Source organism: Ochotona curzoniae, unplaced genomic scaffold, assembly GCF_017591425.1.
Source record: "Ochotona curzoniae isolate NIBS_2020 unplaced genomic scaffold, NIBS_Ocur_1.0 scaffold_2453, whole genome shotgun sequence".
NCBI classification, from domain to species: domain Eukaryota; kingdom Metazoa; phylum Chordata; class Mammalia; order Lagomorpha; family Ochotonidae; genus Ochotona; species Ochotona curzoniae.
The window spans coordinates 3,853,330-3,997,508 of NW_024467094.1; the positions used below are offsets into that span (position 1 = coordinate 3,853,330).

A 144,179-nucleotide genomic window follows, 5' to 3' on the forward strand; every position below is an offset into this window, starting at 1 on the left:
CACTGGCAGTTATTGAATGTTGGTAAACATGACATCATTTATATATACATTTAAAAAATGGCTCCTGTTTGTTTCCGCTGCTTGTCACAGAAGTTTCCATTTTGCTTCTTTTTAATTCCCTTCTTTTTCTCCTTGTTCGGGGACGGAGGGAGGGCAATTTGGCAATTTCTGGGAGTGTGCTTTTTCCTAAGCTTGGCTGTGTCAGGCCTTCTACCATTGCTGTAAGTGAAGGTCCATAGGGGAATTCAAATTGAGATCTGTGACATCCAGGAAGTCAATATTGAAGATGCTGGGACCACTCGTGGCCAAGGAGCTGAAACCTGGTGTGGAACTGGGCGGAGTCAGATCCAGCCACTCCATGGTTTCCCAAGGAGATTCAGTGAAGCTCAGCTGCAGCCCGTTACTGTCCACGGAAGAAGGTGAAAATTGTGCCTGCATCGGGGAGAGTGGACCTGGCAAGATCTCGTGGGCATTGAAGAGGTCTTCTGCTGCCTTCCCAGAGAAGCCGTCCATGATGCCATCGAAAGGAGCCTCCTCACCCCCGAGTTTCAGAAGGGCCACGTCGCTCACCTTTCCCAAGGGACTCTGGGAACTGAGTAAGACTTCTAGGTGCTCATCGCTGTCGGCGGCGTAGTGTTCAAAGGCAAGCTGGCCTCCTGAGGACGTCTGATCGAAGGAGGCTGAGGGCTTGGGGAGGACTGCAGTCGGGCTCCGGGTGGGCCCAGGCATCTTGGGGACCTTCTGAAGGCATGAATGGTCCTCCCTGGCATCAGCAGGCATTTCTGTTGGTGAAACATAAAATGTACCGTTAAGTCATGCCCCACACAAGGAGTCCTTGGAGTGGGGGAGGTACACTTTGACACAGAGATGGACACGTTCCCTGGTCAATGCTCATCAACCACCCTGTTCCCTCAGCTGCTCTCCTTGCCTCTCATCCATCTCCCTCTGCTCTCTTCCAAAGCCATTTCATTCTAGGATTTCTGCTCTGTGATGGTCGAACTCTTCTTTGCCAACTGCTTCACTGTCTCCCAGTGATGCAGCATCTTCCTCATTGGTAGCCCTTTGATTTCAGGGACAGAAAATGAGTGGTTGGGTGCCAGCCTGCTGATTGTTATGCTCCCTTCTATTTTATTTTTAAAGATTAGTTTTTATTTGAAAGGCAAATCTACAGGAGAGACACAGAGAGAGATCCTGCACATGCTGGTTCAATCCCCAAATGGCCTTATTGGTCAGAGATGAGTTGAAGATCCAGTCCAAAGCGAAGAGCCAGGAGCTTGCTCTAGGTCTCTAACATGGGTGTAGGGGCTGGATCAGAAGCAGAGTAGCTGAGACTTGAACCAGCACTTTGGCAATGGAATTCCAGCATAGCAAATGATGGCTTAATTCAATGTACAATTATACTGGCCCCTAAACCTATCTTCACATTTCATGTTCCATGTACATTTTTGCAGTCTCTGAACCCATCTTTTTCTTTCCTTATTGTTACAACAGAACAAATGCTTGCTCATTTCCTTGCTATTCATCTCCCTGACCAGACCAAAAAGGTGGGGACATTGGTGCAGCATGGTGCCTGGCCAAGACTCAAGCTGCCTCATTTTCTCAAAGTGTATATATTGTTGCCGTATTTTTACTTTGTCCAGAAGAAGATTGTATTATCCCTTATAGCCCTAGAGCATTGTACAATGCTTGGTATATCTCTTGCTTTTACTTCTCTTTAATGTTTAATTAATATTTGACAGGTTAGATACGATTCTAACAACACAATGACATTTCTCTCCTCCATCCCTTCCACTCTGCCTCCTTTGCCCCTCCCCTGGTTTTGTGTTTTTTTTTTTTTACTTTTGATAATATACTCTATATTTATGCTACAGCAAAAGGTTTACTAAGAAGTTTAGCAAGTAAAAATGTATAAGACAAGGTTTTTACGAAACCATGTTTTGTTTGATATTGATACAAACAGGCATTTACTTCTTTTTGTTTTGTTTGTTTTCTTATTTGCTTCTCGCATATATAAAGGAGAACATGCAGTATTTGTCTTTCTGAATATGATTTATTTCACTCAATATCATGTCCTGCAGCTGAGTCCAGCTTGCTGCAAATGGTATAATTTCATTTTTACAGCTTAATAATATTTGTGTGTGTGTGTGATTATATTTTCTTCACCCATTCATCTGATGATGGTTACCTTGTTTGAATACAAATTTTGGCTTTCATGTACACTGCTGTTTGAAACATGGTGGTGCAAGTAACTTTTTGATTCATTGTGTCCAAATCTTTTGAGTATATATATATGCAGTAGAGGGATGGCTGGATCACATGGCAGCTCTTTTCCAGAGTGGCTGTACCAATTTACATTCCCATCAACAGCATCTGGAAGTTCTTCTTTTCCACATCCTTGCCAGTATTTTCCACTCTCTGTGTTTTGAATTTTAGGATTTTGAGAAGCTAAATGGGCACTGAGGTCTCTGATGGTTAGTAATGTTGAACTTTTTTTGTGTATTTGGTGACTATCTGTATTTCTCCTTTTGAGAACTGTTGAGGTCTTTTGTTCATTTCTCAACCTAATTGGTTGTTGCTTATGAATTCAGGTCTTTTTTTATCTCAGGTCATCTTATTCATTTATGTTTTTTTTTTCAACATAGTTCATGATTTTTTTTTAAATAAACACATGAACAGCTTACAAGGCAAAAATGACATGCTGCTTATTTTGTGTTGATAGTTTGCATAACATTTAAGCACAAATGGGCCATCAGTGCAAGATGACTAATTGACCTTGCTTTTGAGTAGGGAGCACACCAATTTTACTATCTGCTTTGCTATTTTTCTTCTAATTTGGAAGTTAGGAACATTGTGACTAACCATTGGAAAAAAAGTATAATAACGAGAAAAAATTTAGAGAAACAGTGTATTGAGTTGAACTTGACAACTGTTAAGAAAGATTGGTGAAAAATGTTTCTAGAATGATTCACGTGTTTTTTTCTGCCTGCTACAAAAGTGCACAGGAAACTCAGGAAATGACTGTTTACCTGTTGGCCTGTTGACTTGTCACACACCTGGTGCACATGATTCTCAATGTGTCCCTGACCCTGGCTGACATATCTATCCAAAAGACACAGGTGCACAGGATTCTGCTGTACAGGATCCAGGCAGATCTTACCTCCACTTTCAATGAGGACATCCAGGAGTTCATCCATCTGCTGACTCCGAGTCATTTGCTGTGGTAAGCCAATCAAAGAAGAACAGAGAAGTTAAAAGATGGCTGCTTTGACACCTGCTGAGGCAGCACCACAAGTGTTTGAACCACCACAAGGGCTTGGTTAAAAGTTATTTTGTTTAAGTTATGGCATATTATACATACTATAAAATTTACTAGAGTCACCATTTTCAAGCATACAGTTTGGTGGCATGAAGTATATTCACATTATTATGCAACCTTCAGCACTATCCAATTCCAGGACTCCTGATCTTACAAGACAAGCAGTGTATTCCCATAGCAGCCTAGTCCAAGCCTTCAGCTGTGGTCAACCAGCATTTTACTTTCTTTATGAATCTACCTAGTCATAGGTAGCAGCCTAGTCCAAGCCTTCAGCTGTGGTCAACCAGCATTTTACTTTCTTTATGAATCTACCGGCTGTAGAGACCGCGTCCAAGTGAAAAGGCACAGTATTATTCTTTTGTGGCTGTTATATTTATCTAAATGCTATGTCCTCAGCATAAGCTTCTATGGTAGCATCTTCCAAAATGTCCTTCCTTTTCTATCCTGAATAATATATCCCATTATAAAGATGTCCAGTCACCTGCTAATAGACATTTGGGTACTTTTCACTTTTTGACCACAGTGTATTTTGCTGGTCCGGAACATAACTATATCACATGTGAGATAAATTTTGATGAGTTTCACTGATCAGTCAACTACTGAATGAAATCATCTGCTACAACAAACAAAGGAAAACAAAGGGAGAATGTTCACTAGCACGGAGTACCTAAGCTGAAGTTCAGGGTCCCTCTGAAGTGACTTGGATCTACCTCTTGTTTGGCAGCCATGGATGGTTGACCAAGAACTTGAACCCTGTCTTCCTGGGTCCTCATTGCAGCAACTTCAGGGACCTGGAGATACTTGTAGGATTTACCCCCCTTTCTCAGAGGTTCATCCAAGTTGTTGAGGAACCTCCTCTTTCCAGGAAGTCCTTTTTGCCTGAGTTTTTTTTTTTCAGGGGTGTAGCGGGGCTGGATTAAGGGACTGGATGCTTCTTAGGAACACAGGCATTAATAATCGATACAGATGAGAACACTGCTCAAAGAATGAGTCACAGAGCAGCCTAGAAGCACTCACCTGCCTACAGGATCTGGCAGGGCATGTAAATGAGCTCAACAGAGAGGGCTGCCCAGAGGAGGAGTGTAGAACAGAGCCAGGGCTCAAGGTAGCAGCCAGGATCTTGCTTCAGGCAATTGTTGCCTGGCAGAAAAAAAAAAAAAGCCTTGCAAGTTTCCAGATCCCCTGAGCTTTCAGAAATGAGAAAGCCACTTTGTAGGACATCTCTTGATGTCCTTCAAAACTCTATCTCAAATGAAACTCGGCTACAGATTGATGTTGGTCTGTGTGATGCCAGTAAGTGGTCACAAACATTGATGTTCTCTATGCACTAGCACATCTGAGGTATTCACAAATGCCTTATCCAAGCTCAAACCGTTTGAAATATAAGCTCCATTTTTTTTCTTGCCTTTTTAAGCTTTGCAAACACAAATGGAAGTCGAGGATACAATGACTCTCACTGAGTTCATTACTCACCTTCAACTGTTCTCAATATTTGCCATTGAATTTTAAATTAGGAAGAACTATTGAGTATTCACTGATAATCGTTTGGCTGTATTTAAGTACCTATTGTGTACCTGAACCAATAAAGTAAGTGCTAGCTTATTTAGAATGCCTACAAAGTGGGTATGGTTCCTATTTTATAGGATAGAGCTTGAGCAAGGGAGGGAGGGATGGAGAAAAAGAAGAGATGGAGGGATGGAAGAAGGAAGGAAGAGAGCGAGAGGGAGGGCAAGAGAAGAGTGAGAACATGAGCGTGAGAGAGAAGTAGAGAATCTTCCATCATCGAGCATGTGGCTCATTGCTCCACATGCTCAACAGCTGCTGGAGTTGAGCCAGTTCAAAGCCAGGAGCTCAAGACTCTGGGCCTTCCCTGTGGGTGGCAAGGAACCCAGTAGCTTGAGCCATCATCACTGCTCATCAGGGCACACTTTAGCAAGAGGCCTGAGTTGGGATTTGAGCCAGGACTTAAACCCAAGGCAGTGAGCCGTGAGACGTAGGTGTCTTAACCATTGTGCTAAATGCATACCTCTGAACTTGTCTCTTAATTCCATTTTTCAATGAAGTTTTTGAAGTAATCTCATAAAATATAACGTCAGTTTAATCCATATGTTCTTCCACAAATCATAAATCTCATGGTTACCTGTTTGACTGCATCTTCGTAGGATGGAGGCTGTGTAATCTCTGAAACCGCTGTACTTGACTTAGAAAAAGTTGGGGATGTAATTGGAAACTTTGGCCCCGCCTTATCAGAAGAGTGTAAACCAGCCACCTGCATGTGGGTAAAATTCAGAGAAAGGCATACAATTAGTGGGTCAGAAATGATTGATGGCCTCTATTCTGGAAACTATGGGCTATATTTTGGAAACACCTATCTAATTCCAAATTTTAAAAAAAAAGATCATGGATTAAAAAATAACTCCAAGATGTTAACAGCAGCACACAAACTCTGCATATATTCACAGCAGGCATGTTATAATGGGAACCTCACAGATTTAATTCCTCCCCCTTGCCATAACATATACCTTTTGCAAACAAGGTTAGCATGGGAAATTAGTTTCCTCTAAGGCCAGGAAGTTCACCCACCCAGGAATCTCCAGTCCTTTATCTTCCGGTCATTTTGTTTCATTTGTGACTTGTAGCAGGTGGCACTGCCACGACTGTCCTGCATTTATCTCCTTCCTGCCACTTCATTCTTTTTTGAAGCTTTCCAAGGAGGAGGGACTTCTGGAACCTTCACTGCCTTGGCTGTTCCCACTGATTGGTTTCTGTCCTCATTTCCTTCTCAAAGATGCTGCACTGGGACCCTGTCTTTCTGCCCTTCTCCAGCCTTTTTCATGGAATCCTAGGCTTCCCTTTTTCTCCAACATTTTTTCCCCCTGTGCTCCCCTCCCAGACTCCAACAACAGAAAGCTTGCCTTATTGTCCACATTGGCTGGCAAACAAATCATGGCAATTGTAAACATCATGAATTCTGGGTAGACCTCTGCAAATGACTCCCTGGGATGCATCCATTTCTTTTTTTTTTTTAAGATTTATTATTATTATTATTATTATTATTATTATTTTTATTGGAAAGGCAGATATACAGAGAGGAGAGACAGAGAGGAAGATCTTCCGTCCAATGATTCACTCCCCAAGTGAGCCCAAAGGCCGATGCTTTCCCGGGCCACAGGCAGGGAGCTGGAAGGGAAGCAGGGCTGCCAGGATTAGAACCGGTGCCCATATGGGATCCCGGGCGTGCAAGGCGAGGACTTTAACCACTGCGCCACCGCACCGGGCCCGATGCATCCATTTCAATGCAGCTTGAGTGGAAATCTTTCTGCCTCTGAGTCTCATCGCTCACATTGGAGGACAAGGGCCATGGCAGACAGAAGAGGTTAAATGAATCGCAGATTTAAAGCTGGCTCATGGTGCCTACCTTTTGCTGAACTCCTGGACTTTTGGGACCCCCAGCACCATGATTGCTGTCTGCCTGGGCTCCTGGAAAAGGGGAGTGAAGGCTGGAAGACTGGGGAGAGAAGCTTGGAGGATGACCATCATGTGCTCCAGAGTTCTGTGGAAAGAAAGCCACTACATCTCAGCGTTGACACCTCCTCTTTCCCTTTTGATGATACACTTCCCAGACAGTCCACCTCCTTCACCAAACCTCCCTGGCCTTCTCTAGCTCTTTATAATCAGCATGTCCCCCCACCCTCCACCACCTACTTCGTGCAGCATTGGTGTCGTAAGCTCAAGAGTTGTGTTATCCTATCTTGGTTTTTATTTTGTGACCATCCAACTGTTAATATCTTCAAAAAGTTTTTGTAAATCACAGATCGCTCTGTAAATTCTGGTTCTTTTTGACAGCACTAATATCATCACATTGAAAAGTTATAGCCCAAATCTCTGGTTCAAGACTTTTTTGATTTTTGTTGCCCAGGACACCGTGCACCCAGTATCTGTTGTGAACAAGGACGATCACCCCAATGGTTTCGACTCTCCCCAGATTGCCGTCAGAGGAGTGGGCGTCACTCAGTGTGTCGTTCTGCATGGCTGCTAAGATTCATTCTCATGACCTTCAGTGCTTTTAAGTAAGTGCTGGATTCCTGTGATCACGGGCAACTCAGCCCCCTCTTCCACACCGGCAAATAGAGACGAACACATCAGAGTGCACAGGGTTGTCATGACAGTTACGCAGACACTCATATCCATGCCTTTCGCTGCTTGGAACTTGGCAGGAACTTTTTTCAGGTGATATAGATTTCAGAAGGTCTGTGATCATTTCAGCCTCGTTTAAAAAGCTTTTGGGAAATGGAATTAGCAGTTTGCTTTTATGGGGCCTGGCATAGTGGCTCAACAGGCTAATCCTTTGCCAGAAGTGCTGGCTTCCCATATGAGCACTGGTTCTAGTATCAGTTACTGCACTTCTGATCTAGCTCCCTGCTTATGGCCTGGGAAAGCAGCAGAGGATGGTCCAAGTCCTTGGAACTCTGCTTCCATGTGGGAGACCCTGAACTAGCACCTGGTTCCTGGCTTCAGATTGGCTCAGCTCTGGCCATTGTGGCCATTTGGGGAGTGAACCAGCAGATAGCAGTCTCTTCTCTCTGTTAATCTGCTTTTCAAATAAAAATAGGTATATCTTTTAAGAATGTTTCTTTTAATGTCAAAATTGTGAAATCCCTGCATCTTTTTTCCCCCACAATACACATTTTCCACAAACTATTGGAAGACCTCTTGTCTAATTTTCTTTCTCAAACTTCTATAGACTTTCATCATAATTTTTGATATTTTTGAATAAAAGGAGTCTTAGAATTAGTATCTATTCAAAACCATTTCCCATGACTCCTCTCATTCTGCCCCAGCCACACTGGCCATGTTTCCTATTCTTGAGCTTTCCATAAACTTCAGGGGTCTTACAGCTGATGATCCTTTTTGTTTTGACAACAATATTCATAAAGTTTTCTACTTTATCTTTTTCAACATTTTGCCAAAATGCTCCTAGCTTCTCTTTTTTTTAAAAGTTGCATCTTCCAAGCTCCTCTCACATACATACCACTGTTTGCTTAATATAATCTATAAGTTGTATTTGACTTTTGCTTATCATCTGTCTTCTTATGAGATTAGGATTTTTTGTTTAGCTGGTTCAAAATTAACACCTAGAGACACGGCCCGGCACATAGCAGGTGCCCTGTAAATATGTAATGTACAGTATGTAAACCATGATGTGGAGGAGAGCGTTTTACCTTGGGCTACCTTGATGAATTTTTTTGGCCCAAGTTGCTAAGGTTTGATGCCAAGGAATCCTGAGGGGTGTGTCAGCCAATTATAGCTGATGAGCCAAATCTTGCTCACTGCCTGTTTGTGTAAATAAAGATTTATTGGAGTACAGCCATGTGCATTCATTTATATGGTATCCATGACTGGTTTCATAATACAAGGAGCAAGTTGAGCAGAGATGATGACACAGATGCTAAGTGTGAAGTATTTTAGTATCTACGTTCTGGACCTTAATGGAACACAACTACCAAGCCTTGTCTTGGAGGATAAGTGAGTCTGGTCTGCTCTGGTGGCCTGGAGTGTTTAGCTTTGCAGTTGGGCTTTTGGTAAACCTTTATCTTGAAGGTTCCAACATCAGCTCTATAGCATTTGGACACATATTTCTCATTTCATGGAAGAAGAGTACATGGGGGCATGGTACAAGTCATTCTTACCTGTGCAGAACAGACCTGGCTGCTGGGGGGTGAGGACACCCCATGCCCTTCTCCCTGGGTCCCAGAAGATGAAGGAAGGAAGTAATGGTTGTTGGGAGATGGGGGCAGGCTGATATGCTGGGGGCTTTTCACCACCCCCAGCGGTGAATGTTGCGGGGAGCTCTGGGGGCTGAGAAACGTGGAAGAAAGTACATTGGTTTGACCTGAGGCTTCCACACAATGGGCATTCCCAAGGGGCAGGAGCTGGGCAGCCTCACATGCTGGTGGTTGACTCTCTGAGGCATTGTTTTGTCTTTTCACAGATACCGGTTGGGAGGCAAAAGGGCAGCTGGACACGGCTTCTTCCTGCTTGATAGAGGTGGCCAAGAAAGGCAGTGGCTGCTTCTCGGGGCAGTTGTTCCTCTTCTGCTTCTGCAGTTGCATCCGCAGCTCCTCTACTTGCCTTTGCTCTTGCTGCAGTTTCCAGGTGAGCTCATTGATCACCTTCTGCTTCTCCACCAGCATCTTGTCCTTCTCAGAGTCCAGCCCATCCAATTCGGGAGGACCCGAGCCCCCATTGAGGCTGCTCATGAGACTCTCCTCTGTGCAGACGTGCACCGGAGATGGGTGCAGGAAGGAGGGGGAGGCGTCGTTGAAGGCGTCGGGCAGGGACCCTGCCACCGACAGATCAGAGGAAGCAGGTGAGATGGGAGGGCTGGAGCTGGTGCTGCCAAAGTGGTAGAAGCCATTGGACAAGGTGCTGGTAGAAGGGGAGGACTGGTAATTGGGCAGAGTGTTGGGTGTGACAGGGAAAGTGACTGTTGTTATATCCCCGAAATTGGGTACCGGGTTGCCGGAGCAGTCCTGAAAGGGCCGAAGCCGGTCCATGAGGGCGGTTTTGGTGCCTGACACAGGCAAGCCCCGTATTCGAAGCTGTTGTCTTAATTCAGAGACCTAAAAAAAACCCAGGGGGATGTTAGTGTATGAACATTTTACACAAATGCATTATTTCTGACACTAACTTGGAAACATCTCAGAACGCCATGTCCTCTTCTCTTTATTGGTGCTTTCTTTCAACTTTCTTCTCCCCATGGTACAAATTGGGTTTGCACACTTGTAATAATCCCTTCTTGCTTGGATACAGGCACTTTTTAACTTTCAATGGGCTTAAATGCTGTTAACCCTATTGAGCATTGGAAGCATCAGTAGAAAATGCATTGAATCTATCCGACCTCTCGCATACTCTGCCTCAGTGATATAGTGCACGGGCTTCTTTTTCTGACCACTGGGCTGCAAGCAGGGTGCCTGACATGTCCAGAGGGTTGGAGACATTGCTTGATCAGGAATAATCAAAACTCCAAGTAGAGTTTCTATCGTCCACATACAATTGGGAAGCGGAAACATGGTCAATTGAACCATCACAGGTTGGGATGACTGTATACAGAATTGGAATGAATGGTAAAGGTTCCTGAATCTACTGCTCTCTAACCTGGATTCTGGGTCCTGGACCCTGACTCTGTTTGACTGATGAGAAGCTTGTGAGTTCTCTGAGTTTAGATACAAGCCCCCAAACCATCACCCTCAAAGCATCAGTTAAGCATAAGCCTAGAGGTTCTCTACCTTGTTAGCTGAGAGCTCTCACGCTCAATTTGCCTCTTCAAAACTCAGTATCTACCACCGGAACCACAAGAGGACATGCGACAACACAGCCCACTGGACCCCTCCAAGGAACTTCTGGTTCCACATATTTGCAATGGAGCTAGGTCACATTGAAAACCAGAGCTCCTGGTAACACTGCTGTCCAAACTTTCGAGCCCGGTTGGATGATGGCCAAGTATTGAGAGGCTGTATGTGGTGATTATGCCATTTATCCAAATTCTGGCCATGTTTATTATTGCTGGCCTGGCTGTCACTCATGCCTCAGTTTCCCCTCTGAGATGAAGTTAGCAATGCCTGGCCTACAGATTTATTTTTAAAAGATTTATGTATTTATTTTCTTTGAAAGGCAGAGTAACAGAGCAAATGTAAGAGAGAGGAAGACTTTTCATTCCCCCATGGTGTTAATCCTCAGCTGGCGGCGATGGAAAGGGCTTGGATAGGCTGAAGCTTGCAATCAGGAGTTTCTCTCAGGTCTCCCACGTGGGTGCAGGGGGTCCAAGGACCTGGGCCATTTTTTTAAAAATTTTTTTGCTGTTTCCTCAGGCACATTAGTAGGGAGCTAGGTCAGAAGTAGAGCAGCTGGGACTTGAACTGGGTTTTCAAAATGAGATGCCAGCTGCTGGCCTCATACATTTTTATGAAGATGAAAGTGACTTCAAAAATGTAAAGCATTTGGAATAGTGCCTAATAAAATGGTTGTTCAGTGTAAGGATTTATTTTCATCATGTGTAATTCATGTGGAACTATTTCATCCTGTATTTTTTAATGGTTCTTATACATTGAAAACTATGAATATTCACAGACATGAGGCCCTGTCAAAGAAATGTGCATGCAAATGGTGGACAACTGAAACTCTATGATGCTAGTGAGTCAGTATGTATTTATTGTAAAATGAATAATGTTTGTGCAATTCATTAAGTGAAACATCTTGACATGATTGTAAGAATTACATAATGTATGTATATATAGATTTAAATGTTTGCATAGGAACATATTTAGCAAAATTTATGGTAAAATGTTATCAGTGGTTCCTGTTTATATTGTCACATTGGTGTATAAGTTTTGTAATTAGATCAGGAAATAAATTAACCCAGTTTCAAAAATGTCAAAAAAAAAAAAAAAGAACATACAGAAACAATCTTCCGGTATTTTTAGCATAAAGGCAAAGAAAAATAATTGTAGACATCTGGTAACCAACACTTAAGATGCCTAAGTCAAAATGCAAATAGAAATAGCAACCTTGGAAAATATTGCAGCACCAATAACAGTGTTAAAAAATTTAATGAGAATGGCGTGATTCAGCTGGTTAAGCTGCTGCGTCTGATGTCAGTATCCCACACTGGAGCACTGATTTGAATCCTGGCTGCTCCACTTCCAATCTGTCTTCTTGCTTATGAGCCTGGGTTGGTCCAAGTATTTGGGCCCCTGCCCCCCACATGGAAAACTGGAATGGGATTCTGGACTCCTGGCTAAAGTAAGGGCCAGCTCTCAACTTTGCAGCCGATTTGGGAGTGAACCAGCGGATGAAAGAGTCTCTCTCTCTCTCTCTACTTCCCTCCCTCCTTCCCTTCCAATTTTTCTGTCTCAATCTCCTTTTTTTCTGCATTCTATCTTTTAAATAACATAATCTTTCCTCTTTAAAAAAATGATGTCTATAATATAGAATACTCCAAAATAAAAAGAAATGTTGTCATTTAAAAATTAAAAAAAAAAACTAAGACTGTGCATATACCATCATTAGCAAGACAAGAAATGCAAATAAAACAAAAAGTGCCTATCTGTATTTATCAAGCGGACAGAGGATTCAACAAGAACACTTAGCATTAGTCAAAGTAGCAGTCAAACTAAGTCAATAAACAAATTTAAAACCTTCTTTATCACCTTGCTACTCAAAGCATGATCCCTGTACTGGCAGTATAGACAATATCTGGGTGCCTGGTGGAAACGCAAAGTCCCAGGCTCTCCCAGATAGACAAAATCAAAAGCTGCATTTTCTAGCACGCAGGTAGGTCAGCACACACGTTACTGTTTCAGAAGTATCGTTCTAACACCTTCCCCCTGGGAACAGACTTGGACAAGCCTTCAGGACGGAAGTTTGGCAACATAAATACATCAAGAACTTTCCGAATAAATGTTAGTATATTTTAGTTCAGGAATTTCACTCCTATGTATTTCAGCCTGAGGAAATAATCAGAAGAATTAACAAACAGCTGTGCCAAGGCCAGAGCGACCAGAGTTGGAATAACAAAAAATTTGGCAGCTGGTGAAAGTCCAAGAATGGAATGTTAACTAGATGGTGGAATGATATGCTGCGATTAAAAATGAAAATTTTATTGGATATGAAAAGTTATGAAAAATATTCATGCTATGTGAAAGAAAGAAGCATACCAGAACTACTTGAGTATTTACATATAATTATTTTAAGATAAAATCTGTTTAACTGCATTTTATAGCCAGAAGGAAATATAATCTCTCATGCCTTGTGTGCGTCTTAACTATTTCTTAAAATGTTTCTTCTTTATCTATAGACTAACATGTTTCCACGATGATTGTATGGTGCCTGATAATCTGCTAAGCTCAATCCAAACACAATTCATTCACTTATTCTAGGTAGCAATAAATACGTTATTCCTCCCCTTATCTTGTTGCTTCTATTTTATTTATCTTCCTCTCCAGGATTTCCTGGTTTGAAAAGTGTAAGATGGCACCTCATTATTGTTTTAGTTTTGAATGACCTAAAATTAATAAGTTCTACCTCTATTTCTAGAGTCGACTCTGGCACTGAATAATTTAAACGACATGATTAAGTAATATAGCTCATATTTTAAAATAAAATGATTGTGTGCTAAGTTCATTTTCCCTTAAATATCAGAATATAATGTGGGCTAGTTTTGGAAAAAGGTTTGTGAACACCTCTTTTCTACATTTACTAGTGTTTTAATCATTGTTAATATCAGCCATCTATTGCATAAAATAATACAACTATATGATATAGTAGATAGAAGAGTATAATGAAACTCGTTACTCATCCGTCAACTTTATTATTAATGTATGCCCAATCTTGTTTTTATTCTATCTCTACTCACTTCTTCCACTCCTTTTGTTGAATTATCTGGAAGAAAATTATATAATTTCATGTGCAAAAGTTGGTACTTAGCTCAAAAAGTCAAACCAAATACAGATGCAATACCATTATCACACCTTAAAAAAAAATCAACCATCATTTTTTTAAACCATTATTTCTTAATATCCATCACACATGCTCCCCACTGTCACACATCCCAGATCTTTCTCCACTTAAGAGATCCTTTTCATTTTACAATTTTTTAGAAAAAAAGATGCAAAAACAATTAATATTTAACCATCCTTCAAAAGGTCCATGTAAAATGGAATCAAAAGAGAAGCTTATTTGGGTGTTAAAAAAAAAAAAAACCTTGAAACCCATGGATACAAGGAGTCTTCAAATGGTCCTTGGAGATGCATATTATAAAAATAGATTCTGAAATTTTTTTACACCAGAAGAAATTTAGCTTTGAATTCAATTGCCATGAATACTTTGCAATACCCTCAATTATTATATAACTACCAGTAATTTTTTCAGGATGAATGAACTTGCTCTTAACTCAGTTCCCTATTTCGGCCTTCTGATTTCTGGAATTGTAACCACCCTAGGATTAAGCATGAATTCCATTCTAACCTTGCCAGTATTGTCTTTTATGATGCTAGAACTGTTTTGAAATCAGTCCTTCAGGTTCAAGTCCAACTTGTATAAGATAGTCACTTATGAGATGGTCAACTTATTTATCTGTAGCCTCTTTATGGTTGATTTTTATGTTCAGTTTTCAAAGTGGAATTTTATAAAGTTAAAATGAAAGTGAATCTCATACAATGGCTGACTGATCTCATACTGCAAAGCTCATAGCTACCACTACCATCACCATCCAACACCAATTATTGTAACTGCCATCAGCCAATGACTCTGCAAATGTCACATGGAGGGGGGTCAGCTTTGGTCAGGCTGATGACACGATCATCAGATCATCAGTTTTGTTCATTCTGATGACTAGATTTTCTTTTGAGCACAAAGTTCAGTTCTGGTTGATGCAGTAATCTCCTCCAGAGGCAGCCTAACTCATAAACATCTTTTTATTTTTAATGTTGGTAAATAAGCTTGGAAGTTACCATGTAAGTATTTGTAAGTGTACAGTTCGCTGCTGGTATTGAGTATGTGGACAGTGTCCTGTGGTCATAAGCACCACCCTTCCTCCTTCCCATACTGAAATCCTACACCCCTTAGATCATAGCTACCCATGCTTTTCTTCCAGCCACCAGTCTCCTTCCTGTGTCTATAAATCTGCCGATTCCGGCCATCTCCAGTAAGGTGACTCAGCATGTTCGTCCCATAGTGTCTGGCTTGTTTCACTGAACGTGATGTTTTCAGGGTGAAGTCACCTCCTCTGATCTCCCTGGATTTATGATTTGGGGAGTAGGTGGTGGGTGACCCACAGCTCTGGAGAGCATTATCCTGAGCTTGGCACCTACTCCTCGGTGTTCGGATGCCAGATTGAAACTCACTCAATGACATCCCAGCATTGTTTAATCCAAGAGGAAAGAATAGAGGAACCTTCATGATGGGGACTCCCGACACATTTTATTGACTTGTACTGACACTGGGCAGCCATGGATAGTCCTTCGATTCAGAATAGCCCCAGTCTGACTGTCTCCCCCACAAAGGACGAATGTGTACTGAGCATGGGAATGAAGCGACCGTGAGGACGGAGGGAGGGCCAGAAGCTGGGCTACTATGGGAATTTGGTCCCACTTCTTAGAGAATGAAGTGCCATTACTTAATAACAGTCAAAGTCCCTTGAGTTGGGGCTTCCTTTGAACACTACATGGTGCGATATATACTTAATATTGGGTTGCCAACATTTTATTTGCCTCAATAAAGACTAAGACCCTTACTTCATAATACCCTTATTTAACAGAAAGGAACAAATAAAAGGCAGTGAAAAACTTCCATCCACCACCCTCAACTTCTATCCACCACCATCGTCACTTCCTCGAAGAAAGGATAATTTAAAAACTCAAAGCATGAGAAAAAAATATTTTAAACGAATGTGAACCCAGAGGTGTGGATTGCACTTCGACACATGAGAAGCTCTTTCTGTTCTGATTTTTCTCATTCTGTCAGACTGGTGAAAGCTTATTATGGAGGTAACTACTAAGGTTTAGAACATTCTAGAAGCTTCTCTCAAGCTCACACCTTGTCTTCTGCATGCTATTCCATTCTGCTGTCACAATAACTTGTTTATATAAACGAGGAATCAGAGAGGCAAAAGAAAGTCTAGAAATGAGCCCCAGCTTCCACAGCCTGGGAAAGCTGAGCAGGAGGTGGGTGGTGTTTTATTCTGTGGCGTCTTCAACCACCACTACATAAATTCTGTCACTCTCTCTCATCAGTCCTCTCATATCCTCCTTCCCCTCTCCCTCTCAGACTCAAGAAGTCACATGGCAGACGCCTTGTTTGTAAAAAAGAGAAAAATCATGTCAAGTGCTCTACCTTCAGGTCATCCAGGTTGGGTGGCAGTGGGCCTGGTTTGAGAGAAGAGACACCACTTTGTCCAGAAAAACTGCTCTTGACGGGAGATAGTGGGGTACTGCTCATGGGTGTGGATGAAGAGCTTGGATTTCTGATCATCTGTTCGCTTGATTCTCTAGAAAACAAAGACACATTTAATGTACAGTCCGATTTGTATGGGGCAAGCTGCATTTAGATAGGATCACACAGTAATTGCCTAAAAGGATCGAACTTGTCATAAGTCAGCAGGAGAGGTCAGGAAAGAAAAAACAGCCGTGCAGGTGACACGGTAAGGGGAACCTGGAGCTTTGTTTGTGGGGATCCAAAAAGGTGTGGTAGACTGTAGCATATGGGAGAGGACCCATCCTTCCAGGACTGAACTAGTGCACTGTTGGGGGTGTGTGGAGGGGCAGCTGGAGCACACCATTTTCTTGGAGGTGGGTAGAGCTGAGGCCCACCTTGTCCTGAGCATGCCTTTGTCCTGGGTGTGGGGTAGGAGGTTGTAGAGTTGGAGCATGCTCTAACCTGGGGGGCATCTGAACGTGACTCTGTCTTACAGGGACTGGAGCACACCCTGTGCAACTTGACTGTGTTCAGCTCTCAGCCCGGTGGCCAACATGACCTGCAGGTGAACCAGAGACAGGCAAGGAAAGCCACCTGCCAACTCCACAGGTGAGGTTACTGACCTTTGCAAAGGTGACCCGGGACTGTGGTCACACAACCTGGGTTCAACCTGTCGATTTTGTAGGTTGTCACTCAACTATTCAGCTCTGTGGCTTCCCCAAGGAAGCGTGTCCTAGAATTGCTCACAATTCCAATAGGACACATATGGGTACAGTGTGTGGTGCTCCAGTCAGGATTGTTAACATTTTCACCTACTCAAGAATTTAGCTCTAGGAGGGCACTTCGAAAGGTACGTGGGAAAGTGGAATAATTTGGGGGAAATCAGTGCAGGGCAAGGAGGCGACCTGAGAAGCAGAGAAAGCCCAGAGCCTATGAAACTGCATCATAAGATGATAAAATTTTAAAATTAAAAAATTAGTCTATTTTGGTTCAAAAATTTAAAATCCACACACAATTTCTTTCAGAATATGCGTTCTCTGTCAATTTTTTTTAAATAAAAAGGACTTTATTTCTTTCATTTGAAAGTTTTATAGAGAAAAGAGAGAAAGAGAGAGAAATTTTCCATGCACCATTTCACTCTCCAAATGGGCACAATGGCCAGGGCTGGGCCATTCTGAAACCAGGAGCATCTTCTGGTTCTCCCAGTGGGTGGAGGGGCCCAAGGACTTGGGTCATCTCCTGCTGCTTTCCCAGGCCACTAGTAGGGAACTGGATTGAAAGTAGAGCAGCCAGGACTCAGAACCCAGATGGGAGGCTTAACCTTCTATGCATGGCATCAACCCTTTTTTTTTTTTGAATTTTGAAGATTCCTCTAACATGTTGAGGACCTTCAGTTTCCTCCAGTTATTTCTAAGTGGATCATAAACTGTAGCAGTTACTTGCCTTGTACTATCGAACACACTGAATTCTCCTTAGGGGTTTCACAATTCACTTTGGAAGTGCTAATACTCTCCTTCCCCCTTCTCGCCTCTCCCCGCCCCCACCAGGGGCCTCTTCTCAAGAGGAAGGACTGACTGCCTCCCGCCAGTCTCATGGTTCTAAGGAGGTGTGCTCGGCTTCTAAAGGGAGTTGGATGTCAAACATGAGGATGTGGTGCTATCCAGAACTCGCTGGGTCTCAAGGTGTTGACCCAGAACCAAGTTCTGCCCATGGCCACTCTCCCAGGCTTGCCCACTTACTTGAGCTGGCCTTGGTGCATCCCAGGGTAGCTGAACCGGTGTTGTTGCTGCTGCTGCTGCTGGCTGAGGATCTGCAGCTGCAGGAACAGCTGCTGTTGCTGGAGCAGGCGGGCGTAGGCTGAGTCCATGGGCGGAGGGGACTTCTCCGCCTTCTGATCTGGGGGGATGTACTGGTGGTATTTGAGCTTCTTCACCTTTGGCTTGGGGTCCTTGGGTTTCTTGTGGCGGTTCTTGCTGTCTCCCAAGGACTTGGACTACAAAGAGCACGAGGAAATAGCAGGTGCTTTAGGTGGTGGAGGGCAATGACTTGGCTTAAAAAACTATCTGATGGTCAGTCCCCAAATCCCAGGAATCCAATAGAGCAAAAGCACAATGCCTCAGAGCTCCGAAGACAAGAATCAATATACTACCGACATGTATCCCTGGACTTGGAAGGAACCCCAGGAACCCGAGTTCCAGTGCATGCATTTTTTTTAACGTAAAGCCAACTGACCGCCTACACAAAAGGTGCATTCTGGTCTCAAAATTATTCCTGAGAAAAGTCTTTTGTCTGGATGCACACTATCATTCCTACTGAAGCACGCACAGTCGATCTTGACGTATTAAAGGCATCTGCTTATCAGACACTACGACAGACTTTGAAAATCCAGAACACGGGGAGAAAGTGTTTGACCCAGCAGTGAAAATGCCCTTATTGGGGGCCGGCTGTGTGACACAGGGGGTTCAGCTGTCGCTGGTATATGCCAGCATCAGTTAGCTCAAGGACTGGATGATCCACTTTAGATCTAGCACTCTCATAACAGATCTGGGAAGATGGAGGAAGATGGTCAAGGATTGGGCTCCTTGCCAACCACACGTCTCGTCTCCTGGCTTTGATCTAGCCACGTCTTGGCCATTTTAACCACGGGCAGGATGCTCAAGGGAGATCTCTTCTCCCTCTGCTACTACTACTCTAAACAAAATTCAATAAACAGACGCTCTAGTTCCACATCAGGACAAACTGGGTTTGATTCCTGGCTTTGGATCCTCCCATCTGCTTCCTCCAGCTCTTGCAGTCCCCGAGAGACAGCAGTGATGGTTAAGCTAATGCTCATTGGGGCAACTTGCATTGAGCCTCTGGCTCCTGGCTTCGGCCCTAACCCAGTCTCGGAGGCATCTGTAGAGTGAATTAGCAAAATGAGAGCTCTTTTTCTTGCTGTCTCTCTGCCTCTCAAATAAATAAATGAATAAATACGAATTTAAAAAAAAATCTAGGATCTGAGTCTTTGGTACTTTGGGCCCCAAATAAGGTGAACTCCCCCTAAACGCCCATATCCCTCCACCTGCCTCTATCAAAAGCTGCTTTAAGGTTAGAAAGTAACCCTTTCAAGTAATAATATTGGACTTAATCATTAAAGAAATTTCCCATTGGAGAGCATGATTTGGACACAAAAGACCAATCCTTGAACATGGTACAATCAGTTAGATGTACTACATCTAATGATGCCATCTGCAAGTTGGGTAAGATATTTTCTTCATTGATTCATATAAACACTATAAAGCATACCATCAATATAATAAAGACCCTAGCAAACAGAGAACTTATATCTGTAATCTTCTTGTGAAATAAACCGTTTTCATATATTAGGGCGAAATACGTCTATATTGCTATCAGTTTTGAAAATACACTTTTCCACCTGACTTTAGGAGGACGAAAGGAAGAACATGATGTTAGGACCATGTATCATCAAGGATGCCAAGAAAAATTGGAGGCCACGTGTGCTACCAGCAGTGTCCAGGAGAGGGGGCTCTTGAATAGCTGGCAGGCATCGGTTTCCCCCACTTGCACCAACAGAATACACAGTCTGGGTGTGACCTTATCCAACACTCCCTCCCTCCAGCCTTCCTTTCTCTGACCCAGCGCATCCCATCATCCCATCACCGCATGCTCTTTTGTTTTCAATGAGGCTCGTGCCTGGAGGTCATGAATAATGAGCAAGAGGATTTCTGCGAGCTGGCTGATCTATTTCTCCCTGCTCATGAACCTATTGGCTAATTTAGTGGCCTCCTCTACATGCAGAGTTTCTGCAGGCCCCAGGTTCTGCTTGGCTGGGGGAGGGGGGCTCTGCTGTTGCTGCACCTCTTCCCAGGGCCTGGCTGATCCGGGGGAGGATGGGAGACCCAGCCTTGGGCCTCCCAGCCAAGCCAGAGCGAAGGAGTTGTTGCTCTACATTACCTTACTACAGGAACCACAAGGCTTTGGTACTAAGATCAGACCATTCTCCCTGGATACTCCAGGACGAAGACCACTGACTTCATGGAAATGGGTCATTTTATTCTCTTTTTGAAATTCAGCTTATTTTGATGTCCCACATTTTGAAATCCATACACACAAGGAGTCTTGAAAAAGTTCACATAAAATGCATATGATGAAAACTATGCCTGGGTTTCAATCTTTGTGCACCGGCAGAAGCTTAATCCTTTAATTCCATCTCCCCACAGATGTTTCGTGTACACCTGCGAGTTGGAATGACTGGATCGTGTGGTCATTTTGTGTTGCAATTATTGAGCACCTGCCGAACTGCTTCCCACAACAGCAGCAGTACTAATCTCCATGTCCATCGGCCAGGGTACTGGCTTCCATTTTCTCTGTATCCCCAGCGACATTTGCTCTTTCCCCTCTGTTTGTTGGAAGCCACCCTAGGGGATGCCAAGCAGAGTCTCATCATGGTTTTGATTTGCAGCCCCTTAATGATAACTGACCCTCGGGGAGCTTTGCTAGGAAACCCTTACCACTCATTTAGAACACGCAACCATCCCTTGCTCACTGATTCTTCCGTTCACGTACAACCCTTTCATACATTAGCCTTCAAACCCCCTTCAGAGCCTTCCCAACAATTCATTAAGTCATTGAACCAGAGCTAAGAAAACACGCTGCTTAATCAATAAAAAGTTATGTAGGACTAAAAATGTTCTGAGGAAGGCACAGTGCCAACTGGGTAGTTGAGAAGAAAGCACGCTGAGGTATGAGCGGAAGAAACACATGAAAACTATACCCTCCAAAGATTACAGCTATTTGTCTACCATGACTCAACCCCTCCTGCCCCACCAACCCGACTTTACATAGGTTATGCAAGGTCTTTTATAGCATTTGCAAGTCCTGCATGCATCATGGTCAGCTGTGTCTGCCTCAAGGGTGCACCCTTGCAATCTGTGAAGTCAGGAACCTGTGACCCTAAAGACATCCAAACCACAGACTTTGTCACTGAGAGAAGATGCTTGGGGCACTGCATGAATACAGAACCTTGGTTCATGGACACCCACTGTCTGTTCCTCAGGGGCTGCCTTGCAACATTCCCCATGGGCTGAAGCCACATGTGAGTCCACGCGTTCCCTGCACGTGTCCTCGGACCTCACTGGGAGTGATCTGCTCCTGGTTGGCTCTGAGCTGTTCCCCCGCCCCGCCCCGCCCCGGGCAGAGTCTGTACCTTTACGGCAGCGTGCACAGGGATGGGGGCACTGAGGGGGCCAAGGCTTTGCTTCTCTGGGTCTGGGTGGTTGCTGGACTGTGAGGCTGAGTCGTTCTTATCACTTTCTGAGCCGGAAGCAAGATCCTGAAATGCAAATGTTACCGTTACCAGAGTACAGGAGTGAAAGTGCGGTGGACGTCATGGTACGGTGGGTTAAGATGTTGATTGGGACGCTCACAAACCCTAACAGAGTCCCGGCTGCTCCACTTCCCATCCGGCTTCCTGCTGATGCCTCCTGCGAGGCAGAAGCCCATGGCTTAAGTGCTTAGGCTCTGCACAGGTGAGAGACCTGGACAGTGATCCTGACTCCTCCTGGCTTCCAACAGGCTCTTTCCTGACCCTTCTGGGGAGTGATTCAGAAGGTAAAAGGTTCTTTCTCTGACTCCACTTTTCAAATAAGTAAAATACATAACCAAACATGTAAATAATAATTGAGTGACTTGGAAATGTTTAAGTAGAGCCCCTCCCCCTGCCCGCCATACTCCACTGCTTCCTGTTTAATATTGACCCTCCCCCCCCAAGAGAAAAGGGTTCCATATTTATGTATAATTGGTCATCCAATCCGGGGTCATTTGGAGAGAAAGAGAACCTTCTTAGTAATGACTCCAGAAGGCAGGTGTGAAACTGACCTAGACTGATCTGACTGGGGCATCCCTCCAGCCAGTGTGAGGGCTCCCCCAGCTGTGCCAGGGTCCAGCTGCTGGACTTGATAAAGGGACAGAGAAAGAGAGGAAGAGGGGCTATGGGAGTCTGGGGGAAAGTGGAGCAACAAGGCAGAAGACAAACATGACAGCAGATGAAGGGAGACTGTAGCTGAACACCTGTACATGTGTTACATATGAATATGTACGTATGTGCAATGTGTATATGTGTAATATGGGTGAGTATGTATGGTGCACACATATGTAAGTGTGTACACGTGTGCATATGTATGCATGTACATGTCTAATTATATGCACATATGTACAGGATATATAAACACACATGTATGTTCACGCATGCCTTCTCTGTGTTTATGCGTATGTGCAGGGATGCTCACACATGTGGGCATGTGTGCATACAGAATCATGACAAGTCTTTATGAGACTCATGTTTTGTCCACAAAGGGGATCATGATATTCTCTTTTTCGGCATTCTTTGTTTTTAAAGATGTTGTTGATGATGATTTGTTTGAAAGGCAGCATGGCAGGGAGAGAAGAGAGATTTTCCATCTGCTGGTTTACTCCCCAGTTGGCTGTTACCACTGAGAATGGGCCAGGCTGCAGCCAGGAGCCAGGAACTCCATCCTGGTCTCCCACGGGGGGTGGAGGGGCCCAAGTTCTTGGGCCATCTTCCGTTGCCTTCTCAGGCACATTAGCAGGGATCTGGATTGGAAGCAGAGCAGGCAGGCCTGGAACCTGCATTCATGGGATGCCAGTGTCACCAGATAGTGGCTTAATCTGTTGCATCACAATATCATTTGCCTCGCTTGCATTCTTTTCTCTCTTTTTTTTTTTTTAAGATTTATTTATTTTGATTGGAAAATCAGATATATAGAGAGGAAGATCTTCTTCTTTACTCCCCAAGTGGCTGCAATGGCTGGAGCTGAGCTGATCCAAAGCCAGGAGCCAGCAGCTTCTTCTGGGTCTCCCACATGAGTGCAGGCTCCCAAGGTATTGGGTCGTCTGCAACTGCTTTCCCAGGCCACAAGCAGGGAGCTGGATGGGAAGCGGGGCTGCCGGGACACAAACCAGTGCCCCTATGAGGTGAGGACATTAGCCACTAGGCTATCACACCAGGCTCTCTCTCCTGCATTCTTATGCTGGAATGAATACAGCATAAGATAAAAAGTCAAAAAGCCGGAGGCTGAACAGCTGCTGCTATAAGCAACTCGGGATGAAACCAACGGATGGAAGATCTCTGTTGCTGTGTCTTTCAAACAACAAGACCACCCCCCTCAAGATCTGCCTCTCAGGGATCAAGACTGAGCTAGTTAGCTCTCCCCTGAGCCCTGGCTCCTGTCAAAGATCTCTGGGGCTCTTTGCTCTCGGAGACTCTGGGGTTCTACTCTGTCAAACACCACTGCAGGGACAAATGACCACAGGTGCTGCTTACATGGGGACTGGCCCTGCTCAGCACTGGTTCCTCCCTTTTCCTTCCCTAGGCTTAATGAAAAAGAACTTGTTTTCCTCTGCAACCATTCTTCAATCGGCAGCTGGGAAATTTGCTGTCAGGATCCTCCGCACAGATGGCCGGAGACACCGTTTGATGCCGTCAGAGCCGCCTGGCAGCAAAGACCAGCAGTGGCACGTGGAGCGGAAAGAATGCTTTGATTATAAACTCTTGCCCAGTAAACAGGTGCATTTTTTATTCTTCTTCTCCTACTTCTCTTTCCCTCCCTTTTCACATCTTCTCTTTGGCAGCTTTAGCTTAGTTCCAACAGAGGCAAGACGAGATGTCAGTGACCGATGGGCCTCTACAGTTTTGGGACACAGGGCCCTGGCTGATAACTTACACTAATGGTCCCTGTTTCATATACAGTCCTTGCTAGTAGAAGCTTTCAAATATAGATCGGGTGTGTGTCATGCAAAACCATGGAAACCCAAACCTGAAACTTTCCTGATGTTCCAAAGTAGAAAGTTTCACACCACCATGAAACCGCATAGAACTACTCAGAGATATTGTTCATAACGACCTTCAGGCCAACGGTGCAAGATGGAGATGAAACACCAATGGGGTCTTACACTTGTGCTTACGTGTGGGTCTCCTCTCCCAAGATGTCTCATTCTGTCCAGTCACAAAATCCCCCAAAATGTGAACTTGGAAACACTTCAAGTCCCATGTGTTTGGGACAGCAATCGCTCAACCCATGTGTCTAATTTTAGTCTGTTGAACAGCTCCCAAGGGGCCTAGAGAAGCAGACTGCTGCTAATGGGAAGGGCATGGTTGGCGGGATTCTTCCAGAGCAGATCCATGGCAGTGCCAGGTGCATCTCACTCACACACACTAAGACGGCTCCTTCCGCCTTGTGTCTCTATCACCTCTTGAGGATCACCATTGCGCAAGGCCAGGGACAATTCCATCCAGCCAGTATGGGATTTTCAGAGATAAAACTCTCCAGGGTAGCTGACCTGAGCAGTGATCCTGGAAATGATTCTTTTGTTCATCCTCTACCAGAATCAACATCAGTGTTACCTACCTGGAGTGGTCGGTGGCCAGCACAACTTCTAGCCCAGAGCAAGCATCCCTGTGGTAACGCTTATTTCCAAACACCATTATTCTTTTTTATGTACTGCTTTGAGAGCCAGAAAGAGACTAGAGAGAGATTTCCCATTCACTGGTTAGTTCCTCAACTGCCTATGAAGATTGGAGCTGGACCAGAACAAAAGCAAGAATTGAGAATTTAATTTGGGTCTCCAATCTGGGTAGCAGAGACTCAAACCCTTGAACCAGCACCTGCTACCTCCTAGGATGGGAAGCTGCAGTCAGGAGCCAGAGCTGGTGTCACTCAAATGAGAATGTCCTAACTAGTATGTTCAATGTTGCTGCACCTTGGTTTTTGTAAATGTGCTCTAAGAATGTTTGCAGTCTTGCCCTGCAGCATGGATGTTTCAAAGAAAATCACTGGGGATTCTCTGTGAGCCTTTTATGGAGGACTCAGCCATTTCTCATGGAGCCCCAGCTAAAAAAGGATGACAGAACAGTCCTCACAATGATAATCTATCATCAGAGACAGTACTGGGGTTTCTAAGAAAACCAGCTGTGCCAGGGCTGACACAGTGGCAAAGTTGGCTTATCTCACCCCTGTCTTCAGTGTCAGCCTCCAATTCCGGGCACCAGTTTGTGTCCTAGTTGCTCCATTTTTCTATCCAGCTTCCTGAAAATGGCCTGGAAAAGCAACACAGGCTGGACCAAGGCGTTGGGCTTCTGCACCCATATGGGAGACCTGGAAGGAGCTCCTGACTCCTGGCTTCAGGCTGGTCCAGCTCTGGCCATAGTGTTTTTTTGGGGGAGTGAACCAGCAGCAGATGGAAGATATCTCTCTCTTTTTCTGAAACTCTGACTTTCAAGTGAAAGAAATAAAATCTTATACAAGAAAAAGGAAACCAACAGTACCGTGTTGATTTCGAGACTGAAGGGAGGACAGATGGGGTTGTACTACAGACTTGGCTCACCTGGATTGTCCCCAGCGGGCCAGCCAACGAGGAGGTCTCGGAGGTCTTAGTGTCTGGAGGAGACCCTGCTGAGCCCTGGGGGTCTTCACTTCGAGTCTGATCTGGAGAGAGCCCATCACTGCTGCTGTCCTCCTCGAAGGCAAATGCGTCTGCTGACTTGGAGAAGCTCACCTGATTACCTGTGGGAGTGAAACCCGTACATTGAGGTCAGAGACAGGAGAACATCCGAGGGCTGTCTGGGAACTCTTCCTGTGCCCGATCGCTGGGAGAAGTCCACATCTCTCTCTGCTTAGGTTAGTCCTGAGTTCAGGGAAAAGGGATGATATACCTTCAATGAAACAGTTTCCCAAAACAGAACGTGGTTCATCTTTTTGCATTCAACTTTATGATCAGGTGCCTGCGTTTCTTAGAGAAACCCATACTTCAGGGAAGCGAAAAGGAAGGATGAGGAAAAGAAAAAGGGATGAGGAGGGACAATGAAGCCAAGGAACTGTGCAGGAAGAGAACACGCCGTCTTTCTCTTAGGCTTGCCAGAAAAAGACAGAGTTGAGGTGACCACACGCCATTTGCCACATCTCCACACAGGGAACACATCACTCAAACTGTTGAGCAAATGTTACGAAGAAGGGTAAGTCAGGACAGCTTCAAAGTTTAAATTCCTCACCGTCAGAATTAGCCAATGTCACTCGAGTGTCCCTCTGAGCAATTCAACTCACGCGTAACTGTTTATGAGAGCCATAAACGCGTCTTGGAAACCTCCACTTGATCCTTATTGTTTTATTATTTGGATTTTCTTTTGAGGCCTCCCATCTTTGCGTGTGCATTGGAAATCCTCAATGGCTCAACCCATGTGGACAGACAGCATGGTATTTGTAAGGGCAGAGATACACTGACCCAGGGACAAGGATCACCAGACCAGATAGGGCTATCATGACATTCTTATATGTCCCTTCCACTGCTTTGGTTGCCAAATTTCCCCTGGTTTATTATTCAGTGGCACAGTACATGATGTACTGCAGCCACAGAGTGCTCCTAACCCAATTCCAAAGCACTGCCCTGAGAAAGGAATGTAGGTATTATCAGGAAGTTTTCCAGCCCAGTATTCTGCAATCACACCAACAAGCGTTTTTGACTCTTGCTCCATGCAGATAAGAGCAAGGAGCTCTCAGTGCAGAGAATGGGAGGGCGACGGGGGGCTGGAAGTAATGGAACAAACATGGCTTTGGGCTTGTCATCGCCACGGCTGCTGGCATGTGTCACGGGTCCTTCACGCCGACAGGCAAGTGTCAAATCAGGAAAGGGGCCAGGCAAGGACAGAGCAAGTAGAAACTCCGGTCGCTGGTCTCGTGGGCAACCCACTATGCTAGAAGAGCTTGGAGTCCACGCGCCATTGGTCAAAGAGTAATACTAAGAGTAATATACAGGCTCTTTAGAAGTAATCAACCAACGAAAATGCTTAACATACAACATCAGCTTCCTCATGAGGCTTTTAGTCCGTTCCAGATTGAAGCCTAGGCCTTGTTGGGGAATAAAAGGAGAAGGTTTATGCTCGTCTTTTATGTTTAAGTGCGTGGAGGTCTTTGTTACATAAAGTTGTCAGATCACGGAGAGGGCTGTCCTTAGCCATTAAGACTGAAGTGACTAGGGGAGCAGAGATCTGACTGTGTTCCTGAGGTGAGCACTTCTAGAACTGGGAAGGTCGCAGGCAGGATTCACTGTGCCAACAGCACTGACTTTGATTAAGTGCCAGGTAGATCCCAATGAAGTGCTGTGTTATGTGGGGAGTGGGGTACTTGACATGCGCCCCCCCTTCCCTCCTCCCATGCCTTATCAATCCTCACTATTATGTGAAATTCTTTGTGGAACATACCTTCAACTGCATAAATAAAGTAACGCTGAGAAGGCAAAAATAAGTTCTACAGCAAAGAAATCTAGAGTTGGATTTGGCCGAGAACTTTCATTCATGGAATCAACTGGAAGATACCAGGTCCCTTTCTTGGGGCTACTGCTTCAGTAGTAGGGTGACTATTGGCAAGTTATTACACTCAGTTTCCCCACCTATAAGACTAGATCATGAGGACAGTGATGATGAAGATGATAGTGGTGATGGTGATGGTGACAGTGGTGGTGATAGTGGTGATGGTGGTGATAGTTGCCTCTCTGAGTTCCAATGCATGAAACTTTGAGCTAGTCCTAGATGTGGAAGCATCTAGTCATTTCTAGCTGCTATTATTGTTGTGATTGTTTCTGTTAAGAGCATCTGTTTGTCCCAAGCTTAGCATCATGAAAATGAGAAAGACCACCCGGAAGGCAGTTTATCCTGTGGTCAGCTGTGCAAAGGTCAGTTCAACTCCAGAGCCAGAAAAAAAATGGAGTTGTTCTGAGAGGTTCATTCTGCTGGGAAACTAACAGTAAGACCATCTTCAATACCAGAGCAGGAGGAACGTGAGTCCCTCTCTTTTCTGCTTCAACCCAGGCTGCTGCACATCGGACAAAGGTCGCCTTTATCTGCCTGTCTCAGAAACAACCCAGTCTTCAGGCTTTGCATGGTGACCCTGGGCCCCTGCTTCAACCTCTCCCAGTGATGGTGGCGGACAGGCGCGAGGGCAGCTGGAAGCTGTTGGAGTGCAGTGTCCTGGCTATTGTCCCTGCAGACACGTCAGGCGGTGTGATGACAAGGACCTGCTTTGGGAAGCCCTGACATCATTTCCCAGCTATGCCCGCAGGACTGGCTCTGGGCACTGGCCCCTGGGGGATCTGAGACTGGCGACTCTCAACTTTCCCTCTCTCTCTCTTGGAAGTGATTAGATGAATGAGTCAGTTGTACTTTCCTCTGCATAAACATTTAAAATCCTCCGATTAAAGTGAGATAATTGATGTCCCAGGTTAGCTTTCTGCTAGGACCTGCACTAAGGACGGGGCAGGACGAAGTGAAATGTGCAAAGGCACCCCCTAACTCATCTCCTTGGGAGTTTGCTCGGTGCACTGAACAAGAGCTGTTTTAGTTCCCGGATGGGTCCTTTCCCAACATCCCTCATCGGAAGAGTGGGCACAAAGTCTGTTTCCTAAGGTCACAGGCGTCAAAGTTGTTGCCTGTCAATGTGACCCCTGTCTAAAGAGATCTGAGGAGATTCAGCGTGTTACCCCTGCACCCCACAAATGGGTTGGATTGCCTCACTGCGGTCAGTCCTCAGTACTTGTGGAGGGGTTCGGTGGATAGATGCCTGTGGAATACACATGGCTGTAAGTGGGTGTTTCAATGAATAAGGATTACCTAACCCCAGCTCCCTAACACTTTAGAAACATACATTATGTTTTGAACTATACCCTGATCCTGGGGCTCCAATGTCCAGGGGACACAGTTTAGCCACGAAAACATGAGGAAGCTTTAGAAATATCAGGGAAAATAGGCTTAAAATTCACTCTTGGTGTAAAAGGTGTTTGAACTCCATGCGTAGTTTTCCTGGTCTGCATTTCCAAGGACTTTCTGTAGACTCCTCCTAGGCAGGGGTTTCAAAAAATTCTCTTTTTTTTCTGCACTTACATCAGCTTATCTCTTAAGTCCATTTTACTATAAACATTTTGTCCTAGAGTAGCTCTTGCGGGTGATTTCTCCAGGGACAAGGGTTACCAACAAGTGGGAGTATTTGTCTCTTACAGAAACTGTCTCAGCCCCCTCCTTATTCCTCAAGCTACCCCTCAGGTTTCCAGCATCCTTAATCACACCCCCAATCCCGACTCCAGCTCCTACGCCCTTTCAGTGTTGCCCAAGTGAAGCCCTTCACGTCCCCAGGTTGCCAGGACAGCCACCCACTTCCGGATTCTCTCCCCCTCCCCAGCCCCTTTCCCAGAATTTTCCCTCAGAAAAGTATTTGTCACATATGCCTTAGTGTGTTTCTTTCCCCCAAGGATCATTTGCACTTTGGAATGATAGAGTCCCTTCATGAGAAAGTTGTGCCAAAGCAAACTTTTTCTTTCTTATTCCAAAGCAAATAGTCTCACCACCTGGCATAGGGCCATGCGTATCGTCTCTCTGCCCTGAACATGGAGGGTGAGAAAGTGTTAAGACTTTGAGAGTCTTGGGAGACTGACTAGATTCTCAGTGAAGAGGGGGGACTTGATACGAAGTGGAAGCCGAGAATACATTGGTGAGTTACGATAGAATCTTCTAGAAACAGAAGTCACATTCAGAGATGGTTGATTTCTGGACCAGCTCTGATGAGTTGGAAAAGTTGGATTCTATATTAGGGGGTCATAGTGGTTCAAAAAAGAACTCATTTGTCTTGGATCTTAGAAATCTGTGTACTGAATCATGGGTTAACTGGTTGAAAAAGCAGTTCAAATGTTGGTTTGGGGTAGCAAATTTGGCCCAGACCAAGGACAAGGTAAGAACTCTTTTGGAGAAGACATTAGTTTAGTGAAGCTGAAAACCAGGCCCCTTCTATCATTTGAAGAGTTGGGGAATCCAGCCGGGGCTCTGTTATACTCGACCTGGAGGTCAGGAATCTGGACAATACACGGTTTCCTTGGAAGCTGCAGGAGATTCCTGTCAAATTAAAACTCCCCTAAGACCAGCAAGAGAGACAACCAACTAGGAGAAAGGCCCCAAAGAGTGCCTCAGAATTGAAGGGTATTTCAGTCATAACGACTGCTCCTAAACTGGACAAAGCCAGGCTGAACTCCAGGGTGTCATGGCCTGTTCTCATTCGTCATCCCTCCCAGGGACTTCATACGCGCTGTATTCAGCGCACAGGCCTGATGCGCAGTTCTCTGCAAAGCAGGAGGGAGGTCATCAGAGGTGTGTGTGCATCTGTAGCTATCGGGGGGGCGGGGGGTGAGGGGCCCTTATGATACATCACTCTAGTCTAAGCAGACTGTACTTTTCCTGTCTGGAATCTGTCAAACCTTACTGGCTCAGAAAACACAGGGGACTTCCAGAAACTCTGTGGAAAATGAGCTTAAAAAATAAGCTTGTTGGTGTGATATATAATATACACATATATAACACATCTAATATATACACATATCATACATATATAATAATATATACAAATATTATATATAAAAGTATAATTATATACATACACACATATATAACATATATATAAAGGTATCTTTGGACATCTCTGCTGAGGGAAAGGCAAAGAGAGGAAATCTGGTGTGGAAAAGTTTGGAGAGCAAAGAGTGCATATGGTCATTCAGCTGACTACAAGGGAGGTGCATGACATTTGGGAAGGGGAAGAAAAACCCCAGTGGAGAAGAGGATCTATGAAGTGGGAGCTGCTCTGTTTTATATGATGTCTTTATTTTTATTTGATAGATAGAGACGGATGTGGAGGGAGAGAAAGAAAAAAAAAAGAGGAGTCCCCATCTATTGCTTCACTTTTCAAATGGCAGTGGGGGCTGGTCAAGGCAAAACCATCACCAGGACCCAAATTCTATTCTTCTGCATGGGTGGCAGGAACCCAGTGGTTGAGCCAATCCCCGTTGACTCCCAGAGTCTACACTGACAGGAAGCTGGGATCAAAAGCCAGAGCCAGGCACGGAACCCAGGGGGCACCCTGAGGTCAGACGTTGACGTCTTCCCTGTCAGACCGACACGGCTGCTCTTGGGAGTGGTTCTAGAGTTCCCTGTCTTCAGAGTTGGAGAACTGTTGGTCTTGACTGAGTTTTGGAGACAGGGAGACAGTGACTGAGTGGTCCTCTCTGGAGCTTGGCAGAAACACAGCCGCGCAGCTGCAGGGACAGCTGGAAAAATGTAAACACATCTGGACAGGCACGTGGACGAAGGAGGGAAAAATACACAGAGGCTGCAAGAATGATACACAGAACAACCGCAGCTTCTCCTAGGGAGCAGACAGGATCACAAGGAACACCAGGCAGGAGAATGGGCTGGGCCAGCTCCCCTCCTAGAAGGACCACACTGGTGTCTAAGCAATTCCTTCAGTCTATGTGACATTTTCCTGTTATGCAGCTGCCTTGCCCATAAAAACTCCTATGTGTGTGTGAAAGTTCACTGCTCAAAAAAAGTGCATGGGTTGAGTAACAGGTGCTCAGTTCTCCACCATGGGAAGGTTTTGAGTTTTTCTTGGAAGAGGTACACTCGTGTCCTCTTTCCCTTATTTTTCATAGATTCCCCTTCTCTATCATAAATAAACACCGTGTGAAAGTTTCAGCTGAAGTCATTTTCTCTCTGGAATCTTCCCTGCACCTTCCAACCATCCTTCTCTAACTAGGTGTCCAGGATTTTTTTTTTGTTTTTTTGCATCCTAGATTATTTTGATTTTCCAAACACTTAACTCTTATGATGATGTAATATATACCTGCATGCTGTGTTTTGTCTCCCCCAATGTAATGCTAGCTTTGCTAGAGCAGAAATCTTTGTATGTGTGGGCAACTGATATTCTCTCAGTATTTAGAAATATTATCTGGCATCAGAAGTACTCAACAGACACTAAATGAAAAAGAAAATGAAGAAAGAGCAATCTGACCTAGTCCATGAGCATACATTGTCACATACCCTAAGGACTCCCAAGGCTGTAGCTCCAGACTGTCCCAGACTTTAGCTTTCCAGAGCTTACTGCCTGGTTAGCCTCTGCCCTTGGAATTTCAATGGGCCCCTCAAGTTGCATGACTCAAAGCAAGGCTTCGTCATCTCTCCTCTTATCTGCTCTGTCATCATGTTCTGTCTCTCCTGATAAAGGGCAGTACTGTTTGTCCCATAGTCCAAGGGAGAAATTTGGGATGATACTTTGATGAAGCTGACATAGCCTGTTGATCTGTCACCTCATCATGTAAACTCAATCACCTCTCCAGTCTCCTTGCTTTCTTTCATTGCAGCCCTATTCTTGAGCAGCCGCCCCACTAATCAACGGAACAACTTCCCAGTGGAACGGATCTCGTTCTGGCTCTCTTGAGTCCACTTCACGCAACACAGCTGGGAAGACTTTCTGCATACAGAGCACCTGCCTGCCTGCCTGATGCAGCTTTCAACTTCTTTTCATCGTTTTCCTTTCTGCTGTTGTTTTCGGTTGTGTTTCTCCCCATTGCTTCTGCGTACCTCCTTATGTAAGCTTCTCTGAAGTGTGAACCTGTCTATCCCTTTGGAGATACAACCTAAAGGAGCTCTAGTATCCAGCCAGTATGTACTCCTCCATCCAGATCGCCCTCTTCCTCCATTTCTTACGAAGGCCAGATAAGACTCCATTCTTTGTAGCATGTCTTGAGTAGGGACCCACAGTGGTATACCTCTTGTGACTTTGTCTATCCCCTTTGCAAAAATTAACACAGAAATGATAGTTCTCGTCTTCTGTGAACTTTCCTCACCTAAGTGCAAATTTCTGGAGATCCAAAACAAAGACTATGTCATGAATGTGTCTTCAGTATCTAGCTATATCCTCACATCAATTATTTAATGGATCATGGATGGTGCTATGGCATGGCAGGTTAAACCATTGCCTGCCTGCAGTGCTGACATCCCATATGCTGGTGTGAGTTCACTCAGTCCAGCTCTCTGCTAATGTTCCTGGGAAAGCAGTTAGATTGGTCCAAGTGGTTGGGCTCCTGCACCCACGTGGGAGGCCTAGAGGAGCTCCTGGCTCCTGACTTCAGTCTCATTCAGCTCCAGTCATTGTGACCAGTACAAGTGGATGGAAGATGTCATTTGCTCTCTGTTTCTCCCCCTCAACTCCTCTGTAACTCTGCCTTTCAAATGCATAAAATAAATCCTGAAAAATTACTTAATGGATCTACCTCGGAAAAAAAAGGCCCCATTACTATTACAGAAATTTTACAGATGAGGGAGTTGATGAGGAAAAGCCACTTGTCTATGAGCACAAGGTCAAGTCTAGGTTTGAACACCAGGCCGATGGACTCCACAGCTTCTATTTTACTGCCTTCAGGTGGCTTTGCATCTTGTGGATTTTATTTTTTTCTTAACCCTCTTCCCCCTTTTAATTGGTGTGCTTGTATTTATACCATGTGCCCACTGTACCTGCAGCCAGATAAGTTTTCCTGAGTCTCAGCTCTCTTCATAGTGATTTTCCTACTCAGAAAGCTAGACGGAGAGCAAAATCGAATCTGAGAAAAGCCAACACAAATCTCTAAACAATTGTGCCTTGCTTCCTTTTGGCCAATCAGTTGCGAAGAGGAGATTTCTAGTTTGTTTAGTGAAAAATGGAGGGAGGGAGAAAGAAAACACACAACATTCAAGACTACTTTCAAGTTAGTGGAAAGTAGGGCCGGGCCTTGGCCTTGCCGTGAAGACACTGGTTAGGATGCTTGCCTCCCAGCCATGGGAGCCACCTGCACTGAATTCTTACCTCCTGAACTTGACCCCTTGCCTACGGCTGGCACATGAAGAGTCAGTCAATGCATGGAAATTCTCTTACTGTCTGTCACTTCTTCCAGCTCTCAAATTTAAACAAGCAATTAAAGCACTTGTGGAAAATAGAATTGCTACAATAGACTTAAAAGCTAAGTTTATTTTGATATGAGAATTTGAAATCTATGTATAGTTTTTTTTTAATAACACATTTCCATGAACTTTTTAAAGTACCCTTGTACATGGTTTTGAAATGATAAATGGAGTCTGACTCTAGTTTTAGAGAAACTTGAAACAATTGTGAGGCAATACTAAGTCCTACGTGCTTGAGACTCATTCCTTTGGAGTTCAGGAGTATAACGAGAAGTCTTAGCTTAAAGAGGTTGGTTGTACATATCAACTTCAGAAGGAATTTTACGTCCCTAAGTAATTATAGCTAAAATAGTGGAACAGTCATTGAAGAACTACTCCTAAGAGGGCCACTGGTTCCCATGATATTAATAAGCAATGTTTTCAAGTAACCACTGTGATTGTACTTGCTTCTAGAACATTGGAAAATATGTAGAGGTTAACTGTAACTTTATTCATGAAGCAAGCACAGATAGATAGTTCACAATTTATGATGCTTCAAATTACTTTTTTTTCCATTTCACAGTAGTGCAAAAATGATGAATATTCAGTAGAAACTGTAGTTGGGATTTTGAACTTTGGTTTTTTCCTAGGCCAATGCTAGGTGGCACGAATGTCTCTGGTGATGCTGGACGGTTTGTAGCCAGCCCATGGCCATGAAGGAAAGCAGTGACCCTTATATGGCCTGTGGTGCTACTAAGACGTTCTAAGTTAAGGGCATTAAACACCCTTATCCATATTGTTTTGATGATATGTCAAACCACACAAACTTACGAGAAGATTTTAAAAGATATATAGCACAATGGAATTAAAACATAAGTTTACTTTGGTATGCAAGACATTTTTTTATTGAAACATGCATAATCTTTTTATAATAAAAATCTTCTATAAACTTATTGAAGATACTTCCTATGCATGAATTCCCAAAATTTTGTTGACCCAAACTTTTTTTAAAAGCCATTCTCTTACCAAGTGTTCCCTAAGCTGTTTGTTGATCTGGCTGGAAGAAAGATGGCTTGCCTATGGAATAATTATATTCCCCCTTTTTTGTTCTGTCTTCTATTGGGATTTTCCCAGTTGCCATTAAACCCCCTCTATGAGCGAACTGAAGTCTATGAAATGATTGTAGCAGTTGATGGCAGAATTCCTGTTGATGATTAACTATGTGTATCTGGCCTCACGACCACAGGAGAGTTTTCCATGCATTGTTTGACATGGATTTCACTCCTAAGAACTGGGTAGGACCAGACACCGTCACCTTCACCTCAGTGAGAAACAGTTAGTTGGGCAAACCCCAGCTGATAATAGCCAAACTGGGCAGGAATCCCAGTTCTCCTGCTTCAAAATCAATTGTCTTCCCAAGGTACTGGTCCACCCCTTTTAAAAACAGGAAGCTCAAGAGAGTCATGACCGTGATTCCTAACACGTGGGATCTAAGAGGGGAGATGGTTTGAGGCTTATGGTCACTCAGGTTCCTAGCCTGGCTAAGTCACGTGAACTTGAGTTGTGCTCACCTCAACTGGGAGAGTGAGTGAATGTGGGTTTCTTTCTCAACCCTAGGGTCTCGTCTCTGGCTGTGGGTAATATGCTAATTTGGTTCTTGTGCAGTAAGAAGGGCCAGCAGGATGTCATCAGTGTTCTCATAGCCTTGGGATGTAATGAATGATCAGACACAGGCATGTCATTTGCTCTCACCACCTTTTATGGCCTCCTTCACGGAAGAATCCACAGGGAGAATGTTCTTCTCCACCAGCTCCAGGGGCCCGGGCCGGAGAGCAATCTTCTCATTGAGATCATCTGCGAGTCGGGCTCTTTTCAGCTTCATCTGAGCAGATGGGAGGGACCTCTCCGTAGTGGAGGCTGAGGGGTTGAAAGGAAAAGGGTCAGTTCTCGAATTTGATGCCTTATTTATTATCTTTTTTTTTTTTTGCTCGTTTTTGGCTTGTGATGACAAAACATTGTGTCACGTCGTGCTCTACCATCCTAATAATTTTTCAATGCAATCATCATCACTTCATGGGGATTAGCACAAAAGACCAGACACTTCCAAATAAAGGCAAATAGAGAGGCACAGGAGAAAAGCTCGAGAAACTTGCTTTGCGAGGATTTGTGGAAAAATGTGCAATTTGGCGGTTTTGTAAGCAAGCCATCCACGCAGGCCCAAGTTGCTTGCCTGACCCTAAGCTACAGGATTGGCATTGTGACTGGCACAAGCTAAGCCTGTAGTCAGTGTGATCTATTGTCTTCATGAGAGGGGGTGGCATGACTTGTTGTGGGTTTCAGACATGTCATTTCTGTGACACAGACTGAGCCAAGACTCCGGGTCAGCTGTAAAAGCTCCCTTTGACAAAGTTATCTAGTTAAACAGAGGGATTTTTAATTTCAGTCAACTGTTTCCAACAGGCGATTGCTCATCATTTATGAAGTGAGAAACGTGACCCCCCTGTAGAGTCCTAAATCCACTCTATAAGGCTGACACCAACTCCCCACCAGATTGAGTTTGTCCTTGCTCTGGTGCAGACCTCAACGAAGCATCTTGCCAATTCCTTTCCCCAGTGGAGAACCCTAAGTTAACATTCCATAAGTGTCTGCAGCTTCTCTGATAGACTAAGAATGTGGAGAGCCTACGGAGAAGTCTGCCAACGCTACTATTTTGCCACTGCTGATGTCCCCATTCAAATTTTGCACATAGAAGGTGATCTAGAACTTTCCACACAGGAGAGGTCTAGTGATGCCCCATCTGCTGCAGTAGACTGAACTTGTCTGGAAACTGCAGATGCTTAGTTCTTTGCAACGGGAAGTAGGAGACATTAGTACTCAACCCGAAGAAGGCGCAGCCTAAATCCTCTGCAAACCACCCCCTTGAGAACGCTACAAGGGCTCCTTGCTAAACTCGCTAAGAGCTCCCTGATCCACCACATGGCAACAGAGGACTAATTTCCAGAAGATTTTCCTCTCCTCTTATATATCTTGCTGTCATTACCAGCTGACAGAACAGATCCACTTCCTTTTATGACCTGAGGCTCTTCATCCTAAATCCACCACACCAGTGAGCCCACTTTTTCCTTTCAGCAACTCATGCTGCCCTACAGTCACTTCTGTGCCTTGGTTTATTTCCTTTCTCTACTGTCAAGAGCTTCCTGTCTACTCCCCACCCACCTTCATCCCAGCCCAGAGCCCTCCTCACTCTCCCTGTTCTTAAGGATCTCCTCTGCATTGATTACCTCTGGCATTTACAAGCTCTGACCCTTGGTCTTACCCTGCTGCTACTGAAATTTGGCAATGAATTCTTCTAGGGCAAGGGTCACTTTGGGGCTAGCAGATCTTTGGTGCTCCAAGGGGCTAATTCTCTACTCTGTTGGGGACAAGAAGGGGATTCTGTGACACTCCTCAGAGACACTGCCACTCAGCTGAGGTCTTTGCCATTCAATGTCCTGAGATTTTTCATTTAAGACTAACATAAATAACATTGCTTAAACTGTTTGGACTGTAGTATTATTCATTGTCACAAAGATAAAAAATGCTGAGTCTACCAAAAATAATGAATGCCACGGGAAATTTCCCCCTTAGCCAATTATTCTGGATACTTGAGTATCTTTCTTAGTCATGTATATTTATTGTTAGTTCTATATATTTTTTTCTTGCAAGAATCTGACTATAAATATACTTTACGTATTTTTTTTTCTTCCCCAAATGTGGCCGTAAATATAGCATTGTTTTGTGCCTTTTTTCCCCACTAAACATTATCTTGTAAGCACTTTCTCATTAAATTGTTAGTCTTTGAAAGTCTTGTTTGTAATAGCCAGTAATCATTTGAATGATTTGTAATTTACTCAGCTAACCTGCTATTGTTGGACATGTCATCATTTTCAATGCTGTGCTACCTAAACTAATTCCATCATTGCAGCAGTGGAAGTTGGTACAGTCATAAAATCTCTCTGCTTGGGTTGCCTACACTCCGTATTGAAGTACCCAGGTTAGAGTCCCGTCTCTGTTCTCCATTCTAGCTTCCTGCCAATGTGCACCTTGGGAGGTAGTGGATCATGGCTCAGATTCTTGGGTCCCTGCCACCCATGTGGAGACCTATGTGAGTTCTTGGCTACTGATTTTCATCCCTAGGTGAGTTCTTGGCTACTGATTTCAATCTGGTCTAACCCTGGCTATTGGGGAAGTTGTGGAAGGAGGTGAATCCATGGGTAGGAAATACATCTGTTTATTTGTCTTCCAAGATTAAAGTTACTATTCATGAATCTTTGTATGTCTTATTATTTTCTTGGATAAAATGTCAGAAACTGTGTTATAGGACTAAAAGGTGGGTATACTTTTAAAGATTTCATACACACTGTCAAAATTTACCAGCAATTTACCTTATTGCATTCCCACTAACAGTGCATAAAAATGTATGTCCTATTCCAATTCTTGAATATATATTTGTTTTTATTTGCAACTTGATCCTTGAGAAGTCTGTATGTTATTGGAAATGGAATTTCTGGGATTATATGTCTAGCTATGATTTGTTGCTGATACAGGAGCTATTTTCAGGTACCTAGACATTATCTCAGAGGAGGTAGGCATCTTGTCCCTTTCTCTTAAGATTCTTTCTCTTCTCTCCCAAGGCACATGGCATCCTGTGGATGCATCTTTTGAACTTATGTCATCCAGTTCAATACCAACCACATAACCCTTCCCTTAAGACCTACATTTTGGGGGCCCAGTGGCGTGGCCTAGCGGCTAAAGTCCTCGCCTTGAATGCGCCGGGATTCCATATGGACGCTGGTTGGTATTCCGGCAGCTCCACTTCCCATCCAGCTCCCTGCTTGGATGGGAAGTGGAAAGCAGTCGAGGACAGCCCAATGCTTTGGGATCATGCACCCATGTGGGAGACCTTGAGGAGGTTTCTGGCTCCTGGCTCTGGATCGGCATAGCACCGGCCGCTGCGCTCACTTGGGGAGTGAATCATCGGATGGAAGATCTTGCTGTCTATCTCTCCTCTCTATATATCTGACTTTGTAATAAAAATAAATAAATCTTGAAAAAAAAAGACCTACATTTTCCTCCATACTTTCTCTTCATTCCATTTGGGGTTGAAAGACAGTGGGAAGCCAGAGTGAAATCAAAACAGATGCTGACCAGAGCCAGCATTTTGATTCCAGCTTGGAATTTTGATATTCCAGGATCTTTCATACTACTTTAGGCTAGCACAGTTTTTGCAAAGAAATCCATATCTTCAAATAGTGCCTGTGCCTTGTACATGCTGCTCCTTTAACTTGTCATGCCCTTTCAACTTTGTTTCCCTGGTCCAGCCTTGGTGATGCAGCTCATCTCTTTGCTCCTCCTTCTGCTTCCTGATTCAGATGCCTCTCTTCCTCTACCATGCATTCTTGACAACATACACCCCGCCCCCGTTGTTGTGCTGGATTATAGATGTTAATTGTCATGGATACCTGTTCTAGTATTCTTTGAGAACCTATGTCATCCTCATCATTGTGCTCACAGGATCTAGCTGGACAGCAAGCCCCTTGCATGCATCCAAATACAGCGTTTGCTCAACGAATAAATACTCCACAGCTCCACTGTGAAAGGAAGTAGCCATCTGTGTTCTATGGGATTCCCATCCTAGGAACAGCAGCTGTTTATCCAGGGGTCTGAATATGGGGGCCACTTGCATATTTGTCTCATCACGCACTCCCCATGACAGAGCTGGCAGCCCCACATGGTGCAACGGAGCCTGCTTTTTCCAGCCCTAGACGTCTCAGACTGGCCATCCTTGCATGCCAGGCAGCAGCAGCAAAGCAGAATCAAGCAGTTACCTAGAGGCTATGGAACCAGGTAGGGAGTCCCAATCACATTCCAAAGTGAATGATGATCCAGATTAACAATACGAGGGCACTGCAAAAAGTTCAAAAGTTTGTGGAAAGGGAATTAAAAGAGAGGTTTATCTAAAAAATATTTTCAAACCCAGGAATATGATGGATCTTCAAAAAGCTCATGAAAAAAATATTATGAAAACATGGTGTATGGTTTTACAAAAAAAAAAAAAAACCTTTTGTTTCCAGATGCCTATATCTTTTAGTTCCATTTTTCCATGACCTTTTTGAAAGACCCTTACAATTGGCATCATATGGGGGGCATTTCCTGTGTGATTTTCCTGGGATTTAGAGTGGGGGTACATCTAACATTGGAACCCAAGCCTAATGCCGTCTTAACCATGAGATGATTTCCAGATACAAGTTTCTACCTGGCTTACATGAAATGGAAGGCTGCTGGAAATGAGTCCATCTGGAAGGGCAGGGGGCACTTTTCAAGAGGTTTTAGTAATGGCACCATCACACACAAACTCAGGAATAAGGGGCCCACGGTGTGACTAGCATCTCCTGGTTTATGACACTGCTCAGGCTTACCTTGGAGAATGTGCATATTAACCAAGTCGGCACGGTCGGACCTGCTTCTGGCCTTGTGCTTCAGGGAATCTTCAGTCTGTAGAACAGAAGCATAGGGAATCACCCAGCTTTAACTTTGGAAAAAAAAGATAAGTCTCAATTCCTTTCGAAGGGAAGAGTGCTCTACTTATAGCACGTGGAACTTGCACAACCACCTCTCTCCCAGGCATCTCATAGTGTGATGAAGAGAGTGTTGCGAAGGTGGCCCCTATGCAATTCTGTGATGTGGAAGACAAAGAGGACCAGGCTTACATCAGGGCTAAAAGTTCTTCAAGGGCAAGGCAGGTGCAAGCTAATGCAACATCCTTGTGACAGTTGTGCTCCTTGGACTGTTTGTGTAATAACCAATCTTCGTGCACTGCCTTTTCAGATACACCCAGGGCCGAGAAAAAAATGTTGCCTGAATCTATCGAATGGAAGCTGATAGCGTATGTTCCCTCTTCTGCTACCTGTTTGACCACTCTCTTGGGACTTGTGAGAATGGAAAGCTTTGAGATTCTGACCCCTCGGTGTGTTGGAAGGACAACTGGGAATACATCCTTTCCCAAGTCTCAGCCTCTTTCAGATGATGCACTGCTTATAACGATGATGGGAGTGAGGTGGGACCGATACTGAACCCCAGGTCCCTGATTTTCCGTTCTGAGCCAGGCCCTGTGGAATCACTCCAGCTCTGAGAAAAGACAGCCTGCTGTTCTTTGTTATTCTTTAGCAGGTAGAAAAATGGCTACTCAGGAGTGCTTTTGAAGAGTTGCAGAACCTTGCTCTTCCTGTCGACTTCACGGACGGACGAGTTGCAAAGGCTGGGACTCTGAGGCAAAGCGATCCAGCCTGAATATCCGCACCCCCTCGCTTAAAGTGCTGATGCTTGCTAAACGGTACGTATGTTACTGATAAACTCAGGCTGCAAAAATCTCTTAGGAAGGTATAGACCTTGCATCGACTATATCCCAATTTCCGCCCTCAAATGCATAAAACACGCACAGAAAACAAAATGGCAAATAAACAGAGCTGCAAATAAACAATATCCACAGACCCTGCCTTATCATTCAAGCAAATTTACAAAATTCTCTCTTGCTCAGAGAACATTGCAATAAAGGGTAGAAAAGTCAGCTTGCAAACCAACTTCCATTCCCCTCACCAAAATCCTTTCGACCTCTAGTGTCTCGTTGTGACTTTTTTTTTTTAACATTAAACAATAAAAGTTTCAAAGGTAATAAGGTTGATCCTATTTCTAGCTTTCAGTTAATAGGAATAAGATTCCATACGCTGTGAGGGCAGGATCCATCCAGTGGACAGAGTTTGTTGTAGAAATGTTACTTGTGTTGGTTGAAGTTTAGTATTCAGGGAACCTGTGCCTTATAGTTGGAGTTCAGGAATGGCATTTTGCCAAGAACAAACAAAAAAATTACCTTGTCACTATCCAAATTTTTTCTTTGCTCATGGAATTCAGTTGGACTTTTCAGTGCTGAAACAGAAAGACAAAGACATGAGCAGAGGCTGCGTTAAGGGTGTGGGTCATTCTTGCAGGATTTGTTGGTGGGCTTGTGGAGCTTGGCGTAGTATGGAAGTGATTGCCTTTTCCAGGCCACAAGCAATGAGAGAGGATAGGCCTTGAGGATGCCAGCCACCCTGAAGCCAGACGAGACAGAAGAAGGTGGACGTCAGGTCTAAGCCAAGAGGAGCAGTGGGGGTGGAGCTTGAGACAAGTGGTGGGGTTAGGGCCTTCTGAGACCTGAGGAAACAGCAGGGCTAGCGCAAGACGGAGGATGGAAATAGCACTGTTGTTTGAGGGACGGAGTAGATGGGATAACCGAGTCTCTCCCCTTTGTCTGCTGCGGAGTGCCAAAGGCAGCAGGGATCGTTACACTCTGGGGTAGGCGGTGGAAAACGGCAGGAAGGGACTGTCTTCCGGATCTAGCACAAGTCTAGTGGGTCAGAGACACGGAGTGGGAAAGCACAGATGCAGACTTTAAGGGTTGGAAGGGACATGACAGATAAATGAAGTTCAATTCCAGCTCTGAACAGAATGGAGAAGAAGCAGAGGTCCATAGAAGTGGACAGACCTGTTCAGGGTCACCCAGCGAGGGCTAGGAGCCTAGGTCCTCTAACCAACATACGCTCTTTGAAAGCAGGAGGCTCAGAACACTACCAGGTGGTCAACACAGGTACTGGTCCTATAGTATACACAGTAACTGTAAACCACCTGCACTGAATGCTAGTATACCTCTTTGCACTGCATTCTCCTCTGAGTCCCAGTATCTTTGCATTTAGTGAACTCCTGACCAATCAAAGGAAGATAATTCCATTTAGAATAGTTCCAACTTTTCCAGATTTTCCTGTGTCTCTCCCCCGTTCCCCCCCCCCCCCCACACACACACCTGGAACAATCTTTGTCAGTAAGCCACAGTCACCTTTCACAGTAAGTGCTGTGGTTGGTCAGAGGTTACAAAAATTACACTGGTTTTTCTTTTCCCCTTGACTTGTAAGTCTGGACAAGTTGATGGATGACATGAGCCAGAGCTCTAAGATGACTCTAACAGATGTCCACTCTTTAAAAACTGCAGGCAGGCAAGTGTTCTTGCAAATCTGAGTTGGAGTAAAAAATGCATTTCTGGCCAGTTTACTTGGAGTCAAGTGTGTGTGTCTGTGTGTATGCGGTGCCTTATCCAGTCTTTAAGGCCATACTATATCTGATTGTAGTTTTTAGCAGGCATTTTATGGACATCAGACACACAAAGTTGTGGTCACAGTGGCAATTGTTAACAGTAGCCAAACACATTATCTTATGTTCTGGATACCAGCTCTTGGGATGTTGATAAGGCAATGATCTCTATAAATCTCCATGGTTCACCCTGACAGTAATGGTGTTGACCAAAGGAATGTGCAGAAACAGTCCCAGCTGACTCCCTGTGCCAAATACAGGCATCTTTTTTTATTTTGACCCATGTTATAGAGAAAAAAGAAAAGAACATTATGCCTGCATATTGCATTTACCACTGTCCAAGTACCAGTGTCTCTTGAGTTTTGTTCTTGCAAATGGGCTTATCTCCCAAATCAGTCCTTGTACATGGCCATCTCCTCTCTCCTTCCATTTCTCCTTACACACTGACTGGGAAGTGTGGGATGTTCCATGTGGCTCAGGCATCATCTTTGATTTGAAATCTGTCACCTTTTCCTGCTTTTTAGCACAGTTGAAATTCATATTGAGGGTACTCTGAAAAAAGACCCTGTTTCCTCCAGGAAATCAGATTATTCAAAGTTAGCCTTGATGTTCACTGTGCCCTTGTGAGCCTGAATAATCCACCTGCATGGGTCTTTGACTTTCACATACCACCTACTGGTCCATTGATTAGACCTATATCCAGGCATGGCATAATTACTCACATAATTCAGAAAACAAACTACCTTCGTGTGGCTTTCCCAAGTGGCTAACAAGAACAATACGTCCTTTCCTTCAACAGGTGCTCCAAAGGGAATAATGGCCTGGATATATTTGACATCTCTCTTTTTTGTTTCAAACACAATTGGTTTTAATGGGACTTGGGACTTTGAAAGAATCTGCTTGTCTTGTCCCCAAGGTTCTTCAATTCCTTATTAGTTGGAACTTCTTCATTATTCTAAGAAACACTGCTTTCTGTGTTTTGTAGCTTCACACAGCCACAGCTCTTTGTGGCTTAGTGTGAATAACTCCCCTGTGAAATGATTCACAGTCCAGCTCTCTGATGCCAGGAGCCTTGAGGTCACCTGGAACCTTCTACCCCAGGTCTGGGAGAAGTTATGTCCAGTTTCACAATCATTCATGCAGGACATCAAGAAGGTCCATACACACTGTGTCTCCTTCATGTTGTTCGCCTTGGGGTTCACGGGGCACCAGCTTGAGGTCACACCGTGGAAAGCTACCCCACCATGGCCCTGGGGCTGAGGTTTCCATTTTCCGTGACTCCAGAGAACTGTGGGGTTTAAGCCACTTTCTCTGGGGGCCTGCAAAATCCCCAAGGCCCCCTTTCCCTAGTTAACTTTTTTTTTTTTTTGCAAAACACACTAGGATCGCTTTTGCTGGCAGCCTTGGGAGTATCAAATGGCAAAAATTTGTATTTAAAGGACATTGACATTTCAGATGGAAAAGGAATTTAGATTTTTAAATTATAAAAATAAGTCCATGCAATTTCAAATTAAAACGCAGTCATAAATTCAGTCAGCCACACATCTAACTCGTTCCCCTTGGAAGAAGATTAATGGCTCCTCACAGGGGAATTCGCGTTCTCGCCTCAGCGCTGGGTTGCGGGCTAGTCCTATTTCTGTCCCTACAGCTCTGGCTAATTTGGGTCAGCTGTGTATATAAACATTTGCTTACTTAGAGCCCAGAGAAAGATGGCGAGATAAGAACAGGCCCCCTGCAGTTCTCTTCACTCCAACCCCAAGCCTCCCATGAGATGCCAGACAAAGAGAGCAAAGAAGTGGGGGAGCGCAGGAAGGGAGGCCAGGGAGCGTAGTTAGGACAGGAGCTGGAGTCTTCAGAACAGAGTAGCAGTGTCTGGAGTCACGCCGCAGCTTAGGCAGCAGAGCAGGGCTGTAGCTATGGCAGGGTCTGGTATTAGGCCTTCACTGTCCGGGTGGGGGACTTCCACTAGGACTAAGGGTAAAGACCAAGAGGCAGAGTCCATGAGCAGGAGACTCGTGGTAGCAGGTGGCACAGGAGTTTCCCAATAGTGTGGCTCCTGGACCAGCAGCTATAGTGGCAACTGGGAATGTGCTGGAAGTTCCAATTCTTGGGCCCTGGCGGGACTTAGGGATACGTATCATCACAAGCCTTTTGGGTGGCTCTGGTTTGTACGTTTGAGGATCACTGCTGAGAGATTTAGTAAGGCCACTGGGTCCTGGTCTGGGGTCTTTGGGAATCTGGGAGTTTCAGAAAGGGGCAGTGGACTTTCAGGGCTGATTTTTTAATATTTTAACAAATTGCAAATGGAGGCTTTGTTGGTTAATGAAGGCTACTAAAGCCGTCATTTGTCACTGCTCCTGCTTAGAGTCATAGCAATATGGTTTAATAATGGTTATTATTTATCGGAAAACACTGACTGCTAAACTTATATTCTGCTGACGAATCTAAAAATAGGTTTCCAAATTGATGCTTAGTACATATAAGATTCTTGAAGGGGAAAAGACAAAAAAAAAACCCTTCAAACATAAGACCTGCAATAGGGAAGGGCATAATTTCAAAAAGTCTTAGCTACTCCCCAAATCGGGGGATTGTCCATGGAGTTCTGTTCTTACTTTGCTATCAATTTTTGGTGTATTCTTGAACAGTCTGCAAGTCTACCAGAGCCCTCAGTTTCCCACTAATAAGGTGGGCTTGGCAGTGCTTGCTTTGTAAAGACAAGCAGGGGCAGGAGCGCTTTTCGTTGGAGCAAACAGGATATATGCCACTTGGAAGGGATAGTTCTTTGCAAATATTTACGTGGGCAATACATTGCCTATTCAATAGTCCAATGACAGAGGAGTGCAAAAATAGTGCTATTCCTAAACAAGCTTATAATATGTAAGATTTGGCTTACACAGTTGAGAATTCATTGCAACCTATAAGAATACTTGAAATTGTCTGGAAGTTAGGTACAAAGATATAGTTACCTGTAATGAACTTATTTTGTGCATTCTAAGCAACAGAAAAGTGGAACATCGAAAGACAGGTGAGAGAAAACAAGAGAGTTAGGACTGCTGATCCCAATGGATGTGATGTGGAAATCCAGGATTCCTTTTTCTATCTCTGTATTTGAGATGTTAGAAAGAAAGGCAGAGGCAGAGAGATTAATCCTCTTGTGCTGTGTTCTGCTCAAACAGCCAACAGTGTGTGGTAGGGTGCTGTAGGGAAAAGCCAAGTCAGATGAATGCATTGAGAAAAGGAAGAGAGACTTGGTCAACTTCTCGAAAACTATTGTGAAGCTGCACGGCGTGTGGGTACAGGAAATGTCCCGGTCATTCTTCGTGCTATTCAGAAGCATCACAGAATTCAGGGATTTACCCAGGCCTTGCAGTAAGTGTGTGGCTGCTGTGGCTTGGATTAGTCTGCAAAAAAAATAAAGGCAGCACCATTCATAGACAGCTCATTGCATCTTGACGTTCATTGTCATTGATCAGGTCTTGGAAATGAGCTTCCCTGACAGCTCTGTCTGGGACAGTTTTCTCTAGAGTTTGTGGACAAATAGCAGTCTCTCTTGGGCCCCAGGTCCTCCAAAACCCATTTTAGTTCACCAATTATGTCTTCCACATTCCAAGAAAATGGGCTTATGTTTCCTCCTGTCTCCCAGGCTTTCAACAATAGGCTCATGTCAGCAGTAGAGGAAGAGAAAAAAAATGTCTTTCCTTCAGTTTTTATAATATCTACGCTCATCAACGGGTATAAGGCTGTTGAGAACTATTCCAGGTAACAAATGGGAAGTGATGTGGTCCCCTGCTAGACTGGAATTACTTTGAAGCAGAAATCATGTCTGCTTGTGTGTTTTCACCCCAGAGCCTTCATCAGAAAAGTTTACGCATACTGATTTCACCACTCTGTGACCATTGGATTGGGTCTACTTCACGTAGCTGATCATTCCACACTAAGGTCTCTGCAGTGGATGCAACCAAATGATGGTATTTTAGAGTTGACCCTAGGAGAGTGAGGCCTTGGATAAAGAGCTTCATGTGCGGAAACGTACACTAGAAATGATGGACAGACTCCAACACTGCAGGTCTTTAATAAGGGGAGAAGGTTGGTGCTAGACTGTGAGAAAGTAAGGATTTTTTACTAGATGCCTTCTTGTAGCATCTAGCCCCAGAGGAAGAGATAATCCGGCATTTCATTTTGAACCCTGGATTGGATTGTAAATGAGGCAAACTGACATCTCCATTCTGGGATTCAGAAGTCAAGTTTTGGAGCTAAGTTCAAATAGGAAGAGTTGAGTATTTCTGCATTTGCTGTGAGAGGCTATTTCACAGCCATTTTGAAAAAGTACACAGTGGAGAATGGCTCAAGCCTTGGACCCCATTACCCGTATGGGAGACCAAGAAGAAGTTCCTGGCTCCCAGCTTTGGACTAGCCCAACTCTGGCCATTGCAGCCATTTATCCTTCCTTCTCTGTCTCTTTCAAGTAAAATGACTGATGCTTAAAAAAAAAATAAAATAAATATTTATGAGAAGTCATAATAAAAAGAATTTGGGGGCTGAAGTATGGCAGCATGTTTAACATGCCACTTAGGATGTCTAGATCTTGCATCAAAGCACCTGGGTTCAAATCCCAGTTCTGCTTCCAACGCTAGTTTCCTGACAGTGCACTCCATGGGCGGAGGCTGGTTTAACTGGTTGGGTTCCTGTTACTGATGTGGAAGGTTTTCATCAATTTCCTGGATCCCAGCTGGAGCCTAGCCCACCCCTGCCTATTGTGGGCATTTGGAAAGCAAACCAGTGGGTGGAATCTCTGCCTCACTCACTCTCTTTCTCTCTCCCCCTTTCAAAAAAATTTAGAAAAATAAAAATCTGGGGGTGTGCATTTAACAACTTGTTACCTTATTTTAGAGTTGTTAAGTGCAATTGCTCATTCTTACGTCTGACTCCACCTTCCTGCCAAGTACAAGCCTGAGAGAGACAGCAGTGATGGGTCAAGTCGTTGGGTTCCGGTTGGCCATGTGGGAGACCTGGATTACATTCCTGGCCCTTGACTTTGGCCTTGGTTCAGCCCCTACTGTTATAGATATTTGAGGTGTGAACAAGTGGTTGCTTAGGAACATGCTCGCTCTCTGTCTCTGTCTCTCTGTCCCTCTCTCTGCCTCGCATATCAAATAAGCAACTTAATTAAAAAGTTTTTTTGTTATTCATTTCTGTGAACGATTTATTATTCAGCACCACCCTCAAAACCAGGAGGATGCATGCCCAGGAAGAAGGAAGAAATTCATTTGTACTCGTTTCACTGGTCAACTCAATATTGCACATGCTGTCAGCTGATTAGAATCAGTAGGAGGGAAAGCTCAGAATTTGCTCATCAGTGTGGAGTGCAAGTAGCTGAATAAGTGACATTTTCCACTCAATGTTGGTCACCGTGAGACAAAGATGTGTTAGTTTATCTCTGGTGTTTTCACACATTCATTTTTCATTTTTCCAATTCCAGCTAAATATTTTTTGGCTGCAAGCTGTTCTATGATCAAGGTATCAGTAAGGGCTTTCAAAGACAGCATGATGGCGTTTGAACATTTGAGCAAAGGCAGGGAATGGGAGACACTGAGTTTGGCCTCAGCTCTGCTGCCACAGGAGGGAGTTATTATCTATTTATTTGTCTTTTTCAGGGGACAATCTCTGGAGACTTCATCTAATGACAAAGTTAAGATGGATTCTGCCAAACAATGGCAGGTGTTTTCATCGATCAGCTAAAAATAACCTAAACACAACTTGCAGTTCACATGGCCACCAGATTCAAATTTAGACAACCTGTGGCGAACTTCAGGATTTGGGGGAGGATTGTAATTATTTGAGATCTTCTGATTGCATGCATTTAAATTCTCATAAGTCAAGTCTGTAGAAAATGAAACAACTTTGGATTTGGCTTTGGGGTATTTGAAAGAGCTCTTTAGCTTCTTCAACCACATTTGTGTGTGTGTGTGTGTGTGTGAACATCATGGATGAATGGGGACTGTTTGAGATCACAAGTCTTTGATCTGTTTTCTGAAGAGAATCTCCATGTTAGAGAATTGGTATTCTCAGAGGCTTCTACAAAGAAAAAGGGGAGCAGCTGGGGCAGAGGTCCTCGAAGCCACTGCAGACAATACATGCAAGAACTTTAAGAAAATCATGGAAAAATGGAACTAAAGGATAGACTTCTTTTGATGTGCAAACTTTCAAAATGCATACATAGTTTTTCATAACATACATAAAAATTTCTTTAACAACAACAACAACCCCCAGGAAAATCATAGGACTGGATGATCTCTGAGGACCATTGGATTGTCTACCTTCCTTCCTTCTTCTTTCCACTTCCTTATTCCAAAAATTATGAACTAATTTCCTTATGAACATAAGGAGTCTTCTTATGGAATGTGATGAGTTACACACTCAATTGCACACATTTCTGTTCTTACTATCTTTGGCAGATAAAATGTGTTCTCAACCACTGATTCACTTACCAAATATCCACAATAGGCCTTGCATGGGAATAAAGGTGGGAGCCAAGACCAAGGTTTCCCACATGGGGTGCAGGGACCCAGTCACTTGATCCATTGTTGTCACCCAAGGCCTGCATTTGCAGGATGCTGGAGTCAGGAGCCACTGCCAAGCATTGAACCCAGATGGTGCATGGGAATTCTCTTTTTAAAAAGATTTTCCTTATTTGAAAGGCACAGTTAACATACACAAAGAAAGAGAGGGATGTATAATATTCTTCAGATGGGTACAATGGCTGTGTCTGGGCCAGTCCAAAGCCAGGAGCCAGGGATTTTATGTGCGTCTATCATGTTGGGCCATCATCTGTTGCTTTCTCAAGTACATGAGCAGGGAACTGGATCAAAAACAGAGTAGCTAGGACTTGATGAGTGCCTATACAGAATGCTGGTGTAGCAGGTATCGCCTTACCCACTTTACTACAACACCAGCCCCTGGGATTTGGGCATTCTAAGTGGCATCTTAACTGCTAGGCCAAATGCCTTCTCACCTGAACTCTTGGATTCTCTTTCAAGGGCCATCTTGCTCAGCACTGCTGTCCCTCTATGGTCTAGCACACCACCTTGTGCATAATTCTGCTTTAGAATACAATCTGCTGAATGAGAGCATGTTGAGAACTCCTGGGGACTCTCGATTTCCCTTCCTTTATCCTAACTGTCTGCCTCTTCACAGGCTCTGCAGGGCACAGCGTTTGCATATTAGGCCCCTACTTGGGTGGAAGAGGCCAGCTTCCAGCAGGTGAAAGGATGCACTGTGGGACTCACTTTCCAGGAAGATTTAAGGCAACGCCTGTGAAGCGTGCCTCCTTTGCCCATGTCTCCACGGGTGAATTTACACTTTTGCAAAGTTAGATGGGAAGGAGACATCTGAAGACTAGGGAGACTTCCATCACTATGCCAAATCAAAAAAGACCATTTTATTCTCTGCAGGACTTTTTTCTTTCCCTAGAAATTGTCTTAATGACGTCCTGAACTTTAGATGCAAAATTCTAACTGAGCCATGTTTTATGAAGATCTATGCTCTATGATTCTTGAAGCTCCAGCAAACAAGATCTGATATCCCCTCTGGACTCTACTCAACAAATAGATATTTGATATACAGAGCTTGATGCAAGAAGTGTTATTTTAAGTTGCTCACAGTGTTCTTTCCTATCTTCAGTGAATGTTGAATGATCCACCAATTTAATCCTGATACCTCAAAATATGTTTAATCCTATCCAAACACCCGCTGTCAGATTCAGGCTCAGGATTTCTAACCTTACCTGAGTTGAATTTTCAATCAGTTGTGAAGGAACTTGGGTACATTGAAAAGTCCTGGGTGCATCCACATCATTTTTCATTCCCAAATTCAGGAAAAAGCAATCTCCATGAAGAGATAGAGGATCAGCTTTGGATGAGTTTGTATTTACCTGCCCATTTGTGCTGGGACAGTTTTCCTACCCAATTTCCATTGAAATCAAGAATACGATTTTTAAAATTACATGATAGATGTTACTGGAGAAAATAATAATTGTATCCAACTTACAAAAAGGTTATGGATACATGTAGTAAATTGTATTTATGCCAAGAACAAATGAACTACGTTGGAATTTTAGCCACAATGATATTATTCAAAGAAGTAGAGACTGGGGTGAAGCATCTTGGGTTTGGGATTTATGCCGACACCAATTCTACAACGCTCAGACCAAACAATCTCTGAGGAATTTTCCAGTTCCTACACAGCGCCCCAGGGTCCCACGGCTGTTGTCCAGTACGCAAGCGATGCAGTACTCACGTGGTATTATGCCTTGGTTAGCCAGTTGTTCCTGGGTCCTCCTCTGTTGAAGTCGTAACTGTAAAACTTAGAAAAGGAAGCATTTGTTGGTGAGTTGGACTAAAGGTAACCTCCATCATATATCATCATTATCATTTTATTTGTAGAACAGTCCTGGAAACTTCCTCGAAGTGCATATTTATTTCTGTTGCCAACACAGAGGGGAGAAAAGGGGAAGAAGAGTTGAGAGGCTGCTGGGGTTTGCAGCAATTTGGTGCCACACTGGGATTCCAGCCTTTGCCTCCTCCATGCAGTGGATGCCATTTCTTCACAGCCACCGCACTCCCTTGCTACCTTCTCTACTAGTTGCTTAATGACGATCGTCAGATTTGGAGATCATCAGACATATTCAACCTCTGGTTTATAACAGGAGACAGTAAAGAGCTTGGGATTTGGAGTCCCACAGAAGTGAAAAAAATCTCATCTCTACCACCTTAACAAGACATGGCACCCTGGGGAAGTTACTTCCTCATTTGTACACGGGAACAATGGCCATGATGTGGTTTGACTGCCACATGTGATAAAGTAAATGCTTGCACCTTGCTTAGCTTAGTGTGGTTAGCATACACAATGTCATCAGTGAACACTAGTATGATAAGAATCTAGGATCCTTTTGGGAATTTTAAAAACCTATTGGGTTTATGCTTTGCATAGTAAAAACAAAACTTTATAAAACTGTCCAAACTATATATTCTAGGTGTAAATATCTACATACACATTGCATATGTATTATGCATTCCCAGTGTTGATAAATTATATATTCCAGATGCATTATAATGCTAATATACATTAAATTATGAATATATATTTGCAACTTTCTCCTGCTTCTCATCTCTCTCCCTAAACACATTCTATCTTGGACATTCTGCTTTTCCTCATTGGATTCCATTTTCCCAGGGGTAGTTTGGAGTTTGCCCTCTTGGTCCTTGGGCTTAAGGTGAACAGCATAAGGACAAGCACGTAAAGCACAATAGTTTGCAAAGTGAAAGGTGGATTTACGGAGCCAAGTCAGAGGGGAGATCAAGAGCTGTTTTTTTATGGAAAGAAAATTAGAGTGAGGGGAAGAGAAACAGACATGAAATGGCTTGAGGCTGGGTTTATTCAGTCTTTCACCTCAAGGCTTCAGAGTGATTATAAAGCAATCTGAAAAAGCAATGGAGAAAGATAATCTAAAAAAAAAACTGCAATGGTTTGAAATTAGGACCTCATCGACCTTTTTTGTGAGACACCAATACTGCTTCAATTGCCGTGAGTCCATTTTAGCCGCTGGACTGGATACCCCTTAAGATGCCTTATTAGACCTAGAGGGCTCCAGGGTTCCAGGCCTGGACCACAAAGGAGGACTGAATTGTTTGGTCAGGGGATAGACGAAAATGATACAAGAGCTGCTCAGGTCCCTTTCAGGATAAGCCTCCCACGAATAAAAACTGTTCTGAAAACAGCTTGAAAAAAAAGTTCTGAAGATAACACGAAAAATAACCAGGACTCCACAATGTGAACAAAATCAGGCCACTGAGGGACATGCAAACATGGAGAGGTGACTTGCACTTTGGAGGAGGGAGGCAGGGACTCGCCTGAGAAGGGCTGTAGGGATGAATTGATATTCACGGGCAAATTGATAGTTATCGGCCCAGGTTCTATGGTCTTGCTTCTGATCCAGCTCCCTGCCACCGAGCCTGGGAAAACATCAGAAGATGGCCTAAGAACTTGAGTCACTCATGTGGGAAACAAGGATGGAGAGCCTGGCTCTTGGCTTCAACCTGGCCCAGTCCTGGCTGTTTCAACCATTTGGAGAGTGATCCAGAGGATGAAAGATTTTTCTTCCTTTCTCTTTCTGTATTCCCCTGCCTTTTAAATAAATATAAATATTGAAAATAAATTTTAAAAAACAAAGCATAGGGCCCAGTACAATAGCCTAGTGGCTAAATCCTCACCATGCCTCCATTGGGATCGTATATGGCCACTAGTTTGTGTCCTGGCTGTTCCACTTCCTTTCCAGCTCCCTGCTTGTGGCCTGGAAAAGCAGTAGAGGATGGCCCAAAGCCTTGAGAAACTGTACCCACATGGGAGATCCAGAAGAAGCTCCTGGCTCCTGAAATACATATATTTCAGGATACAGCCCAAAATTACTCCATACATAAAACCCTGGAGCAGCTGTGATTCCCTGTGAATGAAATCAACAGGAGACAACCAGCCAGGAGATGACTCAGAAGTTGGAATTACTAGATAGGCAGTTAGTAGTTTTTAAAACTTTATTTTTTATTTACTAGAAAGGCAAGTAACAGAGAGAGTCAGGGATTGTCAATTTCCCCAAATGCCTTCCACAGCCGGGACTGGGCAAGGCTGAAGCCTGGAGTTTGCAATATGGGTGGCAACGGCCTGCATGCTCGAACCAGCATCTGCCATCTCTCAGGATACATTGGCAGCCAGCTAGATTAGAACTGGAATAGCCGGGACTTGAACTGGCTCTCTTGAATATGAGATGGAGGGCGTCCCGAGTGTCAGCCTAAGGTGCTGGGCCACACGGCCCGTTACCATCGCTAGTGCTTTTATAATCATTCTTTATTCTTTCCAGTATAACTTCCCATCAGCTCAAAGAACTTCCTTGAGCATTTCATAAAGAGAACTGGCACCGAATTATCTCAGCTTCTTCTTTTGCTTGAAAATATCTTTTCCACCTTCATTTATAGAGGGCATTTTCTATGTTGGGTTGACAATCTTTTATTTGTTTGTTTATTTTTAATCCTCCAGCTCTCCATGTTTCTAATGAGAAATCTGTAGTTATTCAACTCCACGCTTCCCTTTTAACAATGTGTTGCTTTTCCCCACGACTTTAATCACTCTGGTTGATCTTCAGTTATTGCCTTATTAAGGTTCTAAATATAATTTTCTCTGAAAAAGAGAGTAGTTCCAAAAGTTTGTGGTAGATGGAGTTAAAACATGAAAATCAATACTTTTTTTTCCCTCCTAATATGTATTTTCCATGAATTTTTAAAACATTGAGTCATTGATTCATCACCAACCACTTCTGTCTCTTCCTGTTCTTTGATTTCTCCTCCCTGTCTCTCTGGTACTGTTAATTCCTGATGAGAAAGTTGAAGCAGGAACTGCTGCTTCCTAAGAATTGAAAAGTAGAGCCTGGCACGATAGTCTAATGGCTAAATCCTTGCCGTGCATCCACTGGGATCCTATATGGGCACTGGTTTGTGTCCCAGCTATTCCATTTCCCATCCAGCTCCCTGCTTGTGGCCTGGGAAAGTAGTAGAGGATGGCCCAAAGCCTTGAGACGCTGCACCAGCATGGGAGGCCTGGAGGAGACTCCTGGCTCCTGGCTTTGGATTGGTTCAGCTCTGGCCATGGTGGCTACTTGGGGAGTGAACCAGCAGACAGGAAATCTTTCTGTGTCTCCTTCTCTCTATATATCTGCCTTTCAACAACAACAGCAACAAAAAGAATTGAAAAATGACAGTCTCAAGGCTGGACACTTCTACATGAACCATTTCGTTGAAATCTCCCCATAATCTATATCATTATTCCCAAGTTATAGCTGCTGATGCTCAGGGAGCATAAATGTCCCAAGAGAAACAAATTTCCAGTCCACAATTTGGGGCTTCAATGTTCTGCTTCATAGGTGCCAGTCTGGGTTTTTTTCTAAAATCAAGAATCAAAAGACTCTAGAACGCAAGGCATGTTTCACGCTATCTGCCATGAGAAAATTCAATACAAAGAACTCTCAGCTCAGAATCTTCTCCCGCAGCGTCTCCATGGCAACAGTCATGTAGGGTACCATTCTCCTTCTGAAGCCAACATGCAGATGGGTGAGAGTTCCAGCCGATACAGGTGATGGCCCTAGCTGAGTCTCCGATGAGAAGGAGGTTCCTGAGCATCTCAGGCTGTGATGACATCACACTGAGTGGTTGCCATGGTTTTGGTGAGAAATGTTGCTTTTCAGGGGATTGCGAAACGCTTTGTGTTCCAGCTTCATGCTCGCTCACTCCTGACAGAGTGGAAAATGTGCCTCCTTGGATGAAATGTTCCTCTTGAGTGCAGCCCAAAGATGACATTTTTAGGAAAGTTTGAGAAGAATCCTGTGGCTGTGACTGAGTCACGATAGAGTGGAAATGGATCTTTTCTATTTAAAGAATTCTGTGCTACTGTTTGAAAATGTCACATTGCTAGGGAACACTGAAAGTGGAAAACTTTTCCACTAGCTATCAACAAAGACAGATCATTACTAGATGCAAAGTAATGGGGTTGACAGGTTTTGTTACCTGTCTGACAGAAGTGGTAGTAGGCGGCAGGGAGTTTTCAAGACTCTTAAGTCTGGAACGTAGTGGTTTAGAGACTGTATCTACATCACTGTATATCTGGCGCTGAGTGACTGGGCTGTGTATCTGGCTCTGGCTCCTGATTCCAGCTTCTTGCTAATGTGCACCATGGAAGGCACTGATGATGGCTCAAGTGGTTGGGTTCCAGCCACCTGCGTGTGAGACCTGGATTGTATTCTTGGCTTTTGTCTGGTCCCTGGCTGTTGAAATCATTAGAAGAGTGAACAGGTGCATGGGAGCTCTCTGTCTCTCTGCCTCTCCAATGAAAAGTAGAAACAAAAGAAAAAGGGAATAGTAGCTATTTAAATAAGCTTGTGGCTCTCAAAAGGACTGACTGCTCATTATTGGACTTCACTCTGCTGTTCCTGTACAGCCGTCCCAGAGCTTGATTTGGATAAATTGAGGCAAGAGGATGTCCCCAGTGTACCTGCTGGAAGAGCCACCCGGGGCCCTGGCTTCAAAAGACACACATTTCCCAGGTCCCCTTCCTAGAGAATCTAGTCTAGTACGTTTGGGCTTGGATGGGAATACAATTTAGCAAAGCTTCAGAAAATTCTTGGGGAAAGAAGAAAAGATAGATTTGAGAGACAGAAATAAGTAAATATGTACACAGATGAGACCATGCTTTATTAATGTCATTTCTTCCTTTGCTTTTACCTTACATATACTGTAATACTTGGTAGTTGTGTGCGTATGTAGACTCATTTTAATGACCATAGTATTTTGTTATGTTCTAAGATCTACTTAACTATTATAGATTTTGTTCCTGCCATAGGTAGGTATAATTTTATACTAGGACCATAACACTGTCCCCAATTTTATTATACTCTTATCAACAATATAAGATGCTAAACATTTTTTAAAAATGAATGATGCTGGTAAAGCAGAGGAATACAGGTAGATTCGATAAAGAATCATTGTTATCTCTAGTGGTACTTTCCAGTGAGTCAAATGTTTTCATAGATTTGATGGTCATGACTATCTTTTATTATTATTATTGTTAAATGGCAAATTGCCTGATAAAATTCTTGGGCAATTTTCCATTGGAAATTCCTTTCTTATGGATTTAGGAAACCTATTTATATTTGAAACATATTAAACACTGTCATTTTTATGTTGAAAAATTTTCTAAGTTTTTAGTTTGACTCTGAACTTGGCTTACGATGATTCTTAGCATTTAATAGTCCAATATGCAATTCTTTAAAAACATATTTCTTATGAGTTCTATCTTTGGTGCAGAAAAATCCTCTCTCCAAATTAAATATAACTTTAATGTTCTTATATTTTCACATGTTTGGGTTTTACATTTGGGTACTGCATTTAGAATCAATTTAAGCATGTAGTGTTTTTTTTTAAAGATTTATTTTATTTTTATTGGAAAGGCAGATATACAGAGAGAAGAGACAGAGAGGAAGATCTTCTGTCCATTGATTCACTCCCCAGGCGGCTGCAACGGCTGGAGCTGCAGGGTCCCAAAGCTTTGGGCCATCCTCGACTGCTTTTCCAGGCCACAATCAGGGAGCTGGATGGGAGGTGGGGCTGCCGGGATTAGAACTGGCGCCCATATGGGATCCTGGGCGTGCAAGGTGAGGACCTTAACCACTGTGCCATCGCGCCGGACTCTTAAGCATGTAGTGTTAAAGGTTCCAAATATTTTATAGAACTGCCTCTTGCTCTAATATCACTCATTTCCATAGCAAATCAAGTTTTAGATATCATGCTTGTTATGCAAAGATACCTCAAAAATTGCAAGGAGAAATTGAATTCCTTTTTGTATTCATTTTTGAAGTTTCATGAAAAAATATCTGGATGTTTCACTGTAAAAATTTTGAAATATATGCATAGTTTTTAAAAAATAATATGCATTTTCCATGAGCTTTTTAATGGTACCTCATATGCTTGGGTCTCTGAATATTCTGCATTAACTATAGCCTTGCATGACATTGATTCTGCTTTTACTTGTTTATATATATATGTATTATATTGTTCTTAATATTTTGTCTGGTGTAAGGCTGGCTTTGTGCTGGCCTGAAATGTACACTTGATTTAGTGTGGGAGTCTGGCTTGGGATAGCTGCACCCTTCCAATCACAATTCTAGCTTCGACTCCACAAACCATGATAATTTCTGGGTGATGACAAGAAGTTGTCAGTAGCATATACTCACCCCAACAGTAAGTAGGAAAACAGATATTTACTGGTGAATTTCATGTCCAACGTGTACGCATGTCTGAATATCTGTTCTAGTGATTACTACTAGTCATTTTTGTTCATTTTCCCATCATGCATACTACCTGGGCCCAGTTTTATTCTTCACAGAATCACAAAGAAGGCATCACAATATCTGTATTTTCTATGGCATCCACCTAAATAAATCCTATTTACTCACCTCTTCTCTCATGCTGCCATGGACACACTGCTTTTTAAAAACAAATGTTTTAAATATATTGTCATTTTATTTGAAAGGGAGATAGAGTCCTGCCATCCACTGGTTTACTCCCTAAATGCTCACAGCAGCCGGGGCTGGGTGAGGCTGAAGCTAGGTGTCAGGAATTCAATCTGTGTTTCCCACGTGGGTGGCAGGGAACCAGCTACTTGAATCATCTTCTGCTTCTTTCAAGGGTCTCCAGTAGCAGGAAGCTGGAATAGGGAAAGGAGCCTGAATTCGATCCCAAGCATTCCAATATGGACTGCAGGTACCCCAAGCGCATGTGCCTAATGCCCGTTTTTATAATTAATTAGTTTATTCATTTTATGACACAGTTCCTAAGGCTCTTGGATTTCCCTTCGCTTGTTCCCCCACCGATTTCCCCTATTTTATTACAATAATATGGTCCTTCAGATAACAGTCGTAAACCCATCGTTCTGCTATTTAAGAGTATCCTGACATTGTACATATGGAGAATGGCAGAGTCCAGCATTCTATTATCAAGATGTATTGAACAGTTGCATTGGAAGTCCATCTTTAATTTGGAAGCAGAGATGCATCCTGCATGGTATTTTCACATCTCAATATAATAGTCTCTATTGTACAGTTCCTCTGGATGACTTTATGTATATGCATGTTACCTATGAATCTATTGTATTTTGCTAATCTTGTATTTTGTTAATGCCTTAACGCCATCATATTACTCACATCTGATGGATTTTCTTGCTAGTTTCTCTCTATGCAACCATTTCTCCCTCCATCCAACACCTCCATTTATGTTAAGTGAAATTCCTCTTGGCCTCGCTTGGCCCAGAGCAGCCTACTTGCCACTACCTTTAGAGCCTTTTCAAAAGGCCATCAGAATGCATGGTCTGAACAAGAGATTTTCCTGACTTATAAATTTGTACATAAACTTTACCAAAGTTATAAAACAATCTTCCTTCATACAAAAGAAATCACTTTTTGAAAGAAAAGAAACTCTCAGAAAAAGGTGACTGATAAGGAAATAAGATGTGTATCTATTGCACCAACCATCCACCAACCACATACACAGCCGCCTGCGTCCGTGTTGTTTCCTCAATATCTTGCATGAATTCTAGATTCAGAATGAGTCGTTCTTCCTTGACTATGTGGGAAGGCAAAAGTAACTCCCCAAATTTTACTGAATCAGACTCCATGTGTCCTTTTATTTGGATTTCTGAATAATAACACAAGAAAGACATCTCTGGATTCCAGTCTGCTTATTAACGATGAGAAAGACTAGGTTACAATTGGACACTTGCCAACTTTCTTTTTCAAAAACACTGATGATTCATTCTTTTAGCTAAAGTCTCTATGGGGGAAGAAAGGAAATGGCAGAGGTGAACAGTACAAGCTTAACCTCTCAAGAAATGCCCGGGTTCTATGAGAGAAGAATGAATATTGGTGGCTTTGGAGGAGCCTCTAAATGCCTTCCAACTGAAATAACTGGTTTTTATTATTTGGTTCAAGAGATTTCTAATCTTGAAAGATACTGCTCAGGAATGGATGAGTGACTTTATGCAGGAGGGAAGAATAGGGTAGGTGATAGTGCCAAGGCCCCAACACTACCCTTCCCCTGCAACACTTTTGGTCCTTTGAGTCTTCCTGCAGGAAGGGAAGGCTCCATGGGCCTCGAGGGCTCTTAGGTCCAGGAAAAGACCCACACTCGTAGCAACAGCAGCCAGGGGAAACCTCCTGGTCACATCAGCAAATGGTGATGGTGGTGTGGTGGTGCGCTATCTGCCTCTTCTGCACCACCTCCCTCAATGGATATTGGCCACTGCTTGGATCTCTATAGCTTTCCTGACAACAGCCAGCAGCTTTGGCAACCAAAGCCATCATTCCCTCGGCTGCATATGCTCTCTCTAAGCCACGTTTTCTCCATGTTCCTCTATCTAAAATCAAACCCCGTTTCTAACCTGAATATTGAGTGCCTAGCTGCCAAATCCCAGATTTTTATTTCAAGGTGAATTACATGTTTTCTTTAGAAAAGCAAGCTGGGGCTGATGTCGTGGTGCACTGGGTGAAGCTGCTGCAGGTGGCACTGCCATCAACTCTTGAATTGAGTCCTGGCTGTTCTGTTTCTGACCCAGCTTCTAGCTGCTGCAGCAGGGAAGCTGGTGGCAGATAGTTTAAGTACATGTAGTCCTGTGACTCACACAGCAGATGGGGATGAAGGTCCTGGCTCCTGAGTTTGGCTTGACCCAGTCCTGGATGTTGCACTCATGTAGTGGGTGAACCAGCTTATGGAGGATCTCTTTTTTGTCTTTCCATTCTCTCCCTGCCACTCTTTCAAAAATACCACACTGCACCATACTAGCATACATCAGCTGCATTTACCTTCAATTTTTGTGATGTACACGGGCAAAGTACCTATCATTAGAGATTAGACTTCCTCTTAAAGTTCTATGTGTCCCCATGTATTGGCAGGATGTACCTGATAAAACACAGACATGCAATTGCTCCAGCTTCTGTTTCCTCCACAAAGCTAGAATGGGGAGCTGATGGGTCTCCAAGGGTCCCTGGAGGGCTAACATTTCAGAATGCTTGGCCTCATTTTGGACCAGCGTCTCTCATGGTGAGTCTCCAAATTCTTGGCTTTCTCATCTATCATCACTTCCATTGTTCTAACCCAGGAGATGACAGGGTTTCTTTGTAATAGTCCTTGGTGTTAGTTGCTGAGGGCAGGAAAGGGGGCTTATGGGATGTAAAGCAACACCTCAATAAGAAGTACAGTATGAAATGCAGGCTCTCAAAGGCACCCATCACCAGAACTTTTGAACTAGAATTCTCTTAGTTTTATGAATTACACAGCAGGTTTTAGGACCATGGCTCCAACTCATGGCTCACGCTTCGGTGCATTTATCAGTTCAGCCTCTTGCGATGCTATGGCCCATGGGGTTGAACCACCACTTGTGATACCCACATCCCAGGCCAGAGTACCAATTTAAGTTTTTGCATTCTCTATTGTTCTGATCCAGCTTCCTGATACTGCCCTTGGGAAGGCAGTGAAAAATGGTCCAGGTGTATGGGCTCCTGCCACCCATGTGGGAGACTTGAAAGGAGTCTGGCTCCATTCCAGCTTTTGCTGTCATTTGGGGAGTGACTCAGTGGATGGAAGACTCACTGTTTCTCTGTCCTTCTAAAATCAACCAATGTTTTTGCAAAAATAATACATCTTTACTGCTTGCTGAGGCATCTCTAGGCACTGGCAATGATGCAGAATAACTTAAGGCATGGATACTCCAGTGGACAAGAAAAGTTAGCACACTTACCTGAGTTGGATAAGCAAAACACAGGGATACATATGCTTAAACAGTGTGCATGTGTGCACACACACACAGAAAGTTACTGAGGGCATAATACACCTTGAGATTCTCAAATGAGAATCTAATGAGTAATATGATGAAGGACATTCTTGAACAAGGGAACCTACAATAGGCACAAAACCCTGAGACTGAAATAAGCATGGCACGTGGCCAGGGCCAGGGTAATGAGCACGTGCCTTGGGCCATCGCAGTGCTCCATTCTTACCGTGGCCCTAGTTTCATACAGTCTTGTCCCCCATTTAAAAATTCTTCATTTTTGAATCAGGGCTCCACATTGTCACTTTGGCTAGAGCTACACAAAATATGCAGTGTCCCCTAGAAACTTGCCTTGTCACAGGGCAGGCCTCCCTCAAAGGAATGGTAAGAGACAATACTGGGAAAGAAGGTGAGAATTCATGCAAAGGCAGCTTTGAGTGATACTCTCAAGAGTTCGCACTTGGAGATCTGGTGCTGTTGTGTTGCAGGCTAAGCTGATGGAAGAGCATGTTGAGCTGTCTCCATCTCTCCCTCACTCTGCCTTTCAAATAAATCAATTACTTTAAAACAACTTTAAAAGACCCTGGACTCTCTCCTATAGGACAATACAAAAAATAACAATTTTTTGAGCAGCAGACTAATGTGGTGACAATTTTAGGATGAGTACTCTGAAGCTAGCATGATAAAGAAAAACCAGACTGGTTCACAATCCATGGCTAAAAGGAAGAGTTCGCTGGGAAATGGAGAGGGGAGCTCAGATTTGAGAAGCAAGTGGGAAAAAATAATTATGTGTTGGTAACAACTTTTCAAGAAACAGAAGGAGAGAGATGAATCAAATCTAGGAGACAATCATTTTGATCAGACTGAAAAAAAAAACACAAAGTGTTCATACTGTAAGCATTGGGAGCAAAATCAGCACAACGTTTTCAGCAGACAGCATGGAGGTAAAATGGATTTGCTCCACTTGGCTATTCATTCTGTATTCATTGATCACCTATTCCATGTACAGGCCATGGTTTAAACCCCAGGGGCCCCGCAGAGGATATAGTTGTCATTATCTGTATCTACTGCACAGTGAACAATCTGGGCAGGGACCAACGGGAGAGGGTCTTGAAAGGGGCGTGTTCATGATGTTTGTTGGTCTTTGCCCCCAAGGAAGTTAAACAAAGGCAAGTTAGGTCCTCAGAATTTTGTTAGTTTACTCCAGCTCTACTTAGTAGCAGCTGTGTCTGTGTGTGTAGGAGTAATTTTTGTCTTCTGGAAAATTAGGCATCACTTATGAGATACAAGAGTTTGCTTACTTGAGAAAGAGAGAGAGAGAGAGAGAGAGAGAGAGAGAAATCCAAGTAAGTTACTGGCAGAGCAAGGAATAAAGGAAGGGTGGCAAGGGAGGGAAGTCCCCCTTTGATTCACTCCAGTTTCCCACTGGGTCCACAAGGAAGCAGCTTTCTCCTTAGCTCTGCACTTGGCTTTTGTGCAACTGAATGCCCTCCCGGCTCCCCGCCATGTGGGTGGCCTCTGGTCCCAGTTGCCTTTTTTGTTCTGAGGATTGAGCTAGATCAAACTCTTCCCAAGGACTGGTAGGCATGCGCCTGGCTGTTGGAGCATGCCCTGTAGCTGTTGGGTGTGGTCATTCAATACATTTGTACACGTGGAGATGCGGAAGACAGCACTACACAGAGCAAGCGGGAGAGCAGTCCTGGGGGGTTCACACCCCAAGGCCGGTCTCAAACACACTCCTCCAGCACAAGTTTCATGAGACACCCCAACTATCTCCATAAGCTGTTTTGTTTAGCTTGAGCTTGTTCAAGACTTTTAAAAAGGGTTTATTTATTTATTATTTAAAAAGCAAGAGTTAGAGAGAGCAGAGACAGAGAGAGAGAGAGAGAGAGAGAGAGAGATCTTCTGTCCACTGCCCCACTCCTGAAATGACTGCAATAATCAGAGACAATGGCTTAAACTTGGGAGCCAGGAGCTTCTTCCTGGTCTCCCCTGTGGCAGAATGGCTTGAGCCATTCTCTGCTGGTTTCCCAGGCACACCAACAGGGAGCTGGAACAGAAGTGGAACAGCTAGGATTCGAATTGGCAGAAGCTTAGCCTGCTATGCCATGGTGCCAGGCCCTCAAGATTTCTATTACTATTCTTTGATTGTTCGCAGACAAAAAGCTGTCGGAGGGTTAGTGTTACAGAGGAGCACTGGGCAGGGGGCATAACCCAGGGAAAGCTTTGAGGTGTACTTTTTAAATCCCATCCTGCCAATCAGACTCCTTGCTGTGTGAATCTCCACTTTGTAGGGATGGCCACAAGGGACGCACCCAGTGTGACTCACGAAGCTTTGGCATGGTAAGAAGCCCAGATTCTGTGGGTCCCTGGAGGCAGCTTGCATAGCCGCTTATGTCACATCTTCAGTGTACTGCGTCTGGTGAAGATCACTGTCCCGGTCATCACAGACCATCAGTCATCTGCAGGCTCTTTCCTTGGAAATGACAGCAGTACTTGCCCAGATTTGAAATGCATTCATTTATTTGAGAGGCAGGGAGACACACACAGATGAGAGCAAATGAGCTCCCTTCTTCTGACTCACTCCCCCATATCTGCGCAATCACCCCAGCAGGAGGCTGAAGCCCGGAACCTAAACTCAACCCGGGTCTCTCACCTGGGAGGCAGGGACCCGCCGCTGGAGCCATCACTGCGGCCTTCCAAGGATTTCACAAACTGCCGTTGGGAGCAAGAGCTACAGTGAGACCCCAGGGCCTCCCACGTGAGAAGCAGGTCAGACACCTTGCCACTTGTCCTAGTTGGGGTTGAGCTGTAGGCACCCTCCTTCATACACACCCCGGACCTTGGCACGACTGCTTTCCACAACACTGTCTAGCACAGTGCTGGGGGAATTACTGCTTGGTGGGTGGGAGTTACAAGGCTACCCAGAGCTGGCAGCTGGGGCGGTGGGACATGTGGCCCATATTGAGCTCTCCTCTCCTCATGCCATGGAATGCCCACCAAAACTTTCCTCTGTAAATCCTAATCTGGCTCCCGGACAAAGTCACCATCCCAAGCTAGCATCTTGGATTGCATGTGGGTCTGACACGGGGTACGGAGGCATCCAGGCACCTCATAAAGACAAGCTGGGGTGGCTAATAGAAAGCTGACAGAACATGAGATGACAAACCAGGCTATCTGTGCTGCTCCCGCGCCAGCCCTGGCTACGTTTCCCAGCCTAGGCTGAGAGCCAGGGATTATTTTTATATGAAGCACTAATGCCTGAGTACATTTTGCTCCTCCTTTCCCCCGAGTCCAGGTACCAACAAGAACCATTTCCTGACCCAACACTGTCCTGCATGATCCTGCATGACCACGGCAGCCACTGGGCAAAGGAGATCCAAGCCCGATCCTCCACTCCTCTGACTACCAGAAGGACTACAAGGAGATGAAAATGATGGTTAATGACACAGCCCAGGGTGGTCTGAAGGCATAGGGCAAATCAGAAGTTGTGGAATGGCTTTAGTAGCTCTTGTAGCCAAGCCTTCTGGCAGAAAAGGAACTGAGACCAGCAATGCCCTGTTCTCTTCATCCTAGCGAATGTCTTCATTCTGCTTTCTGTACAAGAATTGGGGCACATGCAGGCAGGGCAACCTCTGGCCCTGGGCACAGGTAGAGCCAAAACAAAGAGAATACTGGAAGCCGAGGTCCGGGGATTCAAAGGATCACGCGATTATTTCAATGATTGGGCCTCACGTCCAGGGCCCCCAAGTTGTTTTAGAGCGATGTCTGTTCACACAAACACTGCGAAGCTGTTCTTTCCCTAAGCACCACACTCTCCGTTTGTCAAAACATTTGAAGAAGACTAATTCATGCCTCAAAAGGAATTCTCTCTCACTCACAAAGCTGCCAGGTTTGTGAGCCGAGGGCTTTCATGTTCAGATCTCCCCAGGCACGAGAGGGGAGGAGAGAGGAGAGCCTCCAATGGGAGTGCCTAAAGGGCTTACGATGGGTGCCACCCAAGGGTCAGGATCCATGATTTGCACGCACTCTGGGAGGATGGGACGGGAAAGCCCAGTGGTTCAGTTCTATTGAGCCCCATATTGGACACAGTACTATCTGGCACTCACTAGCAGTGGGTTGTACAGGCAGAGGTGTTTGAGTTCAAGTCCCAGCTTTTCCATTTACTGGCTGTGGGGCTCTGATGGCTTCTTAAATGCTGGGTGCTCCTGTTTTTTTTTTTTTTCAACCTATGAAATGAGGGGTAAACTACTGTATCCCATTTATAAGACTTTCCTGGGAATTAACTAGTTAGCACAGGTGACATGCTTAGCCAATGGTGAGCTCCAGAGAACCCTTGGGGGGGGGGGGTGCAAGGAACCTCATCAAGCCCCTCTCAATGCTGGGAGGAGGGGTGAGCCCAGAAGGCCCCTGACACCACGACTGTGCAACCCAGGAGGGCAATCCAGCAGGGCGGAATTCTTTCTTCCATCACAAACAGGTCCCTGAAGTACAGAACAGAAACTCAGCAACTGACATAAACAATTTCAAACAATAATTTCAGAAGACAAATTGTTCCATTTGGGCACCAAGATTCCTCTCAGAGGCTTTCCCCACGTGTTTATGTGTTCTGTGGCCGAGAGCCATGAGTGAATTAAGCAGACGGCGCGCACACGCCAGGGGATGCTGGGGTAGGGCTGCTGAGTGGGAGGGGGTGTGCGGGAGAGAGCTGGGGCCCTCGGTCCGCTTTCCTTGAAAGCCGTTGCTGGGGAAGGTCCTTGAGGACAGAGAGTCTATCCTATGCCTTGCTGTGTGTTTGCTGTCATTGAGAGAGGTCCCAAGTTCAAGCGCAGCTCCCTCAGGTTCACTGCGTTGGGCAGGTCATGAACCCTTCCTGTACCTTAGTTTTCCGTGAAGACATTTTGTTCACCTTGCAGTGTCACGGCAAGGAGCAAGTTAAGACCAAGTTGAGAATCACTACGTCAACATTCCCGCTGTTAACACAGGTAGCCACGCACTAGCTGAGGGACACTCGCTCTCATGTAAGACAAAATGAGCCTCTCCTGTGGTCTTCACAGTTGTTGGTTCATTTCAGATCCTAACTTAAGCTTGTATTTACTAGTACTGAGTATGTCCCACCTATCTTATCTGTTGTGACTATAAAACAAATGCAGGCTCATTTGAGAAAACGTATGGGCTGGAAATCAAAATTAAGAGTAAGCTCCATTTGTGGTGATAACACAACATTTTGGACACATACTGATGTTTTCTTTCTCCGGATTTATTTCCCTAGGGTATCTACCTCTACCCCACAGTTGCTCAAGAATTGGGACTGCATTATATATATGCAAATTCGAAAACATATTACATTAGTACCTATCACTATTCTTTGAAAACTTAATATTTAGTATGCATATTATGTTCCATGTTCAATGTATTTTTCTTTTACGGGACATTTCAACTGTCCCCTCAAAACATTGCAAAGATCTCCTCTTCAAAGAGAAGTATTTTCTACCTTTATAGTTTATGTCTATTATATATCTATTTATATGTGTACACATGTACACATTCATGCAAGAGCATTTAAAAAATCATAGAACGTGAATGGAAAAGCTAAGTCTATTTTGGTGCAAAGCTGAGATTTTATAAATGCTTTTTCATCATGTGCCTTTTCTATGAACTTGGTGATGGCCCCTCAGGTGCAAAATTTCAAAATTTTTTTTTGCACCAAAAGAAAAACACTTGTGGTGAAGTTTTTCAAGAACTTTTGGAAGTATTCTCATAGATATATATTTTGAAAAATTAAAATATAAAATTATACCACATTTCTTACATGCTCATTACAATCTGTGATAATATTTTGACCACAGAAAATAATCCTGGCCATACGATTAGACACCAAGTATCGAGGCAACCCAGCCTAAAGCTTGAGAACATTTTCTCTCTGTATAACGTTGTGCAGTATTGGATTCTGGTCCATGTTTCTTAAGGACAGTGTCCTGGGTGAGGCTGGAATTCTTATGGGGTTATGAGGTTCCCTTGCAGTCTGTCTCATTCTGTTTCCTACTCCCAGTCATCCTGAGTCTGACTTGCCACCTGTCCTACTCCACTCTTGAAGCCCAGTGCAGATGGCTACCAAGCAAGAAGGAAGTCTTAAACAGAGGGGCCGTTTTGTGGCACGGTGTGGAGACAAACTGTGTTAGAAGCCAGGTGTCTACCTCCTGGAGAGCAGCATATTTCTCTAGGGGATCGTACATACAGCCTGTTTCTGGCAGCCCTGGGACCTTGCTCTGTACCTGCTGGGTGACTGTGCACCAGTGTCTCCCAGGCTCCCTCACCTGTGGTTTCCTCGTCTGCAGCAGGCAACCTTACTTTGCACAGAACCGGTAAGGAAATAAAAGCGTATCAGCAGATGTGATTGGTTCTGGAGGGGGAGGTGAGGAAGGAGGAGCTTAAACGTGCCATTGAACTACAAACTTCTGCCCGTCCCTATGGGGAACAAGATTGACAATCACAGAACCTTGTCCCACCAGTTTTTGCAGATTATAAGTGATGGCACCTGTTAAACATTTTATGGAATATGATATACATTCTATAATTGACCATAACTATCTTCATTACTCAAACGAGCCAAAAAGAAAGGGGGAGAGCTAAGCAGCCCATCTTAAGAGAGAATCCCAAGAGGCCAGTTGCTGCTCTAAAGGAATGCACCAGAGCCGAGGAGGACTGTATGCTTTGCTATAACAAGAATGGACACGACGCATGATGTGGCTAAAAACTTTTTTTTCCCCACTGAAGTATCCCTACAATTCCCTACGAGGGAGGCACGTTTGCTCCCGCATTTACAAATGGAGACGCAGTCCTGTGAGAGAATCAAGCACCTGGTGAGGTCCACAGAACCGGCGAAGTCTGGAGCCTGGATTTAACACCACATCTGCAAACTGCAGGGCCTGCATGCTATACAGTGCACCAATGCAAAACTTCCAGCCTGCAACAACTCCTGCTCCCTAACCCCACGTCTGCGGACTGCAGGGCCTGCATGTAGAGACATGCACCCATGCAAACTTTCAGTATACAACAGCTCCTGCTCCCCTCCGTGAGGGCCAGGAGGACCCCAGGGGTACCTGACCTTGACACACGCTGTGGTCTTCTTCCGCACACACTCCTGTGTTAAAGCTTAACTTAAATATTTCAGACATGGTAAGAGATGAACAGGATTATCGCAAATCAGGATAATCACAAGTGCTGTCACAGCAGCGTTTTTGTTTTGCTTTGGACCATGGTTGACTCTATAATAGCACGGGTGCATTGCAATTTTGTCCATGCCCCTTGAGAAGTGTGTTTTATGCTGTTTTCTTCCTTTTAGGGTGGGTATTACCAACTACGATACGGTGAATACACCTACACCCAAGTGTCTGATGTTTTCAAGTAAGCTGGTGGATGGATGGTGAGGCAGTTAAGACTCCTTGGAAGCCCCTGTCCTACTGGGTCAAGTCCAGCATCCTGCAATGCACACCCTGGAAGGCAGCAGAAGGGGAATGCAGTCCCTGGGTCTCTGTCATCCAAGTGGGTGGCCTGGATCCAGTTTTGGGTTCCAGCCTTCCCCACAGTTCAGTCTTGGCTGATGTCAGCATTGTGGGGGCGGTGGGGAGGTGAAGCAGCAAATGGAAGATTGTTTTTTCTCTCCAGATCTCTTTCTGCCTATCAAATAAACTGAAAAATTTTAAAATAAATAGAAAATTTAGAAGACATTGAGAATGTGTCGAGCTGGGCTCTTTTACACTCTATGGTTGTGGCCGATCCCCAAAAGAGCTGTGTGTGCCACTGTCTATGTTTATTCCATACCTGATGGATGGATGCAATTTTTACTAATCAGAAGTTTGAAAAAAGTGAGATATCCTTGTCTTGCAACACGTATTTTCTTGAAGATTGTTGAGTATATGAGCATACTTCAGGAAAAGTTCGTGGAAAATTTGATGAAAGATAAGTTTTTTTGTTGCAAAAACTTGAAATATAAAAGCTCTTTTTTTTCATAAAATCTATCATCCACAAAGTTTTTGAAGTTTTCTTTCCTATGCATAGGTGCACCCATGGGTGAACACAGCACATATGTGTTACATTTACACACACATAACTCTGATCTGCTAATGGCAGTCACCTGTTTGACTCCTAACAGTAGACACTAGATTTTTCTTGGGTGGTTATGTTTAGCATCTTAAGCCAGAGTTCTTCTTATGGGTGTTAATCTTAAGAGGAAAAAAAATCCTTGAACTTTTCGCAACATGTCAAGTTTCATTAAAAATTCTGGGATGTGGAGGGATAAAATACACAATCTGAGGAGCAGTTAGTGCTAGAAGTAAGTAGCTCAGTACATCATTATCGAGGAAGGGCTTCAGATTGGTTCAGCTATAACCATTTTGGCTATTTGGGGAACAGGACAACAGGCAACTATGGATAATGGCAACTGCATGTCAGTAGAGGTGCAGGAAGAAATGGATCAGATTTACTGAGTTAGGTGTGCGGGGAGGGCATGTGGTAGCGAGAGAAGGGAACTTCAGGCTATAGCAGAAAGAATTCTCCTGCATTTTGTAACTTCATCATTGCTTACAGACTTTGTCTATAACTGCAGAGGGTTATTTTTTTTTTTTACTTACCATATGTTAACATCTCTTAAAATTTTTTTATTGTTGTTTCTTTTTATATCTTCTTTTTTCTCTTCTATTTCATTTTTAATTTTATGATACAATTCCATAAGCTCTTGGATTCCCCTACTCCTCCCCGCTTTCATTCCCTCCCCTCAAATGGGTTTCCTCCATAATATTGCAATAGTATAGCACTTCATAAGCAGCCATAAGTCCATCATTCTGTTGTTTAAGTCTGTCCTGACATTGCAAGAACAAACATTGGCAGACAGTACAGCACCCTATTGTCAAGATATATCCTTCTTCTCCTTCCGGCCAACCTCCCCCACCTCTTCCTCCCCCTTCCTCCTCGCCTCCCCACCACCCCGTCCCATTCCTGCCCCGCTGGAATAAAACCTCCTGAGATTAAAATATATATATCCAACCATTTCACTGGAAGTTCATCTTTGATTTGGAAGTAGACATGCATACTGCATTGTATCTTCACAACTGGATATGATAGTCTCTATTACGCAGTTACTATACACTCCATTAAATGAGAAGCCACGAAATAAGATCAATAACAGGAATAAGGATAAAACAAAAGATTTACAGCACCATGGGGTTAACATGTCAACGACTAACCAATGTGTTGATGAAGACATGAAAAAGGAAACACAAAAGCTTCTTGGCGAAAACGATGCTACTGTGTGTATGTGTGCATTTTTGGTTTACTTACCATATGTTAACACCTTTATCTACCGAAGAGTTAAGCCTGTGATGGTGATATGAAATGGAAGCACGACCATGAAAGAATTAGGAAGAAAGAAATAGGATGAGGGTGGGAAGGAGGCAGGAGAGAGGGTAGGATGGGAGGCATAACTACACTCCTACGTCTTTATTGTGAAATAAGTGAAATTTGTATACTTTATATAAATGAAATAATTTATAAAAATAGGGGGACAATAGAAGGGCCGGTGCTGTGGTGTGGTAAGTTAAGCTCCTGCCTACAGTGCTGGCACCCCATAGCGGCAGCCAGTTCTGGTCCCAGCTGCTCTACTTTTGATTCAGCTCCCTGTTTATAGGAAAGTAGTGGAGGATGGTTCAAGTGTTATTCCCACTGTATGCATGTGGGAGACCCGAAGGACACTCCTGGCTTCAGATTGGTTCAGCAATAACCATTTTGAATAAAATAAAAGGAAAGGAAAAAAAGTTACAAAAAGAGAAAACAATTGCCCATGAGCTTATTGATAAAATTAGCATTCATTCACATTTGAAATGTCTTTCTGTGGTTTTTCTAAAATGACTCTTCTTCATACTTGTATTAAGATACATACAAAAAAAAAAGTTGAAAAAAGAAATGGTCAACAAGTTATAGTAGAACAAACAGGTTGACACCTGTCCTGCCAGGCATTTAACATCTCGGAACCACAATCTCTCAACTGTCAAATGAGGATCATCACATTTTAGTAGGAATTAAAGGAGATAATACAAGCGCCAACAGATGAGACATGCAGTAATGCCTAGTCCTTATGTCTTTGATGTCATCTTGGTCCTTCCTGATTAGAGGTGGTCCTCAAATAGAAACGTATTAAATAATTGCTGCTTATTCTTCCTTTCATTATCTCTTGCTTGAATATCACTCTCCATAGGCTAAGTGCCCAAAGTTACTGAGTTCTATTCTTTTTTTAAAAGATTTATTTATTTTTATTGGAAAGTCAGATAGACAGAGAAAAAGAGAGACAGAGAGGAAGATCTGCCATCCGATGATTCACTCCCCACAAACAGCTGCAACAGCTGGAGCTGCACCGATCCAAAGCCAGGAGACAGGAGCCTCTTCCGGGTCTCCCACATGGGTGCAGGGACCCAAAACTTTGGGCCGGCTTGACCGCTTTCCCAGGCCACATGCAGGGAACTGGATGGGAAGTGGGACCACCAGGACATGTACTGGCACTCATATAGGATCCTGGCAGGTGCAAGGAGAGGACTTTAGCCAGTAGGCTTCTATTCTTGGGACAAGTGATTATCACCATATATACAAGCATGCAAGGGATTAACAAAAATAGAGGGAGGAAGGGGACGGTGCGATGTCTCAGTGGCTAAATCCTTGCCTTGCACTTGGTAGTATCCCATATTGGTGTCAGTGAATGTCCCGGCTGCTCACTTCCCATCCAGTTGTCTGATTGTGGCCTGGAAAAGCAGTAGAGGATGGCTCAAAGATTTAGGACCCTGCACCCACATGGGAGACTGGGAAGAAGCTCCTGGCTTCGGATTGGCTCAGTTCCAGCCAATACGGCCACTTGGGGAGTGAACCAGTGGAGAAAAGATTTTTCTCTCTGTTTCTCCTTCTCTTTGTAAACTTGCCTTGCTAATAAAAATAAAATAAATCTTCAAAAACAAAAATAGGTTTAGGGTATTGCTAACCCCATTGTAAGTGTTCTAGAAACACTAGCTACCATTTCATATCTTTAATATTCAATCCCATTCTTCTCATGTTTAGGTATTTATATAATGAGTATCCTATAACATAATGAAGTGTTTCATACTCATGGTATGCATCAAAATTCACAGTAGTATAATTTATTAAAAAATTATAACTGGCCTAATTTTCCTATATACATGGGAAATGCTTAATAGATTACTAAGCAATTTGTGGGATGTGAGAGTCTTTTATTTCCAAGATTTATTTATTTATTTGAAAGGCAGAGTGAGAGAGAGAGAGAGAAATCTTCAATCTACTGTTTTACTCCTCAGCTGTCTGCCAAGGGCTCAGGATCAACCATGGGGAGGACCCTGGAACTGTATCTCTCTATCTGGGTCTCCTACATGGATAAAGGCTCTCAAGGACTTGAGCTCCCCTGTGATATTTTCTCAGGTGTACCAGCAGGACCCTGAATTGGAAGCTGGGCAGCTGGGACTCAACCCAGCACTGTAATATGGGATGTGGTGTCACAAGCAGCAGCTGAACCTGCTGCACCACAAACGTGGTCTGATAGTCTTTCAAGCAAGAACTGTGCTGGTATTGCAGCAGCTGAGCTCCACTTGGGATAACACCCTGACTGATCACAAGGTGCACACAGACTCACGCATACCCTCTGATCATCACTTCATCCAAAGCTGTGTGTATCTGGGCAAGGACAGGGAGGAAACACCTGTAACAGAAACATACAGTTCTGAGATGATTAGAGAACTTGCCCTGGAGTTAACCCTGCTTTGCGGAGTCCTATTGCCCTGTATGGAGCTTGGATAGCAAAAAGTTGCAATTTGGGACTTTCCCCCCAAGGCTGAGAGTCTGAAAAACCAGCCCAACCAGTCCTGCCCGGGTGGAGCTCACCAGCTTCCTAAAAGGGTGAGCACTTCTGGAAATAGAAAAGGCAGAGTGCTGTGCAGGGCATTTTCCTGGCATTTCACCCTGTCTGAGAAATGGGGCTATCCCTTGGGGCTGCTTGACTGTGAGACACTGTGGACTCCTTTGCAATGCTTAAAACTCAAGAACCAGGAGACATGCATTGAGGGCTGGAAAAGTTACTTATGTGGCAATTCTAACTGGGGTACCAGACAAGAGGTAGATGAAGACCCAAATCAAGCATTTGAGAGTCTGGATAGCTAAAAATGCTGTTAACCATACCAAGTGAGAGTTTACTTTTTACTTGTCAGAGAACCCAGTAAGTTCCCTTTATAGCACCACAGTCTCATTTCACTTGGAAGTCTACCTTGTCTCTAGTGATGGAAGGTGACAAACTACATACAGCCAGCATCAATTGGTCAGTGACTGTACTGACTAGTACATTCAAGTCAGGGAAAGGGGAACTTAGCATCCATCTGGGCCTGGTACAATGGCTCAATTGCTAAACCCTAACCTTGCAAGCACTGGGATCCCATATCCCAGTTCATATCCCAGCTGCTCCGCTTCCCATCCAGCTTTCTGTCTGGCCTGGGAAAGCAATAGAAGATGGTCCAAAGCCTTGGGACACTGAACCTTCGTGGGAGACCTGGATGAAGCTCCTGGCTCCTGGCTTTGGATCGGTTCAGATCTGGCCATTGCGGCCATTTGGGGAATAAAGCAGTGGATAAAAGATCTGTCTCTTCATAAAATCTGACCTGTCTTCCCAATTTAGAAAGAAAGAAAGAAAGAAAAAGAAAAAAAGAAAGAAATGAAAGAAAGAGAAAGAAAGAAAGAAAGAGAGAAAGAAAGAAAGAAAGAAAGAAAGAAAGAAAGAAAGAAAGAAAGAAAGAAAGAAAGAAAGGAAGGAAGGAAGGAAGACTTTAGCATCCATCACCAGGGGAAGGAAAACCAGAGAAGAAGATTCTCTCTTCATTGGTCCCAGAGGACACTCGGTGGGATGTTCAGAAAGTTGGGAATTAGTTTTCACTAATCTAAATATCTGGACATAAATGATACAACTTACTTTTATGAAATTTCAGAGATTTCCTTATGTTATCTTGAGGAAGAATGATCCAAATTTTGTTAAGATTGATGTATTAGTTACAGTGGAAAAATAAATTGGCATTTCATGCTTAATAAAATTGCAAATTAAAATACTAGCATAGTAAAGTTGCCAAACTACGTGTTGGCTAACAGTTGTTATTATTAATTGCTCCTACGTCCATCAGAAGGTTCTAACTACTCCACACTTTTCTGCAATTCACAGGCTGCCTGGTTTAGGGGTCCACTCCCATTTGGTGAACAACTCCCTCTTCCTGTAAATAAAATTCTTAACAATTTTTTTGAAAGATTCATTTACTTTTATTGGCAAGGCAGATTTACAGAGAGAAGGAGACACAGACAGAAAGATCTTCCACCTTCTGATTCATTCCCCAAGTGGCCACAATGATCAGAGCTGAGCGGATCCAAAGCCAGAAGCCAGGAGCTTTCTCCAGGTCTCCCATGTGGGTGTAGGGTCCCAAGGACTTGCACCATTATCCCTTGCTTCCCCAACTTATGGCAGGGGTTGGATTGGGAGAGGAGCAGCTTGGAGTAGAACTGGTACTCACATGGCATGCTGGCATTTGCAGGTAGAGATTAGCCAGTTGAGCTACTGCAACGGTCCAAGAAAGTTTTAATAATTCTTCAGAGATCTTTCCTTCACTGAGCCATGAGGCTTCAAACATTATAAACTGTTTGGCCAGTATAGAAATGCTGGCTCAAGGAGCTGAGCTGATTTTCGCACAATCACGAAGCCAGAGAGCAGATGGGACAAGACTCTCCTTGTGGCTCTGTCCGTGGGACGCTGGGAATGAGCCTGGGAAGGTGGAGACCTGTGAAGCGTACCTGCTAGCCCCACATCCCTGATGTGTACAGAGATGCCAAATGCCTGTCAGCCATGCACCAGCTGACGGCAAAGTCTGGCTTACTAGATGGAAAAATGCAGATGAATGACAATATGCCTCAGCATTCCCTGGCTTTTTTTGAAGCATGAAAAATATAACCCTGGGGTTGAGCATATTTGTTTCTGGCCATCCACTTCTGTTTGTCTCTGATGACAGCCCATTAATCGGGCTCAATTCACTTGGACAAAAATCTGACTCTTTCTCTCATACACTCTAGCAACCAAACAAATGAATGTCACTCTTCCTGATTTCAATGACTTTATTTTCTAAAGGACCTCAGAGACACAGAATTGAGTTCCAATGGAATGCTTGGTTCCTGATATGCTTCCACAACCAATCTTCATCCAACCAACTTGCTTAATTATAAGCATGCATGCAAACTATGGCCTGAGAATGACATCAATAACGTGCTCCTTGCCTTTGAACTTCAGCCCTATTTCCCCATTTTGCCTTCTCCATTCTACTGCTTCTTTGACTTTTGTATTTTCATGATTTGCCCCCTTTGGGGATATAAATGCTGCTTGTACCTGTAGGGAATGGGTGCTAGCATGGTGACACTGTCTACCACATCGTCATTCCATAGGGGAGCTGGTTCACGTGTTGGTTGCTCCACTTCAGATCCTGCTTCCTAATGGCCTGGGAAAAGCCCCAGTGTTGGGAGCCCTGCCATCCACACAGGAGGCCTGGATGAAATGTCTAGCTTTGGCCTGGCCTAGTGCTGGCTGCGAAGTAAAACAGTGGATGGAAGATCTCTTTTGCTCTCTCTCTCTCTCAAAATAAATAATCAAAATAAATCCTTTTTTTTTTCTTTTTGTTAAGTTGCCACACTCTGAAGTTTGTATTTATATGTTCTCAGCCCATCTTTGGTTTATATTTAGCAGAGACATACCCATAAGTCTAAACATAAACATGAATAGTTTACTTGCCTTTGAGCAAACTTTGAGGGAAGATTAGCATACACTTGTTCCTCACCTATTTAAGGGATGTCTCCTCTATGTCAAGCACTGTTCAAAGGAGCAAAAAAAACAATAGTAAAAAAAAAAAACAAAGCAACAGGTAAAAATGTCTGCCCTTAGGAATAAATAAACAAATGACCAATTAAAATAATCTGTCCAGTGGAGACAACAGCTACGGCTGAAAACAGGCTAGAGGAGCTGGGAAATCGCAATAATGGGCTCAAGCAGGTGAATATACTCAGACTCTGAAAGTTCTTCGGACTTTTGTGAAAGATGTTAACTTTCTATTTGGCAGAAAGAGGCATTTGGCACAGCAATTAAGAAGCCACGCAGTGGGCCTGGGACAGTGATACAGCAAGCTAATCCTTTGCCTGTGGCACCATCATCCCATAAGGGCACCAGTTCATGTCCTAGATGCTCCACTTCCTGATCCACCTCCCTGTTTATGTGCCTGGGAAAGCAGCAAGGGTAATCCAAGTCCTTGGGCCCCTACTTCGACTTGGAAGATGCTCCTGGCTCCCAGCTTCGGACTAGCCCAGCTCTGGCCATAACAGTCATTTGGCGAGTGAAGCAACGGATAGAAGATTTCTTTCATTCTCGTTCTCCCATTTTCTGTCTCAATAATCCTGACTCTAAAATAAAAAGTAAAAAACGCTTTTAAAGCCACTCCGTATCAGAGTGCCTGGTTCAAATCCCTCTCCTTTCATTCTAGCTTTATGTTGGTTTTTATTCTGAAGGGTAACAAGTGATGCCCCAAGTGCAGTTCCAGGCTCCTGACTTTGGCCTGGTGCAGCCCTGGTTGCTAGAGCCATTTCGGGAATGAATATCTCTGTCTCTCTCTCTCTCTCTTGTTCTATAGCTCCAATTTTCAAATAAGTAAATAAATCTTAAGAAAAAGAGAAAAAAGGAAGGAAGAGAGGAAAGACATTCACCCAGCATTTAAAAATGTTCATGTTTTAAGTTGCAGTTGATTGTATTCCCGTATGGTAATGCTTTTCATCAAGTTTATAGTATTTAAAACTTTACCAAAAAAAAAAAAAACCAAAAAACAAAAAACAAAAACAAAACCTAGGTCCATTCACTTGGAAAAATACAAACTCTCTTAAGCTTGAAAGCGACTTCAGTGATGGAGGTGTCACTGAACTTTGCAGACGACAAACAAATCTAAAGAGGTCTATTACGTTAGAGACACACATGGGTTTTTCTCTGGTGAAAGTATTTGTTTTCCTCTAGGTGAAAGTGTTTGTCTGAAGTTACCAAACTAATCACCAAGAAAGCTGAGAGAGACCAGGACCTCACTGGAACGCATGGCAGAGGTTCTTCAGCAGCATCGAAAACGATTCAAGAAAGAAAGAAAACAAAAAGAAGAGAAAACCTGAGTGCCCATATTTTTCTCTAACTTCAGAGACGAAATTCAGCCCCTAAGAAAGGAAATATCAGGCTTCAAGGAGGAATCAGCAGTCCTGCTAGTTGTACAGAAGGATAGAGACTAGAGAAAGGGCAGTGCTGGTGGTAGTGGGAGGCCTCCTCAAGAGGTGATCTTTGCTTGGGTTCTAGGGACTGCTGAGGGTTGTGGAAGTTAATCATTGGTGGTGCATTCCACTACCCAACTTCCAGTGGAGTCCCATCCTGCCAGCTCCAGGGGCTTCTTGCTGCTACAGCACCTCCTGGAGGAGCCCCGCTATCTCAGGACCAGCCCACCTGCCGGGCCTGTTTTTCTCCCTTGGGAGAAAGCCAACCACACAGCCCCTGTTCTTGCTCACTCCATACGCTGGCTCTGCTCCAGGAGGCCCAGAGTTCATTCTCATGGTGGCTCCTGCTCATTCTGAGAGTTTTATATATATATATATATATATATAATATATATATATATTTTAGAAGAGATTTATTTGAAAAGTTGAATGAGACAGACAGACAGACAGACAGATCTTCCATCACTGGTTCACTCTCCATATGACCGCAATGGAGCTCGGACTGGGCCAGTCCACGCCAGGATCCAGGAACTCCATCTGCAGCTCCCGATGTTTGTGGCAGGGCCTAAAGCACTTGCACCATCATCGGCCGCTTTCCTAAATGCTTTCTCAGTGAGCTGGATAAAAAGTAGAGCACTGGAGACCCAATGCAGTCTCATACAGGGCGCAGGCACAGCAGGCACTGGGTTGCTAGGCTGTGCTACAGTGCTGGCCTCTGAGTGAGCGAGTGAGCGAGGAGTTCCAGAATTTTAAAAGCCTGATAGGATTTTTGGACGGGGCAGCAAGGAGCCTTGGGCTGCTCAGATCGTAGGTCGGATTGCCAAATAAAATACAGAGCGCCCAGGGAAATTTGGATTTAGACAAAAGGATGTCCCGAATACGGCTACATTACACCCACAAACTTAATTACCGTGTGTCTGACATTTAGCTTGCTGGGCATAGTGCAGTTTTATTTGTTAAATCCTATACCTGGGTGGAAGAATGGGGCATGGTTATGGCAGTCACAAGATTTTGAGTTTTGCTAAGAAGGCGGTGGAGGAGAAAGAAGAAAAAGAAACCCAATATTAGAAGTGAAATCCATTAGTGAAGTTCTCTCTCCTTTGACTGTGTATGTCTCTCTCTGTGTGTGTGTGTATGTCTGTGTGTGTGTGTGTGTGTGTGTGAGAGAGAGAGAGAGAGAGAGAAGGAGAGGAGAGACAGAGGGAGAGAGAGGAAAGCGTATACAAATACATACATCTTTGTGCATTCTAGGATTATTGAGGAAAAACTGTTGAAACTGAATAAAAAACACGGAGCCAATTAAAAACTGCAAAAATGTGCTCAGTTGAAAAATAACGTCAGTATCACATTTATGGAAATATTGCATTTATGTAAAGGGGCTACCATTAATTAATTCCCAATCAGCCACTCAGTCTGATCCCAATGCTGTTTGTTCCCCAAACCATAAAATATTACCAAGCAATCAAGATCCAGAGAGAGGAAGTGACCAAGCGAGGATCCTGCCATCATGAAAATGAATAAGAGAACAGTATTTTCTGAGGGCTTCCTAAGGCCTGGCATTGTTCTAAAGGGGAATCTTCTTGCATTATAGCCTTTCAGCCCCACAATTAACCTTCATCATTCACAAGAAGCAAAGTGAGGCAGAGAACCTCCTCCTAAGGTTCAAGGCCACACCAGCCAACAAGCAGAAGTGACTGCTAAAATCCTCGCCAGCCTGGCCCAAGACACCAACCCCCTTGCCACCCGGTGCTAAGTCAAATTGTTTGTATCATTAAACATATTCATATACACAAGCTTTCGGAGCGCACTGCCCCTGGAGCGTGTCTCTATGCTTAATCACAAGCTCATAAGAGCTTACAGAGATGTACGCTCAGGTCAGAGTGAAAGCTGTTATCTGCTGGCTTCTAGATAGTTTCATGACATTTATCTGGGGAAGTATTTTTAATAAGATACGCCAGGCCCAGAATCTATGATGGAAGCAAATACAATGAGATAGAAACCACCTTCTGAGCCAACAGTTGGGGGGCAGGGAGTGGGGTCACTCGGGAAAGAAAAGAAAAGAACAAGAGGGAATTGAGACAGAAACTGAAATGAAGTAGAGACATTGCAAAATTCACTGTCCGGCCCAAAACATGCTAAGTTGTCTTAGAGAGAGCTTCACTTGGCCACTGCTAGCCGGATGCACATCCCGTGTGTTTCTCATGGGCTCTTTGCTCAGAAACAACAGTTGCCATCCTCAACTTCACACTTGGCTGAGCTCCCTGGGCTACTTGCTTCCCTCCCCTCCTCTGTCATTCAAGACGTTATCAACCCTTGATTGGAGACGCCCAAGCAGCAGGCTCCGGCTTCCCTGGCTATCAGACGTGGAAGATTAAGCCTGCCTGCTCCTGGGCCGATAACAGATTTTCCCACAGCTATCCTTCTTTATGACACAAAAGCCTGTACCAACCTAAAGAAAAAAAAAAAAAAACTGAAGGAGGGGTGCGGGGAGAGGTGGTGGAAGGAAGACTGAAACTCTCTAAAAGCACCAAGATCTGGACCCCAGAACTCCACAAAGATGCTACGATAAGGATGGGCAGCTTTGCAAAACAAAAAGCATGAAGAAAGAATTCTCTTTTCTATTCGGCGCCCTTCGGTGGATGGAGAAGTCTGTTTTGCAGGCTCCCTCTTCAAGCACACCACCAAGTCCGTGGCATCCAAGCCAGCCCCTCCCTCCTCTTCCCCTCCCCCCGGACCTCCACAATAACTGGACAAGGGAGCTTTGGAAGTGCACAGAGTTTCTTGCATAAAACAATGCTACATCTACTCTGCTTCAGAAAGGTGGCAGCATTGCCTTGTGCTCCTCAGCAAGTTCCCAAGCGGCAGTGAGGTGTCCAGCTGATTCACAGACCGACAGCCAGCGGGCCTCTCTTCATCATGGAAAGGAAGAACAGCATCCCCGGTCAATTTCTGTCCGCTGCCAGTCTCGCCCCTGGGAGCTTTGGGGACACGGAGGCTCATGGCTTCATCATAAATTCTTAGGTTTTTAACGTGCTTCAACAGGGCAGGTCGTAAGGAATCTCCAGGGAGAATCCCTTAGCCATCTAAACCCAGGTGCATGTAAAGAAGTTAAGGCTGAAATTTGCCTCCCCACGTTCACCTCTTGAACCATCTAATCCCCCTGCTGTAATCCAGTGGTCCCATGGAGAAGGGTTAACGAAGCTCAGCCTAGCTCAAGTTGGCAACATCCAACACTTGCTAAGTCAAACATTCAGATGACGGTACTCCTAACAGCCACGGGCTTTCTGACCGAGAGTCCTGTCATGACAGAGCAGGCTGTCGCCCCTGTGATGAAACCAAGGGAACACACAGAGGCCCTGAAATACAGTGTCAGAAGTCAGGTTTCTCCCAGTCTGAACTGGGGCCTCCCCACACTGGCACCTTCCGCGCGCACCTGTTCAAAGCCATTCCAGTTCCCATCCATCCGTCCCACTCACCTTCAACCAGCCAGCGTCCTCTGAGACGTCTCTCTATGTGCCACCGACAGATCTTTGGGAGAAACTTTCTCCATTTATAAATATCAGATGGTTTGGGAAAAAATAGTTGTGGCACTGGGCTTTTTCTTTTTCTTTCCTACAAGTGATGTCATTTTGAATACTTAGTGTGCTCCAAATCTGCTATTTTTACTTCCCCCGAGTGACTTTTTCTTTGGAAAATAGATTTGTTTGGATTAGCTACATTTTTCAGTGACCCTTGCACCCTAATACGCCTCATCAGGTTCATCTTCTCAATCGTTAACACTGATAGAAGCCGCTCCCCAGCTGGAAAGTTCTTACGTGTTCCATACACAATTTGGAGGTACCCCCTCCAAAAAAAAAAGTCTCTATTCACAGATATAGAGAAAATATAAATAGGGAATGGCCTAGTCGCCAGTGAAAATCACACTCAACAACTCAAAGCATTGAGAATAGAACGCGTTCAAGTCAACCGCTACCCTCACCCCCGCCAAGTCAAACAACGGTCTTGACTTCCAAACAACATAAAGTATTTTGGGGTTAGGGGGTTAGAGGGTGTGTGAGTGGAGGTAGGAAAGATAGATGGTACATAGCGGAGAATCACAGAGGCGGGAAGCTGAACCGAGAACTCCAATGCCTTCGCCCTACCTGATCGGAACTTTCTTCGGATCAGCAAGGAATGCTCCGAGCCCAGGAGTGTCATGTTGAGCCTCAGCGGGTCGCCGGTCCCTGTGCCAGACGACCCCTCCTTTCCACCTGGGAAAGGCCCCCGGGAGCCCAGCTGACCGCAGCTAACCCCCCAGCACTCATTCAAGAGTCCTGCGAGCTCCCCGGGGCCGGGCGGGCAGCGCGTACAGTGGCAGCCAGTGTCCCCAGAAAACTGGCGCCTCCCCCCTGCCGCTGCGCGGGCCTAATTATCTCTTAGCCGGCAGGACCCTCCTCCTCCTCCTCCCTCCTCCTCGGAGGTTGGCCAGGAGCAGCGGCATCGCAGGCGTTCCTGGCTGATGTCATAGGCTGCCGCGCGACTCCGAGGATCACCGCCACGCCTTTATGAAGGTCCCAAGTTTGTTATCTGATACTTTTACTACTGACAGGCGCTTGGCCAATCAGGAGCGTCGAGCGAGGGGCCTGGAACCTGCGGCCGCCAGGAGAGAGTCCCAGGCCGCTACGCGCTGAGCGCCGGACAGCCCGGCTTTCACTTAACTCTTTGCAGCGGGCAGCAGGCAGGGGCGCACCCATCGCAGAGGCAGAGCCCTGGGGTGCGGATGTCCAGGCGCCAGCAGAGCTTAAGGAGGTGACGTTGGAGGAAGGAAAAGCCGGAGGCATCGCGGGCGGCGGCGCGGTGGGACGAGCAGGTGGTGCGCGGCGCTGCGGCGGGGAAGCTCCAGCCCCGGGTGTCCCCGTGCAGCCAGACAGCGCGCGCCCGCTGGAAAGGCTGCGGGAAGGACTGGTGGGCTGCGCTCCTGCTGGGGCGCTTCTAACCCCAGCAGCACCCCAGCGGAGCAGAGTCCTCGCTATAGATGTTTGTCTTCGGCGCAAGGGGCTAGGTGCGCCAAAAGACAGAAACGGCTACACAAAGGGATCTGACCAACTTGGTGCAAAATGCGATCCAATGTTCAGTGGATTCGGGTTCCCCCAAAGCCTTGCAGTCCTAGCATCCTTTTGCATAGCCCGCATGTTCCGTAAACTTTTTTGAAGACCCTTATAGCTCCGTTGGGTACATTTGCTTGAAGAGAAAATGGAGATTTGTTGTTGTTAGTTTGTGGGGTTTTTGTTTTTTGTTTTGTTTTAGCTCGGGAGTTAGCCTCTCTCTCTCTCTCTCTCTCTCTCTCTCTCTCTCTCTCTCTCTCTCTCTCTCTCTCTCTCTCTCTCTCTCACACACACACACACACACACACATACACCCCGCACAAATCTGAGTCACTGTCTGGAGAAGCAGTTGCTGAGACACAGTGCCCTGAACTGTCCCCTGGGGAAAGTGGCTGGGAAGAGCCAGAAGTTAAATGCTCTATGGGGCCTGGTAAGGGCTCAGTTGCAGTTTTTTTCCTGCCCACCAGTCCTTTCTTAAGGGAAAATCCGTTCTGTGTTTCAGTTGGACTTAGTGCACAGCTCCTGCTCCAGGTGTTACCAGCCCTTCAGGAAAATCAAAGACCCTGCTCTCAAGGAGCTGGCTTGAAAAAAATTTATTGTATTTATTGGAAAGGCAGAATGACAGACAGTGAGGGAAAAACAAAGTAGAAGATTTTCCATTCTCAGTGCACTCCCCAAACGACCCCAATGGATGGAAGACAGTAGCCTGGGACTCTATCCTGGTCTCCCCTGTGGGTGGCAACAGGGCCCCAAGTACTGCATCTCCAGGTGCGTTAGAGCTGGGAGCTCAATCAGAAGTGTAGCAGGGCAGTCTCCATCCAATCATGACCCCAGTAAGGGACACCAGTGTTGCAGATGGCAGCTTAACCCCTGTGTCACAATGACAGTACTAAGGAGCTAGCTTAATAGTTGGCAGCACATGGGGGCCCAGCAAGGTGGTTTATCCTGCAGCTATGGTGCTGGCATCCCTTTTGGGCCCTGGTTCATGTCTTGGCTGACCTACTTCCAATCCAGCTTCCTGCTAATGGAACTGGGAAAGCAGTGGAGGATGGTCCAATGCTTAGGATCCCTGAACCCACAGCAAAGATCTGGAAGAACCTCTTGGCTTCTGGTTTCAGACTGGGCCAGCTTTAGCCATTGCAGCTATTTGGGTAATCCACCAGCAGATGGAAGTATCTCTTTCTTGATTTCTCTCTCTAATTGCCTTCAATGTAAAAATAAATCAATCTTTTAAAAAAAAGTTGGTGACACAGAAAAAATAAAAACCAAGCTCATCCATGAATAGGGGCCACACATGCAGTCTATTGCATTTTTCTATATACCTGCCTATGGTCCAGAGTTCTGAACCCTTTGAAATACCCGATAGTGACAGACAGTCCTGTTGCATCAACAGGTCCCTGGGACAGCTTCTTATGCCCCAAGTCCAAGTCTATTCTCCCAGTCTCTGTTGTTGAAGACAGTGGGGTTGTCAGTCCTTAAGTCCTGCCTATGAATCTCAAGGGTCGTTTGCATATGGGTGGACTTCAGGCATAGACAATATAGTTCTACATGTGTCGAAGAGGGGACAGGGAGACCTCACCCTCACTTCTCTTGGGATTGGTGTCCAAGCGGTGGGGACCTGCTTGCAAGGGTGGACAAGCATCTCTCTCATTGTGTTGTACTGCCATACACAATGTGCACCTGCTTCTTCTGTCCCCAGTACCCACACAATGAGTGACTTGAATGTGGCTCTGGAGGCGAGGGGTCTGGAAGGGTTCTTCCTGGGTTAGACTCAAAATGTGTATAGGGTTGGGCTCCTTCCTGGAGGCTCGACGGGGGAGATCTGTTTCCCTGCCCTTCCCAGCTTCTACAGGCTGTAAGAACCTGCCTGATGGTTCCTCCCTGCAGCTAGAGACACCAGCGGCGGCTCCAGTTCTTATCCTATCTTGTCTCTCCAACAGCCCCATCTCGCCTTCCACATTTATCTTCCATGCTAAATCTACGTCAGGACAGATTCTATAGATCAATTGATGATAGACCTTAATTTCACCTGCTATCTTCACACCCCTTTGGCATATGATGTTACATATTCAGAAGTCTGCCAATGTGGCAAAGGTGAGGGGGTACTAACTGCCGGCCACACAGAGGCTTGTCCTCAGCCCGGTCCCAGCCTCCTGGTCTCCAATGAAAAGAGGTCAAGTGGAGGGAGGTGTGGGAATGGGAATATTCCCAGGAGACAGAAGGCACTGGTGCAGGGGAGAGAGATAGGCGGGATGGAGAGTAGGGCAAGAATTCCCAGAGTGGAGAAAAACAACTGTGAATGACACTTTGAAGGGAAAACAGAAAGTGACGTGGGTTTTTCTCCCGAGGGCTTTGGGACTGAGACGAGATCCCTAGCAACTTGGCAGAGGAGGGTGAACCTTTTCAACCGAATGTTGTGATGAAATCAGCTGCAGCCGAATGAAAGGGTCTGCCTGACCTGGAGGCATAGGGCAGGACTAAGCTGTTTTCCCTCTGTGGGCTGGGAGATTCTCTCTTTCTGTGTGTGTGTGTGTGTGTGTGTGTGTGTGTGTGTGTGTGTGTGTGTTTTGAGGTAGTGGAGCTTTTTTTTTTTTTTCTTTTCTTTTGAGTCAGTTGGGGAAATGTTGCTAACTACACCTCTCCCTCAATTTTCCCATCGCAGTTTGGAGCTATCAGCATCTGCCCTGGAATTCACACACCTGATGCCTTGGACTCTCCGATAGCTGTCGCTCTGTTTCTGTAGAAGATCATCTGTAGTCACTCCCTGCTCAAGTTATTTTCTGTGAACTTTGTCGTTTTTCTTTCCAGTGTAATCTGGAAGAGTTGCTTCGCGTCGCTACGTTTTGGCAGAAACGGACGAATTCATTCCAAAATGCCACTGACCTTTGTCCTGAATATGGATGACCTCACAACTCGTTGCCTAAAAGCTTGCGCCTGGACTGAGCTTGCGAAGTGATGGAGAGAGGCACAGGGGTGAGTTCCGAGAATCCTCTGAGACTCGCAGCCTCCTATCTGTGATGCGGCGCTAGAAAGACTCTCAGGACTTGGAATCTTCAAAGGAAATGATACATACAGTGTCCAGAACAATTCTCTCTCTGTCACATGTGAGGGACTCTGCTTTTACTTCCCCTTCCTCAACCGCTTGCAACCACCCGTGCTAATGCAAAGCAACCCTGCATCTGCGCTGTGTCGTGATATTCTTCATTTTATCTTAAGTTATCTATGGCCGTGTAACAAATTACAGTGATGAGCAGGCTTGTCATGTTTGGCCCACAATGGACCACACGGGAAAGTGATGCTCTTGTCTGCTCTCTCCTTTTGGTTTTCGCGTGTCTGATGCATAAGCAGCTTGAGGCAGCATTCGTTCCTCCTTCACTCGTTTATTGCCAAAGTGTGTAGGGAGCTGTGCAAGTCACAAGTGCCTTGTAGTCAGGCAGTGTTAGAGACGAGTTTGCAAAGCCAAGTGGACTGATAAGGGAAATGTAGGAGGGAGGCAGTCAGACACACCAAACTGGACAGCAGATGCCTGATCCAAGTGAGGCAGCATGACCCAACTTTAGCTGATGGTAGCCATGTGGGAGGGAGCACAGATCCTTATTGCCACATCCTGCAGTTGAGCAAAGACATTGGAAATTCAGGTTGTAATGTTAAACTACTGTTTTTCTATGACATGTATTTATAAATTAATTCAAGAGACATAGCAACACATAGATAGGGACACACACACACACGGTGGGGGGATGGATTGATCTTTTATTAGTTGGCTCTTTCCCAAATGCTCACAATTACCAAATTTTGGCCAGCGTGAAACTGGGAGCCAGGGATTCCATCTCAATCTCCCACGTGGATATCAGGGACCAATGTACTTGGACATTGTCTGTTGTCTACCCAGGGACACGAGCAGTAGTAGATGAGAAGTACAGTAGCCAATACATGAAGTGACATTCTGAGATGGAACACTGCCATTGCAAGCAGTAGTTTAACCTACTAAACCACACACACACACACACAAAACCCTGAACGTGCTAGCTGCATAAATTGTGAACATGCACTAGTAATAATAGATAAATGTTTTAAAGCACAGTCAGTCAACCAGGGGTCAGATCCCTGCCACAGGACTCAAGCCCTTCGACAAACAACTGCAAAATTATAGGTATGCCTAGTGTAAGCGCAATGTTTACCTAGAACAAGAAATGATATCAAAACCAGCTGCATGCTGGGAAGTGGGGGAAGGCAGGCTTGGTCAGGGCCTTTATTCCAAGATGCATTGGTCAATGGGCCAGACATAGTAATAGCAAACTGTGTCCTAGTGCCATCCTGGTTTCCATTTTTCTATTTGGGACCTCTTAAAAACTCCTGGGCTCTCCCTGCATGCACAGGGCTTAGTGAACTCTGTGGTCAGCCTGTCTCTAGGGCCAGAAGGAAGTATCTGCAAGCCCAGGGTGCAGTTTATCCTCTGTTCCCTCAAGAAGTTTTATTGAGATCTTGGTAGGGAAGGTGAACTATGTAGTACCAAGTTACCTATTTAAGGAATACAGCTTTGGCCCATTGATTTGTTTCAATTCCAGAAATATTTATCAAGCACAGACTGTGTTCTAGCATTGTAAGGGATGTAAAGATGAAACAGATAAAATCTGAGACCCCTTAAGAGCCAGGAATAGAAGAGAGGGTCACCTGCAAACACGCTACAAACCAGAAATCCAATGTCTTTATTACACAGCACTGGCCAATGCCATGAACTCTCAGATGGAACCCATGTCAACCACACTATTAGTATAACCTGCTTTCTTTCAGGAAAGTGAATATAAAAAGACTTTTGCTTAAACAAAGACTTAAGTTTCAATAAATGTAAAGAGCGTCTTTTCAGTTGAAAATATCTGTCATGGTCACTTTTTCTTGTCTGCCAGCAATGCTTTCCACCTTTTTTCTCTCTGTCTACATTTCTCCATTCTCACTGTGGCCTTGCAAAATGGAGTGCAGTGTGCTAACTCAGACTGGCAGCCCAGACATCAGGATGGGCTATCTTTACTACAGAGCAACCATTAGGGTGGGCTATCTTTACTAGAGGGTGAGGCCATGATGTAGAGAAGTTAGACCCTTCTGTGTGACCTCTTCATTTTTCTAAGTCCTTATTTCTATCACAGTTTCAGGCTTGCCATTGGGTTATATGCTGTAAGGATATTACTCAGGTTACCTTTCGCTGGATTCATGCAAGAACAGTGTCTGCTGCCTGAATGCAAGCACACTGACATCTTACATCTGAGTTCTCTTACATCTGAGAGTAGAGTCTCACTGCTGTGACTTTCTTGCTGTAGAGAGTAAGGAAGATAGAGGTGTGGGTTGCAATGACAAAGCCGCACTCTGCATCAGGTAGGGACAATTTACATGGTGCAAATTCCTCGATTGCATTTGCTTTCTCCTGTACTTGGGAGCCACCACGGTGACTAGAGATCACCCACTTGTTCAGTGGAGTCTTAGCTGTCCTTGGCTTCTAGATTCTCTGAGGGATGGACATTGCCGACTTTTTTCTTGCTTTGAAAATTCTTCCCATAGTTGTAGAAGGATACTTTAAAAAGTTCACAGGAAATGGAATTAAAAGATACATTGGGGTGAGCGCCTGGCCCAGTGGTTAAATTGCGAATTGAGATGTTCATGTTCTGAATTGAGGTGTCCTGGGTGGGATATCGGCCTCCTATTCATGCATTCATCTTTGCAGGATGGATTCTGGGAGAGAGCAGGTGGTTATCCCCCAGCTGGATTCTATCAGCCACAGGAGAGAACTGGAGTGAGGGTTTTTTGGCTACAGCTTTGGACTTGGCCTGGTCCCAAGTATGGTGGCCATTTGGGGAGTGACTCAGTGAATGGGTGCTCTGTTCCATCCTGTTGTTCTCTCTCTCAACTAAAGAAGTTTTGAAAAAGTGAATAAACAAAATACCTTTAACAAGATAACTTTATTTTAGCGTATCCCCCCTCCCCTGCCCATCACCCAAACGTCTAAATCCCTGCATAGTTTTTTGGTAACGTTCATTTTCTGTTTGCTAATCTTTTGTATGTTGGGCATTTTCCTCTTAGGCTCTACACTTATGTGTCCAAATACCTTCTCCATTGGCTTTTCTGAGAGCTCTTAGAATACAACATGTCCCAAACTTACTGCTTCCTCCCACCAAGTTTCCCTACAAGCCTACTTCTTCCAAAAAATGAGAAAGTATTCCTGACTCCTGGCCTTGAGAGGGCCTACAATGATTCTGGTTCTTCTCTACCCAAGCCCTTGTAGATTTTTTCTTTATTACAAAGATCTCCTTGACGATCTTCCTCCCAGTCTTTTTCTGTCCTACCCTTCCTTCCTATGGTATTCCGTAGACACATACGATTTTTATCTACCAGTCCAAAAAAAAAAAAAAATGGAGCAAGCATTTGACACAGGGACTTAAGAGGATGCTTGGGACATCCAGATCCCAAACCGGAGTGCCTGAGTTTGAGTCTCGGCTCTGCTTCCAATTCTAGCTTCCTGAGAGTGTGTACCCTGAGAGGCAACAGGTGATGGCTCAGGTATTGGGATCTCTGCCATCCACAAGGGAGGCCTGGTTGAAGTCACCAGCTTGTGGGCTGTGACCTGGCCTGACCCTGGCTGTAATAGGCCTTTGAGGATGGTCTAGTAGGTGGGAAATCTCTGTTTATGTGTATTTCTGTTTTTCCAATCCATGTTTTTTTTTTTTTTCAAATAAAGATTAATTGGCTCAAGTTAAAAACCAAAAATAACAAATTATTTCCATCAAGAGTTGATGCCATGATAGCAGATGTAGGGACCGTTTTGTTCTGAATCACCCCATTCAGGGCCTGGTAACAACTTTATCCACTTCCCAGAGATGATGAATCTACTTCTGGTTCATAAAGTGGTGATCTGGGAGTTTGCTTTGTTTGCTTTCCAACCCCCTCTCTCTTTTTACTTTTTAGCAAGTCACATTCTGTTTCCTAACCCTTCCCTTTGCATGGTTTGCCTACCATCTCCCCCGCTCCCCAGAAAACAGAATGGAGTCCCATAAATCCTTGACCTGTCTCAGGTGACCTTACAAATCATGCATGTCTCGACTCATTAACCCACATGCCTATTATGGCTAAGGAATGATGAAGAACCACTCCAGTGTGTAGTGGGAGTGGGGAGGGGTGAGGGCCGGGAGTGGACAGCAATCTCTTGCCAATGAACCCAGCCTCTTCTGCAGCACCTTGTTACACACACACACACACACACACACAGAGGAAGAGGAACTCTCTGCTCTAGGGGACGCCATGAAGGGAGTTTCTCTCTTTTGAAAACAACACAACCTCTTCTGGGAGTTAGATCAGCTAAAACCAACACGAGATGATTTACAAAAATGAGTACCTTCTGAGTGGAAATGTCTGAAAATAAAAAAAAATATATATATATATATTTCCAAGTGCTATTAAAACCAGCTATGATAATAAGGGAAAGATTGCAGTGGGACCCTCAGGAAAACCGGTCTCAGGGACCCCGTGTTGGGTGGAAGGAGGTGTTAGGAGAGAGAAACCGTTCAGTTGAGCAAAAGGAGCGCAGAGAGCTTTGGCAGTCACCTTCCTTCTCATGACCGTGACTTTAGGAAGAACCTGGCTGCTCCTAAACGGACTCGGCAGCCCTTGACTTGAACCCACCTGCTGTCCTCTGTCACAGTCCATCTGCGTCCCAGTGTCAGGCAGGTGTTTACACTGGAAAGTGCACTGGTGCCCCGTTTGCTCTGGGATCCTCCTGGCATTCCAGGGAGGGATTTCGCATACTTTGTGTCTGATGGAGACCTTGATGTAGCAGATGAGCAGATGCGATTGCTGACTCATCCAAAGTGTCCGCTCTCTCATTAGAACAGAGCTCTAAGAATAGGGCTGTCTTCTCAAGGCTTCTTCTGTGACGGCTCTTTTCCCAAGGCGGCCAGGTGACTGACGTGCTGCTCTGGGTCTCTGATGGCCAGTGCCTGTAGGAGCTGCTGCCTGCCCACCCTGGACAGGTGTTTTGCTTTTCATTTCCCTGGGTGGTCACCATTCATGTCAGGGAAAATTTAAACATCTCTAGGTTGCTTCCTGGCTCGTGCAGTCTTGTCTTACAGTATGTTGCCAATTCTCCTTTTCTTTCCTTTTTGGCAAATTCCTTATTATGAACTGACCTTGGTACTGACTCATTCCATTAAAACCGAAGATTCTGTTACATGATCATTTAAAACTAAAGAACCATAACTGTGTGTATAAGGCTTTCACAACATGGCCCTAGATGTCTTTCAGTGTGTTTGACAAGGAATTTGTTTAAAATCACCAGAGGAGAATCCTAGAAGAGCTAATAAAATGTACACAACTACAGATGGGTTAGTTTTGGGAGGAAGGGTACTGAAACATCAAGCCATTGGGAGGGTAACTGTGCATGTACGTGGCCCATCCTAGCACAAAGTTTCTTTTGCTTGTTTATGCCAAATGGTTTCTGAACTTGAAGTCCCAGTTGATTCCTTACCACTGCCTTTTCTTGCCCGTGTGATCTGGGGCAGGTTCCACAACCTCTCTGGGCTTTGTGCCTTGGTTTTCTCAACTGTGTGGTCATATTGTACAGATATGTAACTTGTAGATGCCAGAGAGTGACTGGCACAGGGCAAATTCCTGGCGAAGGCGGGGCATGACTGAGAGGAGGCTGGCGTTGGTGGTGACTGCCATGATGAAGGAGGTGTTAATACACATATGTAGTCCCCAGCTCCTTCACAGGCAAAGCTGACCTGCACAAAAACATTGCTCCTGTTTGCCAGGACTGTGCAAATCAGACATATCCAGACACTAGGAATGGCGATCCTTTAGGAAGTAACTATCTTATGGTGATAAAATAGAGCAAGTGTAAACTCGTGGGAAATCCAACGTCCTTTAAACAGCCACTGGGCTGTCCTTGTGTGGTACTGCTTTGTGGGGACTGGAGGCATGGCCAGGGCTGCTGTAGTCAACTCACAGGCCCGGATAGACTGGCATTAGAGCTTTTCTGAAAATTCCACTAAAACTAAATACTAAATGATCCATGAAGGACATTGATGGAAGGGCGATCACAATGAAATGTAGTTTGAAGCATTTGGATTTTGGAAGTTTTTACTCTATTTGAAAAGATAAGAAGCTAAAGATTAATAATTGCTTGGGTAGACCTTTGTAATGGTGGAAGCAATAATCTCTACAGGTTTTTCTGTCCTCTTTTATGTCTTTTGATGAGTTTACATTTGCTGACCAGCAATTTTGAAGATACATACACACCGTGGCATCTACTGGAGAGAATCAGTATTAAGTGTTAGCAGACAAATCTGTCCTTGAAATGTTCTCTGAATCTGGGTTACAATATACATTTTTGTGTCTATTTGTTTATAATGGAGGGTCCCCCCAAATCCATGCAAAATAAGTAACGCATTACAAAAGCATTATGCATAGGTTTCATTTATTTAAAAAATATATTACTTTATTTGAAAAGGCAAAGTTACAGAGAGAGGGAGAGACAGAGAGCTAGAGATCTTTTGTTTGCTAGTTCAGGAGCTTCTTCTGTGTCTCCCAAGTGATTGGCAGGGGCCCAATTCTTGCTTAGTTCGGCGCATTAGCAGGAAGCTGGATCAGAAGTACAGCAACTAGTACTTCAATTTGGTATCCTTATGTGATGCTGGCATTGTAGGTGGTAGCTTCACCTGCTTTGCCATAATGCCAGTTCCTCAATTTTTTTTTTCACCAGAATACACCTATCTTTTAGTTTGATTTCCTATGAATTTTAAAAAAAATTTTTTTAAAGATTGATTTTTATTATTTTTTTTATTGAAAGGCAGATATACAGAGAGGAGAGACAGAGAGGAGAATCCATCCGATGATTCACTCCCCAAGTGACCGCAACGGGCCGATACTATGCCAGTCCGAAGCCAGGAGCCTCTTCTGGGTCTCCCACGTGGGTGCAGGGTCCTAAAGCTTTGGGCCGTCCTTGACTGCTTTCCCAGGCCACAGGCAGGGAGCTGGATGGGAAGTGGGGCCACTGGGATTAGAACCGGCGCCCATATGGGATCCCGGGCGTGCAAGGCGAGGACCTTTAACCACTGCGCCACCGCGCCGGGCCCTGATTTCCTATGAATTTTTTGAGGTACCCTTGTATGTACATACTTGCACATATTCTGTTTTGGAGGATCAGTTCTAGTCTCGGCTGCACCACTTCCCATTTAACTCCCTGGTTGTGGCCTAGGAAAGCAGTAGAGGAAGGCCCACAGCCTGGGGATCCTGCACCTGCGTGAGAGATCAGGAAGAAACTCCTGACTCCTGGCTTCAGATCTGTTCAGCTATGGCTGTTGCAGCCATTTGGGAAGTGAACCAGTGAATGAAAGATCTCTCTGTCTCTCCTTCTCTCTGTAAATCTGCCTTTTTAATTTATTTTTAATTTATTTTTTATTTTAAATCTTTTTTTATTGGAAAGGCGGATGTACAGAAAGGAGGAGAGACAGAGAGGAAGATCTTCCCTCTAATGGTTCACTCCCCAAGTGAGTGCAACGGCTGGTGCTGTGCCGATCCAAAGCCAGGAGCCAGGAGCTCTTCTGGGTCTCCCATGCAGGCACAGGGTCCTGAGGCTTTGGGCCATCCTCAACTGCTTTCCCAGGCCACAAGTGGGGAGATGGATAGGAAGCAGGGCTGCCAGGATTAGAACCGGTGACCACATGGAATCCTGGCATGTGCAAGATAAGGACTTTAACCACTACGCTATCGCACTGGGCCCTGCCTTGTTAATTAAAACAAACAAAAAAAAGACTTAAAAAAAGAAGAAATTTTCTACACCTTCTTGAGGTGCCTGGGAGCAGTGAAGGTCAGAGCAGCGTCTCAGCCAGGTTTATTCTGAGCCAAAGACAGTTAACAGGACCACTTCCTGTTCTCTTGTTTCTCCCCCTCGGATTGCTCCCTAAGCTTCTCCCTGTGTAGGACCATCCAGATGCCCAAATGGGCCCCTGAACTACAAGTCTAATAGGAATACTCGGCCCTGTGACCAGACTGGTGTCAAAAGTGTAGCCTGGTGAGATGACTCATTTCTTCTAGCTGGAGTGTGATGAGTTTTGCAGGCTCACACAAGACCAGGCCATCAGGATGGTACTGATTTTGAGTGACCTACCTTGTTTATACAGATAGGAGCCCTACCAGAAAACAAAACAAAACAAAGACAATCCCCCTTGCACCTTCTATCCCCGCCCCGCTACCACTGGGAGGAAGGCAAAATTAAGTCACTATTTGGGATGCCTGCATTGCCGGTAGGAGTGCCTGGTTGCTCTTCATTTGATTCAGCTTCCTGCTAACGCACACCCCGGAAATCAGCTACTGTTGGCCCGAGTGCTTGAGTCCCTGCTACTCAAATGGGTGACCCAGTTGGATTTCCTGGTGTCTGAGTTTGACCTGGCTAGCCCTGGCTGTTGTGTGTGAGTGGAAAATGAACCAGCAGATGGAAGATCTCTTTCTGTTGTGTGTTGCTTTCTTCCTTTCAAAGAGAAGAAAAACCAATAAGTGAAAAAATTTTACCCCCGAATCTTTTCGAGGGCTACACCTGCTTAGAGAGAGATAAAGTGATTTGACCAAGATCATCTAGCTGATGACTGACAGGGCTGGCATTTGCCCTCAGGTACATCTGAAGAATTTTCATATTTACTTTCTAGCTGAAATGACACTAAGAATTATGCACAAATTTTGAAAAACAATCATCAAGCCTCAAAAGCGTTGCACCTTTTAAATACATAATGGCCAATCAAATCTTGCATGATTTTATTTTTCCTAGTCTGTGGCCAGGCACTGTGCTAGGCTTACCTTCCGCAAGGATATTAATGTACAAAAATATGTTTATCTATACAACTTGATTTATGGGAGACTGGCACTTCCCATGAGTGAAATAAAGACTTGGCATTAGTATGCCACTGGCCACTAAGTTGGTCATCACTGATGCAGCGAATCCTAGAAGAGGCTGTTTAGCTTTGCAACTATTTATTTGGAAATGATCCACACAAAAGAATTTCTGATGTGTTAACATTGAGAGACAGACAGAGAGAGAAACTCGATAGATTCATGGCCATGGAATTAAAATAATACCGCTGTTATTTGTTCTTAAAAATCTGTAACTCACATTAGTATCACACAGAGTGAAACCCCTTTATCTAGATAATAAGTACAGTGCGTTCTTTATGATGATGCCAACAATAAAACTAGAAGACTTTACTATTTGTTATTTATCGAGTTGACTGAACAAATTATTTTCCTACGTGCCAGGCTTGGAAAATGCTTCTATTTTTTTTCTCTCCATCTTACAGATAAAAATATCACAGAGCTGACAAATTTATCCTTGTGCGTTTTGCATTGTACAAGCAGCACTAGTTGGCACCAGCCTGGAAGTTCCAGAACTTTCTGTGGGGATAGCGTTGGTGTCCATTTGACCTTATTTTCTGATTATGTTGTTGGGAGGCTCTCCTTTAGCTCATGGCCATGGTAGAACTTGATTTAAAAATTTTTTTTTTTTTTTAGTTTTTCTCAATGTATAATGAGTTCCTTGATTTCTGTTTGTATTCAGCCTCCATGACAGCTCACAACCATGTATGCGTTCCTAGCGTTCACAGTGTCTTTACCTGCTGGGTATCTCCCAACACGTGATTTGGTTCCTTCAAAGTCCTCTCCATACAGCCACCAGAACGAGCTTTCTTTTCACAAACTTGTACTGCTTAGCTCACAGGAGCACAGATCCCATGGCTGCCTGGTGCCCTTAGAACTGAATTCAACTCCTAGTTTGTAGCTGTTCTGGCCTTTCGTGTGGGTAACAGGGACCCAAGTACTTGAGTCAGCACCTGCTTCCTTGAAGGGCATACGTTGGTAAGAAGTTGTAATCAGAATCACGGCCAGGACTCAATCCAAGCCTCCAAGACGAGACGCAGTGGCCATGCCCACCCTTCTCATGGACCCTCAGGCCAGGATTTTTGTCATCCAGGGAGCATTTGCCAATTTGCAAGTTTCTATTTCATTTGTGTCTTATCTTTTCTATAGAATAGGGATTCTCTTCTTTTATTTATTGAAAACATATCTTTAATACAACGAATAATTTCTTATGAAGCATTTTCCTAGCCTGCATTTGCCTTTTATTTTTTTTTTTTCTCTTTGCCTTTTTTCTTTCACACATCTATCTCCCAAGCCTTCTGGGAGCTAGCACCACTGTGTGAGTTAATGCTTATTATCAGAAAGAAGTGGAAGAAATCAAGATGGGAGCATCTTCCAGGAAGCCTGGCCATCTGCACCGCAAATAGTAACGATAATAGTTACCGTTCCCAGCCAAATACAGCATGAGCCAGCTTTTGGCTAATCCCCATTAATTCCTTCTAGCAATCCTATGATCTGTGTGTCATCCCTCCTGATGTTGGGAGAAGAAATGACGTTCAGGGAGGTTAAGGAAAGTGGCCTACATTCCAACAGAGTCATGGCCCACCCCAAACCTGTCCCCTGCTTCCTTCAAACCCAACGAGGCTCCTGGTCTACCCCCGAAAGGAACAGTCTTTCAAGCATAGAATGACGCAGAAATCGGTTCCCTAACTAGAAGTCGAGGTGGAGCTTGGAAAACTGGAGAAGGGTGGAGGAATGAGACCAGCCCTAGGGGGCAAAATTAGGTCAAATGACTAAAGTTTGAGAGTGGGGACCATAATTCATGATGATGATGATGATGCGTTGTAGTCCTTTGAGGTTCTGGTCCCTTTCCTGCATCTTTAACACATTTAAGACTCTTCTTTAGTTAAGAATTGGAGGAGGACACCTGATAAACGGGAAGAGTCTTTCTTACCTATTTTGCCAAAAGAAGAGGCATTGCCAAGGCTCTCTCCAGGGCAGAAGATGAGGAAGTACAGAAGCAGGGCTCCTGGCTGTTACATATAAATTAACCAGCTGTCCAGGACAGAGTTGGGGAGAAGCATTTAGAAGCTAGATGCATCTGAAATAAAAGGAAGAGGTTAAACTGATGTCTTGGTGACCGTGAACTACCAAACAGGACATCGGCTGGAACTTTTACTTGTAGCCCAAGATTCAGGATGAAATGTGTATGTGTGTGTTTTCCAACTTGACTCACCTGCACGTGGCACCTCCGGCCTAAGATAGTTTTTCTCCAACAAAGAAAGAAAATCCATGATCGCAGACAACTGTTCAGCAGCTGCCTGCCTCCAGGACCAGGCAGGTGGAGCCAGTGTCCAGCCATGAAGTACTTGATCTCCGTTCTTCAAGTATCCCAGTCTTAATTTATCACCATGCAGGGGCTGTTGTGCAATTGACACTAACAACAACAACAACAAAAAAGACTCCTGCATTTTACTAAGTCGATGTTCGAGCCACCCAATGTTTTCATCATAATATTTACTTCTGGGTAAATAGGCTAAATTCTCCAATTCTGATACAAAACAGAAAGATCAGAGAATGAAAATAAATAGATGACATGGCTGTTTAAAGATAATGTAAAATGCTTTCTAGCAGCATAAATATTTGATTGTAAAACTTTCAATATGTTGTGTCTATTGAGTAGTAATGTACAACAGTTAAATAATTCAGTTAGCCCCAATGGAGTAGGGTCGTGCAGAAGTTCAGAGGCAGGACCCAGCTTGGCAAGACGCCAACTTCCTGTCATAACACAGACCCATGGCTTGCCCTAGATGGTCTATCCCTCCCATCTGGAGAAATTTGGTGAGGACAAAGCCACAACAGACAAAAATAGAGGGTCAGATGGAACACTTGGGGATATCAAACATTTCCCTGTCACTCTCCATGGCTAATCTGGTTGTATAGAACTTTCTGTGTGTCATACATGTTGGAACATTATGAAGTTCAATTTTGTTGGTACCTTTAGAGTCTATTCTTTGATATATATATTTTTTGTCTGTGGGACAGAGGATAAATGTGATGTTTCTGGAGTATCTTGCAGGATTTATGTGGCTTGGGTTTCATCATCCATCCAGGCTCTTGTATCAATGTCTGCCCACATGCATGGTTTGGCAAATAAGGTTGGATTTTATAGTCAACAGACCTGAGGTTGGGAGACCATATTTTCTGTTGTTTGAATCAGGACACTTTTAATCTCTCTGGGCCTCATTTTTACTAGCTATAAAATGGGACTAAATAAGACACACAAACTGCGCTGTCTGAAGGATGATCCTTCTCACCACGTATGGAATCTGTGGATGCCTTCATCTTGGACTTCCTGTTTCCATAACTGATTCTGGTGGGGACTGAAGTTACAGACACATGAAAAACACTGAACACAGTGACCGGAGTACTAAAGCTACAGTTTTGGTTACTGCATGTAACCAGCATCCCAGTGTGCATGACACGGTGAAGAAGGTGGCTTTCCAATCTCAGTGATGTTGCTTTCCAGTCACACTGTTGAGTGTGATCAAGTGCAGGTGACTTAGAACCTTAAATAGATGGCACTGAACACAAACCTCCTTCTTGGCAAGGAGTGTGAACATGGAGTGAGGGCATCCCCGGAGGACTCCTTCATAGGAGGAGCCAGTGTTATGGCAGATGACTGATCTAGCTCCTTGTTAATGTGTCTGAGAAAGCAATGGAAGCAAGGCAAGGGCTCGAGTCCTTGCATCCATGTGGGAAACCCACACAAGGTCCTGGCACCTAGTTTCAGCCTGGCCACGCCCCTGGCTGTTGTAGTTGGGGAGTGAACCAGCAAATGGACACTCTTTCTCTCATCTGTTCTCTCTCTGTAATTCTGTCTTTCAAGCACATAAAATGTTTTTTTTTTAATGGGAGGAAATGAATCAAATTTTAAATCTATCACATTCTATTGCACAGAATTAGAATTGTATTTTCTTTCGATGTTTTCAAATGGCAAAATACAAACACACACACACACACATACACACACAGATTCTAGCTTTTACACTAAATGGTTGTAGGCATAAAAACCAAATAGAATAAGGAAAAGAATAAAAGTCCTAATTTAAGGGAACACTGAACAGAGTTTAGCCCTCTTGGTGTGAGGGCCCTTCGAAACCTTCATGGAAAATGGACTTGAGAGAGAAGTTTATGTTGGTGAAAAAGCTTTTGAAATCTTTGCATAGTTTTTTCATGGCACACATTTTTCAGCAATTTTTGTAAGGCCTCTTTGTAGGCACGGCTTTCAAAATTTTTTATGCACCCAATAAACTTATCTGTTAACTTCACTTTCCATGAACTTTTGGAAAGACCTTTATATGTGCTCCAATGTTTTCACCCTGAGCTTATCACACTGTACATGTTGGCAGAAGTTTGTTCATTGGGTGCATGAGCTCAATGACAGCCGAAAGGAGTTCCCTCCCACTCAGATCTCCAAGGAAAGTGTCAGCCAGAGCATGGATGCCAGTTGATAAAAATTACAAGAGGCCCTCCGGCTTTCTAAGGGGTACACCCTGCAGTCCTTGGCATGCTGGACTCTGCTGAGGAGCAGAAGCAAGCAACCGTGAGATGCCAGCCACTGACAGTCTGCACTCACTCCTCCTTCTGTGGGTCTACCTTCCAGGTGACTGAATTACCGGGAGGGGGCAGATGGATATCATGGACTCTAGGCCCAGCAGTGAAAACTAAGTATCTTCAATCCATCAGTGGCAAGGACCTGCTGATTTGTTATTTTAATTAAGTGGGAAGAAAGGGATTTCACAGAGCACTGTGTATAATACATTGGTTATAATCTGCTGCTTTGACTTGCTTCTCTTAGAGATGTGTGAGGATGGTCCGTAGTTACATCCCTACGAAGGGCTTGGTGCCCCACACTTTTCTAACCTCTTCACTTCTTCCCTGTTACGTGAAGTAAAGCACTGTTAACACCGGGAAGCCATCATTTAATTTTGACACATGGTCTCCTGCGTCTGGATTTAAGACTGAGGATACTATATCAATCCTCACTTCATTCTCTAAAGGTTTAGGGTACTCAGTATGTGCATGGTGGCAGAAAATGAGTTAGACACAGTCTCCGTCGTGGGGGGATTTGCGATCCAATGGAGCTGGGGGTGGGGTAGGTAAAGAAGATGCCCTGCAGTAGAACTTGAGCTTGGGGGACCTTGTCCATGCTACTTGCTGATGCAATCTATATGGGGCTGAGCATGTAATTATTCCCTTAAAGAAACATTTGTTGAATAGTAGGGGGAATTGTGGAGGGAGGAGGGAACACCTCTGAGCCTATGCAACTGTATCACCAAAATTAATTCATTACAAAATAAACGGAAGATCACACCAAAATCATCATTTTTTTTCTCTTAGTAGTACATGAAATAATGACTAACTTATAATCCATAGCCTTATGGATGATGATGCATGACAAATACTGATACAAAATGAGAATGAATCATTAAGTGTTGGAATCCAGTATCTGATTCTTTGGGTGTTGTGAAGGGGGACATTTCTTGAAGACAGAGCTGGACTACATCTGGATAGAAAAAATGGATAGGGAGTTGCAACTAGGGGTTGGACCAAGGAAGGTAAAAGTGGAAATAGGTGGAAGTCTCAAGTATGCGCCAAAAAATGATTCAGAAAATGGAGAAGGCAGATACTACTGGAATACAGAATTCGTGTTTACAAGCAGGACAACACAATCCTTTTAGATAAAGGTAAAGTTACGGCAGACTCTAGAGGACTTTGAATAACAAGCTGCATGCTTTGTACATACAAACTCCAGCTCTGTGCATACATGTCGATCTAATGGATAATGTGCTACAAATAGCGTTCTGAGGGTAAGCTTATGCAGAGAGAATTGAAGTCATGAAACTAGAGGCAGGGAGATGAGCCAGAAATTATCTTTGTAATCTAGCAGAGATGCCAACGAAGGATTGTGCTGAAGTAGCAGGAATGAAATGGAGGGCAGAGGGGGAGAGACGGGAGAAACTACAATGCAACTCATCAGTGATGACCCTTGGGTCTGGAGCAGTCGCCTAGTGGCTAAATCCTAACCTTGCAAGTGCTGGGATATCATACGGGTACCAGCTCATATTCCAGCTGCTCCTCTTTCCATCCAGCTCCCTGCTGGTGGCCTGGGAAAGCAGTCAAAGACAGCCCAAAGCTTTGAGACCTGCAACCACATGGGAGACCTGGAAGAAACTCGTGGCTCCTGGCTTTGGATTGGTTTTGCTCTGTCTGGCCATTGTGGTAATTTGGGGAGTGAACCAGCGAATGGAAGATCTTGCTGTCTCTCTTGCTTCTCTCTGTAAATCTGCCTTTCCAATAAGAATAAATACATCTATTTTTTTTTTTTAAAGTTGCCATTATTTTCTTATTTTCTTTTTCATTTTGTTTGAAAGGCAGAGAGACTGAGAGACAGACAAAAATCTTGCATTTGCTGATTCACTCCTCAGATGTCACCAGCTCAGGCCACAGTCCTGGGGGGCCAGGGGCCCAGCAGCTGAACCATCACCTGTTGCTTCCCAGGGTGCACAGAGCAGGAGAGGGAGTCAAGAACCACAAGCAGACACTCCAGTGTTGTGCATGTGTGTGTCCCAGGTGGCTCTTCACTGCTCCACCCAAGTTTTATAAATGGTAAAACATATTCAATCCAAAAGAAAACAACAAGATTTAAAACTCTATCTGTCCATTATACAACATCTTTCTTTGGCATCTAAAATGTAGACTTGACTACTGGACTTTAGCATTGTAGAGAAGTCTAATGTGGGATTAGCTTTTTCCTTTTGTGGGTCAATGTTTAAAATATCTGTATTCTTACTGGATTTTTCTAAAAAAAAATTGAATTAAAAAAAGGGCAAAAATATGTTTTTGCTGTGTCCCAGTTTATTCAATTTTTAATACTTAGTAAATTCTTTCAAACAAAAGACTAACACTTTGGTTCAAGAATTATCTTCTCTCAGTTCTTTTGATTTTTGATATTTTGAATGTTCTCTTAGGAATTCACGTTACTCAGGATTACTGCATCTTCTGGGTTATTTTTCCTGTGTTTGTCATTTTCTGATACCTTACAATGTTTATCTTTTACACTCCAAGTTATGGGGAAACTTCTTGAACTTCTATTGTAATTAAATTGTTCCAGTTTTATGCAGTCCATTTGCTGTGTATTACATTTCACAGGTTTCTGATCAGTTTGAAGTTTCTAAGATCCTTTATGACTGCAGATTGGTTTTTTAAGATTTTATGTAAAACAAACTCCTCACGAGTAATTTTGGAAATGAGTATTAGAGATAGGGGTTGCTAAAAATTTTTTTGATATCTGTTATCAAAATGGGGGATCCATTGATTTATCACATCAGTTTACTCTCTGCTAATGTGCCTGGGAAAGTAATAAAAGATAGCTCAAATACTGGGGCCCCTGCCATCCGTATAGGAGTCCTGGATGAAGTTCCTGGTTGTGGGCTTTGGTGTGATCCAGCCCCTGTCTTGTAGCCATTTGGGAGTGAACCGGAAAATTAAAACTATCTCTCTCTCTCTGTGTGTGCAATCCTGCCTTTCAAATGAATAAGTAAATCTTACCTTTCTAAAAACAGAAAGTTAGAAATTTGTGTCCATTTTTTTTATGAACTTTGGAGGACTCCTCATACATATAAATTTCAAAATATTTTTTTCATCTGAATAAACCTTTGAATCCCACTTTCCACAAACTTTTTCAAATATCCTCACATAATAGTAATGGACAGGATCACAAATTGTCAGTGCTGGCTCTAGTGGCCATTTGAGTAGTGAACCAGTGAATGCAAAACGTCTCTCTTTCTCTCTCCCACCTCTCCCCACTCCTCCCTTCTTTGTTGCCTAGCTTTTCTAAATACTAAATAAGTAAATCTTTTAAAGATTTATTTATTTTTATTGCAAAGTCAGATATTCAGAGGAGGAGAGACAGAGCGGAAGATCTTCGGTCTGATGATTCACTCCCCAAGTGACCGTAACGGTCAGTACTGTGCCGATCCGAAGCCAGGATCCTGAAATTTCCTCTGGGTCTCCCACGTGGGTGCAGGAACCAAAAGTTCTTGGGCTGTCCTCTGCTGCTTTCCCAGGCCACAAGCAGGGAGCTAGATGAGAAGTGGAGCTGCCGGGATTAGAACTGGCACGCATATAGGATTCCAGCACGTTCAAAGCGAGGGCTTTAGTTGCTAGGCCACCACACTGGGCCCAGATAAGTAAATCTTAAGAAATAATATTCTGCTTTCCATGTTTTTGGGTCTAATAAATAAATCTACCTTGGAAGAACTTGTGATAAGATGAAATTCGGTTTTCATGCTTTTATGCTTTCTCCCTAATACAGACTGACTTGAAAGTCTGTCACCTCCCATATCCATACATTGAACTCATAACTTCTGGCACTTCAGAACCTGACTGTATTTGGAAACAAGATCTTAGAACAAGTTGATTCAGTCCAAATGTATGCAGGAGCATTTTGCTGAAGCCGTAGTTCCATCTGTCTGGTGTCCTCCTAAGAGGAGGAAATTTGGACACATACAGACGTTGAGATTTCACTTGTACAAAGCAAGGTCCACAGGAAGACAGAAGGTGACCATGTACATTCAGAGACAGGGGATGGGAGGTGAGGGGGCTGAGGGGGGGCCCCCAAGAAGCAAATCCTGCTGACACCTCCATCTCTCCTTCTCAGCCTCCAGAACAATGGGAAAACCAATTTCTGGGTTTTTTTTTTTTTCCTTTTTGTAACTTCCAGACTGTGATTTTTTATTTTGGTGGTCGTCACAAACTCACATCCTTCTCTGATGATCCCACCTTCTCAAGGTCCACCATTCCTTTTCCCCACTGAAGGCCCACAAGGGGCCGGGGCTCACAGTACTTCCTCCTTGTCCACTTGCATGTTTTGCTGGCGGATAGCCCTGTTGGTCAGAACAGAACAGACCTCTTTCTTATCTTTCCACACTTGCCCTCAGTGGAGAGTCATGCGAGGGAGTGAATGGGGCAGAGTGAAAAACCACACACAGGTGAGACTAGAAGGCAAAGATCGGGAGTGAGGGATGCAAGGATGGTGAAGGACAGTTATTCCACCCAAGGAACAAAGATGGTGATGTGATGATGATGGTGATGGTGATGATGATGATGGTGTTGATGATTTTGGCTGGAAAGATTTTCCTTCCAATGAGATTATTTTCAAGGATTATGAAGTTACATGTTGAGGGTTGTTCACAGATAAACTTCTGAATTGTTATCTTTTCATTCCAAAGACATCCCTAGTCAATTCAGCTTCTCCTAATCTCCACAAATTATGTCAACTTGAACTCGCTAAGCAAGGAAGGGCCCTGGGTCACACAGCATCAGTGGCTCATGAAGAATTACAACTCAGGCAGGCGGGCTTCTTGATTGTGTTTAAAACTGGACAAACAACTGATTTTTTTTTCAACGATTGATGAATTATGATTCTGTACGAACATTTGTACGAAAAGACGGTTTCTAATGTGGCTAAATAAATATTTGTCTCACTAACTTAGACTTGGCCCAGTTTGTGAACAGAGGGACTTTCTGAGGTCACAGGCTGTGTGGGATGAGCTGGTAGCTCTTAGGGGACTACTCAAATATGTACATGGCAGCTTTGTACATGGGGATCCTTTTGTTCAACCTGTACTAGAGCCCTGTGGTCTGCTCAGCGGGCAGTGAGAACAAAAACTGAACTCAGCCAGTTGGTTCTAAGGCACGTGTTAGCAATTCCTTACAATATACCGCACTGCAGCCCTATATCACTAACCCTCAATTTTATTATTATTATTATTATTTTGCTTTCATGAAAGATTTATCTTACTTGAAAGGTAGGGTGACGGAGAAATAGAGAGAAAGAGATCTTCCATTTGCTGGTTCACTCCCCAAACAGCCATGACAGTTCCGGCTGGACCAGGCTGAATCCAGGAGCCAGAAACCTGTCTAGTGTCCGATGTGGGCGGCAGGGGCCTGGGTCCTTCTGTCACCTTTGGTTTTTGCCAGTCACTGGAAGCTGGATCTGAAGTAGAGCAGCTGAGACTTAAACTGGAGCTCCAACACGGGATGCCAGCCTTGCAATTCCAATCACTGTCGTCTCTGAGTTCTTCATTAGTATTCAGAAAAGAAGTATTCGCAGAACCTGTTTTGGCTTTTGGCCTCACATTTTTGCCCCTGTTTTTTTTTTTTGAGCCCATTCTTTGAATGATGTAAAAAACAACCCTCTTGACAATTTCTGCCTCTGGAACTGTCTGACATCTGGAACAAAAGGGCGCACTGACAGCAAAAGAGAGAGGAGGAGAATGGGCCTGAATTCCCCATTCTGATTCTCCACTCATTTGCATGTAATTAACAATGGCCCCGCTGCCTTACAGCCTGTGATGTGAGGACCCAGTGGGGTTTTCAGGCTCTGAAGAGCCCAGGCGCCTTTTGCAGGTCACTCTGTCAATTTCAAATAGGCTCCCGGTTGGAGGGGAGGAGAGAGTCCGCCAGCACTCTTGTTGGTCCCTTTGCCCACGACTTGGCAACTCCTCAGAGCACAAAAAAACGCCTTTTCGTGTAACCCTAATCAAAACACACTTTGAAAGAGGTGCTGGTTGCCAAAATTTTATATTTATCCCAAGAAAAATTAGAAACTATTTTTGGATTATCTGCACATGACTGGCTTGCCTCGCTGCAGATAAACAAAAAAATTACTTGTATGCAAATGCCTAGGCCCCACAGAACCAGTGCTGGGTCTCCCCGCTCAGTTCTGCCTGTGGAAATGGGGGCTCCAGGCAGCTACTCCTCTCCAGCAACTCCAGTCTGCAACAGATTCAAAGTGTGGGACATACCCAGATCTAGGTATGTCCTAGGATTCGGACTTCAATCGTTCCTAGCTCTTGCAGCACTGGATTGTTCCGTCAACTTCTGCGAGCCTCAGTTTACTAACAGGCAACACAGGGATGAATCACACTTCTTTTCAAGGTGGTGGAAGGGATTAAACACAGTAAAACTGGGTTATTTTGTGAGTGCTGGGAAACTGCTATCTCCCTGCTCTTCCCAGACAGAAAATCAGGAGCCTGGACCTCTGTTGTCTTTTACTGCCTCTCCAGGTGCCATGACAGGCAGCTGGATTAGAAGCAGAGCAGCTGAGACTTAAACTGGAGTTCCGATAGAGGATGCAAGCCGTGCAGGGAGTGGCTTAAGCAACTGTGCCACAAAGCCAGCCTGTGGTCTCCGACTCAACTTTTTTTTTTCTTTATAAAGGCTGCATTTAAAGAGATGGCTAGGGATGTTAGGGAAACATATGCATATTCTTGCACAGTGTTCAGAAAGAATTCATCCAGAGGGGACAGTCAGGCGCGCAGACCATGAAGCAGGACACACGCATTCCAATGGCCTTGGAGCCCAGACACAGATCAAGGATGTGTTAAAAAAGCCAGAGCACCTTAGGATGCAATGCACCTGGCAGCCACAGGCCTTTCAACTCAAGAATTTCAAAACACCATGCCCGGCCAGCAAACATGGGGGCAGTCCAAGTGTGGTTCTTGGCGCTTCTGTACGTAGCTCTTGTCCCAGAGGACTGCGTTGTTCCGTTCCTTCCAAAGATGTCTGGAAAAAAAAAAAAGCAAGTCACCTCCTTTGGACATCTGTCCTTTCTTTGTTCATGACACCTGGGCGTTGTGGGTATCACCACCCAGTTACATGCAATTCGTAAGCCCTTTTGCACAGAGGCAGAAGTTAAAAAATAAATAGATGTATTTACAACAGTGTGGAGGCAGGCAGCCAAACTTTAAGCATCTAGGAAGAAGAACAGTCTTTTCAAGCTATGGAAATTAGAGTCCAGCCATCACCTCTGACTGGAGTAGGCAGAGGCACAGATGTAGGAGGGGCAGGCGAATGCTGGCATAATCAACCAAAGCTTCCTAAGACTTTGACAAGCAGTCAAGGGGGCGAAGGATGCACCTTACATTTAGCCCACGGTGTGTGCTGCTGCTCTCCTGTGTGTGTATCCTTCCTTCTCCTATTGGAATCTGGGAAGCTTCCTGAACGGTGGGCCTGCGTCCTTGTTTGCTTTTCTGGATTTCCTCACACTTGCCTCACATCTACCTTTGTGACTTTAAGCATACAGTCTGAGGTCTTCAGGGGAACACAGATAAGTGAGTGAGATTGGGGTTGCAGGACTTCTGACAGGTGCTGTCTCACTCCTTGATAATGGAACACCAGGACTTCCTCCAAGTGGAAGAAGAAGACAGGCAGGCACCTCTTTTGCCTAATTGTCGCTAATCACAGATGTTTAGAAACAAGGAACCAGGAAGACCTCCCACGCACAGAGCTGGCCAGGAAGCACTTGGTCAGATTATCAGCTGCCAAAGGATAAGAAGTGTTGACTTAGCTGTGGGTGGGTGGATCTGGGCTGATCGGTTAAAAAAAAAAATAGTAATAATGAAAGAAGATCTCATCCTTTTAACAGAGGCTTGGGTCCTTTCACGAGGGGTCTACATGCCTTTCACTTCAACCTTTCTGAGCATTGCAGGGGACATGAAATTGAAAGGGGGCAGGGGAGCATGACATTTCCTAACACCTGCTGATTGTTAGCCATTAACCTGAGTTCTCTACCTAGGCTAAGGAGCACCCTGGGGTTAAATGAGAGACAAGTGGTGGTGCTATAACCCCGCAGGGAAAGTTAGAAATTGACTGTGTTGCCTAGGGGCACTGTTAGCACTAGGCTGGAGGCCTGAGCTGTGAAGTCAGATTTGACTCCTGTGAGCATTCTACACTATCAAACCATTCCCTTTGGTTGACCAGGATCCCCAGCAAATAGACTCTGACCTGGGTGGATCTGGGTGTGACAGGCTTATCCGAATCATTCCTACAAAGGAGCAAGGGCAAGCAGGATTGAGTCTGAGAAATCCAGCTGTGATGTGGGCTGCAGGAAGGCCTCCACAATGCCCAGTACGGTGAGACCCACGAAGCTTAGGAGATTCCAGAAAACTCAGTCATCAATTCACACATACTCTAAAGCAGCATCAAAAAAAAATTTTTTTTTAAACAAAAAAAAAATACATGATGAACCAAATAGCAAAATTTTAGAAAAAGTCACAATCCGACTGCATGACTTTTTCATACCAGTTTTATAAGATTGCATCAACATGATATATACCTCATTTACTGGAGCTGCGGATGGGATTGAGTAACCCCTTAAATTTCTGTGAGCAAGGTGACTGCTTCAACTACCTCGCACTACTCCTGGCTCTCAGTCTGTGGAAGCTCTGGATCCTTGGGATTTGTCTGGCGATGATGACAATGACCCTGGGCCTTCTCACCCGCTAGCCCCAGTGCCCACTTATGAGCCTCACAGAGCCCCTAGAAAGACAAATGAGTGAATTCTGTAGGGCTGACAGCCACACTCCCCCAGCAGTTCTCAGGGGTCCTGCATCCTCTACCCTCCCCTCAAATGAGTGACAGTGTATCTAGGACTTGCCCTTACTGTGCCCGTCTTAGAACTAGAGGCCAAACTTGCTGTTAGGTTAGAACTCCTGCAGAGGGAAATCTGTTTAGAGCATGTTGCCTACAAAAAGATTTCCAACAACATACCGTTTTTTTTTTCAAAGATGTCCAGGCTTGGAGTAGTCCCATGTTGATTCAAAAAAGCAGTGCATGCTATTTCCATCTGCAGAGGTCACTACTATGAGGGCCAGAGGACAAGTCTCAGAGAGACTCCAGTCTTGGCCAAAATGTCTAGTCTTAAGTTGCAGTGAGTTCAGAAGTGTCTGAATCCATTCAATTTCGGTCTCCAACTCAACCACCCAGAGCCATGTTGATAATGAATTTGATTTCAGTGGATTTCTTTCATGTTCTCATGGTGTAGGTTTCCCTCAACCTTTTGAAGGCAGATCTCAAATACAGACATGTTCATCTTACTGAATCGTGCTGGGAACATCATAGCTGAGGGACAAAAGCAGAGATGAATGGGTCAGAAGTGAGCCAGGGATGTCCTTAGCAGGTGCCATGAGAACAAGGACACTCTTGACTGGGCCGGTGCAAACGTTGTCCTTAGGGACCTGGGGCAAAAGAGCAGGGTGGGGTGAGTGAGAGGTGACTGGCTGAGTTGGGTTTTTAGAAATCCTTTCTCAAGAACTCACAGGTGTGCTCAAATGGTGGCAAGTACAGGGCAGGGCTTTGAGAATCTGGGGCAAGAGTCCGGGCCCTGACTGGGATTTGCAATGAGGTTCTATGGGCAGGGGATTTCCAGCTACACCTGCCATCACTTTGCAAATATGAGCCCTTGCCACCCAAGCAGGAGATGCAAATGTTGGTCTCGGTGCCTGGCTTCAGCCTGGCTCAACCCTGGGTGTTGCAGCCATTTGGGGAGTGAACCAGTAACTGGCTATCTACCCTCAACCTTCCCATCTCTCTGTCTATGGGCCACCCTGCCTGCCTTCAAATAGTTGTGTTTTTTTTTTTTTTTTTTTGAGACAAGCGTTAATTCATATGGCTGCCTTAGGAAAGTACTCAGTACGGAGAAAACGCTTCAAGCATCTCATTCATGACCCCACTGTGCCTACTCTCTCCTCTTTCTTGTTCCTTTTCCTCTGTTTTCCTTATGGACCCCTCCCAAACCCGAAGCTGATCAGCATGTCAAGTGTATTATTTAAAATACAGTGTCTGATCTAAAATCAGGTAAAGGAAAGCTCCTTGGTCCTCTCTTTTGTTTCTTTTTTTTTTTTTTTTCCCCTGTCTGTGGTCTTCAAATGAGCTTTTCCCATGGCTGTGTATCTCCAAATAGAAAACCTGTTTCCTGGCCTTGACCTCTCTCCTCATTCCCTTGCCATTAAGCCTATGTTAGCATTCTCCCACCCTAGCATTACCTAGATCAGACTTCCAGCAGCCTGGCCAAGCCCATATGGGACCATTTGGGTTGCAATAAAGCATTCTCATTTCATGAGAAACCTTGCGTTCATTCTGAGATGACTTCAGGAGGGTAGCGAGAGGTTCTTTTTTTAAAAAGTTATTTTTGCCTCGGAACACACCATTTCCACAAATAATGAGTCTCATCCAGAAGGCTGTCTTGGGCAGGCCAACTCACAGCTGGCGAGACAGTAACTCTTTCCTCTCCCTGGCTTCCCTCTTCCACAGCTGCCTGAACCCCAGTCCCTGAGATAACAGAGTCTAGAATAGGCAGGCAGCATGGTAACCAGTCATTGCTCTGTGGCCAAGTTCTAGCCAATGAGCTCCACTGGAAGTGGTGTTGGGGTATGTTTTGTTCCCATTACGATGGTCCCTCCACCAGGATGGGTTCCACATCTGCTGATGGGACCAGCAATGAAGAGCAAATAATCCAGAAAAGAAAAAAAAAAACTATATCTGTTATGAACATGTACAGATCTTGTTATTAAAAGCTCAGCTCCTGACATCTAAAATTTTTGCTTGTCTGTTTTTATTTGTGTATTTGACATGCAGAGAAACAGAGAGAGACTGAGACAGAGCTTCAGTCCACTGGCTCACTCTCCAAAGGTCTGCAACAGCCAGAGCTGGGCCAGGCTGAAGCCAGGAGCCAAGAACTTAACCCATGTCTCCGACGTGGAGGGCGGGGATCCAAGGAGTGTCTTCTCTCTCCCAGGGTGCACATTTGCAGGAAGCTGGATCTTGAGCAGAGGAGCCAGGACTCCAGCATGAAACGCAAGCATCGTAAGCACCAACATAACCTCAGCTTGATGTGTTTGTCCTCCTGCTTTAATTTGCCATTATTCCCTACTTTTGTTGGGGAAACTCACTTACAGCATGATTCATGGGCCACACAGAATAATCAGTTTTAAGATAATTAACCTGCTTTAGGTTTATTGACTTCAAGTCCTGCTGTGTTTGTCTCGGCAGTGTTCGCATTTGCCTCGCCTTAGTTGTTGGAAGGCATGTGGAGATGAGGTGCAGCCTACAGGATGCTTACGGCTTATAGATAAGTGCTAATCATTTCTCTAGAAGGAAGGAAGGTATTCTTGTATTTTTGCACCTGCAGGGGGTTGCGGGATCCACCCTTTTCAGTTAGTGAGGGACTGGATGTATTCGGAATGCAGTCTTAATAGATAGCCATCAGTTACTTAGGACCTCAGGGTAACCTTGTCAGTGCAAGCCACTGGTTCAAGATAGCACAGAGAAAGGCTCAGTACCTGCTATCTGCAGACCCAGGTTCCATCACAGCTGCCCCAGACTGCCTCCCTGTGGGCTTTTCTCATGGTCAGATGATGATGATTATGACGGTTTTCCAATTTAGCAGCAAAACCTAATTCTAACCCATATACTATCCACCTTGCCAGGCCAGCAGAGGGCTGTCTCCAAGCCCCACATGTCTATTGATACATTTACCCATGGCTAATCTTCCCATCTGGCAACCTTCCAGGCAGGCTATAACACCTGGCTGATGGAATGCTGGAGTTGGCACTGCCCAGAAAGGGCTCAACTCAGAGGCTGCTCCTGAACCATCAAAGAGGGTGTCTGGAGCTGTGCCACTGAGCCACCATTTGTCTGTCTTCTCTGTCTCTACCTGACTTTCTGCTCAATGGGTACAGATATGCTTGGCTCCTGCCTCGATTGCGAAAGTTCTAGATGAGAGAAGGAGTGTGCATTTTATTCTTTTCAATTATTATGTGAATCAAATGGCTATTTAACTTTTGTGCAACACAAAACAGACAGACCTAAGGGGCAAAGTCAGGTCTGCCACAAATGCAAAAATAAAATAAATAAATAATAAAAAAACCTTTTTTTCTCCCCCCTCCTCTCCTGGATGTTTTTCTAGTGACTCCTTTTGGAATGTTATTTTGAACTTACAAAGGTTCTTTGAAAAAAAAAAAATAAAAACTTTGTGTATTTCTTTTAAGCATCCCTTGAGAAAGTCAGATTTAAACTTAGCAAATGCATTGGCTTTTAAAAAGCACTTTCTTAAAATAGTCTATGTAAATCTTGGTGGGAAATCTTTAAGGTGCCCCGAATGGACAGAAATAGAAATGTTAATGGAAATGCCATTTGGGATGACACTGGTGTCGGCTCCATTCAGATGGGCCCAATCAGAAAAGACGGGCATTTTCCAACTATGCCTGTTGAAGCCTGCCTTTAAGGAACCCCAGTCGCGGGAAAATAAAAAATCGATGCAAGAGAGAGAGCAGGCAATTGCAATACAGTGTTTGACAAGAGAGACCCCAGACGCATGTGCGTGAGCCCACTGTTTGCTAGCATCATTGTCATTTAAACAGTTTTCTGATGCTACCTCATTTTCCGAAGATCACACACACCTGATAGGTACATGAAGCTTGGAATGATGTCAGCTTCCCCTCTCCCCGCTAATTCTTTAATTTGTGTGTTAAAGACTTGAATCAATTGGAGGAGATCAGTGAACATTCTGGAGAATGATACTTAACATCTGCTTAAGAAACGTTAATCTCTCATAAAACACACCTTCATTGAAACATCTAGAACGTCTGAACGAATATCCGAGTACGGTAACATAGACATATTGACACACAGATGTCACTGTCATAGTTCATATCATTTAAAAAGAAATTAATCCCCACAGGACAAAGGATCAAAGAAAGGACAGAAAATAAGCAACAAACATAGAAGTGACAAGATGGAGAAGAAAACCTTCCTTGTCGAGTCATACTCCAAAAAGTAATTTTTGAGGAAATTAACATACTAGGTAATTACTTCAGAGGCGTTCCCTACTCATAATTTCTGAAAAGTGAAAATAATGTATCCAATAAATTATTTTTTTAACATTAACTAAAACCTTCATCACACTTGAAATTATGGAATTCCTCGGGAGTCAGCTTTTTCTGACTACACCAAAACACTGAGGCAGGCCACTTAGGAAGCAAGTTTGGGCTCACAGTTCCTTTCGACAGTCCGGGGCAGACTGAGTGTGCCCCACGCCCCAGTCATCTGTTTCATGGTAGGTCCATAGGAGAGTGAGGCCGCAGAGAGTCCAAGCTACCTGGGAACTCAGGTGCCTGGGCCTCTGGGTGCTTGGCTTTCCAGATAAGCTGTCTGAAGTTTGGGTCTTTCGCAAGCTGCTGGAGTCCTTTGGACAGCCCATCGTATGTGCGACCTGAAAACAGTGCCATGCACGCAGCGGGGACTTGTATCAGCCCCAATTCTATTTCAGACATCCTCCAAGCCACACCCCCCAATTTTTTTTTTTAAATGCCTGTTTCATATGGAAAATTATTATTTTCAGTTGTTTGAAAGGATAATTAAGTGACCATTGAAACGCAGCTTTCAAACACATCTGCACTGCCCGCTGCGGCATGGCCACCAAGTCACACCTGGACATTGAACTCACTCAGTGGCTGAGCTACTGCAGAACATCTGAACCTCAGAGCCCTCTCGTGCGCAGCTCTTCTCTGGTCTTCCCTTACCTTCCTCTGTCAGCTCCCTCCAGGGCAGTCCCCATCCATCACAGTCCCCATCACACAGGTCTTTATGATATTGCTATGCTTATTGCAACACTCAGTGAAGTCTCCTAACAGCACCTGGGAGGTTTCTAGAACCTTTATAAATGTTGGAATTAAGAAACATACATCCCACCCTAAAGCTGACTCTCTTTGCTGACTATACACTTGACGGTAACAGTGGTCTTCATCCACTGCTCTTGCTGTAAGAAAACTTCAGAAATGAGAGAACTCATAGAGGGATTGAGGCTTGCTTGGCCCGTGTTGCTGGAGGCTGGGAAGCTGGGAGTGTCTGGGGAAAGCTTTCTTTAACTGCAATACCATAGGTCAAAGGGCATCGCATGGTGAGTCAGAGCAAGTGTGCTGTGTGGAACTCTGGCTGCTTTCAGAAAGTTCCTAACATTAGATTCTAATTCCCTCCCTGAGGTTCCCCACCCCTCAAATGTCATGAATACAGGAGTTTGGGGTTTATGTGTCCAAATCAGAGCAGTGACTATGCTTGTTGATCTGCTGTGTTAGGCCACAGCACTAATTGCATTATCCCCGTTCATGTGCAGAAGTGTTTCAGTTTGCAGGATATCATACATGGTCACCCTGCATGGAGGGAGTGAGCAGGGGGAGGGTACCTGGCTTTGTGGACCAGAGATGGTAGTGAGCACACGTGTGTCTAGGGACATTGGCGGAGGAGCACAGGTCATAGAGTGTGTTGTTGTTAGAGAGGTAGATTCCTAGTTCAAACTCCTTCACGTGGAGACTCCAACCCCCCATTCCGGATGTGGTGTTCATGAGGGTGGGACAAAAGTCTGCCTCATAGGACAACCCCATTGTGTATCTCTATGATAGACCCAGATGGAGCTCCAGGTTCTTAGCTTCTTTTTTTTTTTTAAGATTTATTTATTTTTATTGCAAAATCAGATATCAGGAAGAGACAGAGAGGAAGATCTTCCGTCTGATGATTCACTCCCCAAGTGACTGCAACACCTGGTGCTGCACTGATCCAAACCCAGGAGCCAGGAACTTCCTTTGGATCTCCCACGCGGATTCAGGGTCCCAATGCTCTGAGCCGACCTTGACTGCTTTCCCAGGCCACAAGCAGGGAGCTGGATGGGAAATGAAGTTGTTGGGATTAGAACCGGCGCCCATATAGGATCCTGACATGTTCACGGTGAGGATTTTAGCCACTCCAGGCCCCAGGTTCTTAGCTTCTATCCAATCCCAGCCTGTTAGCACTATCTGGAGAGTGAATCAGCCAATGGAAGATTTCTCTCTCTTTCTGTCATTGTTCCAAGTCAATGACTTTGATGCAAAAATATCTTGAATGATATGAAAAGTCTTCAAAACATGTGGAGAAAACTCACACTTTGAAAAAAAAAACCCTATGAATGGATTTCAAATATACTTATTTTGAACTAAATACACTCGTCTTTTCCTTCCATTTCCCCATCCACTTACTGAAGTGCCCTTGTACTTGACTGGCGAGGAATCCTTTGCTTCCCATCTCTCTCTCCAAGTTCAGTTCCCCCCAAGGGCTGAATAAAGGCCAGAAGACCCTATTCATCCTCTCTGACTCTCAGCTGTATTTCTGGGCGTCCCAGACACATCATGCCATTGGTCAATGCTCAGCCCGGTGCTGCTGCCGCTGCAGCCAAGTGTCGGCGCAGATGCACCTGCTGAGTAAGAACATCATGAACCCCCTAGGGAAGGTGGTTTAACACCTCCAGGTGCACGTCTGTGTTCCTGAACTTGATCTGCAGAGTCATTGGATGAACTACGTTACCTGCAAGCTCCTTCCCCAAGTGACTCCGGAATGCCTTCAAGGTCTTTACCCTTACAACCACGGGCTCCTGCCTAGGGCTCACAAGTGTCTTTCTTGGCAGCTGCCTTCCTGTTCTGTGGTTTGGGCTGTGACTGACTGCAAGTCCTTTGGCCCTTTGATTAATAAATGACAACCTGAGAATCCCTTTCCTTTGACAAACCAGGTGGACATATCTTCTTTCTCACTAGTGCTTCTTTAAAAAAAAAAAAAAGCCAATAGTACAAGTTGTGTGTATTTGTGGTGTGCATATAATGAAGCACGTGAGCATTATGGCATGGCTAAATCAAGTTGGTTGACATACTCGTTGCTTTATGTACTTAACCGTTTTCTTGTGGTGAGAACACTGGACATCTAATCCCTGGTGGATTTTCAAACATTGCTATCCAGAGTCACAAGGTTGGATAATAGATCCTTTGAACTTGTTCTTTCTGTCTCGCTGAAGCTTTGTACCCCTTTGATCTCTATCTCCTCCCCACCCTACCCGCCCCCCAAATCCCAGGAACCATCATTCTACCCTCTGATCCTGAGAGTTTCCTTAGAACAATTTTTTTTTTGCACCAAGATGAATAATTAAAAAAAATATTTTGAAAGGCTTCACCTCAAACTGGGAGGAAAAGAGAGAGAGGAAGTCTAGCATCTACTCACAGGTTCAGGTTCTAATGTCTAAATAGCCACAACAACCAGAATGGGGACCTGCTGAAGCCAGGAGTCAGGAAGCTCCTCCATGTCTTCCATATGGGAAGCAAGCGCCTGCACACTTGGAGCATCTTCTTCTGCCTGCCTAGGCACATGAGTAGAAAGCTGCATGGAAAAGTGGAGCAGCCGGGACTAGAACTCTGATATGGGATGCCAGCACCAGAAGCAGCAGCTTAAGCCACAGCACCGAGTTTGACTTGGTTAGATTCCATCTGTAAGTGAAATCACATGCAGTTAAATAAATGTTTCTGTGCCCGGTGTATGTCACACAACATAGTATCCTCCATGTGGTCATCAACGACAGGACATCGTCCTTTCTTTAAGGTTGTAATATCCTCATGTGCTGTCATTTGGGGCATTTGTGGGAGTCAAACCTGGACAAACCACGTGTGCCTTCATCCTACTCATGTCCCAGTGGGGAGGCCTGGCAGAAGTCTGAGGAGCTATAAGACTGGGTGAGTGTGCCATCATTTTTTATTTTACAGCTTCTCATTTATGCACATTCCCAAGACAATTCTGATCAGAGAAGAAACAATATTTAATCAATCACCGCTATGTTAGCTTCTACCCTCACTCTTTGGTATTTGTTTCAGCAACACCGAGTTTCCCCTTGGACATTTTGCTCTGGATGTTCGGATGTCAAGAGAGTAGAAAAGCGGTGGGTGGGTGGGGGCCAATCCACTTGAGCCGCCTTTCCACCCTCGGCTGTTTGGCTCCTGCAGACTGTCTGTGCCTGGGTGAGATTGCTCAGCAGCCTACACACCTCTGAGTTGCCTGGGGAAAAAAGCTAAGATAAGGAGGGCTTCTGTCCATTTGCTATGACTCTCCGAGTACAGCCGGGACAGCACCGTTTGGGAACCCACTTCTGGTATCACCATCGAGGTGTCAGCTGTCCAGAAAACTGCCCAGAGAAATTAAGGCTGAGATTAGCTAAAAGCAGTAGGGTTCTGGGGAGCCCTTGGTGAGGGCAATGGTGCACTGAGAGCAAGCCACGCCACATTGCTGCTGTTTTTTTTTTTTTCCCAGTAACTGTATTCTCCTTTCTCTTGAGGGGCGCCTAGAATCTCAGAGCCAGGGATACATGGATGCCAAGCCTTAACTCCTTATGTGCCACAACAGAGATGAATCCCATGGGTTGTTCTAATGCAATCATGGAGGGGAAAACAATACATATTTTAGGAACATCATATCCCTAATAATGAAGAGATATTGTATTAAGACTAGCAGGCCTTGAAGTTAAGATACAGTGCAGTATGTATCTGTACCCCTGAATGAAAGATGGGCTCCCAGTGAAACTGTTGAATGGATCTTGACAGTGAGATCCTGGATTCTATCCTTGTCTATACCTACAATGTCAGGATGTACTAAAATAGCAGAATGATGCACTTGTGGCTGTGAAGGACACAACATAGGGGGAAAACAGGAGGGGAGATTGGGCAGGGTGGGAGAGGAAATCCCTGAGCCTTGGGAACTGTATTATGAAAAATCAAAAAGAGAGAGAGAGAGATGACATCCTGACATCCCCACCCCAGCCTCCAAGGTCAGGAGGCTGCCATGTATGTGTGTATTTGCTGTGTTTTTTTGCTTCCTTTCCTGCACCTCAGCAGGCTCCTTGCCTCATTCCGTGCATCTTCCTTGCCTCATTCCACATGTCCTCCTCACACAAGAAGATCTGCCTGAGTCCTGCAGAGTCCAGCCACATGGCAGTGTGGGAAACAGAAAAAGGCGATTGCCAGGGTCTTAGTAAGTGAGAGGGAAGTGTAGACACTCTTCCTTAAAGACCCTGGAACAAAGCACAACACCCTGAAAAAAAAATCACACCAGAGGAATCTATGCTGATTTTTGTTTTTTATAAGAAAACCGAATGAGTGTGCTGGCATTGTGGCACAGTGTATTAAGCAGCTGCCTGAGATGCTGGCATCCCAAATAGGAGTGCCAGTTCAAGTCCCAGTCGCTCCACTTCAGTCCAGTTCCCTGCTATTGAACTTGGGAAAACAGTGGAGGATGGCACAGCACTTGGGTTCCGACCACACACGGGGGAGACCAGGATGCGTTTCCATGCCCCTGGCTTCAGCTCCAACCATTGTGACCACTTGGGAAGTAAAACAAAGGATGGAAGACCTCTCTTTCTCTCGTCAACATGCCGTTCAAATAGATAGAATAAACCTTAAGAAAAGCAAGCAGAACCAAAGATCCCAAGCAAGCTTGAGTCACTGACCTAGAGTAAGCAATGATTCATGCGAGAGTGCTGGGATAGACACCTGCCCCCATCAGAAAAGGTGCCTGGCGAGCCTGCATTCCTTAACATCTTCCTTAAGTAGCACAAAACTCTTCCCACCTTGCAAAAGCCACAATGGGAAAGAATAAAACAACATCAATCCTAGGCCTTCTGGTTTACCCTGCCCATTGAGCTCGAAACTCTTTGTTAGCTGTGGAACCTTGTTCATTTGCAAGGAGTTAAATGGACTCCACCCATGCAAAGCAGCCCCTACCTGAGTGCTACCTGTAACAGTCTTTCTTCAGTCAAGTGCTTAGCAAGCCAATCTAACAAAGGGCACTAAAATATTGTCAAAACGGGGCCTGGCACAGTGGCCTAGTGGCTAAAGTCCTTACCTTGCACGCACCGGGCGGGATCCCATATGGGCGCCGGTTCTAATCCCAGCAGCTCCCGCTTCCCATCTAGCTCCCTGCTTGTGGCCTGGGAAAACAGCGGAGGACGACCCAAAGCCTTGGGTTCCTGTCAGAGGAAGTTCCTGGCTCCTGGCTTTAAATGACAGCATCAGCCATTGCTGTCATTTGGGGAGTGTATCATCAGACAGAAGTTCTTCCTCTCTGTCTCTTTTCCTCTCTGTATATCTGACTTTGCAATACAAATAAATAAATCTTTTAAAAAAATATTATCGAAATAAACGAGAACATTGAGGGGAGTTGACAAATGCTTTCAAAGGCAATTTCAGTGTAAAAATTGTGCATGAAAAGCATATGAAACATTCAGAGAAATTTGAGCAGAGCTTGGATATGTAGTGGTTTGAATTGCTGTTACATTTCGAACACGTGTGGAGGAGACAAAGGAGAGCAGTTTGGAGAGCTCGTCTCCAAAGGCGTAGTCTCTAATACTGTCAACCCTGGGGTTCACAGATTCTCTTTTTCTGAATCTGCCTGCTTACTAAACTTCTTCAATCCTCCCAGTTCTTTCTGCATCATTAATGGGCATGTATACAACGGTAACTATATTGGGAATGTGCAATAAACATGTTGCTAGCTGTGGTTGAATATAGCAGCGCGTGGCCTGTTCTGGCTTCCAGGATGTAAACTAAGGCAATGCCATACTTGTGTAGATCTTTGGTTGTTGAGCTTGCTCTTTGAAATGGTCGCTGAGCAGAATCCTGCAGTCCTGCCTGGTATTGCTAAGCACAGGAAGACTACAAAGTGCCTTACAGAACGTTGCTTTACAGGCACGTGGCACAGTGTTCTCAGTCATACATTCAATGAGAATGATTCAAGATTGCCAATTATTTTGTAAGATTTGTTATCTGAAGGGCAGAGTTACAGAGAAAGACAGAAGCAGACAGAAAAGCGATCTTCCACCTGCTGAGTCATTTATCAAATGCCACAACAGCCAGGGTTGGGCCAGGTGGATGTCATGAACCTGGAACTCCATCTGGATCCACGACATGGGAAGCAGGGGTGGGACTTGGGCCATCTTCTACTGATTTGCCAAGTGCATTAGTAGGAACACCCATGACTTGAATTGATGCCCAAATGGGATGCTTGATACAAATAAATGATCCAAATTGATGCTTACATCGCAGGTAGCAGTTTAACCCACTGTGCCACAGTGCTGGTCTCACACATATAAATTAAACAGGATGTCTTGAAATAACACACATAGTCACAGGGACATGTATTGATCAACTGACAAAAAGCATTTCCACAGAGGCTCGCGAGAGCTCAACTCTGTATGTTCCTGGGAAGTAGTGTTGCAGAATTCATCAATTCATAGCAACTTTGGAGACTATAGCTATTGCAAACAAGAATGAGCTGGAATCATGGATGAAATCTTCCTCAATCTGCAGTACTAAACGCAGGAGCACCAATGAAAGAGATTGCCCAGGAGTAAACTGCTGAGGAGTCCTTGGCTCTTAGTTTTATGCTCATCTCTCAACTTTGGTGTATATTTGAAATTTCCCATACCAGAAGTTTTTATTTTTCAAAGAAAGCAAGCAGCAGAGCAGAAACACGAGTCTGGACTTTCTTTGGACATTAAAAAAATCATTCACTGCCTTCTATAAAGAACTGTAATTATTTAGAAGTAGGATGAATTAAGTTTCATGTGAAGTGTAAATGATACAGTGCCAAGTAAAGCCAGTATATACAAATCTACACAGACACGCCAGGGAGCCCAAGTGTGGGCTTTATAAATTGTCAGGTAATATAGAAAAGCCTGGGGCATTTTTAGAAACTGAAAGGAAAAAGATGAGAGACATCTAAATAAAAGAGTATGCTCTGCTTTCTAACTACAATAAAGTTCGGTTTCTAACTTTCATGTTTGTTTATCTCATTAATAAACCTGCTGCAGGCCACTGGGATGGCTCTGCCTGCCTCTGCCACAGACCACTGGACAAGTTCACAACAGGTCAAGGTTAAAGGTCCTGTGTTTCACCACCTATTTCCACCATGATGCCTCAACTTACTCTCAAGCTCTCTGACACTAAACCACATTTAATTGTACCAAGCCAAAGCTTCTAGATCCTTCTATCCCCTTACCGCCTGCAATACTGAGTCTTGATACATTCTGAATAAGGTTCCAGAGCTGCAAAGAGATTCTCCAGGGTACTCAGAGGGCATGGTCACAGGCCATCTAAATTCTTGCATCTGCCCTGCACGTAGCATGATTCCTCCAAGTTGTCTTCCTACATAAAATGCCCTTCTCTATACTGCAAAGATAAAATAGATTTTTCGTGTGTGTGGGGGGTTTCTCTGTGTGAATGAAGGGGTGGTAGAGTTCTGTGGATAACAGAAAGGCAAGGGGGGAAGCTGAAACAAACGATGTGCTTAACCATTGGAAACTGGCAAAATTCAGTCATTAAAGATTTTTGGAAGCCTTCATTTTGCAACTAGGGAAGCAGGTTTAGATATCTAAACGAGACCACAGAAGTATCTGCCACTTAGAAGATCACTCAGGCTTCTAATTTCCAGTTGTAATGGAAAATGAATCTTGAAAATCTTTTATTGAGTTTTTACTAGGAGCCAGGATCTATGTCAGAGGCCAGAGGCACAAAAGTAGGCATGCCTCATGTGTTTATGCTTCTCACAAGCCTTTGTAGCAAGAGGGTCATACTCACTTACACGATACAGCAAGCAGTGGGATCCAGGGTGGGGATGTGGGAGCAGGCATGTCTGGGAGAGAAAGGTGGTGATTCACTTTGCCCGGGGGCCCCTTGGTTGACTAGCTTCATGAGTTGACACAGAGGGCAGATAAGTGGACAGCAGGAAGAAGGTATGTACTTGGCCATTCATACTGATACTTCAGAATCATAAAGATCTAAGACTGAAAGGAAAGCTGTTGTGAGATTATCAAGGTCTTTCATGTAAAGATTGGGAGGTTTATCTCTTAAGCAGTAAAAACCCAGGGATATTCTTTAAACTTGTGTTGTAGAGTGATTGGAAGTTCAATGAAGTAAGAAAACAGCAACCAAATAAATCAATCCTCAAAGATCAAGAAAAGGCTAGATTGCAGCTGACTCCACATCTAGCCAAAGTTCCAAAGTATTCTCAGATAAGAGAATAACAGTATATAAAATGCATGAAATTTATTTTATTTTTGTTATTGAGAAAGAGCTCCCATGATGTTCACTGAAGTTTTTGTTAAATCCTAACTTCTTTTGTGGTGCCGCCCAAGTTCATTTTGTGCTTGGCTGATCAGCCTAGTAGTCACACAGACTCTTTCTCCCTTTTGCTTTCTGACACAGGAACTGGATTTCCTTCCAGGTTATTGAAAGTAAATACTTCTACTGTACTCTCATCTTTATTGGTTTTCTCTTTGGGTATCTGAGATGTGAGAGAAAGTATGTGATTTTCTGATCTACCCTGGAATGCATCCAGGTGTGTCTTAATTTTAATTCGAGGGGGAAAAAAAAAAGGGCATTTATCTCTTGAACGTTATTCCTCCTACCCCTGTGCTACAGCTGCCTCAACTATATTATCATTGTCAACAAGAATTTCAGACAGATTGGCAATACTTTTCAGACACTAGGCCCTCTACCAAAAATCTAGAATCATTCTTGGATCAATTTAGGATCTCTGGGTCTTTATGAGTGAGGCAACACATATTTAGAACACTGTGAGAGGCCTAGAAAGTTCCTGGCCAGCTCAGACCCCTTCCCAGTCACGTCTCGGTGAGTCTGTGGCCATAAGTGGCTCACACAGACACTGCTCTTTCTCTTCCTTCTCAATGACCGGAAGCCCACTTGCCTGCACTTGGTTGCAAGCTACTGTAGAGTCTTGCAGGTGTGAGAAGAAACTCTTGTACAAAACTGCAGCTGTAGGTTCTCTAGCTACTGACATTCACCTGGAATCCAATTTGCCAGGATGGGGAGAGAGCACAGACACGGACCTAGGAGTGCTCACCCCTTTATCTTAGCACCAAAATCTTTGACTCAAACAAACTCTTCGACTTAAATTTTAAAACTTTACAAGTGAACTCATGACGATTTCAGACAGGTCCACCAGCCATCTCTCTCCTAAAATGGCTCTGCAGAGATCAGATTGAAAGCCAATGTTCATGGAAATTTCTCCTTTCACAAGTGACGAAACAAAAGTTCAGTGTTGCTAAGCCATTTGCTGAAGGTGACACCAACAGAAGAAAAAGCAACATCCTAACTCCACTCTGATGTATCCCAAAGCCCCAAATCCTTCCTCGGGCTCAAGGTTGCAGCTTGCTGCTTTCCCATCTTTGCCTCCAATAGTGTCTACTAACACAAGTGGTGGATCTTTATTTTAATGATCTATTTACTTGATGAAAGTCATGTCTGTATTTTTTCCCTTTTTCTTAAATGCCACGCACAATTCAGCTCACTAAATGCAAGTTTGTGTTTAGGTACAAAAATCAGTGAGGTCTGTCCCAAGCACACTTATTCCTCATTATGTGTCAAAATTCTACTTGTATTTGTTTCAGTGAATCCATATCTAGAGTTCATTATTTTTGTGAAAGTTTCACTTCGTTTGGCAAGGGTGACTATTAGCAAAGTTGACTCTGGATGATGTGGTTAAATTATCTTCTGAGCTGCGATATTTTTTTAGAGTAAAAGGCTGTTCAATTAGTTACTACTAGGAGACAACAGGGGCAAGTCAAGGCAGTTCCAGACAAATCAGGGTGGAAAGGTCACCCTTGTAGAGCTGGTAGAAAGTTGAAGAAATTCCATTTGCTAAAACAATGTGCTTTGGTGTGGAAACCATTGGGTGGTAAAAACAGAGAGTAATTAAAAAACAGGAAGTAGCAGACAGTGGTGTAACTGGTGGATTTACAGTAAGAATAAGATCTTTGTGTCTTGTTGCTTTGAATCTAAAAGCCTGTAGTAGTGGGCAGCTTGATTGGGAAGAGAGTAGAAAAGAAGCGAAGAGGAGGGAAGCTCCAAATGTGGAACCAGTGAAAGCGAAGACAGGGCCCCAAGAAGGGGATTTGACTCCTGAGTTCTCTGCAATTGTCTGCAAAACAGAGCACATGAGATGTTGTGTCCAGATAACTCCCAAATTCCTGGGACAATGGAGAGACAAGCCTTCGACTAATCCTAAGAGATGCATCTGTATATGGCCTGACAAGCACGAGCCTTGTATTGTTTGGATGGAAGAAGGGAAAACTGGCATAGCCTCAGCATTTGACATTGGGATTAGAAAGGACAGCTGCTCACATTCCTAGTTGGAGCCACATCTAGTGCAAGTGGTGAGCCCGCTCTTTGTCTGCCTTGCAGCCCCGCCAGAGTCCCCAGACCAAGCTTGAGGGTCTCCTCCTCGGGCGGCTATGTTGTCCTTAGATTCAGTACTTTACGTCACTGAAAGGTAGCCATTTGGTGTTGCTGGGCACATTGCCTTACACAGTCCCTTCTCTTTCACAGAAAACAAGATCCTTACACGCTTACAAAGTATCTATAATCCAAAACCCAATTTGGTTTTTGGTCTTGCTCTCACAGTACACACAGCCACCCTGAAGTCTCTGTATTCATATCAGCTTAAGATATTCATGACAAAAGAAATTGTCCATTGAACTTTTGCTATGGCACTTGTGTGTTTAGGGTGCCAAACCATTGCAATTTGCATGGGACTGCCCTGTTTTCAGCATTTAAAGCCCCGTCTGCTAGAAAACCCCTCAGTCAGTCTGGGAAAAGCCTTGGTCCATCTACATGTATCATACCAATGCAGCTAACAGACTTGATGCATTTTACACAGCAGGTATTGCAGATGATCTGGCTGAAGCTCAGACACACTACCTCATGCCACAACACAACCTAACTGCTAGAACATGAGATGGCAGTATTTTCATCCCTCTCTCTCATAACGTCAACACGAGTGACCTTCATCTATTACATACTCATCTCTTTGTTCTCATCAATATGAAGCCATGGCTAAAACCACTGTGACCCCCACCCCACTGAGACACACTTTCCTAATAATTGGCAAGAACTTGGAGTTAAGTTTCCTTGCATTGGGTGGCCTAGCCAGTGTTGGAGTGGAAAGGGTTCCTGGAAGACATCTAGTCAACCCTGTTCATTCCATGTCTGAGTCTTAGCAGGATGCAGGGGGTTACTCAGAGTCACACAGACAGTGAATGCCAGAGCTGGAACTTCATCTCCGATCTTTCAGATCCTAACATGGTGTTTTCCTTTCTGCAAAGTGATGCAATGTCTGAGTTTTTCAACAAGGCAGATTTGAAATGACAAGCTTAGTATGGGCAATTTCTCAGCAAGTATGGATTTCTGAGTAGATTCGATGTTTCACAACATGACGTTTTGTAACAGTGAAATATACCAGGGATTTGCAATAGTATAGGCTGTCTTTCTTTACTTAATTGGTATTTCTAAAGTTCACATATTGAGTATCAAAAGCCTAGAATTCAATGCATGTCCAAGGAAATCCATTGCTTTTATACGTGGTAGATTTCTCCTATAGTTTCACATGAGAAAGGAGAAGGAGACATTTCTTCATCTGTGGAGTGGTATAGGAGTAGTCAACAAGTTAAACAGAACGACTTAGACCAATCATATCAGCATCATCTGGAAATAAGCATTCTCAGGTCCCAGCTCAGACTTTCTCAACTAGAATATAAATTTTCTTACCTCCCCCGGGGATACACACACACACACACACACACACACACACACACACACACACCCACACCCACACACACACATATCATGTTAAACAATGACCAGCTGAAGGACTGCAATAGAACTTGTCTGCTATCAATGGCATTGCTATCCCACACCTGATTTGCAGGAATTGGACATTGAATCTCAGCAGTCATTTGGAGAGTTCTAGGCAGCCAAAAAAAAAAAAGTGGGGGGGTAAGAAACATAAGCAGGTGAGCCCTGAGTAGTGGTGACACATCCATGATTATAGAGACTGTTTCCTCCCATTTGAACTTGTGTATTTTTTCTTTTCTCTTACAAACTGAATAGATTTTAGCTTCATTTTTCATCTCTATAGTCCAATATGTTTTTGCTGCTGTCTCAATGGTAGGGCAAAATTGTGTTGAACAAGGATGAAATCAATCACAAGTTCTGAATTAGCTCCTTGAAATGTTTGAGAAGCGTATTTGACCTGGAGTTGAGAGGCATGGCTTTGAAGCTTTCCTCCCATTTGGGTTCAGTTTCTCTCTTGGTGCCAGCTCCCCTTCACAAAGGGAGGGCTGGCGTGCTCATTAAAAATCTCCACTGCTTTCAGATCTTAATTGTACGACTCTCATGAAATATTGACTTCTTGATCATGACACGCCACATTCCTCTCCTTCAGCCAACAAACCCGAGCTTTCTGCTTCCCTGTAATCTCCCACATGCGAATTGTGTGCTCTTGATGGAATTGCTAAGCTGAACAAACTGCCGCCTAAAGTCAAATATCAACATCAATGGTTATTTCATGTTACAAATATTCATTTTTATTTTCCAAAAAGCAAGACCATCTTATCCCAGGTTCCCAGAAGGATCTAAGCACGTATTAACTTATCTGGTTACCCAAATGTCTCCAGGCCTCATCAGCCTGGGGCTTGTACTGGGTTTAAGTCTATATCTCTTTCCAAATTATGCTACTGGGAGCTCAAGCAAAAATAAAGTTTTTTTTTTTATTATTATTATCCATTAATTACTTGCAGGTGGTTCCAAGGGGTCCCTCCAGGATACCCACAAGCCAGGTACTTAACTGTGGGTTCATGTGAGCTCTTCCATTCCAGTTTGTCCTATGGAAAAAAGCACAATTCCTAAGCTCATTGACGTTAGTTTGGATGCCCTCCATAGACCCACATGTTAAAGGCTTGGTCCCCTAAGTCTTTTGTTAATGATACCAAGAAGTCTTGAACTTAATCCAGTTATGACATTTACAGGTGGAACCTTCATAAAGGGACCAGGTTAGACTAGCTTGCTAGGGTGAAGCCCCTTTGATAGAATCACTGTGGCATTTTTGTGTGATGCCCTAACTCACATCTTCACCCCATGAGCATAATCACCACCACAGGAAGCCAAACCAATGCGCTGTCTGAACTTCAACTGTGAGCCTTCTGCTCCATAAGCCCAAAGACACCCCCTTTGCTCTTTGTTGTCATGGTAATGTAAGCTGACGTGCACACTCATCTTCTCCACTCTCTAGAGAAGATCACGCAGGCACATCGATGAATCAAGATGAAATATTGGAGGAGAGGGGTGATAACCAGCCTTCTCTAAACCGCAGCTCAGATAACGACAGAAATGTTAGCACTCTGTTGTAGAGCACCCCTCTCAGCTACTGCGAGTCCTCACATCCACATGGGATGAGGAGCAGCGGTTTTGTGCTTAATTTCCCAAATTAAATAATGTCTTCATTGTATTTCATTACTCATGAAAGAGAGAGAAAGAATATAGGAGAGAGAGAGAGAGAAGAGAAGGAGAGAGATTGCTATTTCATCATTTGGTTGGTTTACTATGCAAACTGACTACCAGAAACTCCACAGCCACTTGTGGGAAGGAAGTAGCCTTGTTTTATTCCAGAGGGCACTAGCCTGGATCATACTGTAATAGCTGAGCTGTAACTGTCCCCCTGTCTCAAACTTTTACAGAGTAGTGGTGGGGGCTCTTTAAGACTGGTAAAGGCAGGTAAGTGGGGATACAGGATACACAGGATTTAGCTTGGGGAATGCAATCCTGGGAACTTCTTGAGCTGTTACAGCCAATATTTCCTGATCTTTTTCCTTATTCTTGGCATTCTTGTCTTCACCTGACTTTGATGTTCCTGTGAAACCTGGTGTCTTGCTACGTGACTGCTGTGTCCTGCATGTGGGCTTCATTCTTGCTCACATGCAGGTTGGTCTCCACTTCAAGTTCACAAATGTCTACAATGTTCAGGGATAGATCAGGTCATGCCAGGAATGGGAAATCAGCCATCCTCTCTGACTCTCAGGATGAACCTTAGTAGGAAACCGGAGTCTGAAGGAGACTCAGCATTCAAACTCAGAAATTCTCATAGGGGACATGCATTTCCAAGTAGCATTTTCCCCTTCCTTCCTTCCTTCCTTCCTTCCTTCCTTCCTTCCTTCCTTCCTTCCTTCCTTCCTTCCTTCCTTCCTTCCTTCTTTCCTTCCTTCCTTCTTTCCTTCCTTCCTTCTTTCCTTCCTTTCTTTCTTCTTTCTTTCTTTCTTTCTTTCTTTCTTTCTTTCTTTCTTTCTTTCTTTCTTTCTTTCTTTCTTTCTTTCTTTCTTTTCCAAATTTTCTATTTCTCCTTCTTGTTTCAGGGGTGTGTTGGGGGGAGTGAAAACAGGAGAAGCCATACCCAGTCTCCCAACTGCCCCAGTACCCAGGGATGGAGAATGGTTACCTATTATCAACCCAGGGTTCCAATGTGGCGTACACTCCGAGGGTCTGTCCAGGTGGTTTCGATAGTTCTGAAATGCTGTTGATCTCACTGATCCAAGGACGAGGGAACCCCTTTCAGTGTTTCTCGGCTGATGTAGTTGACCTCAGAGTGTCCATCTGACCAGATATTTGCTGTCATCGTTTGGCTGGGGTAGTTGTTCAATTTGTTTTACCCTCCTTCCTCTGGGATAGTACAGATGTCCCCCGCATGGCTCAATGGGCTGCCATGTCCTCCATGTGGATCTGGGTCAGCTGTCCACTATTCCATCTTTTCCACTGAGGAGGACCTGTTCTCACACGTGGGCCAAGGACCCATGCCAGTTGACCTGGGCCCCACCAGACTCACACCCATGGGACCCACGAACCCGGCACCTACTGCACAGGTGGGCCAAAGAACCCAGGCCAGGCAACGCATGCCCTGCCAGATCCCCACCCTTGGGGCTCATGGACCTGGCACCCACCACGCAGGCAGACTAGTAACCTGGGCCAGGAGACCCAGCCCTTGCCAGCACCACCAACCCTACCATCCCCTGGGTTCATGGACCCAGCAACTACCTACAAATTTCACTACCCTCACTCCAAATCTCTAGATTTCACTACCCCCACCCCAAATTTCAGGTAAAGATCCTTACTTTGGGTTCATTTTTGCCTATCCTGCATATACTGAGGACTTTCAAAGTCTCCTAAGCTTGCCAATGCTGTTTTCTAACCTGTGTATTAGGGGTGGTTTTCAGAAGGACACAAGAAAAAGAAAACAAACAAACCAAACTGTCTCTTGCCGTTTTGAGTATGGGAAATGAGTTATCACCATGTGATTACTTAATCCAATAATGGACCCTCAGGGGCCTGTGTCGTGGTATAGCAGGTTAAGCCACGACTTGCAACTCCACCCAAGCATGTGGGCTCTGCCACGCATGTGTGAGACCTAGATAGAATTCCAGGCTGCTGGTTTTGATCTGGCCCAGCCTCAGCCATAGCAGTCATTTGGGGAGTGAACCCGTAGAGGCAGAATCAGCCAATCAAAATCTCCCCTACCCCCATTCTTTAGCTTTTTCTCTCTTTCACTCTGCCTTTCAAATAATTAGATATATATTTTTTCAAACCCAATACACCAGCACCAGCAGTTTGGGGGAGTGACTCGATATTCTTGGTCATGACTACGTGTTAAAGTATTGCTTTGTGATGGGTTTTTCCTCTCTTCCTTCTCTTCCTCCTCCTCTTCTTGCCAGTCTCTATTTCTGCCTCTGTCTCTTTCTCCCCCTCCTTCTCCGTCTCCATCTCCTCCTCCTCCTTCTTCTTCCTCTATGTTGAGGTAATGCACCTTCACCTCCTCCATGCAGCCTCTCATACCAATGTCTTCTGGAAACACCTTCGTAGACACACCCATGGCTAGACAAAGTTTCCAGGACATATACTGGGCTTCACATGAGGCAACCAGTTGGAGTATAACCCAAACCAGCACTAGTCTGTTTTAAGGAATCAACTTTCTCTTCCTCTCAGATAGCCTCTTTTTTTTTTTTTTTTTTTAACCCCAGTGGGTATTGCAGTTTTCAAGATTTCAACACTTGCTGTTTTAATCTTTAAAGATTAGGCTTTTTAGATTTTGAGGAATTCTGATCTTTTGGGACTATGACCTAAAGATTGTGTCTTTGGGGATTCTCATTGGCAACACACACAAACAGACTGCCTGTGCACTTGGGACAACCTAAGTCCCAAGGACTACAGAGAAGGCGCTGACCATGCCTAGAAAAAGTGAAAAAGAGGGTGACATCATTTAAAAACTTTTTTGCTTGCTGTATCCCTGCAATATCCCTCTGATTTAAGATTAGAGAGGCCAGTGTCCTCAAGTGTCTTTCTTACTCTACGAAGTATTCCTTCTGTTCTCATAAAACCCGAAGATTAAAATTGTACAGTCTTTCACTAGTCACACACATACAAATCTGTGCCTTTCTAAGTCAAGCTACCTACAGAACATCTCGCATTGGATAGCTCCACTGGCTCCTCAGACTCAAAGCTGGAGCAGACTCAATCATCCTCTTCAATCCAGACCTTCCTTCCTAGTTTCTAAGGCCATTGGCAGGTGCCCCTCCCGCTCCCACCCAACTCTGATCTCTGCTCCTTCCTCTTTCTCATGAGCTCCATCCAGCCCATCCTCAAACACGCTGAATCTACTTCCTAAATCTAGTCACTGACTCTTGTACTCTTCCATTGCATTGGTGATCCAGGTTTGCAGTCGCATGTGTTCATGGTTTAACCTGGGGATACGTGATTTACACGACCATTTATTTAGCAGGCACGGCTGTGCTGAACATAGACCACCATACCACTGTGATGGTTTTTGAACCTTCAGATTCATTAGAATGTCTCTGTCTGCACACTGACTCTTCTCCCCACTCCACTCTTCTGACAACTGACCACTTGCTTTCATACCTTCTGTCTAGTGGACCCCTTGTCTTGTCAAGGCTTTTGTGTGTGTCCAGTATAGATTCCAGGGTGCTTCTCTTTCAAGCTCCAGTGAAAATGTACTGCATTGTCTCCTGTTCTTTTGAAACAACTGATTGGCTCATTGGTGATCCCCACTGTCAGTGAGCTTCTTGAACACCATGAAGTCTGGCAGACTCAACAGAAATGCATTGTTGAAGTGTGGTCCTCTGGGGTGGGTGGCCCATGAGGCCATGGTGTGAGCAGCTGTGAAGTGTGAAGTTCCAGGTCTTCTGAAGTTGCCTGGCATTGACCACGGCCTAATCTCCATGAGCTTAAAAGCTACTGGGGACTCAATTGTAATGTTGTGTTTACATTATCATAAGTCCAAATTTCACCCTGGAATCCATCCAGCAAATTCATTTCTGGGTAAGACAAGCATATGAAAATCTTGCATTGAGGATGTTTGTCCAAATTGTTACAATAAGTATCAGCCACATTCGGATTCAAATATTAGGCTAACTATTCCAAATATGGTAAGGATGTAATTATGTGATAAACATGAAAAAGGCAAAATGGTTGTTTATATTTTGTCTTCAGTTTTCCAATGGCAATGTTGAAGTTTACTAATTTCTGTATTTTCTCTCATTCAGCTGGCTGCCATTTCTTCTGAAAGTCGTGTTATAAATAACCAACCCAGCAGGAAACAGTGCTTCATGCTGCTGAATTATTCTTTTTTTCTTTCTAATTTATATCAAGACTCCCATCTTTACCCTTCTGTCTTAGAGAGATTGACCTAACTGGAGACAAAATGTGTTGGATCATAATTAGAGAACATGAATATTTATAGCTTTTAAATTTATCACTAGAAGAAAAAGCCAAAGTTATCCAAAACAAATAGCAGCTTGCGTGTGTGCGTGTGCATGTGTGTGTGTGTGTGTGTGTGTGTGTGTTCTGCCAGTTTTAAGGTTCATCAGTTCACAATTTTAAATCTTCAGCATTGCTTGTGTTTCCAAATCAGGAGTTTATTCAAAATTAGGCAACTGAAAGTATGATTGTGTAGCCCCATTAAGAGTGAATGAGGGTTAATGTACCTTGTTAGGAAACCCCTGATTCCAACATATGCAACCAGAAATTTGGGAATCCCAGATATTCCATATCCATCTCCAGGCATGTTTAAAACTTTAATTCTTGTTTTTTTTTTTTTTTTACATCTGTAAATAATTCATGTTTGTTTTGAAAATTGGAATATAAAATAAGAATATGCAAATAATCAACTTTGAAGGCTATCAGGGATTCTCACTGGCTTTGTAAAACTGCTATGCTCACAAGAGACTTTCCAGTCTGTTTACTTTTAAATCACTTTATTACCCTCCTTCTACAGTATGCATTGTCATCATACAACATTCTATAGATAGAAACTAAGGCTGTGTGACAAAACTCACCCTGCCGCTTGACACAACTTATTTTCAAAATGACTCACAAACTTACTAGATTTTTAATTTTGGAATAATTTTATATTTCCATAAAAGTTGCAAAGGCAGTAGACAAAGTCTCCAGTGTCCCCTCACTGGTTTCCCCATTGCACTTCCCTATATGAAGAAGCTTTGAAAAGTTCATAGAACATTAAACTCGTCATTTGTACTAAGGGACCATAGTATTGTGATAACACAGGGAGAAATGTTTGCAGGGGTGAAGGAGGAGGGAGGACAGGGAGAGGAGAGGAGAACCTACAAAAATGTATTGTGGTTAACGAACACATAACAAAGCTGCTAGGGTGATTGACAAGAGTGTCCAGCATCTTCTCTTAGGAATAAATGTCATCGTGTGTCCCTAGGCCCTAATGAAGGTACAGTGAGGACTAGATCCCCGTTATTTAGGGGCAGTAGCAGTCAACAGTAGTAAAAGGGATGCTAACAAGCTCAGATGATCATACACGATCAGCCTCTTATGGATGGTCCCCTTGGTGGACTGTGCTCAAGCGGATATGTCATGGAAATATAACAGAAACTAATGATGTTCATAGCTGAAACAAAGAGAAGTAAGTCCTCATGCATCCACCGCAAGGATGAACTCACAACCAAACAACTGACAATCTCCTACATTATGGGGAGATATCCCAGTGACAGCATGAGGGACTGGGCAAAAATTCACCAGAGGCACCCTGACTGGAGGGGAAGACAGGAAGGAGGGGAAGGAACTTGGGGGAGGGGGAAGGGAGACTCCAGGGCCAACTAAACTGTGTCAAAAAACAATAAAATTTATTGTGAAAACAATAAAAAAATTTTAAATATAAAAAACGCTTACAAGAAAAGGTGCATTATCTTTTAATTTGTTATTTCACAAGTTTTCTGAACTCCTCCCCTCCCCCTGCCATGTGATTCTGCAATACATTTGACAGCACCAAGAACTTGACATTGCCGCATTCTTATTCACTGAACTCCAGGCTGCACTTGATTGCATCAGTTTTTCCATTTGTGCCTTCCCTCTGTGCCAGGATCCAATCCAGGGTACCACTGCACTTAGTTTTCCTGTCTCTCCAAGGCTCTGTGGGTCTGAGACTTGTTTCTTGTCATTCCTTCCTTCCCTACCACCAAACTAGCAGTCTTGAAGGGGTCTGGTTTTGGGGAGAACACTTACTTCCAACACTGTATAAATATTCCTTCACATATGTGCGTAAAAATACTGAATGTGATGAGATGTGAGATTTTGATAAAAACGACTTGAACTCTCTGCCTTGTTTTTACATCTGTGAATATCACTCTGCATGAGCATTTTTTCAAAGTTCCAAAGTGCTTTGTTATGAACACGGAATCATAATTTATCAACCAGCCTCTGATGACACATGCCTTCTTAACTTTGATGATCAAAATTCAAACCAGCCTGCAAGAAAACATCTTGGATGGAACCCTCCAGGCATGTAAGTGATAACTGTCTAAACATAAAATATTGACAGTCGCCAAGGTGTAATTTTCTAAGGATGACATGTGACAAAGTGCCAGGAGACAATATTAGAAGTTGCCAAAGACTTACCACTTCACAAATATCCAGGTGGCCTGTTAGCTGTCCATGAAGATTTTGCGCGTCTATGACCTGCACCTTGCCCGCTGGCTGATTTCTCTGAGAAGGGTATGGCTTTTCCACGTCTGTCTTTCTCCTTTGTAATATTTCCTCTCTGTGGCCATTCTCAGATTGGGATGGAGGGAAACCCAGGAAACCATAATTCACTTATGTAGACACTTTCCACAGTTAGGCTGGGAAGCTTTAATTTACTTTCATTTACTAAAGCCATTTTGCTTAAGGTACTCTTCTGGTTTGGCTTATGACTATTTTTTACATAAAGGAAGATCTTTAACTTTTTTTTAATGCAGGGACCTGTGTTGTGTGGCAGTGTGTTAACACCAGTCGGGACAGGACCATCACATATCAGAGGCTCTATTCCAAGACTGGCTGTACAGCTTCTGCTCCAGCTTCCTGCTACTGTTTCTGGGAGGCAACAGACGACGGTTCAAGTGCAAAGGTCTCTGCTACTCGCACAGGAGACCTGGATGAAATGTCTGGATTCTGGGCTCAGCCGGACCCAGCCCTGCCTGCTGTAGCCATTTAGGGAAAGTGAACCAGTGGATGGAAGCTGTCTTTTTAAAGCAAATGAGCAAATAAATAAATATCTTTTAAAAAGATCTTATTTATTTTTATTGCAAAGTCAGATATACAGAGAGCAGGAGAGACAGAGAGGAAGATCTTCCGTCCGGTGATTCATTCCCCAAGTGGACACTACAGCCAGAGCTGAGCTGATCTGAAGCCAAAAGCTTCTGAGCTTCTTCCGGGTCTCCCACACACGGGTGCAGGGTCCCAAGGCTTTGGGCCGTCCTTGACTGCTTTCCCAGGCAACAAGCAGGGAGCTGGATGGGAAGCGGAGCTACTGGGATTAGAACTGGCACCCATATGGGATCCCGGGTGTGCAAGGCGAGGACTTTAGCTTTTAGGCCACCACACCAGGCCCAATGAATAAATCTTTAAAAATATTCTCCATTCAAAGCAAATTTGTGTGTGTGTGTGTGTGTGTGTGTGTGTGTGTGTGTGTGTGTGAGATCCACTATAAGGTAAATGGCAAGTACATTACTGCAAAAATTAAAAGAAAATTAAAGAAAGCAGCGAGGAGGGAAAGAGGATGAGAAGCTTTGCTTTGAGCCTAAAATTACATATAGAAATACATGAAATGTGTTCTCTTCCTATAAATAAAAAAAAGAAAGATAAAGTAAAAATGATAAGCTTTATTTCTCCACATAGGTCCCATCCAGGTCAGCAGACAAAAGTTTATTGAAGGGCCCGGTGCGGTGGCGCAGTGGTTAAGGTCCTCGCCTTGCACGCCCGGGATCCAATATGGGCACCGGTTCTAATCCCCGGCAGCCCCGCTTCCCTTCCAGCTCCCTGCCTGTGGCCCAGGAAAGCAGTCGAGGACGGCCCAAAGCTTTGGGACCCTGCACCTGCGTGGGAGACCCGGAAGAGGCTCCTGGCTTCGGATCGGCATAGCATCGACCATTGCGCTCACTTGGGGAGTGAATCATCGGACGGAAGATCTTCCTCTCTGTCTCTCCTCTCTGTATATCCGTCTTTCCAATAAAAATAAAATAAATCTTTAAAAAAAAAGTTTATTGAAGCAAAACAAAATAATGTCTATCCTTCTCATTTATGCACTCACAGTCATAAAGCACTTTCCCCTAATACAATTGCATGACTATTATCTCTTGCATTTTTTCTGGTATTTTCATAATCTCTCTTTAAAAAAAAATTGAACTTATTTGTGACTTATTTTGCTTTAAGATAGTGTTCCAATTGGTTCCCCACTGCCTGACAGACAGCCCGTTGTTTCTCCTCCATGAGCTGAGATCTCATTTACAGAAGTAGACCACCTGGTAAGGTTCCTGGGCGAGATACCAGCAAGATAACCAGAAATAGGCAACGGTTACCAAAACTCCCAGCTCTGCCTCTAGGACCACTCCCAGGGCAATTGTTCAGTTTTCGCTGATGAACGCAGGACAGGCTGAATCCAATGTCACATTTCCACCTCTGCTTTGTCCTATGTTCGTTTCTCTCCCATTCTGGACTTTCCCTATAGGAGGAGACCTGCCTAAGCTGGGCCAGAAGTGGCTCATGATTTCAGACAGCACCTGCTAGTGTAGACTTCTAAAATGGATTCCATTCAATGCCTCCTTCCCCAAGCTTTATCGGATGTCTCTGACTTTAAACATCTCTGTATGTTTCTGCCCAGAAAATCTTTATTACACAACAGGAAAGACTTTATATTGTGTTACCAAATACATAAGAGTTGTGAGTTTAGTTGCCAACTCATGGAGTTACTCCTAGAATGGGAACCTACTTCAGGGATGCCGGGCATGGGTCTAAAATCTCTGCATTTCCAGAAGCCCCAGTTGCCTAATGGATAAGTCATTGGCCTCCTAAAATCTGTGCATTTCTCCCAGTTCCAAGGGATAGATGTCATTATTGCCCCTCATGCCGCAGATGAGAAGTGACAGCATGGAGAGGTCAAGCGACTTGAGTTCTTGGCACAGCCCCTGATCTTCACAGCCTTGACTGTAAGACCTCCCTGGTTCATTTCACTCCTGGGGTATGTATGTTCTTTCCAGATCACAAAATCAAATCAACAAAGTCCTTAGGTCCTGAGTCAGTCAATACATTTTTTCCCTCTTAGGTCTCTCTGTTAAAGTTTTTTTTTTTAATGTTTGTTTGTTATTTGAAAGCAAAGGGAGAGGGGCTAGAAGAGGGAGGGAGGGAGTGAAAGAGTTATTCTGTCTATGGTTCAGTTGCACAATGCCTGCTGCAGCTAGGTTGGGCCAGTCCAGCTCAAAGCCAGAAGCCCAGAGTTCTATTCAGTCTCTCATATAGGTAGCAGGGATTCAGACAGCTTGAGCCATCACCTCCTTGCTCCCAAGAATGCTTTTAAATAGGAAGTTGGGTCTGAAGGAGGGTAGCTGAACCAAGAGCTTTGAAACACTCTGATACAGGACACCAGTATCCCCAACTGGTAGCTTAACTCACTGTGCCACAATCCTGTTCCTGGAAATGACATTGCTATGTCATTTCTCCAACTGTGCCCAAGCAAAGCAAGGCTTTACGGGGGCTATCAAAGTTTCTATCTAGAAGGTGCCCTTTGCCATGACTGATGACAGCTGGTGCAGCGCCAGTGACTATGTGAATTGCTGATCTTCAGATTTCTCTGTGTTCCTTTACTTTCCTAGGGAGAAGTCTGGTGTGACTCCTGACTTGGCAGTTAGTCGTTTTCATAAGCTATCAGTTCATCTAGGATGCAGACATTCGGCACTCGTGGTGCCTGAGCCATTCTCTGTGCACATCCCCCTATCTTCAGCATCAGGAAACCCAAGTTCGCCCCTGTTGACCACGTGCACGAGGGCACCTAGATGTTTACTGGCAGAGTCTGATGGAACCCTCAGATCTCCCGACCTTCAGTCTTTGCTCCTTGTCCAACAGCTTGCTGCCTTCAGCTGTATGACAAATCTTGCTTTTTGATGATTTTTTCCCCCCAGTCACTGGGTGGCTGACTTCAGTTTCATGTAACCAAACACAGCTTGCAGGCGATCTTGCCCGTCCCAGACAACAAAGTGCCTGTGAATGAGTTTATGGCAGAGATAAGCATGCCCGACATCAACCTTCTCTTGTCTCTGCATGACGGCGTATGAGTTAGAGTGTTATAGCACTGCGATGCAGGGATCAGGGCCTGCAGAGTTTGTAAGTACATCTCTTAATTCCTTTTAATGATCAGATGTCAAAGATGCCTTTTGCACGGCCTGTGAAGCACAACTCTTGCATATTTTGGTTGTCACTACATTCGATCCATGCACTCTACAAAATATGCTTTTAATTTTGCACATAGGAATACTATGTAAAAACTGCACTTGGCTCACTTAGCATCCATTCCTAGCTAGCCCCCTTGTCTTGCCATCATCTACTCCGTGAATCTCGAAAATTGCATACTTATTTCTGTTGCCCGGGCAGCTTTGGAGATCCTTGTGAGACATTGGGGTCTATGAAAGGGAATCTCTGAGAAACGGGTCTGGTCCAAAGGGTGCCATTGCAGTTGGTGGGTTGGCACTTCGACCCAGTGTGCAGCATCTGCATGATAACTATACGTGCGATAGCTGTCTTCTACCAGTGAATCAGCAAGTACAACAAGGAAAACGAAGAGTCAGGCATGGTGGCACAGTGGGTTAGGCTGCTTGTTGGAGTGCTCAGATTCCCATAACACAGCATGTGAGATTGAATCTCGACTCTGCTTCCATTTCAATTTCTTACTCTTGTGCCTGGGAGGTGTCGGATGATGACCCAAGTATTTTAAATCTCTTCTGGGTTCCTGTCACCCATGTGGGAGACCCAGATAGAGTTCTGGACTCTTGGATTTAGGCTGGCTCAGTCCTGGCTAATGTGGATAATTGGGAAGTGAACCATTGGATAGAAGATCTCTCCTCTCTCTCTCACTCTTTTTGTTGTTGTTGTCGCTTTGAACGCACCAGGATCCCATATGGACGCTGGTTCTAATCCTGGTGGTCCTGCTTCCCATCCAGCTCCCTACTTGTTCCCTGGAAAGCAGTCGAGGATGGCCTACAGCTTTGGGACCCTGCACCCATGTGGGAGATCCAGAAGAAACTCCTGGCTCCTGGCTTTGGTTTGGCTCAGTTCCGGCCAATGCAGCCAGTTGGGGTGTGACTCAGCAGATGGAAGATCTCTTTCTTTGTCTCTCCTCTTCTATGTGTATCTAAATTTCCAATAAAAAATAAATAAACTTTTTTTTTTAAAAAAAGCTGTTAGAATCAGCTATTTTAGCAGAGTAGCAAAATACAAAATCAACATACAAAGTACAAAGAGCTGCTTCATTGAGTCACGCTAGTGATGACCTATTTGAAAGAAAATTCAGGAACAGTTCCATGTGCAATGTCACCAAAAAGATTAAAAGACTTTGGAGTAAGCTTAGCTAAAGAGGTTAAAGGATTGGCACACTGAAAACTATGAAACATTAACACCAGAAATTTTGAAAGACACACATAATTGACGTGACATCCATGTTTATGGATTGGTAGAACTGGTATAGTCAAAATGTTTGTTTTTTTTTTCAAAAGCAAAATCAATATATTTAATTAAATTCTATGAAAAAAAAGACCCATCAAATATTTACAGAAACAGAAAAAAGCAATTGCAAAATTCTGTTGCAACCACAAAAGAACCTGAATCTCTAAAGCAGTTTTGAGCAAGAAGAATAAAGTGAGAGGTACCACACTTGCCCATTTTAAAATATGTTACACGGATTCAGTAATCCAAATGGTATGGTGCTGTCATAAAAACACACAGACCAAATAGAATAGAGAGCCCAGAATGCAATGCACATACAAATGATGAACTGGTGCTATTCCGTGAGAATGCCAAGGATACACAGTGGGGAAAGAGATAGTCTTTTCATGAACTGGTTGAAAAGTAGGAGATCCACACGCAAAAGAAAAAGTTAGACCATTATCTCACAACAAATGTACAAATTGACTAAAAACAGATTAAAAACTCAGGCATGAAATCTGATGCAAAAAAACTCTTAAAACTTAGCAGGGGGAACCCTTGTTAGACGTTAAATTGAGCAATGCCTCTTAGACATGACACTAAGAACATGAATAGAGCAAAAATAGAGAATTGGGATTCCATTAAGTAAAACCAGAAAACTTCTGCAATCAAAGGAAACAGCATAGAAGATAAGTAAATTATGGAGTGAAGTGAAATATTTGCAGGTGAGGCCTGATCAGCAGTTAATAACTAAAAGTATCTAAAAAATGCCTACAACTTCTATGTTTTAAAAATCAAAAGACATCATCCAATAACTGTCTTGACTTTTTTTGAACCAAGATCATGTTCACTGAAATTTTGTTTTGTATAGTCTTAGTTTACATTCCAGAGTAGCATTTTGGTCTCGAACTTTTTTTTCTTACTTTTTAAAACCCGTGATGAGAGTTTTAGCAATCGGTATATAGTCGGAGAGGATCCTTTTCAATTTCTCTCACGGGTTACCCAGATCATCCTGAATTCTGCAGTTGAGTAGCTCGAGTTGGGATGCAGGGAACCGTGGGACAAGAAACGTAATCGCACCATTTCTTTCCTGCTATGTGAGAAGCGGCCTGGTGACCTGCTGGAGCTGGGCACTACAGCAGGTACAAGCCCAGACTCCACCATGGGGCTTCAGCTGTCGTGTTTGAATGAGGCTGCTCCTCTTACTAGTGGCAACTTTGACTGTGACACTGTGGCATCATATGGCCCAACTGACCACTCCCTTTCCCCTCGGAGCAGTGTCTTGCCTTGGGTTCCAGATTCTCATAAGCCTAAGATTTGCCTTTTGCCTCCCGATGATTTTTCTCAACATCGCTCAGCAGCTCCTCTTCAGCTACCTGTCTAGCAGTACAGGTTCTCTTTTTCAAAGAAAATCCCTTAGATATTCCTTTAACACATTTGGTGTTAAAACTAAGTCCTAAACAAAGAAGGATGAGCAGCTCCCCATACCCTACAAATTTACTGACTTCAGGTGCCGCCCAGATGTCAAAGAATTCATTTCCTGAGCTAGTATCGTTGGTATTACATCATATGCAGCTACGTAGTCTGTACTGCACACCCATTGGAACTTTTTCCTGCTGCTCTAATCTAGGTCTCTTCTGTTCTCTGACTCGGGTCTTGCACTGCCAGCTCTATCCACTTGTCCCATCCATCCCAGGAGAATGATCTCTGACTTACCCGTCCCTCTCAAGCTTCACACTCAGTTCACAAATTAGAGTAATTATAATTGAATTAAACCTGTTGTCTTGAAGGCCCACCCGTTGTCTCTTCATTGAAATAATCTCACATCTTCGAAAATGGCAGAGAAGTGCAAATTCCAGCTCTTCTTCCGACAAACGGTGGGTTTGATTTGTATGCCCTTGGAGTTCATCATGTGCTCTGGGCCAGTTCAGTGTCGATTCTATGACCTGGGACACTCTATTTGGATAGGAACTGCTGAGAATTTTATCCTAATTTGTTCTTCTGTACAGTAAACCCACGCCCACAGCCCAGTCTTTTATGATGGATGCTCTTGATTTGTGTTTCCCAGATGAGGCTGATAAGGAGTAGAAAACCATGAACGTGCACTGTAAGAAAAACATTTTCATTTTATAAGCTACTGGGATTTGAGGATTGTTCATTGCCATAGGATGACAGGCCTATTTTGACAAACAGACTTGGCGTTTATAACTTCCATTTTCTGGCTACTTCTAAGAAATTTTTTATTCAATAAAAAGAATAATATTTCAAAATGTGTAAGATGGATTGATGAACCCTTTTCAATGACTATGTATGGTCTAGGAAATAAAATCTCTACCATCAACTGTCATACTTTGTCTACCAGCTCAGATTTTTTCTCACATCTCGCTTCCTCTCTCTCTCTCTCTCTCTCTCTCTCTCTCTCTTCTCTCTTTCTGTCTCCCTCCTCTCTCTCTCTCTCTCTCTCTCTCTCTCGTATGTGTGTTTCAGACCTGCTGGGTCCTGAAATACAATATCTTCTTTTTTCCTCAATAATGTCATAAACTCTTTGATCATCCTACGTAACTAATCTAAACTTTTTCTTTCATGCGATTTCCTTGAAAGAGGAGCATTTTCTGACGGTAGATTAAACTGGATTTACTTGCTGTCTGCTTCGGTAGCACTTTGTCATCTTTTACAGTAAAACACATTATAATTATAGGGTTACTAATCCCCATGAGATGAAGGGCTCTGCCTAGGTTGGCTCCATCTCTAGCATCCAGCATCGTTCCTGACACATAAGAGCCTAAGCAAGTATTTGAATGAACTGAACACCACCGTTCCCATCGCTGTGTCTGTTAAGCAAAGTGTGTGCTGTGGTGAGCGCACAGGTTTTCAAGGCAGGGTTAACTGACATTTCTTTGTTTTTCACTCTGCTCTCCACAAGCTGATGCTCCTTCTCAGAAAGCTACTCACGGCCTCCTTTCTCAAAAAAAGGACATTTACTCCTGTGCTGCTTCACTATCCTGTACTGTTGTACTATTCTTGGCCAAAGCTAGTAGCCAAGAGCTTGTCTGAGTCTCTATGCAAGTACAGGGATCCAAGGATGTAGGTCATCTTCTTTCGCTTTCTTAGATGTGTTAGTAGGGAATTGGATTGGAAGCAAAGCAACCTGGACTGGAACTGGAGCCCATATGGGATGCTGGTGTTACAGGCTCAACTTGTTACACCACAATGTCAATTCCTAAAATGTAATGTTCACTCAAAATCCAATATTTTATGTTTTTTAACATAGAGGCATACAGTGAACCAACTTTATGTATAGTCAACAAGGGGGTTTTTACACACAAGAAACTGCACTTACAAGTGTGTAATGGCACCAACATTTCTGAGCATGTATTTGTGAGCATTTTCATAGACTGCAGCCATGTCCTCAACTGATATAATTGCAACCGACTACAGTACTTCTTATTGGCATGTCCATGACATTATAGTTGAACATAGTGATGACCCTATACATTTTTACAGATTTTTAAAATGTATTTTTAAAAAGATTTATTTGTTTTTACTGCAGGGTCAGATGTTTTTATTGATTTCCTTATTTTTGTGATCTTCCATCTGCTGAGTCACTTCCCAAGTGGCCATAATGATCGGAGCTAAGCTGATCCAAATCCATGAAGCAGGGTTCTCCCACACAGGTCTTCAGGGTCTTCCACATGGGTGCAGGGTCCCAATGCTTTGGGTCATCCTCAACTGCTTTCCCAGGCCACAAGCAGGAAACTGGATGGGAAGTGGGGCCTCCAGGACAAGAACCGGAGCCATATGGGATTCTGGTGTGTGCAAGGGGAGGACTTTAACTACTAGGCTACCACTCTAGGCCTCTGCATCTGACTTTCATTTGATATGTTTATTTCTTCCTCCCAGCTATTCCTCCATGAATATAAGATGCTGGCTCTTTTTCCATGATTATTTATCTCTGAATGAAGACAGTTTTCCCTGGGTGAAGCATTTTTGGAAATATTGCATGAGGGAAACCAGAAAAATGTCTTCTTGGACATAAGACATTCTCACCACTGTGGAGTGAGTTTCTGTTAAGAGCTAGTTCAATTTCTCTCTGTCTCCAAGAATGATTACAATTCACCTGCATGCAAGTGAGTGCGAATTATTTTGGAAGAAAATTCAGCTTACATTTCATGTAAGTAGATGGTGACTGACCTGTCATACAAGGAAGTGGCTTTCCAAAAACAATGCATCTGCATAATTTATCCTCCAGCCCCAGATCCCCCTATGCTCTGTATCTTAGAATGGGGCCTTGAAGGTGTTCACAGGATCCAAGTGGTCTCCTGTGCTGGTATGGTGCAGCAAGGGGCTGACAGGTGGCCTTTGAAGAAGCTGGAACTGCCACGAAAGAGCAATCAGTTGTGCAGTATGTGCAGTCTTGGTGTCTGCCTCCAGTTTGATCCAACTTCCCTTCTGGTCATCAGCTGTGTTTCCTCATCAGTGGTTGCAGACACTTTTTTTTCTTGTAGGAAAACATGGATGAGATTTCAATCAAAGGGCTCTGGTTTCTGTAGTGTTTCTCTATGAGGAAAAGCAGAGGAATGCCTTTGATCCCTACATACAAGTTTGGAAGTGTGCAAAAGATGACAGAGGTAAGCAAAAGAAGGCGAAATGACCCTCCACAAGTCCCAGATAAACTAGGGTTGTGATGTCTGATATCCATGGGATTAACTGCCAGGCAGGCTCCTGAGACTCTTAGATTCTTCCTATGTTGAGGATGTCAACAGCCTCGACTAGCCAGAGCCACGACGTCTGCGCCAAGAACGGAAATTTATCTTTCCAGGTGCAGATGAGAGAGAGAGACAGAGAGAGAGAGAGAAGCTAAGATGCTCATTGTTTTCAACTCATGCTCAGGTACTTACGGCTTGTGTTATCCCAGTGAAGCTGAGAATAAGACAGAAAAAGGCTAACTAGCCTGTCCAGTTCAGAGTCCTGAGGGACAGACGCCCAAGTTTTGTTAGCAGTGCAGGGTTCTGAGTGGCAAGTAGAAATGGTCCAAGATACAGGGGATCCCAAAACCCTGGAAGTGCAGAACTTCTCTGTGTCCTATGATTCTCATTCTGTTGGCACAGTAAGTCTGTTCTTGAATCCCTACTTCTTGATCTCTTCTACTCTATTTCTCTCTGAAATTCAACTTGGTAGTTCTTCAACTCGGCACTTTGGTTGACATTCGGTTAGGACAGATAAGGGAGCCCCTCTTAGCTTGTGCATCCTCCAAAGAAACTAATTCCCACTGCTGCAAGAGCATTGGATACTAGTAGGTTTATGGAGAAGGTTCCATCTTGGATTCTTGCAGTCTGGGGAATCCCATAATCAAACATACTTCCTGTAATATGGCCATTTATTTTAAGGTTATTGTATGCAGCTGTTACTAAGGATGAAGAAGGGCTGAAGGTCTAGGATTTCTTTTTGGCCCCAAGGTGCCTCTGAGCACCTTGTTTTTTCTGGGGATCTGTGGCAGATGTAAACTTGAAACAAGAACACAGACAGTTCTAAGCTAGGAAGGCAGAGTTCCAGGAAGTGATAGTTAGAGGGCACAGAAAAGGGGAGGTGGGAGAGAGGGAAGAAGAGACTCAGAGAAGGAG

The 144,179-nt window shown here is 44.2% G+C and overlaps 1 protein-coding gene across 2 annotated transcripts; it reads right to left on the reverse strand.

Annotated features, from left to right (window-relative positions):
- Positions 1-204: 204 nt before the first annotated feature.
- MYOCD (myocardin) lies at positions 205-82,387 on the reverse strand. 2 transcript variants are annotated; one of them, XM_041000705.1, is made up of 14 exons: positions 82,160-82,387; positions 51,540-51,605; positions 41,992-42,047; positions 40,544-40,619; positions 35,841-36,002; positions 25,691-25,869; positions 21,495-21,620; positions 18,028-18,281; positions 16,208-16,361; positions 9,007-9,939; positions 6,735-6,869; positions 5,457-5,585; positions 3,158-3,215; positions 205-782 (listed from the first exon to the last, which is right to left on the reverse strand). In XM_041000705.1, exons 1-14 carry the CDS (start codon positions 82,212-82,214, stop codon positions 211-213), a joined length of 2,955 nt encoding a protein of 984 aa, XP_040856639.1. In that variant the 5' UTR covers positions 82,215-82,387; the 3' UTR covers positions 205-210. The 2 variants fall into 2 exon arrangements, with proteins under 2 accessions (XP_040856639.1, XP_040856640.1); XM_041000706.1 differs by lacking the exon at positions 6,735-6,869 and having other exon boundaries at positions 211-782; positions 82,160-82,214.
- Positions 82,388-144,179: the final 61,792 nt, after the last annotated feature.

Excerpts from the sequence above, each read along its gene's own strand:
- MYOCD (XM_041000705.1), bottom strand. The coding sequence starts at position 82,214 with ATGACACTCCTGGGCTCGGAGCATTCCTTGCTGATCCGAAGAAAGTTC. Across the intron at positions 25,870-35,840 it reads CGTGAAGGAGGCCATAAAAG|GTAATCAGGTGAGCTTCTCC; the intron begins GTGGTGAGAGCA and ends TCACTCCCACAG. Across the intron at positions 5,586-6,734 it reads GTCCAGGAGTTCAGCAAAAG|GTGGCTGGTTTACACTCTTC; the intron begins GTAGGCACCATG and ends ACCCACATGCAG.